Source organism: Nesoenas mayeri (genome assembly GCF_963082525.1).
Source record: "Nesoenas mayeri genome assembly, chromosome: 3".
In the NCBI taxonomy this organism is placed as follows: Eukaryota; Metazoa; Chordata; class Aves; order Columbiformes; family Columbidae; genus Nesoenas; species Nesoenas mayeri.
In genome coordinates this window covers 76458835-76602675 of record NC_137544.1, presented here as the reverse complement: position 1 = coordinate 76602675, position 143841 = coordinate 76458835, and the positions used below count along the sequence as shown (strand labels likewise).

Here is a 143841-nt window from a genome sequence, read left to right as displayed (position 1 = left end):
ACTCTCATGCTCCTGTTATTTTAACCATTCTTGGTGGGTATGGTTGCTAAAGGCCATTAAAAAAATCTTATAGAAGCAGATGTAGTTGCCCTCAAATACCTTGTTCACTTCTTTTGGGTTGATCTGCTTCAAACCTCCTCCTGCTTGCATGGTCCCCATCCCTCTCTCTGCAGCCGCTGGGAGGTTTGGGAGGGCAGGACTGTCCCATCATCATCTGCTCCCCCAGCACAGCTGGCAGTGCTGTGGGTCTTGCCCCACAGCAGCAACCAGCCCCTTCCTCTGCCCTCTGAGTGTCCCCTTCCTAGCGCTGTCCTAGCCAGCACAGCACCAGCAACCTACACTCAGGACTGGCCACTGTTAATGGCAATGTAAACAAATTATATTTTGCACTGCAATAGATTAAGTGATGTCTGAGTCTGAGGGACCAGCGGGTGTGAGATAAGGGGTCACTATCTCCTGTCACCACCCCAGTGCTGCCTGTGGGGGCACCGCTGTCCCTGTTTGTGGATGCCAGGCACCAGGGTAGCTCTTTCTCCAGGGAAAGGACAGAGCTGCAGCCATACAGATGTCCCCTTGCCTTCATGTACCTGACCCCCCTCTCAGAGCACCCCCACTTTGGTGAAAGAGGGCAACCTAGCTAGAAGAGCTACAAACCACGGACTCCTTTGCAAATACAAATCAGGTCCTTGTGGAAGAGCCCAGCTGTGTTACATTTAAATAAACATGCCTCTGTGAGCTGGGGTCAGGAATTGACGACTGTTGCCATTCTTTTTATGCTGCTCATCTCTGAGCATGTGTGAGAACCCTTTTATAAGGGGGTCCTCCCCCTTTTCCCTCCAGCAGTGATATTTCTCAGCTTTAAAGCCTTGTTTTTCCTGGAAAGGAGAGAAGCTGCTGGGAGCCAAGCAGCGAGGGCACAGGGGGGCAGGGAGAGCATGTTTGGAGTGTATTACGGGTGGGAGGGATGTGCCAAGCAAGAAACTCCCTCCAAAGATCTATATATACACAGGTATATATATATAACCCCGAGGTGGGGTCACGGAGAGGCTCATTCTCAGGCTGCTTGCGGCACTCCCTGAACAACCATGGCCAGAGCTGCCACCCAGCTGCACACTTTGGTTTCAGAACGTGGCCTTGAGCAGCCGAGACAAGACAGGGTTTGGCTGTGGTCCCTGCAAGTGCAAGAGGATAAACTGCCCAGGATCACCGCTGTACTGGAGGTTTTCATGCTGCTGACCCCAGGTCTGCACCAGGCAGTGTAGTTTCAAGGTTGATGGGATGCTCTCATGGGGGAAGAAAGAGACCCCCTGGGCAATAAAAGGTTTCTCTCATCCCCATCACACACAGCGCGTGTCCCCAGTGGGAACCAGCAATGGTCCCGAGTTTCCCCACTGCATAACAATCCGAAGCGGCTTTATTTTTCAGGTCCTGGACAGTTTAAAAATGGAGCCTTTGCCAGCTGCAGTTACAACAATTTCCCAGGCTTCAAGACAGACCCTTTTGATCCCCCCAAAGGCTCTTTAGCCCTCAGGGGACTGAAAAGGATCACCCAAAGCTGCCAGCAGTTGCCAGGAGTGAGTGTGTGGCCGGGGGATGCTCTGAATGGCCCTGTTGCTAAAGTTGTCCGTGCTGCCCAGCACCCGTCCCATGCAGGAGCCCTCCACACCAGCTGCTTGGGATAGCAAATTTGAACTGAAAGCCTCCTAAAGATTTACAGCAGCTCATCCCAGGCAGATGCAAAGTGGGAGATGTGTACAGGTAAACAGCTCTGTCCTATTTCTAACCTTAGCAGCACGGTGTTCACCCGCCTCTCAGTGTCCTCCCCCAAAACTGGAGAGTTTATCACCATAACTAGCACTGCCTGCAGTTATCCACTGGTTGATCAATAGGTTACGGTCACCCTCATGTGCTTCTTTTTTCCAGCCCCAGGAGATACACCATGGAAACCTATACATCTGAATAGCTCTCTTGGTTATTTTTAAAACAAAAATGCCTGTTCAATTCAGAAAGAAAGAAACCCTAACAGTCAATGCTCTTTTTGATTAAAATTTTGTGTGGACTAATGAAACACAAACAGCAAAACTTTTCCTATAAAACAGAAGTGTTCAAAGTTTTAAACAACTTTGCTTTGAAGGGTTGCATTTTAATGCTTCATTTTCAAAAATAAAGAATGTCACTAAATTTGTTACTTTGGAGTTTCTTATAAAAAAGTAGTGGCAATTTTCAAGTGGTCTCTATTTTGTCCTTTTACTAAGTCTCATTGAACAAATATTATTGGCCAAATGCCTGTAGCAGATTCACAGTCATCTGAGTCTGCAGTGGAGCTGCTCTGGTGTTGGCACTGAGTGAGGGGGTCTTCAGGTCCTCTCAGCAAAGCCAAAGGCAATGAACACTGCAGGTCAAAGGGCTTTTTGTTTCTGTAGTTTTGGAGTCCCAGGGGAGAAGTGCATTGTGGCGCCAGTTCCCTTTCCCAAATAGAGGATAAAGCTGTGACATTTTGCTCTGCTCTGTGCACAATGCATTTTCTCACTAGCAAAATCTCTATCAAAATGAAATTAGGAAGCAGCCCCAGTGCCTTCCTTTTCTCCAGGATCCCATTTGTTCTTCTCCTCCCTGGAGCCTGTCCCTCAGAACCCACATTTTCCCTGTTTCTTATCTTCTTAAATAATTTCTCTAAGAGCCAATACATCCATAGACCCCTGGGGAAGTTTACATCAAAACCCAGTCATTACTGTGCCTCTCAAGCTCATTTAAACAGCTCCACATAATTTACGTCCCCTCAAGGACTCTTTCTTTCTCCGTATTTTCCAACCCTTGGTGATATTTCCGTCCAGGGCAGTTTTCGCATCACCCACTGGGTGCAACTGTGGAGCCAAGCTAAGGAGGGTTGTCCTGCCCTGGTCCAGCCTCAGATGTAGCAGGCTGTGGAGCACGCAGAGAGCTACAGCCCCAGAGGATGTTGTTGCCGTGGGCAAGAGCCATTCTGCCATCACCCTCCCTCCCACAGCACGTCAGTGTCCTGCATCCTTCCTTCTATTTCCTTGTACTCCTCTGCAGTCACGTTTATTCCTTTGCCTCTCTCAAAGCAGAGGATGCTGGTCCTGGTGATCCTTTGCCTGAAGCCAACAGCACTGTCACGGGTGTGGGGAGGATAATGCGATTCCCAAGAAACACACAACGAAGACCAAATTCAAACTGCTGTGCACAAGCGAAATTTCCCAAAGCACCTTCCCAGCACCAGGGCTTGTGAGCTGTGGGAAAATCCAACTCACCTGTTTCCAAACAATCCGTCTTCAATCGCTAAAAGTTCTAAGCCCAAAGAAAAGGCTGGTTTCATAATAAAGAATGTGGTTTTGTTTGAAACAAAAACCTGACAAGGCTTGGTTTGGTAGGCTTGAAAATTTATTGCATCTCAGTTCATTGATTCAGCAACCAAAACAACACACCAGTGATTTTTTTTTTCAGCTGCAAAAATGCACTTTTTGGCTCTTAACTTCAACGGGATTAAATTGGCACTAACACTATTGAGAATATCTGATGCTGTGTGTTAATCTGAGACAAAATGCTGTCGTTAGAGACAGCTGACAACGAGATGCCAATGGCAGCATCAGCCTCCCCACGCAAGGCAGTGCCCATGCGAGGCCTTGGCTGCTGGAGTGTTGCCCTCTGCCCACAGCTGTGCTCATGAGCCATCCTAAACCTGAGTTTGGCACTGCAAAACCTAGGTCTTCATTCAGAGGGAGGAAACATCCCCTGCTCTCACTGATTTTGGTCTGGAAGATCTGATTTTAATCCCATTGATTTTGCTGGAGGAAGGATGCTCAGAATCGCTCCCACCCCACCCCAAATTAGCCCCTTCTATTGTGGGTTTAGGGTTCTAAATTAAATCATGCAGGTGGGAGAGCTGAGTCTGTTCATGAGGCTGCTTTTCTAACTTCATTTTATCTGTTCTTCTGAAACAGCCTTTTAGTCAAACAGCAGAAGCAAGTCCTAAAATCCACCTTGTAACACCACTTAAGCCACAACTGAATCTGAGATCAGGGGTCAAGTACTGAGGACTTAACATCAGTTAAGCATGTCCTCAAATCCCAACACAGAGCTGTCAGATGAAATACGTGCCACTATACAACGATTTGCACACATGGCAAGTGAAAACTCATGTTTGTTTTTGAAGAAGTAACCCTGTTCCTGCTTTCCAGTCCAACCCCAGTCACTCAGAGAGGGATCTTGGCTCAGGAGCTTCCAGGGCTGCCTGGAGGCCTCCCTGCACCCAGGTACCAGGGAAGGATCAGGCCAGCTCCTCCCTCAAGCTTTTTCTTTGTGGATAGCATGATGAAAAACTGTACTCGCATGTAGGTCTCATTTTAATGAGGGTAAAACCAGCCGAAATGCAAAACAAGTGCACCCTAAGCATAATCACAACAGAGCTAAAAACCTTCCAGGGCTGAACATTCAGCTGAAAAATCATCTTCTTTTGCCAGCACTGCTGTCTCCCACAGCAAAGGGACACCCCAAAATTCAAGCACTACTTTCCTGCTGGGGCCCTGTGCTTCCTCCTCTGAAGTCTACCTGCACCTGCACATGTGTCCTGAGCCAGGAGCTGTGCCAAGCCTGGCAGGGCTTTAGGGTGCCCCTCAAGGGACCTGAGCACCTGGTGGGGGTGGGGAAGACAGCAGAAGCAAAGGGGAACCCCAGAGCAACCCACCCAGCCTAAGAGCAGGGAGACTTCCCCATCTGCCACCCTGCTCTGCCTCCACAAAGGCAAAAAGGGCAGGGAAACTCCTTCAGCAGGGGGAAGCCTCTGGGGTTTTCCTCAGGCTCCCAGGGAGTCCCTGAGTGAAAGGTCTGGCCCCAGGAGGGCGGAGGAGGGGGTGGTACCACCGGCAAGGGCGAGCTTGTCAGGCAGGGTGAGGAAGTGGCCCTAGCTGCCCTCAGTCCCCCAGGGACAGCATGATGGCAGGCAGGTTTCCCATAAGCGGAGTGGAAAGCTCTTTATTTAACCTGCATCCGCCACCTGCCCTCAGCACCAGCCTTGCCTCCGTCCATCACGCCTTGGAGCTGCACCAGCATGCCAGGGATACTTTTTTTGGCAGGCTGAGCCAAACAAAATCCTTTGCAAGCCAAGGCTCCAGGTAACCCTTTCCCCCCTGGGCCTGGGAAGAGCCCACTGCAGAGCAGCAGGCATGCACCTTACAGTGGCATGATGCAACACACAGCCACCCCAGCTGCTCTCAGCACAGCTGAGCTGCCCACAACCCAAAGAAGTCACACAGAGGTGGCCCCTCTGGCTGGGATCCTGTCCCCTCACCAGGCCTCCTCCTGCATGGGGAGCTCTAGCCCCACCACCCTCTCTGTTAGACAACGCTATGTGAGCAAGTGACGGAAGAAACCCAAGCAAACGACAACAAAAACAACCACATCATGGGTGTGACAGAATGACTGATGATTTAATGCTTCTTGAAGTTTTTTGTTTCCTTCCACAGGGCATTGGTTTTAAAAACAAACAAAACGAGGTAAAATAAATTAATTTCTGTACACTTTACATACACTGTGTCACAGGGAGCTTTGCAGCAACAGTAACCAGAAATTGTTACAAAATAGAAAGTTACATGGCTGTTGCAGGTCCTCGGCAGCCTGCAACCTAGAAGGTTGTCATCCTGAGCATGGTTGTCAAAGTGATTATGTAAACATGTTTAGAAGCATTTACGATGGACAATGGATGGACCAGCTTCATCGTATTCCTGCTTTGTGATCCACATCTGCTGGAAGGTGGACAGGGAAGCCAGGATAGAACCACCGATCCAGACAGAGTACTTACGCTCAGGTGGGGCAATGATCTAGAAAAAGTCAAGAGAGCTGAGATCAGTAAACAAGAAACCACCGCGGGGGGCAGGCGCAGGAACGTGCACAGCCCTGCACGCTGCTTGCAGGGGGCAGAAGGCAGCTGCTCCTGCGCCTGGGTCCTTTGTGCTCCAGCCTTACCTTGATCTTCATTGTGCTGGGGGCCAGGGCTGTGATCTCCTTTTGCATGCGGTCAGCAATACCTGGGTACATGGTGGTACCCCCAGACATGACATTGTTGGCGTACAGGTCCTTCCTGATGTCAATGTCGCACTTCATGATGCTGTTGTAGGTGGTCTCATGGATCCCTGCAGACTCCATACCTGGGGGCAGGGAAGGGGACAAAAGCAGACACAAGTTAAGTGCAAAGCAAGAGCTCTACGGGAGGACTTAGGAGAGAGGGGAGAGCCGGTGGGGGAGGAGGAAGGGAAGGGGGGCACACACACCAATGAAGGAAGGCTGGAAGAGGGTTTCTGGGCAGCGGAAACGTTCGTTGCCGATGGTGATGACCTGCCCATCAGGCAGCTCGTAGCTCTTTTCAAGGGAGGAGGAAGAGGCAGCGGTGGCCATCTCGTTCTCAAAGTCCAGGGCCACATAGCACAGCTTCTCCTTGATGTCACGGACAATCTCACGTTCAGCTGCCGGGGGGAGCAAAGGCATCAGTGATTGCAAAGAAGGAACATGGAATGCTTGCATCTCCTTCACAGGTCTGTTAGGACTCCAGAGCCCCAACCACAAGCGAACTCCCAACAAGAGAGCACCTCCAGGGCTTGTAATGGAGGGAGAGGTTGCAGAATCCCTGGAGGTACAAGGGTGGGAAGTGAGGGGGGCCATTTTGAAGGAGGGAATAGTGCTCACCTGTGGTGACAAAGGAATAGCCACGCTCAGTCAGGATCTTCATCAGGTAGTCAGTGAGGTCCCGACCGGCCAGATCCAAGCGCATGATGGCATGGGGCAGGGCGTACCCTTCATAGATGGGGACATTGTGTGTCACACCATCACCGGAGTCCAGCACGATACCTGTGGAAATAAGAAGCAGCCACCTGAGACACAGCCCAGGAAGGGCCCTGCCCGGGGGGACAGAGCACTTGCCAGCTGCAGGGCACCAGTCCTGGGCATCCTCGCTTTGGGAAAAGGGCCAGCCGAACACCCGCACTCACCAGTGGTACGGCCAGAGGCATACAGGGACAGCACAGCCTGGATGGCCACGTACATGGCAGGGACGTTGAAGGTCTCAAACATGATTTGGGTCATCTTTTCACGGTTGGCTTTGGGGTTAAGGGGGGCCTCAGTGAGCAAGGTGGGGTGCTCCTCAGGGGCCACACGCAGCTCATTGTAGAAGGTGTGGTGCCAGATCTTCTCCATGTCATCCCAGTTCGTGATGATGCCATGTTCAATGGGGTACTTCAGGGTCAGGATACCTCTCTTGCTCTGGGCTTCATCTCCTACGTAGGAGTCCTTCTGACCCATACCCACCATGACACCCTGCGAGGGAGGAGAAGGGGTGCTCAGCAACCTCTCCACGGGCAGCAGCACAGGGCTCCCCAGCAGGCTAGGCGTCCCCCCTCCACACAGAGGGCTGGGAGGCAGCGGGGACTCTCGGCCAGCACGGGGGCAGGGCCGGGGGGATGCTCGGAGGGGGAAGGCGCCCTACCTGGTGGCGGGGGCGGCCCACGATGGAGGGGAACACGGCCCTGGGGGCGTCATCCCCGGCGAAGCCGGCCTTCACCAGGCCGGAGCCGTTGTCGCACACGAGCGCGGTGGTCTCGTCCTCGTCGCACATGGCGTGGTTTGTCTGCGGGGGCACAGCGGGGCGGGCTCAGCCTCACGGCCGGCCGGCAGCCGCAGGGCTGGGGCGCTGGGCCCGGGGCTTACCTGGGCTGGCTGCGGGCTCCGCGCGTCGCGCCGCTGACAGAGAGTCCCCCCGCTCCTCGCCGGGTGGCTGGTGGGCCGCCGCCGAGCCTTTTATCGCGGCGGCCGCCGGCCCCCAGGAATGCGGCCCCGGCCGTCGCCATATTTGGGCGTCGGGCCCGGCGCGGCCCCGGCCCGGCGCTGCCCAAAGAAGGCGCTTCTGGCCGCGGCCCAGGTGAGCCAGGCCCGGCCGTATAAGGAGCGTCTGCCGGGCCCCCCCACCCGCGGCCGGGGCCGAAATAATCCCCCGGCACCGCCGGGCCCGTTAAGGGCAAAGCAGGTGGGGGCCGCCGCCGCAGCCCCGCCGGGCGCAGGTCCGGGCGCTCCCGCGGGGGCGTTCGGAGCGGGCCCGGGCCCGCCGGGGCGTGAGGGTGGAGCGGGCCCCGGTCTTGCCGGGGCTCAGCGGGGCCGAGGGCGGCCAGGGAGCCTGGGCTGTGCGGGCACGGCTGCCGCTGCCCCGGCGGTCGGGGCTGCGGGGTCGTTGCCACTTTGTAAGGGCGCAGGTAGAGGCGGGAGCCGGGCAGGAGGACGGGGGTTGTGAGACAAGCCGAAGGGACAAGGTGGGTCCGTGGTTTGCACATCACACCGTGGCACATGACACCACACAGCAGCCCGTGTGAAAGCCACAGCTTTACAAGCCATGTATTTTTTCTTTACTGTGATTTAAAAATGGAAAATAAATGCGGGGGATAACGTCTGTCAAACGCCTGAAGAGGAGCCCGGTGAAGCATTAATCCCGGTGACCGTCTGATCGCAGAGGCCTGACGTGGCCTGAATGCTGGTGCCGTTACCCAGTGCCCATTGCTGGCCGCTGAGCTCAGCCGAGCAACGCGGCACCCACCAGCTCACCCTGACCAACAGGAGCGCCGTCCCGCGGGCGGGTCACCTCTGAGGAGCTGAAGGTGCCGCACAAGGGAAGAGGAACGGTTCATCTCCTGCAGCTATCGATATTTAAGCAGAGATTCCATGTGGTACACTTGGAAGATTTTATATAGAAATTCCTGTGACCGATGGGAAGGAGCAGTAACGCAAGGGGATTTGCAGCCCTGCCGATGAATCAATGCAAATCAACCTTCAAGACCTTCTCTGAAAGCACAACTGGCCAAGGGTAAAACCTTCCAAATTTTAAAGAGCAGGAAGGGAGGAAGAAGAAATAACAAGCCAGAAGCGTTCATGCTGTGAGGAGTCTCCTGCAATTGAATGCATTTCTGCAACTGATTTCTTCCAGTACAAGGCAGAGCAGAAGGGCCAACAGAACGAGAAAACTTTTCTTCTCCCCTATTTAATTTCTGCATCCTCCAGTTTGGCAGCATTCCTCTTTACCTCTGGCTGCTCCCTACTTCATTCTGCTATAGATTTTAATTTCCTGTTAAGTTAGTCTATAAAAGTACACTTACACTGTTCTTCAACTTCTTGTATCCTTCTTCAGTTCTGGCATCGACAACTGGCAGTACAAAAACTGGAAGCCTGAAAGCACTCAAAGGCATCACAGCCATCAAATCTGTTTACAGAACTGTAACGCTGTGTCATGGGTTCCAAAATATGGTCAGTTGTGTTGAATCAGAAATCAAATAACAGGAAGCCTAATGTTGCTGAAAGAGAAACATTCTTATTCCTTCAATGAAATCTAATGAAAGCATAAACCTACTCTATTTCTTGTTTCTTTTAATTTTATTCCTACCCCAACCTAGTTTACAGCAAAAACCCAATGGCAATATTAAATTCTTATAGTTCTGCATAAAAGATAATTATCTGCACTTAAATCTGATATTTAACTGGACTCATGAAATTAATTTGATTTTGGTTTCAAGTCAGAAAACCTTAGCAGCTGGTTTCCAGAAGAGAGCTGGGCACAGAGATCATTATCCACAACACTGAGCTGCTGAAATTGATCACAAATGACAACTGAGGAGCTTTCCTGCTATTCTGGTGACAACGGATAGAAGCGTGCACATCCTGCACCGTGTGTATATTCTATTACTGAGAAAGCAAGTATTTAAGAAACAATGTGTTCTTCCTTATTCAAAAGGAGCTATCCATACTCCTTAGGCTGTCTTAACCAAAACCTGAATTTTTTTTTTTTCCAAGTTTGTTTTTGTTACACTTGGATACAACCTAGAGCTCTGGCACAGCCTTTGATATGCGGTGGTAAATGAAGGCATCCTCCCCGTACAGTAATCTGAGACAGCAGTTCTGCACCGCAAGAGCTTATTACATAATGAGCTGGAGGACAGCAAGGAGGAACAGCCCCAAATCCCAGACTCTTCAAGCTTCCCAACAGAATACTGACCCAGCTCAACGCTCCTAGCACAAGAACATTAAACTTCAGTTTAGACGTGCGAGTTATTTTAATGAGGTTTTATTTAAGTAAACTCATTGCCGGTAGCCTTCTGTTTTGGCAATAGTCAGCTGGAAAGCCGTTGTACAAATGCCAAATGCCTCCCAACGCAGCAACAGAGTAAAACATTAGCTGCAAGGCCTTCATGGCCGATCGTTTTCTTGAGAACCTGGAGAATGCTTATACGCCAACAGGAATAAACCCAGCCCAGCAGAGCAGCCAGGCACTGTGAAACAGATTGCTGTGGATGAACAGAAACACCTGGCTCAGGAGCAAGCTGTCTGCAGCCTTCCCTGCCCACCTGGGCAGAACATGGGTGGTCAACAGGAAGGGATGAAATATCCCTAAAGTGTTTTGCTGTGGGCAGTCAATTAATGAGATTCTTCTTCAAGCAGAATTTAAAGAGTCTAGTAAGAGTTCAACTAGAACATATTTCAGCATGGAGTGGCACTCATTTGTTAGATTAGTCCCTTTCTCCCAAAATGTCAAGTTTGTTAATAACGTGAAACCACCTTTGAAGTGACATTTGAACAAGCAAGTGGAGTTCTAAAGCTTTCAATGACACACTCCTTTGAAGCCGTGGCGGGTTGTAGCATGGAAGGTGTTGGTCTCTTCTCCCAAGTAGCAAGTGACAGGATGAAAGAAAATGGCCTCAAGTTGCACAAGCAGAGGTTCACATTGAATATTAGGAAAAAAATCTTCACAGAAAGGGTTGTCAGGCACTGGAACAGGCTGCCCAGGGAAGTGGTGGAGTCACCATCCCTGGGGTGTTTAAAAGGCGTTTAGATGAGGTTCTTAGGAACATGGTTTAGTGCCAGAGTTAGGTTATGGTTGGACTCGATGATCCTGAGGGTCTCTTCCAACTGAAATGATTCTATGATTCTTTCTCTCAGCCATGCAAGGCAGCAGAAGAGCAAAGTTCGCTTCTTAGAACAATCTTAGAAGATGACTGCTGGTGCATTTCTTTCCCATATTAGTTAGAACCCCCCTAGATAAATCTATTCTTCCAAACATGTTCAGACTCTCAGCCCAGCTTACTGTATTAGTACAGGGAGGAGGGGAAGCCACAGAAGGGGAGCTGTGCTTTTAAAACTAGAAACTGGATTCTCTTCAACCAATTTAACTTCTGACCTTCTCAGCTGTTGGATCAAGTTGTTGCAGCAGGCATCGAGCCAGACAAGTAAAACATAAGGGCAAGCAAGTTGCTCTGCAGTCACTCTCTGGCTGTTGAGCTACTTGCAAAAGAAAGCTACAACATGTCAGATTAAAGTACCTTTTATTTAAAGATTAAAATCTGCTGCCAATCAGAATAATTAAAATTGAAAAGTTAAATGGATTTTTTTTTTAATCCCATGTCAGAGATAAATCACGGGGGCAGTGGGGTAAAAAAAAAAAAAAAGAAGAAAATTTGTAGCATCAACCAGTAGAAAACAAGTCACTGAGTAAAGATCATCATGCTGGACTCCTGCACTTACATAGCTGCTTTCTAGGTTTCTTCCGAGCCTAGGTTCAAGCAGTTGCTGTGAATTACTACATGGTGAGCTGCCAGTCGTTTTTACATGTATTCTAGAAATCTAGATATAACTTAATAGATAAAATATTAAAGTGTTTTGAAAAATTTTCATCTTACAGATAGAAATGGAAAGAATGGTGTATTTACTGGAGCAGGGGACTCTGAATGAGAACTGTGCTTTATTCTCTTCTGTCCCAGACATGCTGAGTGACTAGCGATAAGCCACTTACCCTTTTTGTGCCAGTAACCTTCAATGCAAAATTGAAATTACCTAGTTTCTACAGCAAAAAGTGTTGTACAGAGAAGGAGCAGAGTTACCTGACAGAATAATCATTTATTTCTTTCGTAAGTTACAGAGTCACCCAGCATTCACGTTTTCATTATGTTCTCCGAATTGAAATCCCAGCCTCAGTGAAGTAAGAGCAGAAGTTTCCACCTCCTGCAGCAGGTCCCTGTTGCACCCGCCACAGAAAACAATAGGTTTTTCTTCCGCCTCCCCTGACTGAAGTGTCAACATTTACACATTTAAGACCAAGTATATCATTCATATAGATTTTATTATAAAGTTTTAGCAAAAAAAGAACAATATGTTAAAAAAGTAGACATGAATTTAACAGTCCTTTAGAAAATGCATTTTAAAAAATGGTGAGAGTCACGCTTGTCCCTGAACGTAGAGTTCATAGTTTGCCTTTAACACAAATTTGAAGTAACCACTATGTTTCAAGCTGCCAAGTTCATTCGATTGCATCAGGTCCTCCACCTCCGGTAAATATTCACTTAACTGAACTCCTACAAGACAAAACCTTTTATTACAGCACTGATAAAAGTACTTTGCATTAGTTCAGATGATTTTTAAGTAAACACCTGTGCCTGCCTCAGAGTTCAATTATTCTTTTGGAACTGAGATGATCTAACTCTAATACACATGTCAAGAAATACAGTAAAGCTTAAATAGCCTGTAAAACTGAGTTTAAAAAAAAGGTATTTCCTACCCAGAGCTGCCCAGAGAATTTATAATTAAACCTAAAATTCTTAAATCTTAAATCCAGTTCTTTATATAACACTTCACCAAAATTAATAAAATAAAATTTTAAAAGGGCAAAAAGGAATATCAGTAATATAATAAATATTTATGTAATCACTTGCAACATTTCAGTCTGGGGTGTGGGAATCTTACAAGATAGAAGAAATTGACAGGATTGAACACACAAAACTAGAGCCTTTCTGAAGAACTTCATGTCTGTATTTTTGACATGGAGCATTGTCTGTTCTGGAAAAAGTTCATAGGCAGTAATATTTGAAACAAACTCTGACTCTAAATTCCTTCCCTCCTCTCTCCCCAGTTGTAATTTCCATGGCCATAATTTCCCATGTTCAGCTTTAACTGGGGATGGTGGTTTTTTTTTTCTTCTTGTAGGGAGGGAAAAGAACAAAAAAAAGAAGCTAAAATAGTTAAAGCTTTTCTGAATGACAGACAAATAGTTATTAATCTCTTATCTTACAAAAGATAAATATTTAACTCCAGAAGACATACTTTACTGTACAGCAAGAAACTGTTAAAAATCCAATGGCTGCCCTACTGAGCAAGTAATTGGTAAATCTGCTCATTTCTTATCCCCTCAATATTTTCCCAAGATAGAATTAGCTCCATATGACTGAAAGTATCTAGCAGAATGCATATGGAAAATTTTATTACTCCGGGACTTTCTTAACACTACTTTTATATGTGTTCATCTTAAGCAGCTTTTGAAACAACAGTTTCAAAAGGTCCAATTGAAGTCCACTTTACCTTCTTTCAGTAGTTTTTGTAGTATTTTCACAAATATGCTATCTTTAGCTCTTTCAATTGGATCATCTTTACCATCTGAACTGGACCATCTGCAAGTCAAAGAATAATTGTGGAATGAATTGGACAGAAGAAATCAAATGAAAACTAACAAGAAAAAATATGCAAAATAATTTGATAAATCAAAGGTGATTAAGACATGTTCACATGTGTTATGTGCTTAGCTATATCTCAAAGTAAGAGGTTTTAGCTATCTTGTGTTAATTATTCCTTATTCCAAGAATAAAACTGCAATAAAATTGCACTACTATAACATAGTCTAATTAGAATAACAGAAATTCTTCCCATCTTCTAAACTGTAAAAGAAAACATTATTTCTTTGATAAAAATCAAAAATATTATCTATCAATATAAGGATTACCTATTCTCAGTAATTGTATTTTATGACTGAGATGATACAAGTACGGGTTTATTTTTTGGTAGAATGAAGCAAGAGCAGCAATTTGCTAGCATTTTTGGAAAAAAAAGCACCAATGCTGAGAAAAGGAAGGAGGAGGAAAAAAATTGTAAAGTGTAAGTTGTAGGCCTGTAACAGTGCACACAGACACAAAACAAATACTGTTTGCCTCATTTGTGATTAAATGTGAAGGCGAAGACTCACAAATGAAAGTCTCATCTGTTATAAGAAAATCCCAAAGAGATTTTTCTATGAGAAAGATTATAGCTTTATGTGTAGCAAGCTTTAAGCCAACACCAACCTAACTTCCTCTGCTGCGGTTCTTCAGCTGTGAAAGTCTCCTGTTCCAGATGTGAAACCACCAGACAAAACCAGTTCATGTATTTCCCCCTTAACCAACATGAAGCTCCCTGGACCAACGGGACACACTTGCAACAGATCTGGCCATGGCTCCCAGGAGCTATTACTGACAAATTCTTGGCACCTCACTGCAGCCAGTTTTACCCTGTATGTCACGTAAACTCCCAAACTCTAAGATGTAATCTTTAATTCTACTGGGAAGAATGTGAGGGAAGGAGGGAGTGATCTGAGGAAACAAATCACTCATAGGCACAGATAACGCTGTTCAGTGCAAAGTGATTGCAAATTGCATCTGGGTGGCCAGTGGACTGGATGAAATTTTGTCAGCATTATATATGATTTGAATGGTTTAATTATGACACTCAGAACTCTGCTCTTGGCTCAGGGTAGAAAGGACATAAACCAATGACTGGACTGGTGCCATGCAGGAGTTCTGAATTCTCCTGTCCTGAAAAGAATAGGAAGGGAAAAAAACACTTGGAATAGTGTGAACCTGTCTCTGCATGTTATTTATGTCATTATGTGACAATAACTTAGCTATGTAAGTAGGAATTTATTTTCTACAGACCACTGTCCTTTAGAATCTATCCTATACATGAGCGTCAATCCAAGTGCTGCTTATTTCCATTTTAATCACAAATGGCAGAGTGCACTTGGAATGTGTTCTCTCCTTGTCTTTTCTTCCCTAGGTCCTCTTGGAACGTGGATGGGAGCTAGAAAAGCTGGGTAACTTCTGAAAATGAGAAAGGAAAGGGAGAAAATGCCATTTGAGTTATTTAACCTGGGAGAGAACAGTATCGCTGCTTGACAAGAAGATTCTTCTGACTAATTGGATTCAGCCCGTATTTGGTGATGAATGTCCGGGCTCTTATAAGCAGTATTTAAGCCTTTGACCTCTTACAGTCAAGAACGCAGCTGTAGCTCAAAAGGGTCATGAACATGTCAATGTGGTTCAATGGCCAAATATAAGCGAAATAAATGTTTATAAGAGTGACCTCTGCATATTTCTTTTAAAAGGCTTCTATTTGAGATGCTTCAGAGTAAAAGAAAGCTTCAGCATTGGTCATTTCTTCTACACTAGCAAAGAGTTCAAGAGTGAAAGCTGCATGACTGCATTTCTATGTTGAGTGCTGAGAATGCACAGTAGGTTGCCAGTAAGCTACGTGAACAAAGTACTGCAGATTGTTTTTTTCTTTTTGCTGGTGTTTCACTTTACATTCAGACACATTCAGAACAGATAGTTTCTACTTTACTAAGCTTATGCTATGAAATTCAATCTTTTCAGTGAGCCAGACAACAGCATACTAACACATAATTCTGGACAAGCCACGTCACAAATACTCGTAGTAATTTATATTCATAGTGGGCTTACCCATCTCTTCGGAGAGCCTTACAGAGAATTTTAAGTTTAAGATCATTTACATCCACTTCCTCTTCCTTCAGTTCATATAAGGAGAAAAGACAGGCAAGTTAAAACTATTTGGTTTTAAGAAATAATCAAAGAATTAGATTATTCAATTACTGAACATTGTTTTTAAACACATGCTATTTTAACAGGTCACCTGATCAGACTGTTGAAACACCAAAGAGTGTTCATTTCCATTTAAAAACATGGCTCAGACTTTCTACACGACCACACACTGCTGAAGACCGACTACCTCAATTTTAAAAAGGGTTGATTTTAAAGCATGTGAACAAGTATCAGTTTGTAGAACAGCATATTCCAGGCAAGTTTTATTTTAAAATGTGCTAAATGGTGACTGAAGTCAAGGCTTATTTTTTTCAGCATGGCCAACGTAACAAGCATCCATTAGGGCCCACATTAGGATGTATGGTTTATGAATATATTAGTAAATGTCTTCAAAGGTACACATTTGTCTTGGAAAGGGCAGTCCCTTCAGTGCACAGAAACTGAGATAATTGGTGTCAGAGCCCCTTTTAAAATATAACGTCAGAAAAAAGACCATCTATTTTTTCCCCATCTCCATGTGCTGAAGCATCACATCTACTTTAAATTCCCTCAATAAAAGAAAGCATGAACTCTTCCATTGAGAAGCCTGGAAGCAAGAAGATGGGTCGTGATGTTACCACCACCTGTAATTTGCGTTGAACAGTTCTACTGAAGTTGTTAGAGACTCAAATATCTGAGTCAAAAAAATCATTTTGTATCTCATGTTTTTAGAGTGGCACTTACTTTATTTAGATATAAGAAACCAATATAGTTGTCTCAATGTTCATGAATTGTGTTGACAAAATTTAAGAAGAAAACTAATTTACAAGAAAGAACCAAATGAGTTCACTCAAGTATATTTTACTGCAAAATATTGTTATTTGGACTATTTATGTTATAAAAATGAAGGGGGAAGTTAAAATGCATTTTTTTTCCTCTTTTAAAACTAAAGAGAACTCAGAGTAACATGCTACTCTAAGTAGTGATACTCTTTCCTCAGTACACAAAATATTAAACACATGACAAGTAAACATATTCATACATAAAGCAAAAAAGCTCTAGTTAATAACAGTAATGTTATTCAAAATAAAATTTGATTAAAGAAATGCAATTAAACAAATTTGAAATAAATTTAAATTTTAAAATAAATTATAAAAGCATTTTTAATTATCAAATCAAAGTTACTGCAGTCCAACCAAATGGCACCATGGTGTTTACAAAGTACAACTACAGAGAGGATTTTAACTCGGAGCCCTATCCACACGAGCAGGAATTGGGATAATCATAAAGGAGCTCTCATTTTCAATTAGTAAGAAATACTTCCACTTAAATAATACAACTTTAGCTTTTTAGCAAAGACTGTTATTAATTCAGGTTTGATGCTTCTGAGAAGTTGATTTATTCATGCTTAGTGGAGAATTACTCCTGACAATATACTAGATGGTAAAACCAGATGCAGTGAGAAAGCAGATCCCAAATCTGTGGTTCGATGCTATTTACATGTTAAAAAGCTGATGACTATCCCACATTGTCTCATGACAATCAGAGAAACTGCCAAGAGGGAAGACACAAGAGCTAAACTACTGAAAGCAGATGATCTTTGTGCTGCTTGGAGAAAGCCAGGAGAGAAGCAAGGCTCTAAAAAAGAAACTGTAGACTATAAATGGGAAGCGAAGATGAGGAGTGTCATTTTTCTTAAATGACCTAAACCACGTTTTGCATTAAGTATCTGGTGACTTAAAAACAAACTGAAAAAACACATCAGGGGTTATTTTTAATTACTGTACACTAAGCCAATATGTTACCTGCAAATGCATCATCCTAGCTTAAATAATAACGAATAATTGTTTAAAAGTCTCTGGATTAGAAATCCTTCCAAATCTTTTCTTACCTCATCGATATATTCCAGTAGATCAAGTGCTTTCTTGAAGTCATACTCGTTGGCCCTTCTGTTCTCATCACATATGTACATCTATGACATGAGAGATTAACGTGGAGAATTATTTTTAGCCTACAAACTAATGTAACTGATATCATGGACGACTCATTGTGCGAAGACCACCATGTATTTTCCACTTACATGACCTTCTCATGAAAATATGTCTTGATTCAACTGCAAGTATTTTTATAGTAAGGAATATACTTAAGGTTTTAGAGCAGCATTCCACCTACATGACAATGGTCTGTGGACAAATGATATTGGATATAAGGCTGCTAGGTTTCAAATTTAAGTGCCATTTAAGGCTGTAACATTCCTGGACTATTGTAGCCAGAGCTCAGCTCCAGAAATAAGCTCTCAGAATTATTTTGGTAATTAAGCTCAAAGCAGTACTTAAGCACACATACAGCCTTTCACCGTTTACAAACAGATAAGTTTGCCATCAATATTTCATACTCCACTCCCCCCAAAATTCTAAATTAGTACCTTAAAGGAAAATTAACATTAACGGTCTTTTTCTTTACACTTTCCAAGTTCCATTCTTGCATTACAAGTAGCAAATATGAGCATCGGTTTGACAACAGAATTCAGAAGGAAAACTGTCATGGTATCAAGCACTCACCATGTAATGAGGGACACTTCCTGATCTCCTCTAATTCCACAGATAATCCCACTTAAAGACACAGGTAATGACTTCAGAATCTGCTATCAGCCTTGTTTACATTCTAGTTTTCTTAGAACAAGTGCACTGACAACTTTTGATTTTCCACAGGATTGCAAGAAAAGGAAGCACAAAACCGACAGCAAGACAGGGCCTGATTTGTTTTACAAGGTATTGTTGTTGCTCATCAAATCTTATTTCTGTGCATCACAGGATGGTAAAAATATACTGGCAATGAGGCAGAAACAATAAGGCTACTGGTTGCTGGCTACCACCAGAAAGGGGTGTGGAAAGGGAGTCAGCACCATTAGTGATCCCAGGACTGGAGCAGTTCATGTTTCTGTTTCAGTGTGGGCTGGAGAGGTTGGTTTGTTTGTTTTTGAAAAAGAAACAAACAAATAAAAAAGGTAGAAAGACTTTAAGTGCAACAGGTGACCAAAAGCCTCTTCCTGCCTCTAGTCCTTTCTTTTTCTAGATTACAGCATCCTTCTCCACTAGGGTGGAATTCTAACTCCTTCTGCATTCCAAGTCCTGTCTTACTGAGAATGTAAGAAAAAACTCATCTCTAAAAACTGGCTTAGACCAGTAAATCAGCCTCTGGCACTGATTTGATTTTCTTCTTCTCCTAGCAGCACTCTAAAATACACGTTCAACAAAAAAGAATTTTAACTAAAACCAGCATTCTGAACCCTGGTGTTGGCATAAACTAAGTAAAGATTAAAAAAATTAATGTATAAGATCTTTAGGTGCTTAGCAAGTCATGTAAGGGATAAAGACAGCTGTGATCTTCTCATTTATTTTATCACACAGAGGCAGAAAACATACTGGAACTTCACCTGCGCAATGAAGCAAAACACAAGATACTTACATCAATGAGCTGAGATACAGACAACACTGGCATATCATTGAGGTTCAGCTGTTTCTCTGCCAGTAATTGTTCAGGAAGCGTCTCTTGATGTAACAGAAAGCGTTCCTGTTCCGATATTTCTTGTAGTCATTTAAGGAAAGGAATGTTTCATGTTATTAGAATGTAATAATAAATTATATGGAACAGTAATAACTGTCAAGTCACAATACTATTCAGGTCTACAAGTGTTTGTTATGAAGCATTTTATTTGGACCCTTATCTATGTTCCTGAAGCAGAGAAATACTTCCACTTCGATATTGTCATCCAGGTGAACTATTTCTTACTTTCCACTCAGGCTTCCAGTGCAATGCAGACTGATAACCCTTCTCAAAATCACAAAATAAATGCATAGGTTTGGAGGCAAGTTGTTGCACTATGCAGGAAAGCTGGTTGCAGTTTTTAGGAGCTCCATTTTGACAGAAGATTTGTGCCATTGCCCTGGCTCCAGCTCATGAATTATGCTATTTTGATTGTTTTATTTTCCAGTATAATCTGCTTTAGGCTTATAAATTATTACTCAGAAACAATCCAAACAGAATCATTTCAGCCACAGCGTGTGAACCCTGCCCTGTCCCCTGCAAGTTCCATTGCTTGATAAAGAAGCATTTTATCTGTCTAAATAAAAAAGCAGAATGCAGCAGAAATAATTATTCTTTATCAATAGAAAACTGATACACAAAGAATATAAGTTTTAAAAGCTATGTCATGTGTCATATAGAAACGTGTAGCAGAGTAAAGTCCAGACCAAGTTTTGAGAGTCCATTACTCTACTGAAATAAAGCTCTGATTTCCCCATTTTTCTACAGTTTTCCTATTTAGAGATGAGATTCTTCACATTAGCATAGGGTTTTCTCACAGCGATGAGAAAACTAAATTTTTACTTCAAGGTTTCACACAATGCTTTCACACATAATTTAAAGGACAGAGGACATTATTACAAATTAAAAATAATTTGTGAAGCCTACTTAATTATCATAATAATCACCTGCCTTTTTCAACAGGATTCCTTTTAAGAATTGTAAAAACATACATGGATAGATGTGCAGATAAACAGAATGAAGCTTGAGTAATATCCTTGAGTAGTATTTCAAAGCTTCCCCCTGGTGGCCAGTATTAGCATAACTATTAGTGTAGAATTGCTTTTTCACAAACTCATAGCAACACACGCTGCACAAACAGTATCAGGAAAAGGGTATTTCCCAAAGTGACAGGAAAGCAGAGCAGTGGAACTGTTGCATTTGGCAATGGAGCAAAACAGGCATCCCTACTTCTCCCATTAACAACTGTTAAGGAAGTTTCTTTTCCCCAGGTTTCCACTTTCAGCTAAAGCATAATGAGGCAATGTCACTCTAACCTTTCTAGACACAAAGAGTAAGATGCTGACAAAGCACTTCTTGATCTCGAGTACCTACGTTTGCGGACATATTATTACAATATGGCACAGTTACAAGATTTCCTTGTACAGCCCAAGAGTCTCAGGACTTGAAAATAATTCAAAATTGAGTTATTCAATAAACAGGCTTTAAGAAATAAAATAATTTTTACCTTGCATCTGAAATATAAAATGCAGCTTCACCTATTGCAGAACTGTCTAATGACTCCTCAAAAAGACTGTGCAGCTTGTTATTTATACCAATATTTTGTGTGCTATTAGAAAAAGTGAAAAGGTACAAATTCCCCTCAGTCATAATCCTAATTCACAAGTGAGGGTGAATACAGTTACTGCCTCATGCTGTCTTCCTGCAATGAGAACAATCAACCTGCTTTTCCTTACCACATTAAGTTAGAGCCCTCAGACTAATAGATTAACTATCTGCAAAATTAAATAGATTAAATATCCGTAAAATTCTAATTCAATAACTTCAGTAGTCTATTCTTCACTGTGCTCTGTTTTTATTTCTTACCTTCTATTTTCTCTTGCAGTATATCTTCTGAGAAGTCAGATGCCAGCGCAGCTAATTTGCTCAAGCCAAGAAGTGTTTTCTTCTTTGCAAAGTATCGGGTCTCCATATTTGCTAAAGTCTGCAGTGTTCTGTGAGCCTGAAATTAATAAAGATGTTATAAACCAGTTTTAGACTTTAACATCAGAAGGTTAACAGATAAAGATTTACTCTGAACTGCAGTCTCACGGATATTGTTTGTAACAGTATAACCCATATTTTTAAAAGTTGTACAACTTGCACATTAAAACTTTGCAATACACTCTTCAGGAAGAGAAAAACAGCTCTACTCCAATTATATCCAAAGAACATTTTCATTAGTAATCACAAAAAGTTATCTTATGATCAAATGATGAATTGGCTTTGCCATAAAAAACTTGCAAATACGCTCTGACAGGACAACTTTGCATAGAGATTGATTTACTTGTTAACTCAGGAATTTGAAAACCAGGATTATACACATAATCATTGCAGTAACCAAACATTTAGGCAAGGAATTTATATGCCTGTTGGACACAGAACAGAAAATTTCTGAGCACCTACTCAGAAATAAACTATCCAGACTGAATTACTTGTGTATTTTAGAATCCTTGTACCCTCTTCATAGTGCTTTGCTGGGAAAGACAAAACCTCAGTCAACACAAATGGAAAGTTACAAGACCCTCTGGATGGTTTCTGTTGTTGTTGTTTGTCGGGGTTTTTTGTTGGTTTGTTTTGGGGTTGTGCGTGGGTTTTTTAAGGGTCATAAAGAATTATCAACCTATAAACATTGCCATGCACTGCATGCTTAATAGATATGCACATGGACTGAAAGGAGCAATATTTCTTTAGAATTAGTTTATTTGCTAAACTGAAAGACATTTGGAAATCTAGCAGAGGGAAGGGGAGACTGACCAACAGGAAGTAGGGAATGAATAACAGGGCAGCCTACAAGGCAACAAAGAATCCAACGTCACATTAACCTACCCACATGCACATCAGCTACTAAAAAGACAATACTGCTTTCATACTACAAGTAGAAAATCTATTGATTACTTTAATCACTTTTGTGATACCTCCAAATTATTTTGCTTTGAATAGTTAGTTTTTAAATTTCAGTTTTTCCCTCGCTGGATAATCTGATGACCCTATTAATATTTCCTGTAAACTCTCAATTCCACCAAAGTGCTGATCACAAAGCCACATAAAACTTCCTTAATACAAAATATTAGTCACCAACAAGGGATGAAAAGCAGCCCTAATTTCCATTACAAGGTGCAGTGGCTTAGATGACATACCAGTGGGTGCCTGGAAGGAGGCCGTTGGAACTGCACTAATGATACATGTCATCTCTCCCTTAAGTCACTTAGATAAACTCTCATCTTCTGATGATGATGAATCAGAACTAGATCATTTGCCGACTTGTGTATGTACTTGACTCATTTAACATATGGTACTTTGGTTTGGTTGTATTAAGAAACCCTACCTTTTGCAAATCCTGACTATTGATTTCGTGTAACCAGCTTAGATGTTCATGAGCTTGCAAGAAACTGGCCAGCTGTCCATGCTGAGCAATAGGCTGAGACAACAGCTTTCCTCGCTTTCCTTTTTCTAAATACCAGCGAAACAGGAAATCTGAAAAATTCTGAAGATAACAGGAATATGAGTAGATTTATAAAGTTACATTTAAATACCTTGTTTGTCTTTTAAGGCAAAATGTTTCATAAAATACAATTGGTAAGAACCTGCTTAACAAAACAAAACACATACGCACAAAAATAATATCCTGTTGATGAAAAAACTTAAGAGTTCTGATAGAAATAGTGTTAAAAGGATGGATCAGCTACAGTGCAAGAGATGCTGATACACACAGCAGGGTTTATCCTTCCGTTGAAGTGAAGGAACTGCCAAATGTAAATTCTTACACGAAGAATGGAAATGGGTATCACATCACCCACAATACAAATCTTATTTATCTGTTTCTTCCCCCTCCCCTCAGAATTCTGTGCCTACTACTTTCTTTCAAATGTAAGTTTGCTTCTGCTATCACTGTTTTTGAAACATTCCCTCCCATCTCCAGCTGGACCTACAACCTTAATTCTCTCGGTTGTTATAAAAAGCTAATGACTTGTTTTGCAGTCTCAGGGTAAAATACACCATTGAGTTCCGCACAGTGAATTTTGACTCCAATTTTCCACATTACCCCATATGTATATGGAAATACATATGTGTTAAAAAAAGCAGGACACGCCCCCAGTCATAACTTTTGTAGCGTTTCAGGTACAAATGTATTATTATGAAACACCAGCTGAAGGAATTAAAAAAAAGAGTTACCTGATCTGCAAACTGAGTCATGTAACGCTGTAATCTGGCCTGGTTGTCTGTCTGCTCACACATTTGCACCAGGATATCAAAGTCACAGTATTTCTCTGCTAAAGCAGCTGCCATCTGATACTGTCCCAGGGAAACTAAGTAAACAAGAAGAAAAAGAAGTTTTATCAAATAATCTCATCTTTGGCTGTTGAGTGACTGAGAGCAGAAACCAGAAAAAAAGAAGACAAGTGTCAAGTGTTTACAAAGATACTACACATTCCCAAAGAAACATTTGCCTCACCGCATCCATAGCTTGTGCACATGCAAGCTTACGTACCTAGCGCTCTATCCGCAATACAAGAGGGAAGAAAAGGTTAGAGTACTAAATTGCCAGTATACATACTATTTGCTCTGAAAATCAGCAGCATCTGCTATTTGTGATTTTGGCAGAGAGAAAAAAGTCAACCCATGACTTAATATCTGAAGTAATATCCATTTAATTGTGCAAAGTGACAAAGCAGCAGGCAAAGATTTTGATAACAAATAGAGCAAGTAAAGGTAACACACTTTGAATACAAACCCTATTATTTAAAATGCTTCATTTTGGTTCAAATACATAAGAGTTAGCAGAACACACAACTTTCTTTGTAAGGAAATATTAACTTTAGACTGAACATAATGATATAAAATGTATTTACAAATAACAGAGCCCACAAATGTCAGTAAAACTGACAATGATAGATTAAAGAGATTTCCTAAGGTTTAAGGATTTTAGAAGGCAGTGATTATTAAATTGTTCTATTTATAGCATTCATTTTTAGTCTAAAAATTAAACTTTATAAGCTTACTAAAAAGTATTGGCTCAGAGTTATTTCCACTTAACAAGGGGTCTTTTCTTTCAAGTACTCATTAAAGATTTGACGACACCTGACAGGTTAAACAGTGGGTTTGATTATTAAATAATCAAGATTTGAAAAGTAATTATTTCTTCATAAACACTAAACAAACTTTCAGGCATATAAATGTATGTCAACTAGTGACACTATAAACATTTAGAAAACCATCAGCCAGCTGGCACTTGATAAATTCCTGCCAGAAAAATATAACAAGTTAGCAAAAACCTCAACCAGTAATGTGTCTTGCTAGAGGTATGGGCACGGGTGGTATGGATGCAATTCTGTCATCTGTTGTTATTTTGTAAATACCCCAAAAATCATTAAAACAGCCACTTACACTCTAAAGGCAAACACGTAGAACAAATAAAATTCATACACAGATGCCACTTACTCCATCAGATTTGCATGGAACATTTAATCCTTGCACGAAGGAAAACTGACAGTACTTACGGAGAGGAGACAAGAGTTCTGATCTTTTCTGCACATACTCCATTTCCACGTTGCTGTATCGCTCTTGATCAGCAGGGCAGTCCACAGATTTCAGCTGGGAAACGTAGCCATCCAGAAAACAATCCAGCAGTGCCAGCAGCTGCTCAGCCACCACGCCGCGGAGGTTACTGTCCACCTGGGGATACACCATCTTCAGAATGACACCATGCTGACGGATTATTGCTGCACGGAGGCTGCTAGATGCTTGGGGAAACAACACAGGGAACATTAAAACAATAATCCCATCACCACAGGGATCTATGCTGAGGTATAACCAAAAGATTACTACATATAATAAAAAAAACCCAAACAACAACCCAGAAAGAAAAGAAGCTAATAAACACTTTCATTTTTAAAAATAAAAGAAAAATAATTTAAAAAAACCCACAACCAAAAAAACCCAAACAAAAAAACCACAAACACATACTCCCATCTACCTTTGCACATTACATTTGGCCAAAATGTAGTAAACAAAAAAGAATGGAAACAAAACCAACCCCTGAACTACACTGTCAAATATCAATGCCAGCTATTTTTCAGAAGAAAATAATCACTTGCATGATCTGTAAGGAAAGCAGGGAATACCCACAAGGAAAAAGGCAACTTCTGTTAACCTGATTTAAATACTTGGATGTAGTCATCAAGACTTAACACAGCAAATATTTCTGCATAGGTCCTGCTTTTCAGAAGATTTTTATCTTGGGTGCACTAAACAAGGACATTATATACGTAGAGACCACAGGGAAGCTTAAGCACCAACTAGGAAGTGTTTGCTTCTGCAAACATTTGTTCTGATAGTTTTTCACATTATTAAAGCATCAAAATAAAACACTTAAGGAAGCAGAGAATCATCAGTCCTTTTAAAACAGTTATAGATTCCACTTAATGATTCTTTTTAATGTTATGTATCCCATAGGTCTGCCAACCAGAACCAGTACCTACGGAAAAATAACAACAACAACAACCTTTGTCGTCAAATTTGCAATGCAAGTTTTAAAGAATTATCATAAATACTGGAAACAAATAAGTGTTCATTGGTTCATTTAATTTACCAAATTAAACCTTCAGCTTCTCCTTTGCTTACTGACAACCTTGTAGCAGCTTTTAACAGTAAGTTTAACATTAAGATTTAAATTATTGTGTTCTGAAACTCATTAAAAATATTTTTGTTTCGGACAGACAATTAATAAACCACAAATAATAAATTCTCACCTGTCCACGGAATGTATTCAGGTTCTCTTTCTGGAAGGTCTCCTGTTTTATACAAAGAGGCTCTAGACTGACGATACTGACAGGCAGCTTGTAGCATGTCCTATTTAATGACAAGGACAGAAGTACTCTTAAGTCTGCCTGTATATACACAGACTGTAAAAGATGTTGTTTTTCCTAATTCTGAAATATTCTTTTAATATCCTCCTCCTTTCTACACCACGCAGTTGTACAGAAGAGCACAAACTGACTGCACAAGAAGCCTCAGTGCTCAAACATAAGCTCTTCCCTCTTTGCTACGTACTCAGGCTTTCACAACTTCCAACAACGCTGCAGCTTCTCAAATTCTCTTCAGCAGTGAGTCAGGAGGAAAAAGAATGTCCCTAATTCTGTGTGAGACCATCTTTTCCTTTCTAATATATTTAGACAGGTGAAACGTGCATTCACTTCTGCTCTTGTATCAGTAACCCAGTTGTACTGCACTCAACTTGCTGAGTGCTCTTCAATATCTACCCTCCCCTCCCCCAAACATTCCAGTCAATGCAGTTCTATACCTTAATGATGTTGTTCACATTGACAACTATCTGGGCCCACTCAATTGATTCAATAGCTGTGTCTTTCAGGATTTGTTCCTCTTCTTCCAGCAAGCACTCAAAGATGGAATCTATCTGTGACACCTTAAAGACAGAAGGAAAAATTGCACTGAGCACAAACATATCCATCACCAGCTAACACCTGAAAGCCAAGTTGTGAGTGGGATAGCAAAAGAAACAGAATATCAGTAGAAACCACATTAAAAGGTATTAACTACTCAAACGGATAATGAAATCACCAGATTATATTTTATGCAATACTTAGAACATAAGAACTGCCTTATTTCTGAACTTAAGTCTGGAAAAACAAACAAACAAACAACAAACTTTTTCTAAAAGCAACTCCATAAACTTGAATTAAGCATATTCCTCCATATTATTCTGAAACATTTGGCAGTAGAATTTTTGTTAGACAAAGTATACTGGATAACATACCTGCTTTAAAATAGTCAACTATTATTTCTATTTTCTTTTATATTTATTTTTCTCCACTAGCAACTACTGTCCTCTGCAGGAAAAAGTCTCCTAAGATAGATGTTTTGGGGATAGTTCTTCTCGAGAATGAAGAAAGAAATAAAGACTGGAATGCAGCATAAACTGAGAACTAGCTTACATTCACTAACGTTAGAGTGGATAAAAAAATTATGAGAAACTGAACTGATACAATTCCATTCAGGACAGCTCATCAAAGCAGCCCTCCTATCTGGAAAGCTTCACATTCTTCAGTACACCCCTCAAAAATGATAATTTAGCATATGTCATCTGATGTGCCAGAGAACTTCACTTGTCTTTTTCACTGCTCATTCATGTAGTTTAGTTGGAAATCATAACTTCAGTTCTGCTACACGAAATTTGTCAGAATTAATATTTCAGCTGCAGACATAAAGCATGTACACTGAAGTTGAGAAAAAACTTCTTCACAGTGAGGGTGCCAGAGCACTGGAACAGGCTGCCCAGAGAGGTTGTAGAGTCTCCTTCTCTGGAGACATTCAAAACCTGCCTGGACATGTTCCTGTGCGACCTCACCTAGGCGTTCCTGCTCCAGCAGGGAGATTGGACTAGATGATCTTTTGAGGTCCCTTCCAATCCCTAATATACTGTGATACTGTGAAGTGAGGCAAATACTACCTCACCATCCCTACTTAAAGGGAAACTCTGTGAAGTTGAATTCATTTTTAAGAGGATGCCATACTATACAATGTTTCAGAAATAATAGGTTTCTTACCTCTCGAAAGAACACATCTGCAGGGGTAAGACTTGGTGGAATGTCACACTCCCTTTTGTTTAATGCCATCAGTATAGCAGCATTCACCAGATCAGGCAGCCTGGAGTGGTGATTCTTGAGAACAATCGCTGCTGCCAGTTTCTCTGCGTGCTCACAGAGCAACAACCGAGTTGCCATCGGTATCCCTCGGACTGGAAAACTGCCCAGACGTTCAAATACACCAACCTTTTATTAACAAAAAAAACCAAAACACAACACACCACTTGCACTTCAAACAGCGTTCTAGAAGAATTACTGTAAGGCAAAATAATACTCTGTGTGCATGCTGATACCAAAAGAACACTAGAATTTTACCTTATGAAGAAACTCAATGAAGAAGGAATGTGCTTTTGTCTTATCCTCTAGTTGATGGAGAAGAATGAGAGATGTGTTGCTGAAACCAGCTGCTTCTAAAAAGAGAAAAATCTTTAGTGTAACTGCGTTGGTACTTTTAAAATAAAATATATGTACACACATTTATACATTATTTACCATGCTGTTTTCAATGTGAACTCTACCATAGCTGAAGTAAAGCCTTTAGAAGAAATCATAGAAAAGTTTGGGTTGGAAGGGGCCTTTAAAAGTCACTTACTCCAATCCTCTGCAATGAGCAGGGACATCTTCAACTAGATCAGGTTGCTCAGAGCTCCATCAAGTATCTTTGTATCAGTATAACTATTCTGAAGCACTCAATTCATTATTTTGCTAAAATAGCAGCTCACTAGCTTATTCAAGTATTAGTAAGATTCAGATTCAAATTTTTATCTTCATCGTGGACTAGTTATTGCTAAATTCATTATGCCCCAGATCACAGCTACTACAAAATGAAGTGTTCACAGGCATTCAGACCTAATTACTCTGTGGTGCCTCTGCAATTCCTCTGCACAAGATAAGTAGCTGCCCGCCATGGCCCTCTGCAACTGAGCTTGCACCTGAAGAGCCAGCTAACATTTCTGTCCAGACCATCAGGTCCTTAAAGGAGTCAGTGAGGATGGTGGAAGCTTCCTCAGGAAGCCCGTGACTGGGAAAAGTCAGCATGGCCTCATCAAGCACAAATTGTGCTTGACAAAACTGATCACCTTCTGCAAAGTAATCTCCTCAGCTGATGTGGGATGAGTGGTGGACACGGTCTGCCTGGGTTTCTCCAAGGCTTTTGATTTGGTTTCCCACAGCCACCTCCTAGGGGAACTGATGCGTTACAGTCTAGACAAGTTGTCTGTGCGGTGGGTGTGGAAATGACTGACAGACCACACCCAGAGGGTGGTGGCAAATGGCTCCTTTTCAAACCAGCAACCTGTCACCAGTGGGATCCCCCAGGGACTGACATTGGGTCCAACACTGTTCAACATCTTCATAAATGGTCCTGATGATGGGATCAAGTGTACCCTGATGAAGTTTGCCAATAACACCAAACTGAGCAAGGAAGTGGACACTCTGGAAGAGAGAGCCACCCTGCAGGAAGAGCTGGATAGGGTGGAAGAGTGGGCTAACAAGAACCTGACAAAGTTCAACAAGGACAAGTGTAAGGTCTTGCACCTGGAAGAACAAAACCCAGGAGTGCAGCACAGGCTGGGATCTGCCCAGCTGGGGAGCAGCTCAGTGGAAAGGGACCTGGGGATCCTGGTGAACAACAAGCTCAGTATGAATGACCAGTGTGCTGCTGCTGTGGCAAAGAAAGCCAACAAGGTGTCAGTTTGTGTCAACAGGAGCATCACCAGCAGAGACAAAGTAGTCATTATCCCACTCTGCTCAGCGCTTGTCAGGCCACACCTGGAATACCGTGTTCGGTTTCGGTCTCGGCTATACAAAAAAAGAGGTGGACAGGCTGGAGGGTGTTCAGAGAAGGGCCACAAAGGACTGGGAAGCCGACACAGGAGGAAAGGCTGAGAGAACTGGGCTTGTTCAGCCTTAAGAAAAGAAGGCTTAGGGGAGACATCATCACCATGTTCCAGTATGTAAAGGGTGGCTACAAAGAAGATGGAGATTCACTTTTTACGAGGAATCACACAGAATAGACAGTCGGCAATGGATACAAGTTACTCCTGAGGAGATTCTGGTTGGAAACAAGAGGAGATTTTTTTTTCACAATAAGAATAATGAGCCCTTGGAATAATCTCCACAGGGAAGTGGTGGATTCCCCAACATTGGACACTTTTAAGATTCAGCTGGATAGTGTTGGAACATCTTCTCTAGACCATGCCGTTGCCAAGAAAGTTTGGACCACATGATTGTTGAGGTCCTTTCCAACCTGGAATTCTATGATTCATGAGTATCCTCACAAATATCTCACCCCAGTAGAGTGCTCCAGAACCCAAGTTATTTTCCTATTTCAGAATTTCTGTATATTCTAAGTGTATTTTAAATCAAAAGACTACCCAGATACAAAAAACTGAGAACTATCACTGTAAGCAAAAATTAGCAAGATGACTTCCAAGAAGCTAGCAGTTTTCACTTCTTGTTTTAGCCAGGAATAACTGCAGATAAGCTGCCGAATTAAAAATAAAGTTGATTCAGAAAATACTAAGTATCTGATGCCTGACAATTTCTAACTGGTTGCCATACAGAAACAACAGCAGGAAGCATCATCCATCTGTAGCTATTTACTACATGAACTTTCAAACTGAAGCCTCTGCTCAATAACTGGCAACTGCTGCCTAGTCCTGGAGATGGCTTCAAATTGACACCATTCATAAGAGACAGGGAAGCACGAACAAAGAAGTTCCTTGGTGAAAACATATCCGCTTTAATCCTTTACACACAACAAATATCCCAAAATAAATTTCTCTAGTTCTCTTTTAGGCAGAAGTTAAATACCAATGCCCGAGAGGGATACAAGCTGATTCTACCAAGGATCCAAGCCCGCCAGCAGCTGTGCAGCCACACTGACAAAAGGTCTAAGCACGACCAAATAAACACTTTCTCTTAATACAGCTATTTGTAGAAAATAATTTAGAACTATATAAGGAATCATGGAATCACTGAAGTGCCACCACCTGTTCCTTGCACAAAATACCCTTCTCAGAAATGTGTTTTCTTTGCTGTTTGCATTTACTACATGAAGTCAAGACCTAACCACAGTAGACTGGAAGTTTATCTAGTAGTGTCATAAGATGCATCTTTTAGCCTTCCTGGAAATATATCTATCTAGTGGTGGTAGAGGGCAAAGGACACCTGTGCCTTGTTTTCAAAGCTTAAATTGTAATTTTATCTAGAGTAATATAGACATTTTTCACAAAAAACAAATGAACGAACAAAAACACAAATAAACCCCCTAAGAAACGAACAAACAAAAACCCCCAATGCAACACACAAGCAAAAAAAACCAACCAACCAAAACAAAAAAAAAAAACACAACAAAACAAACAAAAAAAAACCAACCAAAAAAACCCAGAACAACCCACATAACAAAGAAAAACCACATGTTTACCTTCAGGTACAGATTCAGCCCATCTTGGATCAGAGGCAGGGTAATCATCCATTAAGTCCACACTGATCTGAGTCACTGCCCTGTCCAGTTCACCATCAGAATCCAGATCTGTGTCACCTGGAAAAAGTTCAGCTACCATGCTCTGTGCATTGAGTATATCTTTCCTGAAATAAAAGAAACACAGAGTTACGTGAAATAAAAATCATAGGATTATAGGAACAAGAACCACTCAATCAGATTTTCTGACATGCTTTTGTGAAGTGCTTTAGATTATAAACATAAAACATTGCTTGGGCTCTCTCTAAACCACTTATGGATAACAGGTATTCCAATTCTTTTAAAGCAAGTAAGCTGCACAATTTATAAAACAAAAAAGCACAAGCCAGGAACTGTTTCAAGTCACGTTTTGTTTTATTACCCCTATTACTATTATTTAAGAGAAAAGATTCATCATACAGACCTGCCTGGATGTTTCTGGTAGCTAAGTCACCAAATTTCTATTGCTTACTTTAAAATATTCTCAAGAGTGCAGGTAATCACTCCCATAAATAGCAATAGACTAAAAGTTCTCAGGCAAATGGTTCAGCAAATCTAACAAGTTATTCTTGTTATAATTTCAAAGCATCCTATTCTATTCAGGTTAATGAGTAAAACAGCAAGAAGCATCCAAATGCTCCAGCCTCTAAGGTATGAAGTTGTGCTGAAGAATTCTATGTAAGAAGTATCCAATATTCACAAAAAGCACTGATTTGATCTGGTGACTAAAAAATTATAGTATTCCAACTGAGAAGGGATACTGTGATTCCAATATATTATCTGATTTTGGAAATATTTATATTTTTCATGAGACTTTCAGTTTGAGTGTTTATATGACCAAAATATCTTGAAATAAAAACCAACAGTGCATCAAGAAAATGCACAAAGGTTTACTAAAGTAACCTATACTTTAAAAACCTGGATTATACTCAATCTTCTAAAAAACAACCTTTCTCTATTTGTACTGCATCAGCTGCTTGGCCATCTGGACAGGCCAGTGCTACATCTGTTCTGTGGAGGATTTCTCCATTCATTTTACCAGACTATTTTTTCTGGAAAAATTCTAGAACAATACTATACACAAATTATTCATTTTTCTACCTTTATGAATATAACCCTAATATTAATCAAAATAACATTTAACTTTCATACTGTTTCACATTGTTTTCCTTGCTACCTCCTACTTTCCTCTGACCCTGTTTCAAACCCTCTTGTCCACATCCTGGGATATCAACTTTTGTATTTGTTATCTGTGCTCTCAGACTGTAGCTACTCCAGTCACCTGAGGACTACAGACATCTCCAGCAGCAGTTCTGTTTACTGACATCTATTTCTCAATACATGTAGATTTTCTTTCTAAATTCTGTGCATGTTTACAGATCTTGTCTTGATAACCTTTATTATATGTGCCTAATCCCCCTCATTATCTTCTACCTCACACACAGTTCTATCCCAAAAGCATCCCGACTTCCTGTTATCTTAAGTCTGTTCTTCCCAAGTTTTAAGATTCTTTAAGGCGATTAGTGTTAAGAGGTTTTTTTTTTTAATACATATTGAAAACAATCCCCTCTAAATATAATTAATCTAAATCTACAACTGTTTATCTTAACTCTCCTCTTCTTCCTTTGTTTACATCACTTGTCTCAATATACAACCTTTCAGAGGCATTGCTTGCCTCCCAACTGTCAGGCTGCTTTAATCAGGATAGTTTAATGAACAGTGGGTTTCTTTCCACTCCCTTCATATCAGTCAATCTAACAAAAGCTATGGTCTTGCCACAGAATGCTAGTTATTCTTCACAGTCACATAAAAAGTAATTAAACATATTCGAAACTATTACTGGAAACAGCTAGACAAATAAAAATGAGGAAGGAAAGAATGTTTTTTAACAACAAAACATCACTTACTAAAAGAATAAAGAAGTCAAAACAACGAAGTTTTAAGTTGTTTCACTGGCAGTAATGTAACATCACAATTTATGTAGAGTAAGCAAAAAGTCATGGAGACTGTACATGTTTGCACATATCACTTCTTCACTAGTGTAAGATCCAACACTTTCCTAATAGAGATGTGTACGTGTCATTAAAATACCTTTAATTAAAACAACACAAGAGTATCTTTACTGAGACAATCTCTTACTCAAATATCAGAGTGCCTTCAAGAATAGCAAACAGACAAAGCCTCAAAAATCAATTTCTACCTGCAGTACTGTAGAAAAGCAGCTTTCAGTAATTTAGTCTTATCTTCTTGAGCTATAATTTCCAGCCTATTGGTTGCATCAAACACAGGACTCTGAAAATGCAAATAATAACTTCAGCTGAAAGACAAATATCAATCTGCATTTCAAAATGAAAACATTTCTTTTTAAGTAGCAACAACATACATTTAAAATAAAAAAGCCGCTTAGAAGCAGTTGTGTTTATTAAGCCAAAGGTAAGAGACATTACAATGAAAGTCACACAGCAACTTATTTCACCAGCTTATTCCACCAGGTAAATTTTTAATGGTAATTTAAAATATTTTAACATCAAAAAAATCAAAACATTTTTGACATAATTTAAAATGTATTCATGAGTACAAAAACAAAGTGCAGACAAATCTAACTAGAGATTAGTTTGATAAGAAAAACACAGTTCCATCTGAGCAATCACCACAAAGGTCTTCCACTAAAATATTGGTTAATAACAACTGATTTAAAAGGTGATTTAGTTGGAATAAGGATTGCAGCTCACTATTGCCCATAGAAACGTTCTCTAATTTCTATTTTAACAACTTTTCTATTATTCCCTCCCACTCCAAGGCACATACATTTAAAATAAAACATATTTGTTATAAATAAGAACTTAATAAATGCACATTGCATAAAATATCAATTAAAATACTTTAGCATATATTTATAAGGCTATATTAAAAACATACAACAGAAACAACATTCAGCTACTATACAGCCATTCTCAGCTCAGCCTCCAAGCTTTTCACAGTGTGATAATAAAAAAGTGTCATATATGCACAGAGGAATAGACACAAAAGACTAAAGAAACCATTGCAATCAAAAAGTGAGAACAAGGTCTGAGTCTCTGCAGCCATATTATATCAGGCCTAGTGACATATCGTAATACATTTATGTGAAAAAAAAAAAATAGATTTCATAGAAATCTTGACTTCAAAACAAAGGAAAACAAAAAAAAAAAATACCCAAACTGGCAGATGATGTAAAATTTCTTGGGTTTTGATTACTGCCTTCATTACGAGTCTCTAAAAAACTCCAAACTTTAAAACTCAAATAAGCTAGGATTTCCACAGTGAAAATTCAAAACTGCCAGAAAAGCATTTGTTTCTACCCTCAGTTTTCAACCAGCCAGGCAAACAAGTATTACCTCACTTCTCAGTCCAGCAACAGAAGAGGACAGGGAATCTTCAAGGTCTTCAGGAAGAACAGAAATGTTTTCCCTGGACAAGATGGTGATAAGTCCACTTTTTTTGGTAAAGAAGATGGGGAGGCTATTACAGGAACCTGCTCCTAAAATGCTATCTCCTAAGATGAGAGAAAAAAAAGCAGCACATTAATGACACCAATTTAAGAACAAAATGCAACAGTTTCATAGACAATTATTAAATTTTGTCATGAATCAACCAACAGCAATTGACAATTGCACTTGATTTACAGAAATTGTGTATACTATTTGTTACTCAAGATGTAGATTTCTAGATATTGCAAGTTAAAAAGAAAAAAAAAAAAATAAATCAACATTCAGGTGGTCTAAATCCACCTAAGGACCAATGTGCACATCCTACTTGAAAACACCTGTGAAGGCCAAGGATGACACACTTAGAGACATCTCTCAACAGGCACCTATTATAGGATGAGCCTCAACACCAAGTTAACTTCAAGGGAAAAAAAAGTCCAGAGTAAATGTTGGAAGAAGAAACATAAAGGAGGGAAAAAAACCCCTCACAAACAAAACCCCCACCCTTTCATATACCAAGGGTGGGAATCTACTTCATCAAAACACCGTAGAGTGAGCAATAACAATACTGGATGTCACATCAGCACTTTCTCCACATGCTCATGAGAAACTCCCAACTTTAAATAAAAAGGAGCATAAATATGATTCTGCGTTCTGAGAAATTTCAATCCTGTAAAAACATTCAATTAGAAAGTATCAACGAAATGTGATTATTTTGTGTTTCCCTGCATGTTACCTTGTATGCCAAATATGATTCTCTCCTGTGGTAAAGAAATTCTTCCAGTTCCAGTGGAACAAGCAAACACTTCATCTTCCTTATAGAGGTAAGCAGCATGGCTAAAGTAATCTGGGACTACCAGACAGCACAACACTTCCTCTTCTGACTGCAAGTGTCACATATGAACATCATCACATATGTAATCACAACCTTAAACAAACATCTAACATTTTAAAGGATGATACGAGTTGCCTGCAGTTGGTTTACTTTTTAACAATGAGATATGGATACAACTTATAACGTAAAAAAAAAAAAAAAAAAATCACAAACAAAACCACTTTTAATTTGCCCTAAAACTTAAGATCCTGTGGGGTTTTTTTCTTGTATATATATTAAATTCTTGCTAATTTCACATGGAGAGATTAAGTAAACAGATCAATTATTCTAGAGTTTTCATACTCTTTCCATCTTAAGACTCAATTTTAAGATGCCATTGCAGGCAGGGGTAGGTGGGGAAGCATTGTAGAAGTTTACCAGAGAAATCAATACCTAAGCTTATGCTTCCAGAAGAGACAGCACAAAGGCAGCACGCCAAGGACAACCAACGCGTCCTCCCCTCCCAGCAAGCCAGCTGGCTTGCAAGGACCAAAACACTGGTCTCTTAATTCCTTGTCTTGCTACGAGGGACTCAGCAGAGATCTGTTCTAAATGGATTGCATGAGTACACCATAAAATTACTCTGTAAAAACTTTCACAGACAGGACAAAAATTAAATCAGTAATAATCAGATGTTTAGACTTCTATTTTTGAGGGTTTTTTCTTTTACACTTCAAAATGTAAAGCATAAACTTTACATACAGTTCCTATTAGACATTAAAAGATGCTAGTACCCATTTTCCTCAGAATACTACAAGCACATACTTCCAAGAACAACCTTAAGACAGAGAACTTGATTTTCCTTTAGACAAAAATCTGACAGCTGATTTACGTACAGGAATATTCTAAAACACTCTGAAAAACTTAAATCAGTTTCAGAGCCTTCATATACATACCTGAAAAGATGGATTGTACTGTGTTACCTCCACAACAACATCATCAGACATCTGGTAGCCTTTATCTTCTACTGTTATGAGAGTGTAGTAGACAAGACATGGACAATCTCCAGGATGCCACGCTGCAGCAAGTATCACCAGTCCATCACTATTAAACAACAGATAGCACACCGTCAAGAGATTATTACATATTTTACTTGCTCAAGCTTTACCACTCACAAAATCAGATATTTAAGTGCAATCACAAATATTTTCCAATATTTTTTTTTTTTTAGAAAGAAACACTACATTATTTGCTCTTTCAAGCTGTTTTATTAACAGTATTCATATTGCAGTACAGAACTGAACCCAGGCAGTTATGATTTTATGTCATTAAAGTAAAAACAAGAGATACTGAATTCTCTGCATTTGCTGGAATAAGTTACAAGTGCTTACTTGCTGGCTTTGCAATATGAAGACAAAACAAATACCTCATAAAATGACACTAAAAAACGTGAAAGGAATTATTCTAAAATAACAAATTTATAATGCTAAAGAGATAATGATAGCATACAGTATAGGATAACCTAGTTATCTTACAGGACATTCAAGTAAACTTAAATTGCAATTACATATAGTTTTTGTAACAGAACACATTTATCTCATTAATGTAAGTCTTACTAGATGCAAGTGTACTTCCTTACCGATTTTGTTGCAAATCCATGTATTGTATATTTACTCCTCCTTTAATATCTTCATAGTTACTTTCAGAACCCTAAAAAAGAATACATTTGACTTTTAACTATATATAAACAGCCCACTAATTAAACAAACACATAAACCCTTCCCAGGTGAGCTGGTTCTTACCCAAATTGCATCTGTAATATGTTCTTTCAAGATCCTGTTGATATCCCAGCTGAGAATATAACGTTCTGATGAATCATCAATCTCCCATTTGTTTAGATTTGAACTTGTCAGCATATAAAAGCTTGATCTCTCTTTATCCCAAAGAACACTAGAAATCTGCATTTCAAAAAGAAAAAAGCTAATAAGGTTAAAGCACAGCCTTAATATTTGGATACAACAATCTACACCACTCTCAGTCCACAAAAAAAATCACTTCCTTGGGCAACCTACACAAGTTACATTACAAGATGACAGTACTACAATAATTTCGAAGAGAAGTCTTATTTTATAGATATAACAACATCTATCGTAAGTCTGTTTCTCATGCTTCCAACTTTTGTGGAGTTCACTGGCGAAGCTGAACCCAATCACAAGCCCCTGGTAACCCTGAATTAGACAAGTAAAATTACAGGTTACTGCTAGTTTCTTCAAGTAGTAACGAGTCTGTTACTAGAAACAGGCAGGACTTTGAATCATTGCATATTCCCCAAGAAGTATTACTACTTTAAAGTCCTTTTTTATTCAGATCTAAAGAGCAAGTCAGCATTCTCCTTTACAAAGCATACAGACTTATTTGGTTAATGAGCTGAGCCTTGTCTCTTTTTGTTTGTTTGTTTTTAGTCATTATACATCCTTACACAGCCTTCTATTTTTTCTTTCTCAAACACTGAAGATAGAAATTGCAGAAAGAAATTAAAGCAGATTATTATATGAATGTTTTTCAAGCTTACCACAGCTTCATGTCCAGGAGACAATATACCCAGAAGCGAAGAAACCTTTCTACCAATTCCAGAAAACATGCCCTGACCCTGAGGCAGGGCATGCTGATGAATCTTGCCAGAACTATCTGGTACCAATCGAACTAGCTGGCCTCTGGTAGATGATAAAATAAAGCTTCCTCCCTAACAAAAAGAAAAAGCAACTATATTAAAAAAAAGTCCTGAAACAATTCTACTGTCAGATAATTTTATCTATGTCAGTTCATAAGGGTAAACACTAAATGAGACACAAAGCATCCATAGTACTTGAAAGCATTTATCACATAAAAACAATGTTTGAATAAATTTTCCACATTATTCTCTATGCTTGAATCGGTGCAGTGTACAGCTCACATTATACTTTTTAAAATTTTAAACCAATTTTTAAAAATATGAAAATATATTTATTCAGTGTGTTGAATTAATAATATATTCAACTTCTATGTATGCATTTAAACTTTACACCTTATTAAGCACACTATATTTTTTTTTAATAGCATCCTACCCTAGAGAACACAAATCTAAATAAACTACACAACAAATCTTCCACCTAGTTATGTCCAAAAAGACTGGGGTAGGTAATTAAAAATGAGTAGTGCACTAGTGAATGTATAACTGAGAAAAGATAATAATGCTTCTGTCAGACTGGAAAATAAAATAACATGCACCTATAAAGAAAGAGGTTGTCTTCCGCTGGGGTGTTTTGATTGTATTTTTTTGTTGTTGTCAGTTTTGATTTTAATTTGGGTTTGTGTTTTGGGGTTTTTGTTTGTTTTAAGAAATAACAAACATTAGCACTAAGTCAGACATCGGACTGGTGCTTAGCACTGGCAGAGGCTCATTTTCTTACAATTGCATGACATTTTTACTCCATGAAACTCTATTTCAGTTTAACAACAGAACTAAAATGTCATATAATCCTTGAAATCTAATGATGAAAAAGTGTTACCTTTGCACTGCAAAATGTGAGAAGTCTTCTGTAGTAAGCAAAATATACGCTCCATTGTAGGTACTAATCTAACTCGTTCAGGAGGCAGAGACTTTTGCTGCCCATCTCTTGCCTGTCCTAATGGGAGCACTCACGTTAGCACCAAAATTAACATCAGGATTCTGTTTCTGAAGTGACCTCTTGCGAGTCCCCACATGCTGCCTGCTGGCTTCACATCCCCTGTCGTAGCAGTCCCGGGGCACCAGCTGCACCCCCTTTGCGTGAAACTAAACTGGACAATGGGCTCTGACCACTCACAGCCATTCATTTCGTTACACTGGAACCAGCATAAATAACTCCCCCCTCCAAAATGACCTGTGTAGCCAGTAGCACTGCTTCAGCACTAACCTTGTTAATTTATAAATTCTCAATTATCGCCTTTCGCTACTTGATAATATAGACATTCCCTCTACCACCAAGGCATAAACCCCACCCCATGCTTTCAATTCAAAACTGATCAAAGTTTGTATGTCACAGGGAATGAACAAAGTCCGTCAGATGTACAACAATTTTCAAAAAAATTGAACATTAAGGCTCTGAAGGTTGCTGAAATAATTTAACTGTTTACCTGTACAGGAAATGTTCACAGAACAAAGTTAAAATTAAATTTAAAAACCAGCACAATTTTCATCAGACCATATAAAAATTACATTAAAGGTTAAATCTGCCCAGTGACAGGTGACTAACTAAGCACCATTTTCATCTACATAATAATGCAGCTTTAGAACATTAACTGATTAATAAAAGGATTTTGCTCTAAATTCACACTGATGTCAGTGTTTCAACCACAGGTATGGTAACACCTTGCTTTCCTCATCTTGATGTCTGAAACTTGGGCACAATCAAGCTCTAATAGGGTAGATATCTATTAGTGTATCTTAATATCTTGAAAATCTTAAGAAATTTGTCATTAACATCACTGTCTTCTGATTAGGTTTACAAATGTTTAAGACATGCTGATGTCCTAAAATAATATTTATAATACAGGATATGAACAGTAGATGTTGAAAAATTCACGAGATAAAATGTAATTTAAATGATGATAACTAGTTTTGAAGATAACACATACTGTAACACATTGAATTTTTTTACATATTCTGAGAGATTCCCCATTTAGGCACATGAAGAGCATAAACCAGAATTTCTAAGAACAATTCATAATCTACTTGTTCATTACCTTTATACAGAAATCTCTCAAATTCAGCCACTAGTGAGCTATACTGCAAGACGCTGAGTGTGTGGTCTGCAGGGTGAGATAAAGTAGTTCTCCATTTTTGTGATAGTGGGGCTTCTACCACTGGAAGTTATCACAGGGGCAACACTGGCACTCCCTACAGGCTGAGATACCAAATCCGTCTCATTAAGCTTTTGGTTGAAACCAGCATGCTTCCCTGACTTAAACGTTGTTACTTATGACTACCAGTCATCTCTGCTACTTAAGATCATCACACTCACCAACAATCTCCAAAGTTACTCCTCAGAAAGTTTGATAGTCTGCTTTGCAACATTTATTGGAGATTTAGGACTGATAATATGGAGAATGCTTTTTAATTTTTAAATTAAGAATTAAAGCAGTATTTTAATATAAATCATATTGTACTGTACCTTTACTGCTGTTAGGAAACTGCAGAGAGAGCCTCCAAAGTCTGTAAAAGTCTCCGTATAGGAACCTTCATGTGCAAGATTGGGCCAGTAGCGCACAGAACCTTCGCTGGTAGCAACCATTATTGACAGAGACTTGAAGTGAGAAAATAATTAACAGAACATGCAAGATTATAACAATCAGACGGCAGCTTTAACATGTCATTTTACATATCAAGATTGTGGGCGACAAACACACAAAAAAATAGCAAAGACATATGGATGCACACTGTCAAACCTAGAATTGAATTGCAAAATGATTCTGTAGCGTAACTTAATACATGCAGGGAATCTTATACTTGCTTTTTTGCTAAAAATGATATTTCCTACTGGTTCTTGTTCCTGATAATTCAGAGTCTGCTATTGAAATGCAAACAAAACTTACAGCTGCAAGGCAGAAAAAAGGCCATGGAAAATTCCAGATGACAAGAGTTATAAGCTACTGTGGAAGACTTAAAACACAGGCTACAATTTAACAAAGAAACAGTTCCACTGTCATTAGGAAAAAACATCAAATCACACAGTGGCTCTTCTCTTCATAAAGACATAAGCCCACAGCGTGCCTGCATTAGGGCTTCTGACACAGTAAGTCACACACATACCAAACTCAAAGCGTGAAGCAAGAAATTGTGTTCAAGAAGAGATTTAGACAGAAAGTGTTATACCTCATCTATTGGTTGTTGCAAAAAAGTCACAAAACAGAAGAACAGCAGCTTGGAGCTGTTATTGAGAAACTCCTTTGAGTTTTCTAACTGATTTTTGATTACACACAGATCTTCACAAAGGAAAGCAGTCTAATGAACATACTAACAATTAAAAAAACACTTCAGAATGCATTGTCCTTTGTGATTCCTGCCCATTATTTAATAATTTTCATTTTAGTGAACTATTTTCTACCACTAATATTTCCACTTCACTCTGCAAAATCATAATAGCCAAGCATAGCTCACAAGCTGAAGAAAGATGATATTTAAAAAAAAGATCTTCATTTAGGTGTATTACTTCCTCTTAAACTTCTTTGGGTAAACTTAGTCATACCGCATTTAGAGCTTATGAGCTAATCATAAGATACTTAGATTGCTTTTCATCATCTGGAAGTAAAACACAGTAAAGTCAAAAGGAAAGATCCATTCTGTGGCACTTCTTCCTTCCAAAGATGACTACTTATCCAGTTTTACTAGAGCACCACTTATATTAACTGGAAACTACACTCAAGCTGAAAAAATGAGAGCTGTTTTTCTTTATGAACGACAGTAACAGACTCATGAACATACTTTCAGAAAACTTAAATGATCTTCACATGTCATGCTCTAGCACAGTATGTTATAATAAGGCACTTCGGAAAAAATCAGTGAAGACAGGTGAAATCATGTCCTCCTACTGCAAGCTTCCTTACAGAGACCACCAAAGGAGGTTGCTGGTGTTTTCACACACAGGTACTGAGAATCCATATGTACTCACTGCTGAACAACTCTTTTAGCCAGCATGCATATAAATTGCACTTGCTCAGACTGAATATTTGATTGCTCTGGTGGTAACAAAATAATTTAGTTCAGTATATTTTTGTTTGTCATGAAAGTATGGCACGTAATACTTAACTAAGGAGAGAGTTAATGTGCTTCAGAGTAGTTAGTATGGATCTATGTTTTGGATTTATGCTGACAACAGTGTTGGTAACACAGGGGTGTTTTAGTCACTGCTGAGCAGGGATTGCACAGAGTCAAGGCCTGTTCTGCTTCTCAAACCACCCCGCCAGTGAACGGGCTGGGGGTGCACAAGCAGCTGGGAGGGGCACAGCAGGACAGCTGAGCCCAACTAACCAAAGGGATATCCCACACCATATGAGGTCGTGCTCACTGTATAAAGCTGGGGGAAGAAGGAAGAAGAGGGGGACATTCAGAGTGATGGTGTTTGTCTTCTCAAGTAACCATTACCCGTGATGGAGCCCGGCTGTCCTGGAGATGGCTGAACACCTGCCTGCCCATGGGAAGCGGTGAATGAATACCTTGTTTTGCTTTGCCTCTGTGCGTGGCTTTTGCTTTACCTAAAACGCCTTTACCTCAAACCATGAGTTTTCTCACTTTAACTCTTCTGAATCTCTCCCCCACCCCACCAGGAGGGAGTGAGCAAGCGACTGTGCGGGGATTAGTGGCTGGCTGGGATTAAACCACAAAATCCTACAACATGTAAATGATGTAATTTGAAAAGACTAGCAGAATTTTGTTTATTTAAAACATACCTATTGCAAACTATCAATCTTGAACTTTAGACTAGACAGTACAACCTAAACGCAGTTTTCAAATAAGTACTTGATAAAAAAAGGATATATTGAAAGTTACTCTAAGAGTATTTTTAAACACTAAAATTCAAAAGTTGATCACCTGCAGAGAAGTTGCTTCACCTGAGGAACTGACACAAGATATAGCTGCTAAACTAGAACTCCACTGGAAGTCACTGGGTGGCAGCTGCAGTTCCTTGCACAGAGATAACTGTAAGGAAGAGATGTCATAATAAATATGAGACTGGAAGAACTTATTCCTCTGCCACAGAGTCTTAGACTTTTTGAACCTGTTAAAAATTAATTTTCAACTAGCCCAGACACCCTGTAAGGCAACCAAAAGAATAACACAAGTCACTTTCAGCAAGGTTGTCACAACCAGCAAACAGATAAAAACCACCTACTTATAAGTTTTCAAACATCATTGTTTTTCTTTAATTATTTCCGAATGTTTCACACAACACTACAATATTGAATTATTTCTTTCAGAGGTGCAGTTATTTGACCATTGCATAATGCAATACGCTAATGAGGCAACAAATAAAAATTAAACTAGAAGTGCTTGAGAAAGCTTACTAGGTACTAACAGAGTGGAGAGGGGAAATACTCCTCCTTCCTCTGGCCCCCAAAGTCAAACAATCAAAAAAATTTTAATCTCTTGAAAAATACCAGAATTGAGTATACCTGGTGCTCTACTGTAAGTGCAGAATCTCTATAATTAACATTTGTTGCACTACTTGAAAGACATGCATTATATAACTACAGGCTTCTGCTGACCACACTTGCTATTCACTGAAATGATACTGAAAGAAACACTGGTCAGAGGGAAAAAGAAATTCTTGACGTAAGAAATCTAGAAGAAACATATATTCAGCACAGCTGAAACAAACCTTTATTTTTGACAAACTGAAAAGTCAGTCCCAGAATAACCTACACCAATCTGTAACGTTATCAACTGGGTTTTAACTATTAAAATAAGCTTTATCAAGACTATCTAACATAAAAGACTCAGTTATTAAAATGCAAAGAAATAACCTTAATGTTAAGGTGACAACTAAAAATTAAGAGAGGACTATAAAAACGTTAAGCTCTCTCAAAAGCTTGAGTTTCAGTTACTCGACTTCATATCAACCCCGCTGCTCTTGAGGGAAACCACACAAACTCCCATTTATAAAGAAACTCTTGCTTTAAAAAAACCACAACTGAATATTTTGTTCAACTAGCATAAAATATAGAAGTTTTTCCATCTTGATATTTCAGTTACCTTAGCTACTGGAGACTGACCAATCTTCCAAATAATCAACCTCTCTTTATGGACTAGCCAGGCCCATCCATTTTCATCCACTTGAACACTCAGTTGGTCATCAGCTACATAAAAAATAATTTTTTAAAGCATTCAGATTTTTAAAACACTGCAGGGTAACCTCAAAACCAGTAATCTTTCATTCTCATATTAAAATAAGAAATGTATTTTTCTATTAAATTAAAATTGTCCATGTTAGAATTCCCATGTATTTGATTAAGATTACTGAATATAGTTTAAAATCCATTTGACAAAACGCTCAGCTATTGAGAGTGAAAAGCAAGACAATCCTAGAAGCTATTTCCCTCAATTTACAGCAGGTTATAATAGCTTTGTAAATTGCCCAGCAATTTTAAGATATGTATTTTTAGTTCCTCTTACATCTCCTACAAAAAGAAAACTTATCCACTGGGAAAAACTGCCTAGGAGTCCAATTTCTTGAACACAAAGAAAGGTTTGCATCATTGCAGCTTTTAGAAACGATTAAAAAAGCGTATTAAAAACAAATAAAACAAACAAACACAGAAAATTAAAGCATCCACTCTAGAACACAATAGAATCAAAAAGGTGAGAAAAAAAGATATGCAAGTTATTAAAAAACTACCATTGGCTTTCTTTATAACCTTGGATTTTATGATATATTAGTTAAGACAGCACCGAAGGATATTTACATTACAATGTGTTATGACAATTACAGTTACACAGTTAACCAAGTTGGATTCAAACCAAAGCACAAACCTATCAGTTTCCACTGTAAACTCAGCATTTAAATGGCATCAACAACACGTTAACACTTCCCTCACCTGTCAATTTTCATGAGAAAAATAACAGATAAAACCAGTTCTTACCTTCAGCCTTCTTCAAGGCTTCCATAACCTTAACAGGCAGAGAGGATCCAAACGCTTTGACATCATAGTTTATGGTCTCACTTGCTGAGGGATGCTGGATAACTCTCGTAGGAGTTGCTCTTAAACAAAACAAGAAGTTATAGCTAGTTTTTTTATCGTTACTTCATCAGTTTCAACAGATGCTTACTTCACTAATATTGGTTTAGAAATAGATGTGATGAAATGGGTTTATATAAAATAAACATGTTCCCTCTGGGAGCACCATCTAAAGCAGTAATTTTGCAGCCTCCTTACAAGTTGTAAGCTGTCGTCAAATTCCTTTATTTTTCAAAGAACTGGTTTTGAATACACATTCGTCCCCCCAGCAACAAAATCACTGTTCCCCTTCTCTGTATTTTGGTTGTCTATAAAATAATGCTATCCTTCATGCCAAGAGAAGCTCCACAGAGGTTCTTCCCTCCCTGAAGGGCCCATTTCCATCCCCACTTCCAACACTTTAGAAGATATTGCCCTTTTTTATTTCACCCTTGCAAGTAAAGTGATGGATGTCACAGACCTCCCCAGTGTGAAATGTCAAAAGGTGACAAATACACAGCTAGAAGACAAGCCTGACACCTCGTTTGGAAAAAATACCATATTAAACAGACCTGAAGTAAAAATTCCCCCAAACCAAAAATGGACAATCTTGGTTATCTCAACAACAAATAGCTGCTCCTGAGAAAAGAGATTCTGAAACCCTGATCTTGATCTTGGGCTCATGTTAAATCTCAGTTTTGATTCATACGGAAGGGAGAAGGAGATGGTGGCAGCAGAGGAATACCTAAACTTTCGACTATTTTATCTTCTTTTAAAATACAGATGTACATATTAGTATTTTTCCTATACCAGGGATACATCTGAGGAACACTTGAATTCAAAAATTAATGAGATATTTATAACACTGAACATGCAGTATTTCACATACATAATGTACAAAGCCGCTTTTAAAGAACCTTGAAATTGTTCAGCTATAAAATGCTGCAGTCACAACTTGCTACCATGAGAAGAGAGCATGTCAAACACCCTACAAAGGACCTGAGAGCAACTGAGAAACCACAGACTAATAAAGTCTTACTACACCTGTAAGAAAGTAAATGAGCTAAATGAGAAACATAGATTAGGAACTCTCATAATTTTTTTTCTTTTTTTCCTTTTCAAACAGAAAAGCCATACCTGAGGGTTCTATCAGAATGTTCTGAAAAAAAAGTCAGTGAATACAAAACAGACAATATTAAATACTAAAATTTCTCAACATCTTTTAAAAAGATCCCTTATCAAAGATTCCTACAGAAATCAAGCTGGGAGATATGAGGAAAAGTTTTACTGTACATCAAACCCTGTATGAAAGAAAAGCAGTAAGCAAAAATAATAGAGGAAAGAAAGGTTAATTTACATCCTGGAGGAAAATTTCCATTCTATAAATCTGTACTAATGTCTAAAACCTTCATCACAGTCACAAAAGAAACCAGCTATCAGAGTGACAGTGTCTTGACTGTACTAAGTGGTATTGTACAATCAAACAACAAACAGAACATCTGAGTTACTAAACACAGAATAAAAGGCAAAACAGAAAACATCATGAAAGCTCCACATACAACTTCTTGAGTTCTGTGAAGTTCTAGCATGCATCTCAGAAGGATATTGTAGAAAAGCAACTTAAGAGAGACTGAAGGATGATCAGAGACACAGAGTATCTTACACTCCGCCAGGAAAAACAAATGGTAAAAATACATTTGTGAAACGGCAATGTTGTAACCTACAATGGCTTAAGCATGTAAAAATTAGGCAGGGTTTGCAAAGAGAAACAAAATATTTTGTTAAATCTTCTTGTATAGATAGTTGAAAGCAAAAGCTTTCAGGCAGAGCCCTTTCATAAGGCTCATTCAGATGTATGCCTTAACACATTTACTGAGACACGGGACCGATATAATCTAATTGCTGGCTATTACACACGACCAAATGACACCTTTCCCCCTCCTTTTACTCAGTAAAGTAAATGTTTTTATCTAATTGAAAGCCACGGGACCTCGGCCGCGGATGCTCGGGGTTCCCGCCAGAAACGGTGGCGGGGAAACGCCAGGGCCGAGCGGCGGGTGCCCGGGGAGCCGAGAGAAGAGGGGCCGAGGCGGCGGCCCGGCGGCAAAAGGCGGCCCGAAGCCCCTGGGCCCTGCCTGGGAGCCGGCTGGGTGGAGGGGGCGGGACTCACCGGGCGGACAGGGAGCCGCTCCTCCGCGCCACCGGGGAGAACAGCACCGGGGAGCCGGCTGCCGCCACACTGCCTAGGTTCTTCCTGCCGCCCGGCCGGGAGAGAGGGCTGGGGGCGGCGCTGCTGAGGTTCCTGCGGGCCGAGCCACCGGGGGTCCGCGGGGAGGCGGGGGCCGAGAACATGGTTGAGGAGACCGGAATGGAGCGGCGCGGTGCGGCACCAGCCCCGCGCTCCCGCCGGGCGCCGGCAGATCGCGTCACTGCGGGGCGGGGCGGGGCGGAGAGCGGCGCAGCCCCTGCGGGGGACAGGCGGAGACCCCGCGCAGCTGCCCGCTCGGGAGACGGCCCGTCCCGCGGTTCGCGCCCTCTTTGCCGGCTGTCATTGGTGCAGCCCCGCTGAGGGAAACCGCCCTCGTAAAAACGTCGCAGTTACCACAGTGTCGAGCGTTAACGGTCAAGTGCCCGGTTCTTGCCTCAGCTGCGTGTGCTCCCCCGCGGCTCAGGGGAGGGTGATTCCTTCCCGGGGCGAAGAGCAGCGGAGACTCGCCTCGGGCCCGCTGGTTCACAAGGACCCTCAGAGGGTGGGGGTGTTACCCGCCCGCCTCCCCAGCGCCGGAGGCAGCTGTGGGTCCGGTGGTCTCACGGAAACACGGGTCCCCTCTCTCAGGTGTTCCTGGAAAGCCGGGCAAATGCGCTCGGACCTTCAGGTCGCTCCCAGGGGGGTTCACACGGCTGGATTTGGGACCCGTTTTTCAGCGACTCCGTGCAGTTCTGGCGCTGTCTTGAGCAGAGAAGGACAATTACATACACTCAAAAAATTCCTGTTGAAACACCATTGGAAACGGCTGTTTGGCACTTTAGGAAGGACATGTATTCCAGTAGTAGAGTTGCCTAATCTTCAAAACAGCCTGTGCTGTAACCTGTGTTTGTCCACAAATTATTAATAATAATTAGTAATAGTAGTATACCACCACCGCCAACCCTCATCCCAACACATTCAGTGCACATCTTGCTACGTTTCACATGTATGGTAAATAAAAATCCCGCGCTACAACTATTTGATGGTATGGAATTAGATCAGTCTTGAAGGGGAGCGAAGTTTTCTCATTGAAAGTATGTACTCGACCACACTGGTTTGTATGAAAAAATAAGAACTTCCAGAAGGTACGTATGTACCATCTACTCTGGGAAGGAGTTAATATGTGTATTATCAGCGGAGCTAATTAGTTAAGAAAAAATAACTAAAACTGGAACATTCAAACACTGCCCATCATTTTCCAAAACCATGTTCTTTCATTAAGAGTCACAGCAGTTACACTTTCTATGTGAATTGTGGTCCAACAGGACTGAACCTGAAATGCAGAGGAGATAAGCTTAAAGATACCTCATCTGGCAGTACTGAAGTACGAGGTGCCTCTCTGAATGTTTCAATGCTTTGCCTTTCAACTTCACTCTGTCTCCTTTTGCTTTGATTTTATGGGAAAGGCAAAACATCAACACTTAGTGTTGCATTAATGTAGTATACTTCTGCACAGCCTTCTCTATTTCACTCCATGCAGTGATGCTAAATCATCACGTTACTGTTGTTTTGTCAAGAAAAACACAAACACAACCGAACCAGAAAACACACACACAAACAAGGAAATGGGGAAAAACTGAGTAAAATTCAAGCCGCTGTCCATTTTTCCCAACATCCATGAATGGTGACATTAAAGTTATTTTAAAAACTGAAAGGTCCCCTTCACATCTCATTTCTAAAATATTTAAGATGATACAGTGTGAGCAGAAATTTCTTGCTGATTGAATCCTGTATACAGTTTGCTGCACTTCCTCAGGCAATTACTCTGCTTCCTTTAGCTGTCTCAGCCCTTTGTTAACAGCTCCATCTCCAGGAGAGAGATACAAGTCAACCTTTAAATCTCATTTCTAATGCAGAAAGCTAGCTTATACTAATTATATCAGTTAGAGACTTGACCAGTTCTTGAACTGGGACTCATGGTATTTTTCACATGCGCACAGATCACATACATTGTAGGTGTGTGAACCACAAAGCTTTCTACTTGCAGATTACTAAGAAACTTTATTTTCTCGCCTTGTTAAGGTCTGTGGTTTGTTCTAACGAGTATTTTGAGGGATTCTAACCTGGATAAAGTCTGTTATTGAATGTACCTGTTATGACAGACATTCACATTTCTGTGGACTAGAGCTTTTCTGTAGCTTTTTACATTCTTCTGTAGACTGTAACTGTGCCAGAACAACTAATGTACAAAAGACACAACACATTCATTCAGTTCAGCTGCAAGCAATTCCTGTACCCTGTGTGAACACGAGAATAAAGGGGCTTGTTGCATCTCACATAAGGAGAGATTACGTGAGTAAATATTGAAGCTTAATCCCCTCAAAATACATTATAAAGAGAATAATTGGTAGTCAAGACTCAAATTGAACATTGGGTCAGTGGCATTTTTGGCACATCTTTAATACTATATCTACTTCTAGTAAAACTATATCATGAGATAAAATTACATCTGGACGTAATTTTATTTTCATTCCCTAGCACAGGGATCTCTTTAGCATTTTCACTATGTTCCACAAAGTACCATTAATGGCACATTAGGTAAACATTTTAGGCTTGCCCAGCACTAAGTATCTCACCTATTGCCAGTAAAGTTTTCCAGTAACAAGTTTTCCTAGTATAGATGAGTTTTAACGAGACCTGGAAAGTTTCTGTCTTTTAAAAATTATCTTGTGGGATTTTGCATCCTCAGAAAGACTAGAGAAATTCTATTGGAAAAGTTTCTTAAATCAGAAACCTGAATCCTCCTCTTTACTACCAAATGTACGCTCCTGCAGTTACTCAACGTAATGCTACTCTTTTACTAGTTGTCCTTGAGAAGGTAGTTTACTAGTTGTCCCTAATAAGGTAGTTGGGCAAAACCTGGGATTTCTATGAATGAAATTTTAAGTCTCAATAAAAAACTTAAAAAAGGAAAAAACAAGAGCATGTTCTTTTGGACGTCACCTTAGACGGGAAGTGAAACTAAAGCGTGGGGAAAATAGAGAAGGGAAGAAAATGCATGCAAATTTTAAATTTGCCTATGCTGACAATATACTAACGTACTTCCTTTGTCTCTGTGTAAAGTCAGTTAGGTTTTTTGTTTGGTTGCTCTTTTGTTTGATTTTTAAAGAACTTCCCTCCAACTCATACTTCCATACTCTCTAAAATGTGTTCTCATATGTAATTTCCTGCAGTAACTGTAGATGGTGATCACAACCAACTTCCACAGAGCAAACAGTGCAAGGAAGTCAGACAGACCTTTCAGAGTAGGTTAGAGTCACGCATTTTTGAGTTCTAGCATTTTAAGACTACTGACAAGCACAGAAAACAAAAGTTCCTTGAAAAGGGAAGAGACAATAATATGAAAATGATAAGATTGTCATTTAATTAGTCTTAAAATACTGGACTTACTTGAGAATGCAGCACATCATCAGACAGTGCATTACAGCAAACAAGATTCTGAATAGTCTCAACGTAACACAAAGCAGAAAAATCTATACACTAAAATGATCTCAATGTGATAGACATTTTAAAAAGTTGCAATAATTATTAAAAAGCTTTCAATAAAAAGTTTAAACACATTTAAGTGTCAAAAGAATATTTTGTACATTTTGGAAAAATATAACATTTACTTTACATAACTGAAACATAAGTTATATTCTTTGTAAGCCTCTGTTACTCATACATCCTCTCATACATTTCCTTTTAATATATCCTCTTCTCTGGATTGTAAATCTAATGCAAAAGTATCACTGTTTTGAAGAAAAGCTTGTTTCTGCATTAGTTTTCTGAAAAGTCCATTTGGATTTGCAAGTAGGTCCTCATGTTTTCCACATTCGAGAATTTTACCCTGACCAAGGACGGCAACAAAATCAGCATTCTGAATAGTAGACAGACGATGAGCAATAATTAGGACTGTCCTCCCCTCCATCAACCGGTCCAGAGCTTCTTGCACTAGATATTCATTTTCAGCATCCAAAGCACTAATAAGAAATAGGAAGCAAGGAGGGGAGAGAGGAGGATATTTGTTATTTTAAGACAGGTTAGTTTTGCATGCATTAGGCTTATTTTGCTACAGTTGCAAACCCTTGGTAATGCTGGTGAAGATGAACCAATGGAACTGCAGGAAAGCTTTGTGAATATGCTTAGAGCACACATTCAGGTTATAGGCATTGCATATTTTCATATGCAAACTTATCCATGGAGAAATAACACTAAATTAATTCAGTGGAAAAAAAAAAGTTACACTGCAGTATAATCATCTTTGGTTTACAGTAAGATCTTCGTTTAAACTAAAGATACAAAAAAGCTTTAAGTAGATGTTTCAAAATGAAGTTATGTATTAGAAATTTAACTCCATAAAAAATTACAACACAGTGTATCAGCTATCGTTTGCATAAACAGCTTTTATCACAGGTTTCCTAACCACTTCATACATTCTAGAAAGCACATTCTTTTTGTAGGTAGAGAAAAATAAGGGGCTAGATTATTTGTACGAGGGTATGCAGAGAAAGAAAGAAGAGAGAACACCTCCCAGATCAGATAATTTCTAAGGTTGTATTTATTTTCTTTCTTACCTTGTTGCTTCATCTAACAGTAGAATTTTAGGATTCTGAAAAAGAAAGTAAAATTGGTTATAATAAAAATTAGACAAGATCTGAATATTTGTATCAATAGAGAACAGGATTCATACAGCTTAAAACTCCAAGTAAGTGTAAATACTTCATCAGAAGAACTGAGTTTTGTTCAAAGCGTTACTTTTAAGAAGTATAAATGCTACAAGGACAGAAAAGAAACAACACACTTCCATCTTTAGATTTTCCAAACTGAAGTAACAGAACACCATTATTTTACCTGGTAACTATGTGAAAGACACGAAGTAAAGGCAGAAGATGATTTTTAATGCATACTTGGCAGCACTGTTATCAAAAGTTCAACTTCCTATTTATTGCTCTTATGTGGATTTTTCACAGAGGCTCAGCTACCCTCTGCTTGCTGTCAGTTTGCTATATATAAACTGTCTAGTAGCAAAAAATAAAAAGAAAACAAATACCCACAAGCAGTATTTCACCCACAGACAAAATATGTAGTACTTAAGAACTAGCATTTAAGAACGCTTCCCAATTAAATTTAATAACAACAACAACAAAAAATCATCAGCACTCCAAACCCTAAGAAGCCTCTTCTGAATTATGTAACCCAGCCTTCCTTGATTAAGTTGACAGTAAAAGCTTTAAACTTTATCTGCAACAGAAGGGACTCCATTGCACCTCTCCCTGCCACATATATCAACTACTCATTCATTTTTTACAATTTTTTTTCCCCCCCCAAATAAAGCCTCTACTCCTCATGTACTTGACATGAAATGCAATCAGCTTTTCAGTCTTCATGGTAAAAGAGAACTGGTATAACGAAAAAACCCCAGTAATCTAGCAGAACTGGGCATGCTAGGATGCTATAGAGACCCATCCAGCTTAATGTGCACATAAACTTGGTTCAGCAAGGTTCAAAATTTCCAGCTGAGCACCGGCACTAAACTGCCTTCCTGTGAGGCCCCATGGCTGTCCCTGAACCCAAATGCCCTGTTCCTTCTGGTCCTCAGAGGCCTCCTCAAATTTCTGCAGCACAAAGCCCTAAAGCTAGACCCTTGCCAGCCCTTAGAAAAAAAACATTAAAAAAAGACACAACATTGTACTGGAAATAGCATCTTGTCCCAAATCAAAACCAGCTCCCCTCAAAGCCAAGACAGAGCACCTCTATGCTAGTAAACTGCAACCCAGAAAAATCAACCCATAAATGACAGAGATCTAAATACAGGGAGAGAAGTGTCATGTATGACTTCACCAACACCATATTCTTAAAGTAATCTTTCGTCCTTGATGCAATCTTATGAAAGTGAGCCAGTATACAATGATTTACCATCAGTCTTGGGAAGAACTATAGAAAAACATGACCGAAAGATAGGAATAAGCACTTAAATACATAAATTGTGTTTAGTTAAAACACTCAGCTCTTTCAAACTTCCCCATTAATGTAAAATATATAATTTTCTTTTTAAAAATATTTTTCCACCGTTTCCATTGAAATACTTCCTTCTTTTTAACCCATCCGGCCTCCCCACAAAGTAGTTAAATAGCTCTCTGGGCACTGGCTCACCTTGAGCAGAGCTCGAGCAATTGCAATTCGTTGCTTCTGTCCACCTGGAGGAAAAAGCTCAGTAAATTCAAATAGGAATGAGCTGGGCTGAGCAGAATTAGGCACATGTACTTAAAGTGGAGGGAAATGGAGATGAAGGAAGGATTTTTTTTTAATACTTTTGGCAGGCTATGACTTGGAGAAAAAACTGGTAACAAAAAATAATATAACTTTTACTTCACTCTATAGCAGCAAGATGTTTGAAAGAAGCAGTATAAAAATGTACCTGAAAGCAGAATGCCTTTTTCTCCAACTACAGTGTCAAACCCTTTTGGAAAATCTCTGATGAAACCAGCAGCATTAGCTATTTCAGCAACTTTCTGAATCTCCTCTGCAGTCACAGTAGAAGGATCCTCTGCACCATAGGCAATATTTTCAGCAATAGAACAGGAGAACAGAATTGGTTCCTGATAAATTCAAAGACATAACTAATATGGTAGATCTGTAATTACATGCATGCATTGTCTGTATCTCAAATAACATAAATCCCACTTAAAAGACCCAGCATAACTTTCTATTATATCCATCCAAAAGAACACGTAAGCTAGAGTTAACTGAATTAAAACCAAACAAATAAAAACACCTCTGCTAACGCTAAAATGGCCAGTGAAAACCAATTAAAAATTAATTTGCTTTTTTAACTGACATAACATAACCCTCAATTCCTACTATTTGAGGAAGAGTTCAAAAAGAGCTATTCATCCACACATCAGAAAACTTCCCTTTGTGCTTTACTACATATAACTATTTGCAACAAGGATGATTCTTCTCTTAACCTCTACACAGATTTCATGGCATTTGGTGCATTTTATTTATATTAAGGCTTAGAGAAGAGGACTGGAAGATAGAAAAAGTAATGTAACATGGGAAAATGTCTGAAACAAGCTAAGTCTGCTCTTTTATAAAATAAAGAAGAGACATGCTATAGTATGAATACCAGTATGAATCTTCTACTGTTAATTCAAATGGAATACATACATTCAAAAAGAAAAATGCTAATGTGCCCACAGGAAAATCATTTTTGTACAAAAGCCTTTGGTGGCATTATTACATAAAATAGATATTTGAAATGCAATATATACCCAGTTATTCTTATGCTTTTAACCAGAACATTAACCTAACACTTAATTGCTCTGTGAAGCATCTGGGGAGACAAGGGAAGGAACACGCGTATTTTAATTGGTCAGTTTAAGAGATCATTGAATATCTCTCTGTAATTCCAGAGTCTGGGGCTTGCTAGCGAGTGGGCACTACAAGAGTAAGTGCCAGCAGTGCTGTATTTTCTTGCTTTCCTAATAGAACTGTGTTTCCTAGAAACAACACAGAACACAGGTCAGTTTTCAAATGGTTGTGTAAAATATGATTGTGTAACTTCCATTAATACAAAATGTGATTTATGTTACTTTCTTCACCAAATCATAGCAAACATGAAAATGATCATACCTGTACAATTTGCAGCAATGTGCTTTCCAGTCTCCCCATGCACACTTTTCTTCTAAGCTAACACTTTGAATTTCTATGATTATGTAAAAATGGACTACAGAATAATGGGACTAGCTCTGAATACTTATTTTTAGAACAGAGCATACACAACAGCAGTTATGGTGAGATGGAGAGATTTCACTGAGAAGACAGATTATGTTGTTTTAGAAAGAAGAAACATGAGGCACAGCTAGTTGATCACACAAAGTTCTTCATTCACTCAGATTTATTTTTTTTCCTTACCTGACTTACTGTTCCAATCTTTGTCCTGAACCACAGTGGATTTAACTGACGGATATCGAAGCCATCAACAGTGATAGTACCTTAAATTAAGAAACAGTGAAGTCAAGTGTGTACTGGCAAGTACTGAAAAGAGCTGGAAAGAAAAGCTGAGAACAGAGACATGTGGGTGGATGAGAAATGCGAAGTTATGCAGGTGCCACAACAAGGTAACTATGTGTCCCAGAGGGAAGCAGGGTCCATCAGTGGAACAGTCACATCAGGACCTCAAGCACAGGAACCCCAGCTCTTCATCAGGTGCATCTGAGATGCAAAGCATCAATTGTCCTGAATGAGACCAACATGCAAAACGTACCTGAGATAGGATCATACAGCCTCAGCAGAAGGGATACAATAGTTGATTTCCCCGTACCGCTTGGGCCAACCAGAGCCATAACAGAGCCAGCTGGAATGGAAAGGCTAAAATCTTTGAAAATTGATGTTTCTGGACGTGTTGGATATGCAAACTCAACATCCTTGAACTCCAGAGCACCTCTGAATGTATCTTTGCTTAATATGATTCCCTCTGTATGACAAAAATACAGAAAACAAACTCAGGTCAGCACTCCTAAAACTTGCTTTACAGACACCCAATAGAAATATTTATCTCCACATTAAATCTAGGGATGGCTACAAGCCACAATTCAGGACCACAAGGGTTATATTTCAGCCATGACTGAATCAGTGTGGTGCACCACTCCTTCCTGAATGCAATTTCAGGTTGCTCACCAGTAGTGAACCTGCAGGCTACCTGCAGCAAGAGGGAGAATTTGCTTATATCTAACAACTAAAAATCTTCACTTCTGGTAGAATTATCTGAATTTTTTAATATATTATAAACGATTTAAGCCTTGTCAATTAGGAGCAATTAAATAAAACGGCATTGTTGAAGGCCAAAGTCCTGTTGCCACAGAACAGATGCAAAAAGATAAACATTGCAAATCACTTACTGCCCTTTCACTGAGCCACAAAAGTCCCCTGAAACACCCTCATCTGCAAACAAGAACAGTTCCTTCTCCACCACCCGTTAACTGGGTGGCTTTTAAGCAGAGGCTGTCACCAGAATAAAGCTGCTGCTACATTTGTTATATTAATGGCCATTCTTTAGATTTTTACATGGAAAGTATATTTAATAAATTCAAGATGACAGTGTATTCAGAGACCAATCAGAGGCATAACTCTTAGGCAACAGTTCACTGAAACTAGCATCTCAGTTTGTGAAATACCACAACAAACCATGATGAATGAATGACTGGCAAAGATAAATAAAACCAACCTCTTTCTGAAGTGCAGCATTTTATTTAAACAGTTATCTTAAAAGCCTATCAGCACTAGAAAAAGCTCATAAACAGGTAAAACAAAGCAACACAATTTCTTCAAGCCCCATTAAATCCCAGCTAAAAGTAGCCACACAAAGCAAACTAAGTGGACAGTGGTGCTGCATTCCCGAAGGGTGGTCTCACTGATGAAGATCCTGTCAGTTTCCTGAAAACTGGCAGCACCAGAGCAACACTCAAGTAGTGCTTGTTCATGCTACAGACATGTGATTCAAACCTCTTAATTCTTTTCAGATGCAGCACACAAGTAAGCCCAGCTAGCCACAACACATGGTAATGTGCCCATGTTTGTTTAAACAAGTAATTGTGGATCAGAAACACAGACACCCACCAGTAGCACTCAAGGTTTCACTAGTCCAGCTGGTTCTAGACCAAATAATTTATTTTCCTTTTCTTTTTCCCAGATTCCCCCCTTTTCTCAGGCTTTCAGTTCAACAGTGGTAGCATAGAAATGGCAAAGGCAAGAGCACACAATTTCAGATTCCTTCTTTGACTTTAATTCAGGGACATACACATTGTAACTTGTTTGTTAGGTAAAACCACAATGGCCTGCATACCTCCCTTTGAGAAAATAAATGTATTTACTGAATCCTGTGCTAGCAGCATCATCCTTACTAGTATCAAAGTAACAAGTAATCGCTTATCTTTATTCTCAGTTCCAGTTCTTACACAGTCTATTCCACGCCCTGAAACACTGAAATCTACTGCAATACAGGAAGTCTGGGACCACAAGTCCTTCCTCTATATATTACTGTAAAAATATCTTAAAGCTATATACAGGATTGTGCTTGTTTCTTCTTGGGATTCTAGATACAGGAAAAAAAAAAAAAAAGACATTATAATCTGTTCTTGAGATATTTGTTGTCACCAGCAATAGCTAGATGTCCATAAAAAAAATCCTAAGCAGCAAAGTGGGTAGATGTTTCAGGTGAGTTTGGACAGTAGAGAAACAGTCTCTCAGTTTTATTGTCTGATGAGCCAGAAATCAACTATAATTAGTTTTTGGAGACAAAAGTTTATATCCTTTCCTATGTATTTAGCTTATACAGAAAGGAAACTTAAAAGAAGCTTTCTGTAAGATGTCTGAAACTTTGTCTGATTTCTGTTCAGTCTATGAAATAAAGATTGTAGTCCAGATGTCACTACTGGTGTAATTAAACAATTCAATACCTTCAGTGGGAAAGACAATTTCTACCCCAATATTACTGCTTACTCTGTGCTTGGGCCACTGTAATGATGAAGACCACAGAAATAATCCCAACTGAAAAAAAATCACATCCAAATGATGATGAAATCAACAGTTGTACTGAGCCTCTGAAGGTCACACAAACTGCAGCGCGGCACTGGGCATGGCAGGCAGTTCAAGCCAGATGCGCTGCCGCAGACAAGAGTGTGTGCATTAGCCAGTTAGTGGTTACCTTCTGGACAAATAGCTGCTATTCCAAGTCTGCCTCCATCCCTTGGAGACAATATTGTTACTTTTCACTATGTAAAGTCTATGCACACTGAAAAGCATCCTACAGACAGGCCTGCAGCTGTGAAGAGAAATGAGACAGAGGCCAGACTATGACTTGGTGTCCATCAGATTAAGAACTCGAGGAATTCCAGTGCAGGGAGACAAAAGCAGAACAGAAATTTGTAGAACAGCATTTCAAAAGAAAACCTCTGTATCAACCAACTCAAAAGATAAAACTCTATTCCATAAAGCCAGAGCTCACTCAAAAAATCTGTTAGGTCTGTTGGATGTTCCTTTCTGACTCCTTCTTTTACACCAGCGCTGTCCTGGTTTTGTTAAAAAATTTTACAGCTTTTAACTTCTGATTAAAGAAATTTGCATTATCTGTTTCATAGTTAGGAAAACTCAGAAGAATTACGACTGTATCTAGTTTCTTTTGAAAGAATGTAAGTTGGTATTACCTCAAGTATTACACAGCTCTTCTGAAATACTGGTGACCAATAAGATAAAAATCAACCAATGAACAATAACAAACTAAGGACCCACCATTAAATGGCAGTTGGGGCTTCCTTTCAATAAGTTCCCATAGACGTCCACCAGCACCTAGTCCTTTCATTAGTTCGGAATAAAAGGAACTTAGACCTAAACAAAAAGCAGAAGAGTATTATGCATCCATAAGGAATGGAAGACACATGAAACGTTACATTTGCATTGTACTTTTCATTACCAGCATTGAAGCATTAGACTTGTAGGGAAACTTACTCCAACACACTATATAAATTGATATAAATCCTGTGTAGTCTCACTTCAGAGCTACCAATAACCCTTATTGACTATGCTTATTTATATCTGTAAAACAAATCATTCTGAAGAAAAAAAATAATCAGAAAAGTTAATACACTTAAGCTTGTGTATACTCAAAAGCAAAGCAACTCTTTTAAATTTATCTGTCAGGAAGAACAGTATCCAACTTTAGAGAAATAGCCTTGCATACGATCAGCTATATTTACAAAATCATTCTGTAGAACGGAGCACCCTGAATGCCCTTCTTTGTCCAGACAGGGTTATACTACCGTGGGAGAGCCTGGCTGTGTCAGCCACAGCAGAGGGAGGGCACAAAACCTAAGGCTGAACTGATGCTTGAGAAGCCATGTGGAGAACGGATAATGTAGTAAAGAAGTATGTCTCCCTACTCAGCATGCTTCAACCATTACTGGGGAAAGCAAAAGTTAAGGACAAAGCCTACATATAGTACTGGATCCCAGCTCTTAGCAGCTGTGTCAGTCACCTCGGAGCTGGTTTGGCTGAAAGGCTTTCCAGCTGAGATAAACATAGAAACCAGCCTAGAGCCAAAAATGGCCTAAGACATAAATACAAAATCTCTTACCTCTTCATTTGTGTGTCTTTCAAAATAGAGGAACCAAATTCAAATCTCTGAATTCTACTTTCACCTTGAAATGCATACAGTTTTAAGAGTAATTTCAGGAAGGCAGAAAACCCAAGGTACATTAAAATAGGTTTACTGGTTTATTTTTGCAGAGCAACAAGTGCAGCACAAGGTCATGAGTCTCTCAGTGTAGACAGGGCACTTCATCATACTGCTGCTGAGGACTCTCTGAAAGCTGCAGCACGAGGCACTAGCCACAGTGAGAAGCCTTCTGCTTGGAAAAAAAGAGCCAAAGCATCTACATCCTCAACCAGGGCACAGGGGAGAAGGCACAAGCATCGGAGAGCGCCTTGAAACTGAGACACGAAGGTTCGCAAATTCACAACCACTCATAAAAAAGCATTTTATAATACGGACAGCAAACACTACTTAGAAAATGTTTTTAATTTTTATAACCTGTCTTTAGCATTTGGTGGAAAACGCAACGAACTGTTACAACAGAAAGGGGCAAAGTCCCAAATTACGCAGTGAACTTCATAGTTCATTGCATTAATTCCTATGTGTATGGATTATGACACACACCAAGCAAATAGACTTTGCACTCTGCAGATTTATATGCCTTGCAGACATCAAGGCAGGCAGGCCTCTAGTGGCAAGACACCTCTCCTTCAGAGTCCCCATGAGAATGAGCTCGCTGCAGAACTATAATCTACAATAATGTTAAGTAGAATATTGAAAAAAATGTTTTTAACACAAATAAAAGTTAATTAAATGATAATTTATCCGTGTTTCTAGCCTCATTTTTCATTTATTTAACATTAATTTGTCCCATGTTTTCACAGTGCCAGGTCTGTTAACCAAACTCGAATGATTTAAACAGAGAAGAAAGGGTATGTTAGCCAGAATGGCTGCCACTGGAATGCTGATATCCAAAAAAGCAGGTTTTGTGAATTTTGCCCTCAGGCAGATCTTTATGCTTCCCATGGTATCAGGCTTAGTCTTACCAGAGTACAGATGAGCTGCACTGCCCTGCCTGTCTATCAGAAGTAACAGACTCATTTTAAAGAACCAACGCTTCCATCAGTTGTCAAACTTCAAAGTAGCTTATCTTCATTTTTGCCTGTAGGCAGTATTGAAGACTGTTCTGTCAAAAAGATGAACGGTTTGTTTCTGGGCCAGTAGATTATAGAGTCTGAGCTTCGAGGAGGAGTCAGTCAGTAAGGAAAAACAAAAGGTTAGCACCAGTGTGTGATGTTCTGCTGGCACTGTGTTTACTCTTCCAGCTTAAGACACTCTGCACTGACTTACAGCTAAATTCTACATGTCTTTCTAAATAGAGTATATTTAGCACAGACCCACACATTTTGTAAGAAATATAATACCAGTATTATTTATTTACACAATACAGCAAGTATCTTAATTTAGACCCAAGGAAAATTAAAGCAATATGTATCTGTCATGTACACACATCAAAAAAATAACCTCTGTATCCCCTTTGGAAAAATGGAAGGCCTTATTAAGATTACATCATAAATTATTGTTTTCATTAACTCTTCAGAAAAAAATTATGTATGATTTCTTGGGAAGATCATTTGGAAGAGACTTTTTAAGAAAGCCAGATATTTTAAGAGCTTCTTCCCTCCCACCCCCATACTGACTGTAATGCTTTGAAGTGAAGAAAATCTAATTTCTCATTCCATACCTCCAATGCTTATTCCAACCCAGAAAGCATACATCAGGAAAGATGAGAGTTCACCGACTGTCATGTAGGCACTGCCCATTAGTAATCCTCCTTTGTATAAGACTGAGAGAACAATTAAGTTTCCAGAAAGGCCAGTCTAAGGAAAAAAAGAAGTCAGATTTTATCAAAAACATCTTGAATTTCATCCTCTAAAATGTTGTTTCAGAATTTTCCTTCTGATAAAAGAATTCCCATACTATGGGTAACTGGATTTTTATAGGACTGAGTTAAATTTGAACAAAACCAATTCTAAAGCAAAGCAAGCTGACAGACAGATGTCCAGTGACATTGTGCTGTGCTATCCAACAAACATTCAAAAAGCAAGCAACACTTTTTTGTTGTTCGTTTGGGTTTGTTTTTCTTCCCCACAAGGTTAAAAGGAACACCAAACATTATTCTCAGCCATCATTACAGGAGAAGAGTTGACAGTCTGCAGTTTCATTGCAGTTAGATTAAGCAAACTCACTGCAAACTGTTATGGAAAAATGCACATCCACCCTCCCCACTCCCAGCTTCATTACAGTTGATGCTCATCTCATCAGGAGCCCAAACCTGTAAAACACTAATGGTGGGAGAAGGTTTCCACTAGTTTCGTTCCCTGAATAGGAGGTATGGGCTCAGATAAATAGTACCAAGCTACGGGGTGCAAGACAGAAATAGAGGCTTAAACTGGTTTTATTATACCACTGTATCCTGAGGTGCAGTTTCACAGTAATTTAGACTGATTTAAGTTCAGTCTTCCCACAGTTTTATGTAGATTCAGTTTACACTCAATTTATTTGCAGATTTAAAAGTATCCTCATGAATTTTAAAATAATTGACACTCGGCATAACATCGTCGCTTTACTTTCATCAAAAATACTTACTGCTCCAAAGAAGCCTGCCCGAGCTAATGCCTCTTTTTTAGCCAGCTGTAGCACATAATCAACTTTATTTGTGTACTTCTCCATTTCAGCCACTTCTTGCCCAAAAGCTCGAACTGTTCTTATGTTTCCAATACGCTCTTCAGCTAACTACATTAAAGTAAAGAACAGAACAAATACATATTGACACACAATTTGGAATGTTCATATTAAAGAACATTTGAAAGTTAAATGAATATCACTACACTAATCTCCAAATACATTCCTTTGGATACCAGTGGAAAAAATTCTCATGCCCTTCTCTCCCGACCCATCCTCCCTTTTTTTTTTTTTAAATTCTATTCAGTTAAAAGTAAACTGCATGCCCAGGCATTTTAAAAAGAACTTCAAGATTGCCTTAAGTGCTAGCAGAGATAGAAAAATATAAAAGTAGGGTTAAAAAAAACCCTTAATTTGATGTGAACAACACACAGAAGAAAATGACTATTCTCAATAACTTGCAATTGCAACGTGGGGAGGGGAAACATAAAGAATATTTTATTCTACACTAAATCATGCAAGAAAGCCTGTAGTTATTTCCTGAAACAACTCCACTCATTTGATTAAAGCAACACCAGAAATTAATTGAGCTCAACTACTCATGTCTCATTTCAGCTCAGTATTTTAACTTCTAAAGAGCAAAGTATTGATTCTAAAATGATCTCAATTGTAACCAATTAGACTGAGTTGTTAATAGATACTGTGATGGTCTTACAAAAAACAAGGCCCTCTTTTGTGAGTAAAAATAGGATATAAAAATATAATTATCCTTTTTCCAGCCCTCATTCAACCTGAAAATTTGAATGAAACACCGAATGGCTTGTTCATGTGAAGTCCCACACCATTTACAAAGGCATGAGCTTCCCTTCACCATAGGATGAGGAAGATGAACAGAAGAGAGCTAATCTTCCTTCTGCACAGACAATTTGCAGAAGTCCTACAAAGGACATCCCAAGTTTAAAACAGCTGACAACTGTGGCTATTTTAACTAGATCTTTCCTAATAACATTTCTATGCTTTTTAATAATGTTTCCCCACCCTCAGCTTCTGAGGAAAAGGTCACCATCACTACTATTCTCCAATTGCACTTTGCAATATTTCAGTGCAGTCAGTGAGCACAATGAGGGCCCCACTACAACAGCCTCTTTAGAAACAACAGCTTCCCCTGCTTTTCTCCCAAATATCTGGGTATGTGCTGAGATGCTCAGGAAAGTTTAAAAAATGTCAAGCCTCATAAACATTAAAGAGTTGACAACAAGGTCAGATATCAAGGATTCATTCCAGAGAAGGACTCTCTAGCAAAATTGTCTTAAAAGATGGACCCATCTAGGATGCTTCTGATGACTTCAAACTCATAACCATAGAAAAGTGGGTTTTTTAAGCCCAAGTATCAAATTACACAGAACTTCATAGGCTGATTTTTTTTCTTAATGTTCTCACAAAGCTAAAGCCTAACCACCTTATCCTTTCCTCCACTTCCAAATTCCTAAGGTACCTCCAGGTTTTATTGTTATGGACAACGAAACCATGGTTGGTTTTGAGATCTATGAATTAGTGTTACTGACATTTACCTTTCACACTATTCAGGCGCAAAACTACAGGCTCAGCATGGCTTAGGACAATGAACAGCACAATTATCTTCAAAAGATCTGGAACTTCAGAGACATTAATCTAAATCCAATAGAGCAACTTTGAAGTTACTTAGAAAGCATCTGTCAAAAGATTACCTGTGTTGCTTCTGCAAGAGAATCTTGGGTCATTTTAGTAAGTTTTCGCAAGTATCTTCCATAAATCACAGCCACAACAGCCAAGGGTGGCACAACACTCAGAACAAATGCAGCAAGGCTAGGAGACACAAAAAACTAGAAGAAAAAGGTATGTGTCGGGGGTTAGTGTTCAGATTAAAAATAACCACTGGAATACTGAAGAGCAACTTTCCTCACTAGAATTTTCTAAAACTGGTAGGATTGTAATTTAGTGCTGCCATGCTGTCTTTTATAGAATCATGGAATGTCCTGAGTTGGAAGGGACCCACAAGGATCATCGAGTCCAACTCCAGTCCCTTGCATATTAGAACCCCACAGTTCACACCGTGTGTCTGAGGGCATTGTCCAGTCTCTTCTTGAATGATGAATGAATACATGAATTTATCATGTTTTATTTCTTCCAGGCAAAATATCCATTTCTCCACAGTATTTGGGATGTATCCCATGGTTAGAACAAAGGACTATAAGCAAAGTGGCCTGAATTTTATTTCTCACCAATTCACTGTGTAGTCTTAGCCAAGTATCTTAACCTGCCAGTAAACAGGCCTACCAGGAAATCTCTTGGGGATGCTGAAAAGATGTAAGGTATTATAATTTCTAAAGCTCTCTCACAACTTTTAAATAGATAGCGTAATACAGAAAGTTTGAGAAGAGAAATATCATACATGGCTTCTGGGTAATCGGGGAACAGACGAAGTCACCAGTGCTCCCTAAACCCACAAATGCTTGTTACCTGGAAAAATGGATGTAATTTACTATTGCAAAACCTTATCACTTGTAACAATCATCATCACAGCCCCTAATTAGGTTATTTTCATAAGATTTATTGAAACTAGATCTAATGTGCTTTAATTTCATCTTACTTTCTGTATTGAAAACAAAACCCTCCGGAAAAATTCAAAATCAACTTGACAGTCTTTGTAATTATTTGATAATAATCTCTTCTTTCTGGGCAACCTTTTAACACTGTATCATGGCACCATTTTTGAGCAGAATGCCTTATATAAAGTTATTTAATTTAATCTATGGTAACATAAAGCCTTAGACTCTCTTTGCTTACATCAATAGAGAAAGCCATAACTCTTACCACTGATAACGTATTAAAGCTTTAAAGCTTCATAGTGGAAACTTCATAACAGTTTCTAATCACATCAGTATTGGAAGCTTATTTTTATGAGAAGACTTTTTGCTGTTTTTAACTCCAGGTAGACAGCAGAAATTATCACACCTTCAACAAAGATAATTGCAACCAACGTATCTTTCCTCAGATAAGCATAATGAAATTAATGCCACCAAAAAAACCAAAGCCAACCAAAAAACCAAAATCAACCAACCAAACAAAAAAATCAAAGGAAGGCAGATTTTTATGCAATCCAACTGACCACGAAGGAATACTAACTGGTGCACTGCACTGAGGCCTTCATTAACACACTTCCTACCTAAATATATTCTTTACTGATAGACTAAAGCAGAAAGACTAACGCTTTTTGTACAAGTCCTCAGCAGTAATTTGATATTCAGTGCTGCCTTTGCTCACTTAGGCCTGAACCAGAATCAACCAACTTCAATGACTTTTACATCAGGCCCTTCACGCCCTATTTTACCTACAACCACGGGAACATTATCACTGGTTTTAATATCTTCAGTGAGAACAGAGTAAAGCTATTTGTTTCCTATATTTTGCTTGATAAATTTAGGCAGCAACAGCAGCTCGTTTCAAATCTCCTTTCTCCGTATTTTGGCATTATGGGTAAACATCAAGTGGCTACAGGCACATCATCTGTTGCAATGCAGTACATAAAAGTTATTGCAGGTAACCAGTGAAATATACTTGTATCCAAGAACACACAACAGTGTCTGGACTGAATCACATTCACACTTCACCTAACAGAACTGAAACAAACTTGAAACTACATGAAAGGACAAGCAGGGAAGCAAGCACCTTACCATCATTCCGACCCCCACAGACGCTTGTGCTCCTGCCCTGAGCCCATCTGAGAGGTTTTCAGTCACGGAACGGCCCAAGAGGGCTGTATCTGAAGATAAGCGGTTTATCAGCTCTCCTGTTCTGGTCTTGTCAAAGAAAGCAGTTTCTTGCTTCAGAACAGAGGAGAACATGGTTGTTCTCAAACGTTTCACAATTCTTTGTCCTGTCAGAAACAGAAGCTTGACTAAACATGGCACGTAAGACTTCATGCAGAAACACACAGGATTATGCAGCACTGAACAAATAACATTACAGAGTTTTAATTTACCAGAAGAGAGTGAGCTTTAAGATGTCATGTAACAGTAAGTAAAAGTGAACAATTATTCTGGCATACTTACCTTTGCACTATTAGCTTACCTTTGATCTGGTAAAAAAAGCTACTGATTCCAAGAGTATCTCTCAACCAGTGCCAATAATTTCTTTCAGATCATTAGATATCCTAACTCTGTGAAAAAAAATGACTCTCTGTACCACATTTTTCCTTCTGTTCTCACCTGCAGTCTGCATGAGGTAGACACGAGTAGCATTAGCAGCAGCACCACATAAAAAGATTCCACTCAGCAAGGCACACAGGCTGGTCAGGCTGTCAGTGAAGTCTTCACCAGGATTTGTATAAATAATGTCAATAACTTTCCCCAGAAAGAAAGGGGCTGACATGGTAATGACACTGGAAACTGTCAGAAAACCAACAGCAGCTGCAATCAACAAGGAAAAGGAAAGGGAAATTTTTCTGAATTTGGAAGATCATTAATAGTACATATGTAATAATTTTCCACTTGAAATTTCTATTAAGCTTGATAGGGCCAGTATTAAATAATCAGCATTCCACTAGGAACAGTTCTAAATGGGATATTTCAAGTGTCTGTACAAATTAACTTAGGCAAGGCACATTTTAAGACCCTGAAAGCCTCTGTATACAGGCACAGTCCTGGAATCACTTATCTTGTCTAACCTTCCACACCACCATCCAACAAAGTTAACTTTTCACAAATGTTATCCTTAGAAAGCATTAACCATTACCAAATTTTCCATATCTCACATACAATCCTCCAACTCTCGTTTGGTTTGGGTTTTATTATTCATGCTTGTTACCATATTAAAGCTTCCAATTGTCTATTTCTGAGATAGCAATGGACTGAAGTAAAGATCTGATCTGAGAACTCTAAACCACACAGTTTTACTGGAGGGAGGGAACCATTTGATTTACTCTTGACTGGCTAAATTTATATACATTTGTTTTGGTTAGCTCTTTACTATTGTTGATATAAAATAAGAATAGCATAACTTTGAATTAGTACATTTGCTGATGAGCAGAGCTCCTGAATTGCAGTTGCAAGATCACCAATGGAACAACCTGTGTAACAGTTTGAAGCTGTATCAGAGAGTAAGAAAATCACACTGGACCAAGACTCGGCCTTTTGAACTTCAATCTGCAAAGAAATTTCTTGAGCCAAGAACACAGCTTGATTCTGAAATGGCAAGCCAAACTTGGAAGGCTGAGAGCTAGAAAAAAACCTGTCTGAACTGAAAACTGAACAAACCTGATATGAAAACCACTGAACCACAACAAACAATGCCATTTATACCGTGTAATTTTCCAGCAGCCAATCCCACATCTAGAGCAACCATCCGTAGGATTGCTACAAACCACTAGCAGATAATGTCTTTAAAGGCAAAAAGACAATGTACTGAAAATCCTCAAGTTGCCTGAGTTTTAGTTCCATTCTACTGAGCTTCTTGTGTTACTTCCATGATGAAGACAGCGGAGAGCCTCCCAGCAGTGCACTGCTGTCAGTATTTCTAACATCTGTGTCAGATGGTTTGGTGCCTCTTACCACCTCCACACACACACGGAAAGCTTTGTTTGAGTTGTAACTTGAAATGTAAATACAGCTGTGCATTTATGATGCAGAATTCAAGGTACAAATAAATACATACCAGCCATTGCCTAAAGCAAACACTTCTGTCCACCTTCACCTGCAATGCCCCAGAGCAGTCTCAGGAGAGCTCCACACTCTGCCCAAACACGCTTTATCCCTTTATTCTTGCCATTGCATCCAGCCTGCAGCCCGCAGTTCTTATTCATGATCTGTTTGTGATCTTCCCCTTGCATTACACTCAGGCCAGCAAGCACGTGAAAGATCACAGAATGACAGAATGGTTTGGGTTGGAGGGGACCTTAAAGATCATCTAGTTCCAAGGCCCCTGCCATGGGCAGGGACACCTTCCACTAAATGAAGGATGTGGATCTTTAACTTGAAGCTATAGAAACTATAAGAAGCCAGAGTAGAAAGGGAAAGACTTCCTGCTGCAAGCTTATGTGATCCACGCCATGCACACATCTCATAAGCATATTATTTACCAGCTAAAACTTCATAAGAAAGAGTGACCCTACTAACAGGCTGGCTGCATTGGTGTGAAGCAGCAAAATCCAACAGAAGCCAGGTCACCTCCTGTCTGGAAAAGCTGGTCTGTGATGCAGGTAGAGATGATGGGAAGTGTTGCTTGTAAGCACAGTGCTGCATGGCAGCTCAATCTCCACTAGTCCAGACAATTTCTCAGTTATGGCTGGAACAAGACATATGAATTAACTGAAGGAAGAGGACTGTATGGCTAAAAATCCCTTATGTGTCTGTCTCATGGTACAACCTTCCTGGCTTGGATTTACCTTCAGCTCTTCTTCATTCAAACTAGTGTGGGTTTCACTGTAACTAACTTCCAACAGTCTTAACTGAGCTAAAAGCAAATACTAGTACATAAAACAAACTGAAGACTACTAAACTACTTAAACATTACTGAAAGTATCAATAATACGTCAGAACAATGCAGTATCAAAGATGAAAGCTTATATAATCCAGATGTCTTTTTTCATTTTTCCCTTAAGCAATATACCTGTCTTTATTAATTTAACCAAAAACCACATGCAAAATAAGATTCCCTAACTGAAGCTCTCACTTTGATTACACCAGCAGAACAACTAGAAAACAGGACAGAAGCCAACATGTTGCTCTTTTTGTTGCTGTTGTTTTAAACTACTGACTAATTGAAGAAACAGGAATCAGCAAACACTCACTCTATCTCCTCATTCCAAGAAGAGCTGTCACTGTGATAACTGGCTAAAGGGAGGAGTGCGAGGTGTTCAGCAACCAGATAGGAAGACCCTTCAGTGACACTGAAGGTTGTTACTGACAGAAAAAAAGGTCAGAGTAAACAGTACAGTATTAGTTTCACATAGGTTACTCTGTTACCCAGAAAATTATGTCAAACAAAAGAGCATATTTTGGAAGCTTTATTTTTTAGAGTAAATCTTTTTTGTAGGCTGTGAAATGAAAACAAAGCAAATATAAGGCAGATCAATGGAACTTATCAAACCAGGGCTATGACAACGTGGTAACAGCAGCAAAGACAAAGCAAGCCGGCTCCAGCAGCAGCTGCACAGTCCTCTAATATTAAGATCAACTTGCTCTTTTTCAAGGCTACTATGAGCTTGCTTCATGACAGAAGATCTGCAGCTTCATTTCATAGATGTATTTGGGGGCAAGGAATTGATCACCAACTGATAAACCAGGATGTTTACAGGCAACAACTAGACAGAGCTATCAGAAACCTCCCTTCAGAACGTGGACTCTGAAGAGTAATAACCCCATTTTCCACATACACAAACACCACCAAGAGAGTGAAAGGCTCTAATTTTGCTGGTTCTTACAAGAGCATCCTTCTCACCCAGTACAGTATGTGGAAATGTACAAAGCCAAAAAATGGCTTGCGAGCCTGCCAGGGAAAAGACTATTTTAAACACAAATACAGAAAGATTTGACCTCAAATGAATTAAGATCATTCAAGCCCATCAGGGATGAAGAACAGAAAAATAAGGTAATGATGATGTTTGGCAGTGCACAGTAACACAGCAACAAGACCCAATAGCTGGTTTTCACTATTCAGTAAAATTATGAATTCTACCTCCCTGAATATTTTAAGTATTCTACTGGTTTCATTTGGCAGATCAGAAAGCAAGCTTTGGATTTGTGACAAGCACCCTTCTACCAGTAACTGAAAATGTCTGTCCTTTACCAGTTATCTGCGCAGTTTTATTCTAATATACAGTGGCTTTTTTAGCTTAACATTGGATTTCCACAAGGGCATCAGGAATGATGAAGTCAGTCTACTACGTTCTATCATGTGCGTGCACAGGGATCGGGCTCTGCCATTGTTCTTTTATGAGAGAAAGATCCACTGATAAGTTTTATATTTATTAGTTAGGCAAAGTCCATTTCCGTTTAGAGAACCCTTGCCCACAAGGAATTTGTTTTGGATTAATATAGGGAGGTTGAAGGACTGGTATCAACCCTGCAAAGAGTCAGTTTTGAAAATATTTATTTCAAGATAGATCTTTTTCCAAAGCACACTGTAAGCAGTTAAGGATGTTCTGTACAATTCTAGGGTAGGTATGACTGGTGTGGTTTTCTTTCTGAGTGAAAGTAAATTCATACATGTTATCTGGACTGCACCTATTACCATGCAAGAAGAACTTTTTGGAATTGTCCTCCTTACATTATTAAGAACAACTGCACTGCTGTGCTCAGAAAAAAATACAGTTCGTGTCTTGACAGCACAGTTGGATACTGTATTCCTGGTGCATTTTGGAAAGCTGCTAGTTTCTTGAATGGAGTTGTCTTAATTTGCGTGTATCATCAGTTACTGAGTCTTGCAAGTTACTATTTCCAGTGATGATCAGTTTTTAGAAAATGTTTATAGGAGTATTCTATAAATGGTTGATGTGGTATTTGAATTTGTGGTTTTTCTTCTTTTGTTATTTTTTTGAGCACAAAAGAGCAGTTCAGGTTTTCAAACGACAAAGACTGATTGCTTTGGTGCAATAACAATAGAGTTGCACAACTTACTGAAAGTATTTTCAAGACAGCTGACAAAAGAGCTGGCATGCTGTGGGTCATCTTACTGACCAGAATTATACAACAGTTTGGAGAAATTATCAGTTGCAGAAAATTGCTGTGGCACAGCATTAAACAAGAGACAGATGGTACATTTCAGATAATATCTCATGAACAAGACCAGTGTCCAGGGTTTGGAGGGCACAGCAAGATACCAACACAGGAGCAAGCCCCAGAATATTGGCTGGTGGCATCTTTCATGCTCAGTACATCTAGACGATGCAATTTCCATAAGAAGTCTATCACCTTGAGGAAAGCCTGTTCTTTTAGTCTTTGGGTGTTCAGGATTGACAGAAACCACCCTCGGTAGCTCCTCAACAAGACTCCTATGATCAAACAGGACAGACCTGCCAGGAATCCTTTGCTATGAAGGAAACAAAATCTCAAGGAGCCTTTGCAGAGTAGGGCTATAGAGGGTTTGTCGAAGGAGCTTTCAGAGAAGATAGCTAACAGAAGTGCCCTTCCAGGCAGAGCAGAACACAGGGATTTGGGGAATCCCAAGAAAGGGAAAAGCAAATAAGCCTCTCACTTTGCACAGGAGAAGAAGAGAAGGCACACAGCCTGACAGGAGCCCTACGCAGAGCTGTGTGAAACCTCCGCCTGGGAGCAAAGAGGGAATGCTATCTCTAGTTTATAATTTGTTATTCAATACAAACAGTACCACAAGCTAGTCTTTTTAAGACATCCAAAGAATAGCTTATCACAAACAGGCCAGTTCAAGAATCCATTGATTTTTTTTTCTTTTTTCACTTTTTTTTTTTTTTTTTTTTCCTCCATTTGGAGAGCTCATCATCCACACACAAAATGTAAAAGCAATTCAGGGTGGAGGGAAGGGGAATGCTATCATTTTTTTTTTTTTTTCTAAAAGCTTACTATCCCATCAAAACTCACAATAAAATTACAGCTCATATAGCCAGGCTAGAATCCTCTGAATATTTTCAACAGTTTTCCTGGACTATTTCAGGACAAGGCACCAGTCTGTAGTTCAGATACAGCAGAAGTAAAGAGCTCACTCAGAAAAGCAGGAAAACAATAGTAAATTCTGTATTTTATCACAACATGTTAAAATAGCATAAACCATTAATTACACACTCTGGGAGTTCAGTTGGAGATACTTAAACCACAATTCCTTTCAAATCCAAAATATTTTAAAATTTCTATTGTGTTTTCTCATGATATCGATTGTCCTCAGCCGTAAAAATCAGCCAAGTTTCTAATCATCAAATGTTGTAAAGTAATAAATTAATTCTACATCTTCAGGAGAGAGCACAGCTTCTTTTTCACCATGTGTTTAAAACTGAAGCATTTAATTTGTTCATATTTATCTTGTGTAGAAGAGTCTTTATGTCAGACCAATCTTGCGATTATTTCTTCTATCTTCACAATTTACACAAATAGCGAAGCAAAAACATTCTGCAGAGAAAACAAGCTGTAAGCACCCAACCAATCACAGTGGTCAGCAGCTACTGTTTCTGTGTTGTCTTATCCAAGTAGCTTCATTAACAGTCCACCACCAATTTAAAATAAGGAACCGTCACCAATTAGCCACAGGAAAGCAAACTTTTTGTGATGAAGCTACAAGGCTGCTTGGACCTTTTGTGAGTTTCATTCCAAAATCGGAAGAAAAACTAAGTGGGGAAACAAAAAAAAACATGTAAGCCTATTTGATTTCTACAAAAGGCACACTGCACATGAGAAAAAAATCAGTACATTATCCCTATCTGTATCATATATACAGGAATTACGATTTCAAATTCACAAGAGTTTCAGGAAATTTAAGTTAAGTGTGGTTGTTGAGTTGTTTTGAGATGAGTAGATCCACTTTACAGTAACAAAAAAACAGTGGCCATATACATGGACTTGAGAGGTGAACTCAAATTTTGGCCAGGAATTTCCCAGCTAGAGGGTGACAGCACACAAGATTGACAAGACCAGGGTTCAATCCGGCTTCCAAAGAGAAGGGTATTCTAGTGCCTGTGAGCCCTCCCTCTGCTCCCATTAGCATCCTTATCACTATGCACGCTACAGAATTAATTTGCCTTACTGTCAAGGGTGGAATGGGTGTATGGAAAATGATTTTTCAGAGATACCACATGGCTGACTTTCCATTAATTTTTAAATGGAGGCGGGAAAAGCATGTCCTTAACACTGTGTGGATTGCCTGCTGATGTTCAAAGACATGTCACAAAGTTTGGCAGAGCAAAGGTTTCAAAATTAAACCATTTAAATGTTACTACAAACTAAATACATATTATCTGTCCAATTTAATTTCCTAAAATAACTGAAATTTTCAAAGATACTTCTACTCAAGCACTTAACATAAAAAATGTCAGGCTGTACAAGTATAAGTAATCAAAAGCATGACTTACTAGTAGCAATGCAGCTGATGTGTTCCACATTTCTGTCTGTATCTTGCACAAAATATTCAAATTGCATACTACCCCAATCAAATTAATTATGAAAATAGTTTCTGAACTACATTACAAAGAATACACCTAAAAAAAAAAATCAAGTAGTCTTACTTAAGTACAACATTTTCATTTTATTTTAATTGCCTTTCTTTAAGAATTGTTTTCATAGGCATTTATTCTTCATTGGAAACTACAAAACATGAATGAGAAATATCAGATTGCTGTAGATGTACGGGAAAGTACATCTCTGGTGTAACTTTAAAGTACAGGAAAATCACATTATGAGCAAGGCAGTGGTCTGCCAATTTCATGGTAAATTTTAACCTATAGGAAGATAGTCATTACAAATTACATCCAAAATCTAAAATAAAACTTGTGAAATAACATCTCTTGCACATGTCTAGAGAAGACCTGTGTACAAAACAAACCTTCTTTCTTTGGCTCAGCGGGCAGGAAGTGTTACATAGGGAAAAGGCACTCATTGCTGTTGGATTAAAAATTTCAGAGTTCCTTGTGCTTACTTTACAATTCAATACAACTATTGTTTTCTTTGAGTGTGGTTTGGATAAAGTGCAACAGAGAGATTCTCACAGGGACAAACAAGGAGGCAGGAGGAAATAAGAGGCATCATTTTGAAAAGGCATTTTTGTGGCCTCGCACACACAGCAAGATTTAATAATCTAAACAATGGCCCTGTCCTCTTCCCTGGGAACTGAATTTAACTGAAGATAGGTTTACCTGAACTGTCTGCACAGGGTCAGCCAAAGAACTCCTAAAATTACTTTTCTCCTTTGTTAAACCTGGGAGGTTTTCTAGAATTTGCAAATTTACAAACTCCTAATGGCACTGCAGAAAACTGTGGCCACTAACAGAATTCCCATCATAGTATTTAGTCATCTTTTTACCACTGTTAATATGAACAGCAAAATTTAACAAAGATGTCCTGTTTAAAATGTTTTCAAAGCTCTACCCAACTCTACAAGTAACTGGAGAGGAAACATGGAACATATTACGCTGATATATATTTTTCTTTTTCTGGCAGAAAGATATTTGGTACATCTATTTTTATGCCCAAGAGCCTGTGAAGGGTCAGACTCTCCTTCAGCAAGGAGAGCATCGCAAGAGATGCTATGTGCCAGCATGCTGGGACTCTTGGCCAGAGCTCATCGCTTCTTCCTTGGCCAGCAGATGGTGAAGAGGCCCTGTGTAAAATAAGGTGCAATAGTCTCTTTTGGTGACAGTCACACCCGGAGCAGGTCACCTTCACCTCTGTATCTCCATCTCCTCAGTTGACACCATCTCCCCACCACACCAAGACAGGTGATCAAAGTCTTGCTCAGCTTCCTCACAAATCACTCTCTGCTCCCCAGACCTTCACTGGCATCACTACAACTACTTCACCATCTGTGACTGCGAATGTCAACATGCAACTGCAACGAGCAGAATATCACGACCTGTGCCACGTGAGATCACAGAAAAGGTGTGTATCACTCCACAGCAGTAATGCTATACACCTGTACTACCAACTATACCTTATATAAAATGCCAAAGATCTGGAAGAGCCAAACTTTCTTGCAAAACAAAACTGCACCTGTGAAGCCTCTGAAGAGATCCCACATCATTTGCTTACCATTTATACAGACTTGAAGAGGAAATTAAATTATTTACCCTAGGTTCATTGTCTCACACAGTGAAACCATCAGCCTTCCTCTTTCTTTGAATGCAGGAAAAACAGACACAGAGTTTTTAGGACTAGTTTCTCAGTACAAATATGGAACAGGCACAAAATGCAACATATTTTAACATCTTAGATACAACTGGCAGATGTGATTTCCCTACAACCACTTAAAAGGCATTTTATCCATTATTTGGTATTCCTACACTCCATAATGATGAAAAATATCTTCTTTGTTAGCTTTTCCATCCTCCCAATTAATTACAATTTAAGAACGAAAGTTTTCCCTTAAGTAGAGTCAACAAGAAAGAAAAATTTTACATAAAGTTACTCCTCTCCTAAAACCAAGACCAATAGGAAGTTGAAAAGCAGTTATTATGTTTGCACATTTTTTCCATCCTCAGTATGTGATATTATCAAGTTGTTGTGTTGTGGGTTTTTTAAAAACTTTAATTCAGGCCATTTTGTTATCTCAAAAGACAAACTTCCATGTGTCTGATTTTTAGTAACTGTGGCAGTCTATTTACTTAAATAAACCACCAGCAGACTGCACGGATTAAGGATACTGAGCCCTATTTTAAAACACAATTGCAAACAAGTATACCCTGCCCTGCCTGCGATAAACAAGCTGGCAACAAGTGCCCAGTAAAGGAAACCAAATTAACTTCTCAGTTAGTTAGGGGCCTTTAGCTCTTAAAAGCCATCCTTAAAATAACTGATTCATTTGTTTCCATTTCAGTGGGAAAATCAAAGGACTTCACTGTAAAATCAGCAGGTAATCTATCTGATCATCTACTCACTTCTTCAATAAAATATGAATAGACTGAACACTAGATACTGGCAAAGGTTTTTTTTTTTTTTACTTTTTAGCCCACAAGCCAGTGAAGAAAAATAAGCCTGAGCAAGACTGAAGCCTTACTGAACATTACACCTTTTCCTCTGTCCATCCAACCCTATCTGATCAATTTTCTTCTGCTTTTATTCTGCACACCCAAGACAGTGGTATTAGCTGCTTGAAACATGTATTCACAGCATTAAAATACTTCTAATTTCTTATAAAAATTAATTTGGATCCAAAATACTTGGGCTATGTAATGCCAACATGTAACAAAGCTCTATTAACTATTCACTGTGAATAAAATCCTGTACAAAGTATTTAATCTTTCTCAAAACACCTCTTTATTTAAGTCTACCTACCTCACCTCTTTTGAACACTGTTTACCCATTCCATGAACACTACCCAAGTTTTTACAAAAGCCTACAGGCCTCACACTGCCATGATTAATATGGGTGCTGTCCACCAATAAAGGGGGGGTTAAAAAAAAACAACAAAACACAACAAACCACATAATAATAATACATTGTTTTCTTACTGACAACTACTATCCTATTATCCCAGTGAGATGTAATGCCAAGAAAAAAAGTTTCTACTCTTTGTAGATTATATCACTCTGTTAAGGGCGCAATTTATACAACCACTGTGTTTGCTTCACCATATAAACTAAAAATAAATAAATATTTTTCAAAACAACTTAAAAACTTCTAGACAAGCAATTCTTGGGAGGTAGAACTCCAGTTTATCTAATGCATTAAAAAACTAAAACAAACACAACCCCCCAAAAAAACAAAACACACACAAAAAACCCCACCACAAACAAACAAAAAGAACACACACACACACACAAAAATCAAACTACTTAGGATTCATCTTTTTACTTCTTTCCGTATAGTCTCAGGCCGGAGTTTACCGCAGGCTGCTTGTGAAGCAGCACTGAATATGCAGAGAGGCATTAACCAACAACACGACCGGCAAAACTGGGAGTTCTGTAACTTACAAAACTTTTGCCTTCCCTTCGAAAGAACAATAAATGAAGAGGTGTCAAGGGGGCGGGAGGGGGAAAGCACGATTTTAGCTTTCCACACCTATCAAATGCTCGCTCAAAGATTTCACGCTGTTCTCTCATTCTACCAGACGCGCGGGTTGGGGAAGCACATTGCACCTTCTCCTTCACCCGACCTGGAGCCGCTCCAGGCGGCGCCCCCGCCCCGCGGGCAGGCGGCACGGCAAGACCCCCGACTGGGCTGCGCACCCGGCCCACCGAGCACCTCGGCCCCGGGAGACCCGCCGGGCGGGGCGAGGGGAGCCCCTGGCGGCCGTGGCGCCCCGCCGCCCCCTCCCCGCTCGGACAAAGCCCCGGGGCGGCCCCCGGTACCTGTCAGTCTCCAGCGCTCGGGGTGCGCCAGGGCCAGCAGCCTCCGAGCCTGGGAGCGCGGCGGGGCGCCCGCAGGCCCCCGCGGCGGCAGCGGCGGCTCCGCGCCCGCAGCGGCGCTCAGGGAGCGCGGGGCGCTGCTCGCCGCCGCTGGCGGGAGGAGGAGGCGGTGGCAGGACGGCGCGCCCGGCGGCAGCAGCAGCGGCGGCGGCGGCGGCGGCGGAGGGGGCGGCCCGCACCTGCCGGCCGGGCGCGGCGGGGTGCGGAGGCCGGCGGCCCCAGCGCCGGCCCGAGCCCAGGGGGGCGGCGCCGCCCGCCGCAGCAGCGGCAGCAGCCAGGGCAGGCGCGGCGCGTAGCCCGCCATGCGGCCGGCGCGGCGGAGCCGAGGCGGCGGCGCTGCTGCTGCTGCTTCTGTAGCCGGTCCCCGCCGCGCGGGTCTGCGGCAGGAGGAGGCGCCTCCGAGCCGCCGCCGCCCATGGGCCGGCAGCCGGGGACCCGCGATGGCCCGGGCCCGAGCCGGACTGCGGCGCGCTGATAAGGCTGCGGTTGTCGGCCTCCTCCCGGCCACCGGGCCGCGCCTCGGCCCCCTGCCAGCGCCCTCTGCCGCCGCCCGGCCCGGGCAGGGGATGGGGTCAGGGACCGGGCCCACAGAAATGGCGCCCGAGTCTGCTTTGCCTGGTGACCGCAGGGTCCCAGCTGGGAGCGGGCTGGGGGCTGGGGCGCCTGACCCCGGGGGAGCGGAGGGAGGGCTTTCCCCTACTTCGGGAGGGTGTTTGTTCCCTTCCCCTGTTCCTCCTTTCCAGGGTGGTGTAGGTCATGCCAGAGGAGGCCTTGGTGGCCTGTGACCACATCCTGCCTCTGCCCCTGGGTTTGGACTTGGGTGTGGACAAGGGAACATCAGCCAGAGCAGAGCTGCCTGTCAGAGACACCCATCCCCGACCTTGTGCCCAGGCTGGTGGTGATAGGATCCATATCAACAAGCCCTAGGTCCTCATGCTCAGGCTGGAGGCTGCAGAATCCACATGAACAGCCCTTCATCGTTGCTGTTTTCTCCACATATCACTGCTCAGAGTACGAGCCATTTCCCAAAGAATCTGCCGCTCTTAGTCCCAGGTTAAGAAAAGGGAGCTGAGTCAGCGGGGCTGCAGCTCTCCTGAGGCTGTGTGCGCCGTGGGAGCCAGAGCAGGGAACGGACCCTTGTCCGGTTCTCCCCAACCAGGAGCCCAGGATAGGGACACCAACAGTAATAAAATTTGAGTTGAGCTTCTTTGTGAGCTAGTAAAGCCAGCTCATGAGATCTGGTTTGCAAGAGCAGTTTGAACAACCAGGCTCTAAAGTCTGCAGGTTAATAAAATTGTATTAAAAGATCAGGAGAAAATGTGAATACGGCGGTTTGCTGCCACAAATGATACAGTCAAATTGCCAGTATTTAGGGAAATTGAGAGGTTAGCACTCCCAGGGCGCAGTGCTGAGGGACAGAGCCTCATCCTGGGAAAATCACCACCTTGCTAGGGCTGTTTCCCTTCGTATTTGAGTAAATTGGCACAAAACTTCCTCACGGCCCTTGGGCGATGTCTGAAACGTTTTGAGACCCACGCTGTGGGGGCCGCGGCACGGCAGCCTCACCTCAGACGTTCATTTTCCCTTTCTCATACCTGGCACCCCTGCCCTTTACGATGCTGCCCTGCGAGGAGGAACTGTGATATTTAAACAAACCCTGTGGTCATTTTCCAGCGCTTGCGGTGCCTCACAGAACGCTGCCGCCTTCCCCTCAGCGTCCCGCAGCGCCGCGGCCCGCCGGGGGGCACGACACCGCGCAAGGCAAGAGCATGGGGAGATTTTTCACGCCGCTTCCCCGCCCAGAACACCTGGGGGACGTTTCTGGCGCTCGCGACTTCCCCCGGCGGTCCCCGAAACTGAGGCGCGACCAATCGATCCGTCGGGCGCGGAGCGAGGCTGGCGGGACGGGGCGGGGCGGCTCTGGCCGGGCTGGGCCGAGCGGGCCGCCCGCCCTTCTGCCGGCCCCGGCGCGGCCTGAGGGGAAGGGACCTCGGCCTCACCCTGCGCGGAGCCGCCCCGCGAGGGGGCAGGGCCGGGGGAGAATCTTGACCCGAACTCCCCCCCCGCCCCCAGTTTTGGGGCGGTTTCCGTGTGTTTCTCGTTAATTCGCTGATCGTTTGAAGAGGCGGCGCGGCGCGTTGCCGCTTCCTGCGGGCCATGAGAGGCCTGGTCAGCGCCCTTGGCCCAGCCGCATCAGTGTTCCCGGAACACGAGGGGCTGTTTGGAGCAAAACGATGGTGAAGTAGTCTGTAAAAGGAGAAAAGACCCAATAAATTAATATATTTTTAATAGGAGGGATGGTTAGTTGGGCCTGTTTGGGCTGTGAGGAGGCCGACGCCATGGCAGGGTGTGTGCCGTGGTGCTCCCCGGGGACACCGCCGGTCGCTGTGGCCGTGGGGACACACCACAGCCCCCAACACCGCCCCAGGCTGGCCTCACCCCACACCTCCAGAGGCTGGGAGTTAATTGGGGCTTAGGCGGCAGTTCAGAGAGCAAACCTCGGGCCAGGGTGCAATACTGAGGGCCAGGGCTCTAGCCGAACCTGCCACAGCCCAGGCCCCCTTCCCCTGCAGGGAGCGGGAAGGTGCAGAGGGGGAGCCCAGTGAGTGCAGGGGAGGTACAGGTGAAAGGGAGGCAGGTACAGGCACTGAGAAAGTCACATTTAGGAAAGCTGGCAGTGGCATGGGCTTCTGTCTTCCATAAGACCTTCAGCAGGCTGTCCTGCTCAGCCTGCGCTGTCCTTGCATTATCTGAGTAGGTGCATGGAGGCTGATGGGGTTGCATATTGTAGATTAAACTGCAAATGCTAGATTTATGTTCAGCTATTGCTTGATACTGAAATAGTTTTGTGGCCTGTCCTGCATCTGCAAGGAGAAACAACCAAGCACTGCAGGACAAAAGCCTTTGCATTGAGTGAAGTAAGCAGTACAAAAGCAACAGAATGCATTGAAATCCAACGGTACGTGTTCTTTTGCAGCAACCAAAACATCTCCATAACAAAATTAAACCCGACTGAAGCATGCTGTTCCCACTACCAGGTGCACGGTGCCTCTGAGCCAGAGGAGCACAAGCAGCTCGAGCAGCAAGGCGTGCAGGGGGCAGCTCTATTGTTCCTGCACATAGATGTCACTGGGACTAATGTGGTGATTCCTTGACAAATTTTTGCAGGTAAGAAGCACCATGTGCTCACAATAAAACAACCCACACAGACACAAACAGTGCTTCAGGAAGGCAGGTTCTCTGCACTCGTGTGTTTCCTGTGCTGGCTGCAGCATGAAGGCTGTTGGAGAATGCGAGATGGTTTCTCTTGACAGACTTTGGAGAAGTAACAAATAATTATGGATAAGTAATTAAAAAAAAAAAAAAAAAGAAAGCCAAGCACCCCTTGCCTCCTCTCTGGTGAGATCTGACTGGCAAAGGTGATGAGAAGTTTAGATGCAGCAGAGCTTTACATTCCAGTTTGTTTTAGGTTTTGCTTCTAGGGTAAAAAAAATAGTGTAAAAAACCACAACAAACCCCCAACTTACAGACGGTTATACAGTCATCCTAAGTGGTCATGAAATGTTTGCACTAGTGGAGTGGAGTTGCCAGGAGGGAAGAGAGTGCCTAAAATTCTGACTATTCTTTTCCAGTTTGTTTACCACAAGCAGATTGCTCTGCTATTGCCTTAAGCAAAAATGGCAAAAGGAACAACTGCCCACCGATACAAGAAAAAACAACAAAAAAAAAGAGAGTAAAAGCTGTGCAAAGGTGCCTCATTTCAACTCCAGCAATGGGTTGAAGTTGCAACGCGTTAACCTAAAATACTGCAACATTGCGTGTGTGCTCCCAACTCCAGACCTCGGGATGTTTGAGCTCATAGTTTGAGCTTGGCTGCTTGCTGGTGTTGAACTGTGTGCAGCTCTGGAAGGATCTGTGCTAGTTCTAAAGGGCAAGTTGTCATTACACAAGTTTTGCAGTGCTTTTCTGGATGCCAGACAAATGGCTGTCCTCCAGATGTGTCCGGCGCTGTTTTGCCTGGGGTTGTCTTACAGCGTGATCCCAGTTCATCACCGCAGCAAGCACGCAGCCATTTCTGCCCTTATTTGCACTGTCCCTTCCCGCTCCATGAACTACGAAGCATCACTAGCTCTTGCAAAGCCATGTCCAGGGCTGTCCTAAGGTGGACATCAGAGTGGACAGGTACTATTGCTGCTGTCCAGAGATAAAGAAACTGCTTCTGGCAGGTGTGGTTTGTTATCTAGCAGCCTTGTTCCTCTTACGGAACCTGCCTCTCCTCTGTCCATCACTCGTAGGAACTTCCTGAGACTCCTGTGCAACTCAGCCTTCGGATGTTTCAGCGGGAGCATTGCTGTGCCACTGAACGGAGCCACAGCACTCACCCCTTCTGTCTAGGCAGCCCACTTCCCTAAGGGTAGAGTCTGATCCAGCACTTTCCAAATTAGGGGCAGGGGGTTCAGAACATTCCCTGAACATCTCAAAGAATCTCACAAGATCAAAGGCTTCTCTAAGACGGAAACAGGTAGTTCAGTGTGTTACAGCCTACCTCTGTTAAACAATTTTAAGCTATAGGGGGAGAGTAGGGGGGAAGCAAACCCAAAAAAATCCAAAACAAAACACCAAAACCAAACAGGCTTGATTAAGGAAATATTTACAAGAAATTTATGAGCAAGGAAGACAGCTTGTTTATTTCAACAAGCTGCCTGACCAGCTCTGCTATCCTCCCAAGGCTGCTGGAGTTGGTGGTGTTGCATGATGCGTAACAGTGTGAACAGAAGCATCGCTACTGGGTGCGGGGAAGAAGTGATAGCAAAGAAGTAGAAGTGGACACCATCACAGTCCTATTCCCTGACACTCAGAGCTCCTGCACCACCTCCCATCCCATCCTTCAGAGCAGGGGCAGTGATACTGGTACACCCCCTCCATTCAATGCTGGGGCAAAGCGCTTCAGACAGAGTTTCTTCCTCCTGTTCTCAGGCAGTGTTGGAGGAGCACTGTCCATCTGCTAGATTATATCCTCCTACAGCACCAAACACCATCGTGTCGTGTTCTTGGCTGATCCTCTGGCTCTATATGCTAAAATACCTTTGCTATCAAGCTTGTCATAAACAGAAGATCACAACTTCATTGAAGATCACAAACTTATGCAAGGGCAATTTTATCCTAAAAGGAACTGCAATGAATTAGACTAGGTAGGAAAGCAGGTCTACCAATAAAGCAAGCATGGCTACCAATAAAGCAAGCATGGCTCTGAAATTGACTAACCCTCAGCTTAATGCAGGTGAGCCCTTCTCCTATTTGAAAAGAGGATGCATATTTTAGTTACAGAGTAACACCTATGATATCAAGTTATAGAAATAGTTTCCACAGCTACCTTGTTCAAGAATTTCACAATCCTGAGAGAACATTTCTGCAGGATGCCAGAGATGGTGGATAATGCCTTGTTTTAAATTGGTCACTTAGACAGAATGCACCACCTTCTCTGTGTAAGCGGTGCTCAGTGCTGCTGTATGGCAGTGTCCTGGAAACAGAAAGCAAAATGCATGCTTAAAATTGCTAAAAAAGACTACCAGTCCAGGGACAAATTTTACCCGTATTTTCTACTTGAGATGCACTGAGTATGGTGAGCATTGTTGAGTTATTTCAGTCAGTTTGGGCTCCTATCCAGTACTTAAAAAAAATAAAGCGCATAACTAACATGCAGCGTGATGGGATAGTCTTTGGCGAGGAACATCCAGGCAGTTAATTTAACTGTCACATTGGTGTCTTGTAATGGTACGGTTTTAGAGCCTGGCTCACCACGAGCAACTAGACACCGCTCCGAAGGAAGGCCATTTCAGGACTTTGTTGAAGAACATACTGAGCCTGGAGGACTCACAAACACTTGCACAGTGGAAACGAGGTCAGCAAAATGGCCTGAAGTCCTTTTCATTTTTCTTGGCGAACCCAAAGGATCTGCTAATGGAAATATCATTTCTGTAAAATGTTTTTAGACTTAAGACGCTTGTAAGAGACAGCTTTTTCACAAAGGAACTAGAATGGGGAGGAATAGGATGAACCTCACCATTTGGGAAGTTAAGATGTTTAGACTGAACAGCATGGCTGCTGTGGAGTTGCCAGCATTACAAGTGGGAAGGGCACCTTTAGCATAGACCCATGAATGGGTGTAACAGTTTGTTTATTAGAGCAAATACCCTTTCCTTTCATCAGTATTCAGTGACTAAGCATGGACTTGTACCTCAGCTTTGTCTATATTTACTGTGGCCTGGACTACGTGGCACCTTTTGAAAGAGTGTTTTGTTGTTCATTGCCTATATCAATTCAAGAGGTTAGGGAACAGAACAAAATTGTCAGATAATTGGTGTCAAGGGAATACTTTTCCTGCTCATAAAATCAAAGTGTAGAACTTCTTGCTGCAGCAAACTGTGGAAGCTACAAGTATATAGCTGATTAATAAAAGGGATGAGACAAAATTAATGAAAACTAAATTCATCAGTAGCTATTGCAGATCCAAAGCCCACAACTCTGGATGAAATATCCAAAACCAACAAACAGTAACTGGAAGAAGATATGAGAGCGTGGACTATGGAAGGATTGCTGTCTATACACCCGCCTTCTCTGAGCATCTCCCGCCAGGCACTGCCAGATACCCTGCAGCACCCGGGAGGTGCGTGAAGCGAGCAGAGATTTGCAGGGGAAGGAGCACCTGGCTGCATGACTGAGAACTGTATTATGCCCGGGCTCGCAAGTCCCTGCTATGACACTTGTTAATATTTGTGTGCTTAACTATGTCAACTTAAATGCTTTTGTGTTCTTGATATATACTTAAAATAGAAAAGGGAAGGGGTCTGTGCGAATGCAGACTTATTTCTGAAATACACAGTAAATGGAGATTATGGTCCAAATTTAGCTAGACTTAATGGTATTCTTTCCTCCCACTCATACTTTCCTGCCAGTTCTGCCTTGAAATTCAGCCTGTCAATCAATTGTAGACATTTCTTATAGACTAGGTTATTTCCTTGCTTCCTGTCTGCAAACATTTACATTCCATGAACAATAAAAACTGTCCACACAATACATAAGTTTATAGGTTTGAAGCATATAATCCGTGTTTTTCCAACACCTCAGAAATCTGTCTTTTGGCCTGTGTACATACAATATGATTTGCTTCCTATGTCTCTTTATTCATCACTTTTCTATGCAAAATAATTCAGCAGAACTAAGATGTGAAAGGGAAACTTTGTTCTCTGCCCACCTTACCTTTATTTCCACCCTCCCACCCCCTTTTGGTTGCTGTTTGTTCTACTCAGGACCAGAAGTCCAGCTGCTCTAAATCTAAATGCTGCTCAGGACATATGGCAAACACACACCAAAATTAGTTCTAGCAAACACTATGAGCCATATCCTTCCCTGGTATTCACAGAGGCTGTCAGCCAAGCACTTCTATACTATGCTACAATACAAGAGCCATCATTTCACAAGGAAATCTCTGGGCTAGAATCTACAGAATCAAACAAAACCACTCAAAACAACCAAAGAGCTTACTGCAGGTTGAAGAATACAATGCGCTTAGTCTGGTGAGCAGTATCAGCTCTACAGATCTGAAGGAAAAGCTCTCCCTAGAGACCTGCAGAGCACAAAGCATGAGTGATACAACTATCTCGCATACTGGTTTTTTTTCCAAAATGCCTGACCCTGGTCTGAGATTGTTGAGCTGCTTCACACTTTTGATACCCAGCCGTCAGATTAGCAGTGCCATTCAACTCCAAGCATACAGAGGGTTTCTGGTACTCACAGAGCTGAGCTGCAGCACACGCTGTTACAAATCTCAGAAAGGTCAAACACTTTTCTGGTAAAAGGTTTTGGTAATTTATCAACCTAAGGAGACAATAAAAACCAGCAACTGTGAGCTGTCATCTAAACTTTTTTTGATTATTTGGATGGTCTCAAGAGAATTCTCTCATGAAAGTTCAGAAGGTCTGAGGGAAGCTGAAGGGAATTATCATTTACTATCCACAGCCTATCTAGAAGACATTAGGAACATGCCTTTGCTCAAAAGAGGCATTTTAGAACATCAAACCACAAAGTAAAGGTCATGTGGTGCTACAGAATGAGGCCTTCTGGTGCATGCTGTCAACTGTAGGGGGTACCTAAATCCTCTACATGCATTTCAGCTGATCTACAAAGCTGTGTCAACACCCTACTCCATGACCTGTCAAGTCAGCTCTGTGGAAAGCAAGGAGGGGGATATCAGAACCGCATGCACCAAGCGAGCGAGACCACCCGATTCAGCCTTTGCGATTCAGCCTGGCTCAGGCAGCGTAGGAGACACATGCTCCTGCTTTCTTCTTCCCATGCACATCAGAGCAAGTTTCCCAGAAAGGGGCCGAACACTTGTTTTTTTTAAACTAAATGCTTTTAATAGAAAACAAAATACAAAATAACTCTTTCCAGAAAGCAGAAATATTTAATCTCTCCAAATGACAAACTAGAACGTGCTCCTTCTGCAGATCCTTGTTGTAAATGCTGATGATTTATCTCACAAAGTGTTCCTGAAACTGATATTGCAACATTTTGAAAAAAATCCAACACTGGCAGAGCTGCCTCTGTGTATGCACAATAATTTAGTAATACTATTTTTTCCCCATGTCACTTTGTGTCTCTCCCTCTCTCCCTGTCCCCCTCTCCCTAGACTGCCAACTTCCATTTACGGAAATATTTCTGTGAGGTGCAATGGTGGACTGACATGCCCCGTTTCCATTAGGAGTCCAAACTTAGCTGCTTCAGTTCTCTTGTGCCCTCCGTCCAGACAAGGCAAGTCGTTTATTACCCTTAAACCACCACTCTACTCCCACTGTCCTCCCATCCTCAAAACACAGTGCAACCAGATTCAGAAAGATTCCTAATTAATGGAACATAAATACAAATCTCACAGCTAGTACCAGGAACCAAACCCAAATGACAATGTAGAGATGGGCCCCAACTGAGGTCAGATTTCCATCCCCTTACTAAAAGGAAAGACGGAATTTTCTACTTAGCCAGTCCAAAATATTCCAGAGCTGTAATATTTAGGACCACTATCACAGTAGAAAATACATAATATTTTTTTAATAGAAGGGTCTTAAAATGCTGGTTTTCTGCAATACCAGGAAAACAAAAGCAAAACAAAACACACTGGGCCAGTAGTTCTCCACACACTCAAGCCTCAGTTAACAGTGGGTAAGATTTGCCCATCAATCAACACAGGATATTTAAGTGCAGATCAGCAGCTTATCTGGTTGGCAGTTCACTTGTCTGGAACAGGCTTTTGGTCTCTCCAGGCTACTAGTTACTCAACTTTTCCCCATCTCTCTAAGATTAGAATGCACACATATTTTCATTACTCCTCCTTTTTTCCTTATTCTGTTCAAGAGCACAGGCCTTTTTGTGGGCAAGACATTTTAAAGCATTTGTATCACTCTGAACGTGCCTTTCAAGGGGGTAGGGGAAGAAAAGTGTTTCACAGTCATTAATCTCAGCTTGCAATGGACTCTGGCATTCAATACACCCACCCGCTTCCTTAGGAAAAAAAAAAACAATTAATGTTCCTGATTTTCTTGTGCAATTCCAGTCACTAGAAGGAGATTACAGGCCATAAACTGTACGCTCAGTACATTATTCATTTGTCCGGTATATACACCAACGAGTTCACTGGAAGACCCATCTGCAGGGGCATTGCAGTAAGTGTTCCGAATGTCCCAGACCCGGACTGAATTGTCCATCGACGCTGAAGCAATTAAACTACTGTCGGGGCTAAAAGTAAGGCTGGTTATGTTGTCCGTGTGCCCCTTCAGTTCTTTGTAAAGAGTTCCTGATGCCAAGTCCCACAGCTTTAGCCGCTGGTCTTCACCTGCTGATGCCAGGTACTTACCGTTGGGAGAAAACGCGAGCGCTAGCACGGGGCCACGGTGCCCGGTGAAAAGACGCACAGAGTTCCCTTGCTGAGTGCTCCACAAGCGCACAGTTTTGTCCGTGGAGCCCGTCGCTACGTAGTTGGAATTGGGGTGGAACTTGACACAGTCTACGTCTGACAAATGGCCTGCGTATATCCGCAGCGGGTACGTCCGATCAAATGACCAGAGCCTTGCAGTGCGATCGTGGGAACCACTGGCGAAGTACAGGCTGCAGGGGCTAATATCCAAATCCCAGACAGGATAGGCATGTCCTTGGTACAACACAGTGTTTGTAAAACTTCCGAGGTCCCAGTATCTGATGGACATGTCCTCAGAACAAGATAAGAGTCCCGAACTGTCTGAAAGGAACCTCGTGCTATAGACAGGTCCACAGTGTCCTCTCAGGGTCTTCATTTCTGTGCCTGTGCTGTCGTCCTCCTCCTCCTGGTCGGGGAGGAGAAAAAAAAACAAGAAAGGAAAGCATGTTTATCTGTTCAACAAATACAGGAAGTACCATGAGGAAAACAGGTGGGCGTCGATACCAAAGAAGCTATTTTAGATGTGGCACATTTTATGCAACTCTGAGACACAAACATTGCTAGGGCATTTGTTATATCTAAGTTAATGCTGAAAGAGATAGGCAGAGAAGACTTTACATAAAGATTTATATCTTCATTTTGGGTAGCCTCATGCTCCCTCCAGAAGGCACCTTTAGCCTGAGACTGTATGCAAATAGGGGAAGAAAAAAAAAAACCAGACATTTTTCCACTTGCTAAAAACATAGCTTATTCCCTATCTGCTCTCTACTAAATTTTTTGCTAAGATGCTGAAACGGATCTTGGCATCTTCTTTTTTGGTGTGGTTATTATTGGAAGTGAATCTCACAGTAGAGGAAAAGAAACATAGGTATCTTAAACAAAAAGCAGGAGAAAGACACAGCATATTTGACAAGCTGTCTGCTCGACATTCCTGCTTAGTCCCACATGTGAACAGAAACCCATCAAGGCTGTAATATCTAATTCTCCATGAAAGCTCCATCCGCATGCTTTTACATCCTCACTCTTCAAGAACAACAAGCGTATGCAGCTTATTTAGGTCAAAGGATCTGTTTTGGGGTAAGAGAAGATGAATAATCACAAAAAGGATGGCACTGGAAATCTTTTTATCATGCAATTCTCCAATTCAAGTACCATGGCAGATAGCTAACAAGTAAAGGCTTTCATGTTTAAAGACTGTTCAGTGAGCTGCACTAAAGGAATCTCCCCATGGAGGGTAAGTGCCTCTGAAAGTCTGCTCAAGGATCATTTCTTCAAAGGCTACAGACTGCACAACTTTCAACTAATCTCAACTCAATAGAATATCCTTGCCCAACAAACTGGGGTCTCAGTGACAGAGTGTGAGACAACCATGGCTTGGGGTGCTTGAGACACCCCTTCTCCTCAGTACTGAATCAGTAACACTCATCTACGGACAGTGTCTGCATATTAAATTCAAACAACGCCCTTTTGCTTGTGAGCAGCCCCTTTAACTTCTGCCGTGGAAAACCTACCCGTTTCCTGCCCCGAGAGGAAACCCAATTCCCCAGGGCTGCCAGAATGCTAGCCACCAGCACAAGTCAGTGTGTCCTGAGCAGCTGTCCTGGCTGACACATCATCTCCCGTCCCTCTGACCTCAGGACAGCTTTGCTTCAGACTTAGCAACAGTCCTGAAAGCCCTTCTCCTCCAGTGGCTTCAAACCTCACATCTAAGGTGAGCAAACTCCGACTTGGCTCGTTGGCTGCCTTTCTCCATCCCCACCGTGTGTTTAGCAGTAGGCAATAGCAGGCTGTGTTTAGCCACACTAATTCTCCTCAGAGCAGCCTGTGCCCATGGGAATTTTACGATGTGGCTGGGAGCCAACTTCATCTCTGCTATGGAGGTGAGGCAGAGAGAAATTGCAGGCTCTAGCATGCAAAGCCCCATTCTTATTCAAATTGCTTTCTCTACCTCAGAGCATTGCTTGCTGGAGCCCACGGCATCTCTAGGCTATGTTGCCACATTAAAAGAGAGAGGCTGATACCTGCAGCATTTTATACTATTTACGTATGACCATAAGATTCCTGACAAGTTACCAGTGGAAGCCCATTCAAGTTACCTATACTGTACTATAGTTTCTGTAAATTCTGCAAGTCCAGGTACTTAATTTTATGCCTTCAAATTCATATAGAGTTACTTGGTACGTCAGCAAGCACCTGCCCTACTTTTCTTGTATTACAGTAGCAACTTATTTGACAATGTCTTCTGTAGCATTCAAAACCACACTCCTATACGGTCACAGGTAGCAAATCTTGTATTTGACTTCTGTTTGACACCCACTTAGCATAACAACTGCACATTGCTGTTATAACTCAAAGATATTATACCTGTGATGCCTCTGAGTCACTAAATTTTCCATTTCCTCCCTATCCAAGTTACTCTGTTGACCAGATCAACAAAGTGGCTGGAAGTGTAGCCACTAAATTAGTGGCTTGCAGAATCAAGCTTCATTTCTTTGTCAGATCAAGCATACTCTTCCTGGCATCCCACAGCTGCTACCATGTAAGTGAGCATTTACAGCAGCTACAGAAAGGTTGCAACCTGTGTTATAAATCACCAAGGCGGCAGGGAATCTCTCTTCATAATATTTTTTCAGGATTTGAATTTCATACACTGAATAAGTTTCCTGGATATATGGATATCCTGGGCACTACCCAGATATCCATTGGCTCCTTCTGAAGTGGCTGCTGCTGCAGGTTAACATGAACAATTTGTATTTCCTTGGAATGGACAAGAAATTAAGTTATATAAGCCTATTTTAATCAATAACTTACATACACACTAAAAAGTACCTTTTATTATTTGTACCATCCATTTTGAAAATAACTATCGAAACAGATTTTAAGTAATAGAAGTGGAAAAACCTACAAATGCTACTAAAATGAGCTAAAAAACCAAATCTACTCTTCAGCAGTGAAAAGGAAGTCCTCCTCAGAAAGTACAGGACTCCCCAAAATTATATTATTAAGAAACTGAAAATAACAAAAATGTTGGCATGTTTTGTTACGCAAGACACCTTCCAAATGATACACCTATGGACAGATTGCCCAACTCCTCAGCTGTTACTTAAATCAGTAATGGATTTTGCATGACAGTCATCTGGACCCAGAAGAATTTAGTGGAAATGCATTTAACACTGTGAACAGCAAACACCTAGATGATGAAAACTATCTTTATCTTCTACCCAGCATAAGCCTCGAGGGAACCAGTGAGCCACAAAAAGCATCGATAACGTCAAGAAAGCAAAACAGTATGTCGCTCACTGCCTTTTTTTCTTTCCTAACTAGTAACAGGTTTCCCTGGGTTTTGTCATCTCTCTCATCCTGCAGTGCTCTTAATATGTCAAAATGGAAGATCTCTTCCCTGCCTACAGCAGGGATGCCCTATCAGGGAAAGATGAGGGACTAAATACCACAGCACTCTTTGCAGGACATTTCATTCTGCTCTTTCCAGAACTCTCTCCCATCTGCATCCACCCAGGTGTCAGCATCATCCCTGCTAACTACCACCTAAAGGACCACTGCCACTTAAAAGCAGAATCTTAGAAGCAGAACAGAATGGTCTCAAGTCTTAGTCTTTAGAGAATTTAAAGGCTGACACTCTTGCAGATTGAAACAGAGAGTACTATTTTCTCATACTGATTTACGTAGTACCAGTTATGCGCATGGCAAAATGGCAAAGAGACAAATAAATACGCCCATTTGCACAGCTGCAAAACTGCATTTTTACACTGGACCTTAAGTAAGAGAGCTATAAAGTGGCATTTGTGAGATGCTACTATACAGAAAAAAGAATTTATCTCAAAATAGTAAGCCTCTCCTACTTCCAAGAGGCAAGACAACATAACCCTAGTGAAGTGCCCTGGGGCACCACACTTAGGAAAATTCACTAAAATTACACTTAGTAGATGACTTCGACGTTACTGACACAAAGGCTTTACATGGACTAGGAAAAAGTATCATTCTCTAATACTTTTGCCAAGTCTCAATCTCATTTTTATATTTATATATATGTAAAGAGCTAATAAACCAAACAGTGTAGTTTTACTGCCACCCTGAACAAGATCCACTGAAACTCGCACAGCTTTAGACTCCTATTTCTTCATAAGCAGAAGGACCTCTTTGCTTGCAGCAAATCAAATATGAAGCTGAAGAATACTTATTTCAGCCACTACTAAATACAGTATCCAAAGCTAATTACACAATACAGAAATTAACCAAACCAAACAAAATTTAGAAACCTTACAAAACCCAGCCAAGTTTAACATCCTCACAAGTTATTCTGTAGAACCCAGAGAAGCAATGTCAAAGCACATACAGAATTTTCATTCTTTGTCAAAGTTTTTATCAGATTTATTGCTGTGAATCGTTGCTGCTTATAGTGCAGCAACAGTCTGAAACACAGCCCAAGTTCACACTGAGCTGCATTACTGGTAACTGCAGTCTGCTCAGGGTGGTCTTGTTCGATCTGTCTCGGTATCTGTGGCTTCTGCTCCCCTGGCACCCAAGCAGGTGCTGGTCTGTTCCCACCCGTGATCCCATGGGTGCCTGTGTATTTTCACTTTGGGCTTTCAGATACAGGAATTTATTTCCTTTGTAGTCAATAGGCTTTCATTTACACATGGGACACATAACCAGCAGACCATTCAGGCTGGTACCGTCCCTTAACTCCTTAACTTTGAACTCCCGATCAGGTCACTATTTGTTTTGTCAGTGGTGGAAGTTATTCAGAGCAACAATGACTTCAACCTGTGCTGCTCTTTGACCAGTTTTTGGTTTTTGACCTGTGCACAAACACTGCAGGATATACAAAATATTAAATAACCAATGAGAGCCACCTGTACTCAAGCTTCCATGGCTGTTTGATACTACACATACAATATCAAAGTATGCGCCTCTGTGCAAAATAAAAAAAAAGCTAACACGCACTCCTGATAACCTGGCAGTATCTCACTTTTCTATAGCCTGGAGCGAAAGGAGGTAACCCGCTGATTTACCAGAGAAATTCTCCTCTGTTGCAGGTTATTGACATTTGGTTTCCGTGACAGGCGATACACGCAGTCACATGTCCTGTGAGCTCTTGCAGTTTATAATGAAAATAAGTCCACAAGTCCATCTTGTCTAGTCTGACCCACTTACCTGCTCATTCTGCAGAAAGGGTTAATCTGGGAAGCGGTGAGCATGCCCCTGAGCTACCTCACCTGGATACCTGCCCCTGGTTCTCAAGCTAACTAAGCAATCCCTAACCATACATCCCTGCACACAGCAGGCTCTATGCACTCTTCCAAAATAAACACAACACTGCCACTAGGTATTTTTTATGAGAGGAATAAAAAACAGTGGAAAAAAGACATTACTCCTGCTAAACACTCAACACAAGAACAAATGAGGCTCTTTTTTTCTTCTTCCTTCAAGAGGGGAGTTATTAAACAAAGGAAGAGTCACAAAATCTGATCTCTAACCAGATATAAGATGCTACGTGGGCAGCTGTGGCAAGAGGGAAGGAAGGGCGTGACTAGAAGGCAAAAAAAAAAACCAGTAAATGAGAAGATGCTATCTAGCCTGGCATGTGAAGGCATACATCCCCCTGCCCTTTTCTCCAGCACTCCAAGTGGGAAGTCTCTGAAGTTTCTACACTGCAGACTCCTTAACAGAGACATTTTAGATATTTTTTTCCATGTTAACTCTTCATCTCTGGTTAAGGTGATTCCTTAAATACAGTTTTGCACTTAGGCATCCCTCCTTCTTACTGAGGCCTCAGTCCAGCCTCCTTTGGCTCTTTCCTTACTTCGTCTTTATTTTCCTCTTCCTGCATCTCTCCCTTTCTCTCCACCCTTCTGACTGATGGTTCTCAGCCAGTTTCCTTCTAGTTTTCCTTTACCATAATGTGTTTTTACTGCCTGAATATCCTTGTTTCATCTTCCCATCCATAAGAAGGCTTCATGCTCCTCGAGGAAGGGAACCTTCTCTAGTCACCTGTCCTTACTGGGCTGCCTGTGTACTGTCATCTGTTCAAGGACAGCTGGAGGAGGGAGATCAGCACCTAGGACTAACAAAATACAACCAGAGCACAAACTCATTGCACCTCAGTGCAGCATTTACAGCCACTGCAGGAAAGAACACGGACAAGAATAGGCTATAAAATTTGTGTGTCAAGGCCAACAGGTCGTGGAACAGCCTCACATTCCCCTAAGATATTACTTAATACCCCACAACACATGCCCAAAATACCTCAACATAAAACAGGGAGGGGGAAGGGGGGGAAAAGTTATCCAGACCTCCTCATCCAGCATGTCACAAGCCAAGCGGATGCGAGACACATCAACGAGGTGGGGCTCAGATTTTAACTTCCTGGAACGCAGACTCCACAGCTTCACACACGAATTATCGAACCCAGCAGCAAGCAGCTTGCTGTTTGGTGAAATCTCTGCAGTGTTCAGCAGATGCTCCGTGTTATAGAAGGCATAGAAACAGATGGTCGTTAAGGAAGGAGGCCCATCCTTGACACGTTTAATGCTGTCTTGCAGTAAATCCAGCGCCGCCTCGTTCTGCAGAATGGAAGCCGGCACATCGCTGGGTTCCAGGCCATTGCTCTCGTTGCGTGAGGAGCTCCCACCAGCGTAGAGCTGGTAGTCGGTCCTCTTGGCGGGCTGTACATCCAGGTGAATGTGCAAGGTCAGGACTTTGCACAGGGCGTTGTTGTTGTCACTTTGGAGGTAGCGAAGAAGGTAGTTGTAGCTGTCTTCTTGAAGGCGGATGACATACTTGTTGTCCAGAAAAGCCCGGAGCTTCAAGTTGGACAGGATATCTTGAATAGTCATGGTAGTCTGCAACTGCTCAATGATATCCTTCTGGCTGGCGTTCTGCAAGAACATGCCATGGAAGCGGCTGTAAAAACTGTCCACTGTGCTTTTTAGGCCATTCTGGACCATGTTCAGATGGAGGTAGACGAAGAGGGGATACAGAAGAGGCATCACTTCATGGCTGTGCTGAGAATCTGAATCTATATAAAAAACAGTAACAAACTCTGAATGATTTCTCAATCCACTTCCTACTGGGAACAAAACAGAGCAAGGACAACTACTTCAAAAAAGCTTGACAGTGACAGAGAGCAAGCAAGAGGAGACTGTTGTTGGTGAATCTAAGTGAACCTCTTCTGTCACCCAAAGGGAATACACAGTACCTATTACAGATGCGAAGAGAGATTTTTCAAGTCAGTGAGGTATGCTGTCAGAACAAAATGCAAACATTTCAAAACCCTTTTTAGGCATGGGACAGCTATTACAATACCATCTCAAATTACATGACAGTTGAATTTTTACCCTATGAATTTAAAAGGAAAAAAAACATGCCTTCTGTTTATTGCAATAAATGGACTTTAAAATTTATTAATTATATTTAGAATAGTATTTAACATGTTTAAGTCAAAATTATTTACCGAGCTTAGTGCGGGCCTGAACTTTGGTGTTTTTTTTTTTTCTTCTCAGCTTCAATAAAACTTGCATGGGGTGCTTTGGATGGAATTGATTTGTCTCTAGGGAAAAGGAAGCTACAGTTTCCAAAGCTACTGCAATGTGCTCTTGTTTTATTTTTGTGCCTGCTCATGTGCACGCTTTCTCACTCTCCCCATGCTCCTCTCTCTGCCAAGGCAAATCCCAGCAGTAATTCCTAGCACACAGCGTAAGGAACTCCTCATTAGGCTGTGCTGGACCTTGCAGAGACTGATCTGTACAACAGCTCCACTCCACCCTCACCAGCTTCTTTGGGCTGCTTCCTTCCCACGTTCAGCAGGGAGCTGTAAGGAGCGAAGCCCTGCTGCAGAACACCATGGCAGCACACAGGGCACAACGACGAGTCACCAGAGGACCAAACAGTCCAAATTACTGGAACAAAACAGGCACTGCTGATCCTCAAACAGCACTGCTTCTTTTCAACTTGTTCTTCCCTCCTGCCACTCAACAATGCATATTCTTTTTTCCTTTTTCCATTAGGTTATTTTTCCTCTCCTATTGAGCACTCTTCCAGACTTTTTCTGGTCCATGCTGTGCCTCTCTCTCATTTCTATATGAGTAACTACAGAATGTGTGTGTGGTCTGCAGTGTATACATACATACTTGCAGACTTAGGCATCATTTTCCCTTCTGTCCCACTGAAACTGGGCCAAAGCCAGTGAAACCAGTGTTTTGTATGCAGTATGAGCACCAAGCAGCCAACAGGTGCTGTTTTCTTTGCAGGTGCTATATAGTCCAGAAACGCAGCAAGAGGAAGGACCTCACTCTGCAGCACGGGAAAAAGGGAAGAGATGGCAAACTGGCAGAAACAGGAAGGAAGAAAACGTTCCCCAGCGACATCTCAAGAGGGGTTACAGGAGCTGGGTCTGTCTAGCCTGGAGAAGATTAAGGGGCTATGTAACTCCTGTCTTTGGTACCCAGTTGGACATTATGGAGGAAACGAAGCCTGCCTCTCCTGCCTCTTCTCAGAGGTGCTCAGTGGAAGGACAGAGAAGCTGCTACAAAGGAACTTCTCACCAAATTGCTCAGACACTACAGCTGAGGCCCAAAGGTACAGTGCATTCTTTACACTTTTTGATTTTCAAAATCTGGCTGGACAAGGCCCTGAACAACCTGATCAAACCCCAATTACACCCAGCTTTGAGCAGCTAGTTGAACTAGAGACCTCTAGAGTAAATCATAAATTAATTATTCAGTGGTCCTAGTCCCTCGCCCACTCCTTAGTGCCCCTGTAGGCAGGTGTCACAGAAGTGGGAAGTGTCCTGCTGTGCCATGCGGCTGCCTGGCAAGTTACACACATGAACTGCTCCTGTTTCTGTAAGGGAATAAGAAATCAAAACTGAGCAAGAGGGACAAAAAAGATGAAAACAGTCAACCTGAACACCAAAACCATGCCTAGCACTTCCCCAAGTAATATTTAAGCCACTGAACAGAGCAGTCACACTTCTCAAAAATCTATTAAACCATACAGATTTACCTTCAATACTAAAGAGCAATGTTGTTGAACTGCTCCAGGTGGCAAGGCTAAGATTAAGGCACTATTTTCTGCCTCTGCCTTCCTCCCTTCAGGAATATTAATGCCGGAATAGAGTCCCTGTACTGGACAAATGTAGACATACCACAAGGCAGAAAGAGTAGCAACCTCACTTTCCTTGGTACTATTATCTAAAAATCCTATCTACTTTCTTCTTCCCACATTTGGGACTCAGAAGAAATAAGGGCATTCCAAGGAGTATCTAATTTTTTTCTTTTTTTCTGCATCACACCTCCAGTCTCAAAGTCAGTACAGGTAAATTTAAGGGAAAAGAAGACTCTCCCTTAAAAATCTAGATCCTCATAAAATGAAGCCAGTTATGAATAAAATTCAACCCCCTAAACTATTAAACAGCAGAGAAGTACACTCATTTCTAAGTTACCTGCCTTTCACATAAAGCACTCTAATCTTTTTTGCCCTGCATACATATATATATATGTGTGTGTGTATATATATGTATATATATATATATGCTGTTCTCTAGAATCATAGAATCACTTAGGTTGGAAGAGACCCTCAAGACCATTGAGTTGATAACTCACTCTGGCACTGAACCATGTCCCTAAGAACCTCATCTATAAGTCTTTTAAACACCTCCAGGATTGACGACTCCACCACTTCCCTTGGCAGCCTGTTTCAATGCCTGACAACCCTTTCCATGGAGAAAGGTTTCCTAGTATCCAATCTAAACCTCCCCTGACACAACTTGAGGCCATTTCGTCTTGTCCTATCACTTGCTACTTGGGAGAAGAGATCAGCACCCTCCATGCTACAGCCTCCTTTCAGGCAGTTGTAGACAGTGATAAGGTCTCCCCTCAGCCTCCTTTTCTCCAGGCTAAACAGCCCCAGTTCCCTCAGCCGCTCCTCATCAGACTTGTGCTCCAGACCCCTCACCAGCTTCGTCACCCTCCTCTGCACTCTCTCCAGTATTTCAATGTCTTTCTTGTAGTGAGGGGCCCAAAACTGAACACAGGGTTCAAGGTGGGGCCTCAACAGTGCCGAGTACAAGCAGACAATCACTTCTCTAGTTCTGCTGGCCACACTATTTCTGACACAAGCCAGGATGCTGTTGGCCTTTTTGGCCACCTGGGCACACTGCTGGCTCATGGTCGGCTGTTGTCCAACACAACGGCCAAATGGTTGAATAAGAAAGGGCAAGCATACCGCTGTCTACAAAAGCCAAAAGTACTCAGCATCCAGGCAACAAAAAAAGGAAAAAAACCCACAAACTTCTAATTGTAGTAACTGAAATCTCAAAACTAGAAATCAATAAAATTAAAAATCATGTATCTAATATTTTATCTTGTCTTTTATTCATTGAAATGACAAAAAAAAACCCAAAAAAAACCAACAAAAAAAACAACAGATAGTTTCCTCTTCCTTGCTTTCTGATATTTACCTGTGAGAAAATTGCGTAATCGTCCAAATTGTACTTCATATTGCTGTGGCTCCGCCAGGCAGGGAGCTGCAGACACAACGTTGGCACAACCAGATTCAGATTGGACTGTGAAATACAATAAGTAAAATTAAATAGGGATTTAAGGGGTTTTGCATATGTGTCTGGAAACAAAGCTACTCATAAAAATCCAAGGTAATGCAGCCACCAAGATGACATTTCATCTTTCAAATCATCCAGTGATGACATAGTCCAAAGCATCTAAACATGGCATTAACAACTCAGACAGATCATGAATGACCGGATGTATACTGAAAATTAAATCAAAAAAATCAACTCACGTGCTCCCCCCAGAACACATTTTTAAGTTTTCAAATACAACCTTAAGTTCCCAAGAAATTCAGAGTAATACCATCACAGATTCCTTAACAGTTTTACATAATACTCAGCGGTTTTACTACTTGGGCACTCAGAAAAGATGAGGAAAACAATCTGCAGCTTTCTCCAAAATTTCTTTTTCAGTGGGACCCACAACCTATCATGGACAGAAGGTCTGCAATGGCACTGCCTCAAGAGTCTCAAATTCCTTGTCCTAGTCACTATCATTCACTAGTCTCCCGGGGGTGGTGATGAAAACACACTGAATCTCTAAGCAAACACTTACTAGTTTCTAATCAAAATGTGTCCTCCTAAGGACTTTTCAGATTAAGTAGCAGCTGGTATCTGACCACAAACCCAGTTGTTACGGTCTCCTGAGATGGTGCTAAACCTGTTTTCAGAACCATTATCACCTCCGGTAAAAGTGGTTGTGAACTATTTAGAAAGGGAGTTGGCTTCTCCTTCTCTGGCACCAAACCTCTGCTCTTCTGCTAACCTCTCAGGGGACTTTGTGCAGATTTACAGCCACTCACCAATACATCCTAAGCGTGTACAAATACCAGAGATTAGAAACACAAGTTACAAAATTATAACTAATATGCTTATTTGTCTGTTCTTTTAAGAGGAGCACAAAAGGGCAAGGAATTTCACTGTTTTTCTTTCCTATTTTTTTTAAAAAAATTAATAACTACTTTCCCTTCTACAAAACTTCTTTTCATTACTCTCATTTTTAACTTCTTCAACTTCCTTCAGTCTCCCCTGCCCCCCCAATGCTTTCCATCCTCTCTCTTTGCTTTCCTACTCCTGACTGATCACTTTCTGTCCCAGCATTTGGCTCACACACAGAGGCACAACTCTGACAGCCCTGGAAGTCTATAAACAACATCATCAAATTTTCACATGCTGAAGAGAGATAGGCCAGCCTCCAGCTCCTTTCAATGCTTCTAATTAGAAAGAGATCAGCACATGGTGTACAGGCAGCCTCTCGCTATTCTCCCCTCTCTCTCTGGTAAGACACAGGTCTGTCCTTATGGAAACACAGGAGGCGTGTTTACCAGTTCTCCAGGGCAAGCTGAATTCAGCTTCAGAAACAGAGAGCTGGGCTGTGCTTATCACAGGGAAAAAAACAAACACAGACTCCAGCATCAACATCCTATCTTCTCTCAAATCAGCTGAAAACACACAAATATCACCTGTTGAAAGGTAGAGCTACACTGCGCTTTCTACAGCCTGGCAGCTTCAGAAACTGAAAGCTGGTAAGACCTCCAAGCTCACATTAAGTATTACTTAACAGCTAAAGAAAATTAGTCTGCTATTTGACTTAATATAACCAATATTCAGCAAGAGAAAGTAAACTGCATGCATGCACATGTAGTAACTCAGGAATACCTGGTGACACTTTTGGATACCACCCATACTACTCCTTGTAAAAGCAAAGAAAAACAGAAATACAAAGGCCAGTATTTTATGCTCTGTCACAGGGTAACATCCAAGGGTCAACTCTCCCTGGAGTTCCAGTGGCCTCATTTCAGCAGGGACAGGAATGACTTGCCACCTTGCCCGCGCCACACAAGCACAACTGGTTGCCCTTGGTGCCATGAAGTGCTTCCTCCACGCCACACGTTCAATTTTTGCTGCATAAGCAACTTACTTCCAAAATTAAGATGTACATCATGCTTCAGAAAGAGAAGTATCATCTTTGGCCAGCTATCCTGGAACAGTCTGAGTGGGCAATCGTTACGCCCTACTCTTTCAGTAGTGATGCTAGAACTTGTTCCCATCAAGCAAATGGTGAACAGACGCTACAGGCCAGACAGTTATAACAAGTTCTACTTCTAATTATATTCCTTCTCACCACAAAAAGGATCAAATGATTCCAAAACAAGAGTAAATTTTCAGGCATATTTATTCTCCTGATAGAAATAGAACACTGGCCATATCCTTCTCATACATTAATAAATCTACCATAGTGTCTTTTCCACTTCCTCAGTGGTTATAAGAACATCTATTGGAAACATTTGCTCCTTGACTTCACTTCCAGTAGTTGCAGCCAGCTGTGTGATCTGACAGCAAACTCAAAGGAACTTGCTCCTAACCCAGGGATATGGGCAGTACCCTCCTGGTGTCCTGTGTTGGCTACGAGCAGCGTTGCTTCCACCTGACAAACACAGGGCTACAGCAAACAGTGTTTCACAGCAACTGATTCCTCTTTTACATGCATGTAATATGTGTAATTTTACTTCTTTTCAGATAGTCTTATGTGTTGATAGTATAGCATAGGCAATATTAGAGGAACCTGTTCCTTAGTCACTAATTCTTCTAGTTTTCTACAGAAATACAGGACAGTCACGAGGAAGGTCTGTGCTGTATTTTATCTAGCACCCTGTCTGATTGCAACTGCAGCAATCTCATCTGGGCTCCCTTTTCCATGAAAGGATGGACCAGATAATCTTTTGAAGTCCCTTCCAACCTGGGCTACTCTATGATTCTGTGAAAGCAGAGCTGTACAGATGTAACAAGTACATGAGGCAATGAAGAAGGGCTGAACTCTTCTGAAGAGGCTGTCTGGAAGAAGATAAAAAGAAATGCTGAGGTACAACTGAGAAACAAAACTACTTAAAACCAAAACCAGAGGATGCTTTTCACTGTGAAAGAAGAAATTGCAGAATTTAAGACAGAAGGAAGCAACTCTCCCATTTAAACAGGTTTGTTAATTTAAAAGTCAAACAAAACATAAGAGCTGAATGGAAAAAGCAAGGTGAGTTTTGTTAAGAAATGAGTAAAAACATCTTCAGAAAAAAATATTTGATTGCTTCACCAAAATAAAGCAATGCAGGCTTTAGAATCTGGTCATGTTTTACTCAGTTTGCAAAACTTCAGATGACAGCAGCAGAAAGTCAGAATAAGTACAAACTGGGTTTTTCTTTCTCAACAGTCATTCATGGAACTGTAGCGTACTCACTGACAGCTTACAATGAGCATGTTTGACAAGAAGTAGTAAGCAGCTGAATACATGAGAGCAGACCATTTTCAGTTCTAACAAAAACTGATGACTAAGTTCTGAATCACCAGCCACAAAACCCTTGCACTGGTAAGAGAATACAGACTAATAAGAAATTTAGTAAGAACATTCGGTGGAAGATTAGTAAAAAGACAAAACTCAATTGCACACTTATTCATACTCTCTACTGAAACATTTTTTTCTGCATGATGCCATGTGAGAACGCACGGGCTTGCAATCCAGCTCCTCTCTCCTACTCAGATACTCCTGCATTCTCCTGATATGGATTGGTCCCAAGTTCTAAACCCCATTTCAACACTGATCTTTCTATGCACCTCTTCCATAAAACAGACAAAAACAATTTGGCATTTTATTTTGGTTTCATGCCTTCCCTGTATCCCTCAGTATTATTTCAGGGAGTTGCAACAAACTTCTAGTAGTTACGCTGAAAACAATAAGGAAATGGAAAGTATGAAGACAACATAAGTCACTTCTATTAGTGAAATATTACCCAATTTCCTTCAGGCCTCTGAGAGAGTCAGCTTGGACATTTACCCACAAGACACTCGTTGGATTGTAACTATGGTAATATACTCTAGAGATGAAAAGAGCTATTTTGGCATCCAATTTTATCTACCTGCAAGCAGAGTTATACAGCAACTAACGTTTTGTCAAACCAAGTTTTATCACAAGTAAATAAGGTCTCCACCACTCTTAGCCTGGGATACTGTCACAATCTAAGCGATTTCATTAACAGAAAATATTTCCTCCTTTCGTTTTCACCCAAAAGGTCAGCCCAATATTTTCCATTACTTTTACAAGTAAATTTAATCTACATAACCTCCACATTGTCTGCATCCTTTGAATATTTGTATGTGCTCATGCAGCAGTGTAGTTTGTTATAACAAAAATAATAATTACAACAAAGACTGTCACAAACAGGATTTGAAAAGCAGGTAGTGTAACAGGATTCTGAACTGTTGGAGAAGGAGTATGCAGGGAGAGAAACTGTCTCATCCGCTGAAGGATTTTTGTTGTTGTTGTTGTTGTTTGTTTTTTTCCCAAGCAACAGAGCAGAGCTTTTAGAACCAGAAAGCTGATTAGGCCAGAGAAAGAAATAGGCTGTATCACTTTCGTTTCATATGACATAGCCCTGCTGGAATACAAAGGTACAACAGATTTTCCTGCTTCTTAATTCCTCACCTCTATCCCAAAGCACCCCTGCTCCCCAGACCTCATGTTCTTTGGGATACAACGCAGGCATTTTTCACTACCCTGACCTGGTATTTCAGCCTGTTGTTTCACTGACGATGAATCCCACCTTGTTACACTTTCATTCACATCTTAATTTTTCAAATCGTCAGAACTCACATCAACTTCAAAATGGGAAATTTCTTTATTTCAAAAGGAGAGCTGTCCATACATACAGACAAATTCACATATTGCCAATACACATACTCACACTTGTCACTACTCTGCCAAGAAGCATGCATGGAAAATACGACAGGATTACCTGTGAGATTAGCTGCCATCTCTTCAGCAGTCTGACACAGCCTCAGCCCTTGTTTTAGGGGACCTTCAGAGTCCACATACTGACGGCGCTTGAGGTAGCAGGACACTGCCATCTGAATCTGTTCTGTGCGTACGCGTTTCATGACCTCAAAAGAAAAGAAAGAGATGATGAGGCTCTGACTGCGTAGGTATATACTAAGACCAGCACACACCACAGCTGTATTAAAACCAAGAATGAACAGCTCAGTATTTTCATTGCTGAAGTCAAACAACTGCATTAGTGAAGCATGAAACAAAACCTCTAGGCATTTCCCTCTTCACTACTAAGGCATAACTAGGCACTTTGAATCAGATCCATGAAGATATTTTGATGCCTCGTTCTACTAATTTCACCAAGGAATCCAAAATACTTTTGAGGATTCTAGACAGAAGCTGCAGTGGTGAGCTAAGTATTTGATTTTGTTAAAAATAACTCATAAAAAGGGAACATTTCTTCTCCTTTCTTTTTTACAGTAGCACTTTGAGTATTCTTCAGTCACTTTCTGATTCCTCTGCTTGACCAACCAACAAAGTGATACCAGAAGACTCAAGGGAATGAGAAATTAATATACAGGAAGGAAATTTCAGAATTGTTCTTAACACACCACGTCTATTTTACCTATTTGGGGAGTACAAGAAGCAATAGCTTATAGCCTGAACTTAAAGGTTAGAGCCAGACTTGAGGCACTGAAGTTAAGTAAAATCCCAGAAAAACAAAACCAAAACCAAAATCACAAAGAAACCCCCAAAACCAGGGAAATTAAAAACAAAATTAGAGCCTTCTGACTTTTTTGCCTGCCCCCATCTATCCAGACTTTCCTCCCACAAGTTAAAAAAAAAAAAAAAAAAAAAAAGCTTTTGAAGGTTCATTTATATAAATTTTGACAGCCATCCATCCTCATAAACACCACTTAATAGTACCTCAAAACCAAAAGAAGCCTGATGCTAGCTTTTAGTCTCTGGCTTGTAATAAAAGAACCTCAGTAAGGTGAATGCAATAGCTCTCTCGCTATTTGAGCAGCCCCTAACTGCTTCCAATCCTTTGCAATAGCCATCGATTTTACACAGAAGTTTAGATAACATAAAAGACTTTAAAGCAGAACTAAGCAACAATTTTCTTCTACTAGAATAATAGGTACAGGCTGCCTCAAGATAGCTCTACACCTTACAGCCCTGCTGCCACAACACCTGCATACATTTTACAAGTGTACAAGCTTTCTGGTTTGAGCAGCTAAATACAATGAAACACAACTTTCCAGAGAAGGAGACAAGGATGCCCATTCCTCTCCCTTGGAAGAACAGTATTTCTAACAAAATGAAAGCTTAAAAAATATGAACATAAATGAGCCTTTTCTATTACTCATGCTCACTTCAGTGCTTATCCCAGTTGTTAGAACAATAAACCCTCTGTGAACTTCCAAGCAGACAGGGAAGCAAAGTCTCAGCAAAAGTGACTTTAAACAGATATGTGGAATTGCAAACCCATATGCTTTGATGAAAATTTTTGAAAATAATTTCATTTTTTCTCACAGGTGAAATAACTGTTGAGGGTGGGGAAGGGGCATCAACAGGTACAAAGTTTTCAAAGCATTTCCAGATAGACCCATTAAAATAATTAGCTTCAACCACAACTTTTTCCACTCCAAAAGCAAACTTCCTTTTCATCTTCCTTGCAATTAAATAAATTAAATCCGAGACCTACACTGTCTCAAATATAACACTTTTTCTGCTGCACAAAACTGTAGGAAAAACCAAATTCTAATGAAGAACATGAAAAAGGGTGGACACTGGGATGGACCAGCATCTTAGTATCCTCTTAAAATTAAAATACCCTTAACTAAGCTTCTCAATATATTATGTTACTATTCTGCATTTCAGCTAGCAGCACGGCCTGACGTACAAATGACTGGCCCATGTCCACACTGACACCTCTGCACACAGTCTGCCACCCTGCTTAGGTTTGGGTAGCAACTTCATTGTATTTGAGATGCTCTCGTAGATGCGTATTTCAGGTCTAGAAACCATTTTGAAGCGTGTGTATCTAGATTGTTGTACTTGGCTTATAATCCAAAAGAAACTAACTCCCAAAATAGCACAGAACAGATTCAACTGAATGTTTCCGAAGTGTTTTAGCCAGTCAGAAGTGTGCAATCAGCCTCAAGTCTGTGGCTCAACTGCAAAGAGAGAGCATCTAGAAATATCCTTGCCAATACTTTTTTTGTTTCAGTTACAGGATCAATTGGTACTAGGTTAAAACCCATTATTCATGTGGCACAGCATGCACGTACAGATAATTCCTCATACACTCACAATGCATCAGAGAAACCAAAAACTGGTGTGTCAAATATGCAGAACTCCAGGGAACCCTTTGAAATAACAGTGACAAACAAGAGGAGCACTGAGATCAGCCTTTTCAAGCTGCTGAAGGAGCAGATGACCAACAGAGAAAATGGTAAATTTCACATGATAAGCAAAAACAGCAGCAGGTTACCCAGCAGTTGCAAATTCTAACATCAGGATCAGACATTTTAGCAGCCAGAGAGAAGGGCCTGGGAAAGAAGCAGTCGCTGGCAGCTGATTCAAATCCGAGCTTTTTCAGAGCTTTGGGGATAACACGGAAGCCCCAGCTTCTTCAGCAAAGGGCAGGAAGGTGGCGTTTGCAGCTGCTTTATGCAACCTGTGCAGTTTCTTGCTCCCTTCACACACCTTGTGTACTCCTCCCAGCAGTCACACTAGTGGGTGCTACGAGCAGTATCTCAAGGAGATCTCTTTCCCTACTCCCAGGTGACGGAGCAGGAACTACTGCACAGGAAACGCACCTTGATCAAGAAACACCCATTGGCATCAGACACACCATCACCCCTACTTCCATTTCATTTCTTCATTTATTTTGCCTTTATACTTCACCATCAGCATTCCAAAGAGCAATGTCACAGAAGCAGGGAAAGCAATCATGAAAAGTGCAAGAAGGGCAAACCCAGCATTCCTACAAATCTTCTTCACAAAGCCCTCACAATCTGAGTTTATCATAAAATAAACAAAAGGACAGCGTGCCAAAATGCCTTCAACTGGGTTCAAGCTGAGCCAGTTCACAACAGGTCAAGGATGTAGAATTTAAAGGCAAAAAAGGACAAGCCCGTCATTTTAACCTCCAAACCAATTTTAAGACTCTAGCTCTCAATGCGAAAGACAATCTCCAAAATATAAAACAAACTGAACATGTATAGCGTTCCCTGTCCATGCCTGCAGAAAACTGGCAATAATTGCTCAGAAGTCCCAGCTGCCTTGTTCTTCTCAACCAGCCAGAGAGAACAAAAAATACTAATGCCATTAACTATTTTTTACTGATAAGCAAAATATATAAGGAAAGAGAGAAGAAAGATTGCATGAGGAGTCTGCACAGCGACAATGCAATGTCTTCTACAGTATCACAAATTTGAACACAAAAATGCATGGATATTAGGTTCATTTTTTTGGAGGAACCAAAACAAATGAAGAAACAAAAGAGGAGAGGCCAATCACAGAAAACAGATCACAAGTTCCTCTTTCCTAGAAAAGCTGGGAATTATCTGTGTATTAACCACTGGGCCATGGAAATTAATTTCCTGCCTATGCTACATCTCAGGTACAGGTTTAGGCAGATTCCACAGCCTTGAAATATTACCAGTATGAACATACGAACAAGAGCTTGAAAGTCAGCATCAGAAATCCTGCTTTTAAGTACTCAGCATTCCTGTCCTGACACTGGGACAGCAGCCTCTTCCTTACAATAGACTAACGAAAGATCTGCAAGCATCAGAGGAAAACCAAGGGCAAGCAATCTCAGAAAAAATAAACAAAAAAACCCATGCAAAAACCCAAACCAACAATCAAACAACCCACAAAAGTGTGTTTTGAATATTATCTATGGAGAACTATCTCAGGACTCAGCTATGAACAGAGAAGCACCACCTTTTATCTCCTATCACTACAGGTGAAATTTGGCATCTACCAACAATACTATATCACTTAATTTTCCTGACACTGAATTAATCTAAGATTTACAAAATTTTGGAAGGATGAACTAATAGGAAGCAAGCTGTGAACCTAGAGCGGATGGACTTCACACACGCAGCAGCTGCAATTCAAAAAAACAGGTAAGTAAACACGACGAGCCGACATGGAGACACGGCGTGCCGGCAGTGCAAAATAGGAAAAGTGCTGCCGATAGCAGGAACTACGGAGAAGGCTTTTTCCCAAGCAGCGGCATTCAGGTGACGAGGCAGAGAGGAAACAGTTGTGATTTTAGAAGAGCCAGTATCCATTTGCATTGGACATCGATTTGGCTCACCGTCCACAGGTTAAGCTTTGCCAGTTCCTCGGTGTTTCTTCCCAGCTCCCCAAGAAAGAGGCAAACAGCGCGCTGCCCGCTCTGTGCTGCCAGGGCAGGACCCGCAGGACACAACGCGGCCCCTCACGCCTCCAGCCCCCGCCACCCAACCCGTCCTCCCGGGAGCCCCGCCAGCCGACACCCAGACCCACGCCAAGGGCCCCACGGAGCCCCTCTGGCCCGTCCCAAACGTGTCCCGGGCTGCAGCCGTCCGGGCACGGCTCACGCGTGGGGAACTGACGGGCACTCGCTGCAGGGATGCGGAAGCCAAAGTCTTCCCCTACGAAAAAAAATTTAAAAACAAAAAACAAAAAAAAAAAGGAAGGGAAATGGTGCGATAAGAATCTGCTAATTAAACCCAAGCACTTTTCAAGGAAAAAGAAAAGAAAAAAAAGGAGAAAAGCCTACCCCGCGACCTCCAGGGGCAAGGAAGGCGCCCGGCCCTGCCCTCGCCGGGGCTGCCCCCGAGGGCCGCGCCTTTGCCCCAGGCCCCCGGCCTCCCGGGAGCCGCCTGCCGGGCCGGGCCGGGCCTGCGGGCCTCCGCCACGAGGCGGCCCGGCGGGACGCCCCGGGCCCGCTCCCGCCGCCGCGCTCCCCGCGGGCCTCGTCCCGCAGCCCCGCGCCGGCCCCGCTCCCCTCTCCCCGCCACTCACTGAGCATCGCAGGCGGCGGCGGCGGGAGGCGGGGGCCGGCGGGGCCGGGGTGGGGGGGAGGCGCTGTCACTGCGCCCAGCGACGCCAGGCGCTGCCGGCGGGCGCGCCGCCGCTGCCGCCTCCCCTGGCTGCCGGTAGTGGTGGCGCTGGCGCGGCCGGTGCTCCGCGGGGGCCGGCAGCGGCTGGCGGCGGCCGCTCCATGGCTGCCTGACACACGCCGCGGCGGGCGGGAGCGGGTCCGGGGGGGGAGCGGGGCTGGAGCCGCCCCGCGCGCAGGCGCCCTGCGGCCGCCAATGGGCGCGAGCTCCCCCCACCGCCTCCCGCACTCGGCGCTCGGCTGGCGCTGGCTGGCGCTGCCTGGCGGGGGGGCGGGCGGAGCGAGCGGCGTGGGCCCGGCGGGACGGGCAGCGCCGGAGGGAGCAGGGGCGGCGGGGCGAGGGACCGGCCAGGGGGCTGGAGGGGCTGGAGGGGCTGGGCTGCCCTGCTGGCGGGTGGGCCTTGAGGAGCGGGTGCGCGGCCGCCTTCCCGGCCTGCTGCCGTAGCTTTGGCCTTTGTTCCAGCCGTGTCTCGCCGGCTCCCGAGGCCCATGTGCTGTCCCCATGGCCGCCATCTACTCCGGCATTTACCCGAAGTTGAAAAGCGCCAAGACTTCTTGGGAAGACAAACTCAAACTAGCCCATTTTGCCTGGATTTCCCACCAGTGCGTTATTCCTAATAAAGAGCAAGTAAGTACTTTTCAATGGTAAGCAACGAAAGAAAAAAATTCCCGATAATTGATTGTTGTTGGGGATAAATTGATTAATAACATCCAGATCTAGTTGCTTCAGCTCTTGACCCCAGGTGGTAGTGCAAATATGGCTCTGATGGTGAATTATGAACGCCTATTGATCTCTGTGTGGTTGTACAAAATGTTTTCATAACATCACCTTTAATGTTTAAAAATATATAAAGGGTGAGTGTCATGAGGATGAGCCAGGCTCTTCTCAGTGACAACCAACAGTAGGACAAGGGGCAATGGGTGCAAACTGGAACACAAGAGGTCCCACTTGAATATGAGATGAAACTTATTTATGGTGAGGGTGACAGAGCACTGGAACAGGCTGGCCTGGGAGGCTGTGGAGTCTCCTTCTCTGGAGACATTCAAAACCCGCCTGGACACATTCCTGTGTAACCTCATCTGGGTGTTCCTGCTCCGGCAGGGGGATTGAACTAGATGATCTTTCAAGGCCACTTCCAATCCCTGACATTCTGTGATTCTATTATGCATGATGCTCCAGCAGAAACACCTGCAGAGTGTTTCTTATAGAGGGGCTGGTGCATGTTCTGTTTCCCAGGTAGACAATAGACTGCTGTCAACAGAACTGTCATTAGCATGGTTTATTATATCCTACACAGGATGCTCTAAAGTCTGATGGTTCTGGTCGTACTTAGGAACAAGGACTCCAGAGTGGGAGAAGCGACTGTAGCTACACACGAATTTCCTGGTGCTCTCAGTTTGTGCACATGGAAAGAGTGCACTCAGGGTTCATGAGCATCTCCTTGGAAGATGCTTGGAAATCATCCTCTCCCCTCTAGTCCTCTGGTTTGACCATGTTTCCCAAATGTCTGTTCAGTGTTTCCCTGAGTGAGGAGTGTCTTGTACTGCTCCCCCAGCCTTGTGGTCTTGTGCAGCCTAGTGCTTTTGCCATCTGAGATCAGTGTTTTGAGTCCCTGTTTTTTCAGTTACCTAGAAAACTGGATCTAGCCATACACCATCATTTTATTTTGAAATCAATAATTTAAATAAATAGGTTTCAACCTTTTCCAGTTTGCTTGTCAAAATTCCTAGGACTGAATTTGTAGGTAGTAAATTTAAGCGTACCAAGAAGGGAATGTGGAAGGAATACCAACTGTCAGAAAGTGAAAACCATCTGATTCTTTATGTTTTGTTTTAAAAGACTATGTTTGCTAATCAGTATTGACTGTCAGAATTATAGCCTGATGAAAGGGCCTTAGGATGTTGACTCCTGAAAGCTGCCTTACGGGGTCACAGAGCAGCACAGGGCCAACATTTGACTTAGAATGAAAGCTCTAAGGAATGTAGATCTTAGTTAAAACCTGCAAGGGTGGACTTCTCTGCTAAGTCAGAGCCTGTTCTGCTTGGATGTAGAGCAGCTCTCAAGGGATGAGTGCTGTAATTGTGCAGAGGTACTACCTTTGTCTTGTTTTCACCTGGGGTTTATTAAAGATTACTTCTTTTCCCTTTTGTAACAGGTATTACTCGATTGGGTAAGCCATGCATTGGTTTCATACTACAATAAGAAACCTGAACTGGAGGATGAAGTTGTTGATAAACTGTGGGCGTATTTAGACAACGTTATCCATAGTAGAAGACTACAGAATCTGTTAAAGAGTGGAAAGACAATCGGTCTCAGTTTTTCAGTGGCACAGGTAACTAAAACTCTGTATCTTTTGCAACATGCTGGATAGCAGTGTGTGTCTTCTACAGTATGTGACTTTTCCTCACTGTATAGAGTGTTACCTGAATTATAGAATAATTAATAAGATGGCTTTTGGGACCTTTAATAAAAATTTCTCTATTTCTTTTCTGCAACACAATTTGTATTTTTGCAGTACTAAGGCTGAAAATGGCAGAGCATTCTAATAACAACCTTAAAGTTAATTTCCTGTCTTTGACTTCTTCAAACTATCAGAGTGAACTCGTTTAAGTATTTCAATAGGTTGGTAAAGGCTTGGTTCCATATGTTGCTATTCTGTATTATTTACTGCTTTTATTGCCATTTTGCCTGAGAGTCTTAAAGAGAGAGATTTTTCCCTCACTGTGGGGCTCATCAGTGTGCTTGACATGAGTACTTGTGCAGAGTGACGTGCTGTTCAGCAGACACTGCAGCTTCTTACAATGACTCTGAAAGAGGGTTGCACCAAATTACTATTAATCATATAATATCTTAATCATATCATTATTTTAACCTCATTTGAAAGTGAATGGGGGAGACTTCAGTTACGAGAAAGTGTAACTTCTTATTAACTTCTTATTCAGCTTCCCAGTTACAGAAATAGAAGAATTAGTGGATGGCTGTAAATGCCATCAAAATGGCTGGAAAAATGACCCTTTTAGTTGTGATCTAGTTGGAAGGAAGCAGGAGAAAACTGTCTTTACCTGCAGAAATTGATTTGTGAAGTACAGAGAATTGGTTGGATGAGATCTATGCTTCAGAGATGTTAGGCAGAAAGCTCGCTGACTTTAAACGCAGACTGACTGTGAAAACCTGCCTGTCTGAAGATTAGGAGAGAGGTATAGACCAGAGTACCCTAAAGACCAAGGCCAGAAGTGGTAGAGGGTCCAGTGGAAAGAATTTAAGGATCTGTTTTAGTTCAGTGAGGCTTGAGCTGAGGAGATGAACTGTCTGCTGCAAGGTGTAAGGAGACAGATGAGATTTTTAACTCTGGAATAGAGGCAGAGTTGTAAATTGTTGCTAAATTTGTTTGCTGACAAGATTCTCTGGATGTGAGAAAAGGGAAGAAATGAAAAGGGAATCAAAGGAAAAAAACATAGGGAAATCAACACAAAGTTTGAGAAAAGGAAGGGAAATGCAAGTTCAAGTAAACATCAATTATTTAGAACTGTGCATCCCTTAAAGAGGAGAGAGAACAGTCCTTCACATTCCAGATATCAGCACAGGAAACTGGCTCTTTTAAAAATGTGAAAAAGAATATTTAGTTGTGGGCGTTCTTACTAAATAAGCTTCCTGGATCAAAGGTTGGAAGTGTGTTGTGTGGGGGTTTTTTTGTTGCTTGTTTGAAACATAATTTTGGGGACCTTGCAAGAAGGGAGGAAATTTACCCCTACTCCCTTTCTGTAGGATCAATTGTTAGGATCAGGTAGCAAACATACTGAATTGGGGCTTCCTTACACATCCTGTGGTATAAACAAATGCAGGAATGCTTTTCTGGCCAGGGGAATTTCTGATTTGAGACCCACAATACAAGAGGCCCAGCAGCAGCTGTTGGCAGGTCCTTGATTCCTTCTTGCGGCCAGAGCTCACAGAAGGTGGTGTTGGTTCATTATGGTGAGTTTTATCTTTGTGTGCAAAATTAACTGGTTTGTTTCTTTGTTTGTTTCCAATCTTCAGGTCATAAATGAAAGATTATCAGAGGCCTGTTCTCAAAAAACACAGCAAAGCCTTGGCACTGTGCTGAGTTGCTCCAGTGGCATTCTTTCTACTCCTTCACTCTCCATCATTTACACAGCAAAATGTGAACTCTTGGTTGATCTTCTCAGCAAGCTGTCTAAGCTGGCATGTCAGCAGCTGGCTTCTGACAACACTGTGGGCTCCGAGGTGTTCAGTGTCCTCCAGCTTACCTTTGCTCAATACCTTCTGATCCAGAGGCAGCAGACCAACCCAAATCGTGTATTTGGGCAAGTGACAAGTCACTTGCTCCAGCCATGTCTGCTCCTGAGGCACTTGCTGACTGTGAGGAGCTGGACACAAGCGGATGACGACCATGTGCGTCAGCACCTGAGCAAGGAAATCCGAAACCAAGTAGAAACTTTGCTGCAGGCTGGGTTATTCCAGCCTGAGCTTTTCTCATCCTACAAAGAGGAGCTGCTGCCAGAACAGGAATTCCAGGAGAAGAAGAAAGGAGCTTTGAAAAGTCTTTTGCTCCCAGTCAGCACAGTGCAGACCAAACTGGCGAGTGGCTTTTGTGAACCTGCCATCCATGGAGCTGTTGTGGCTGGTTCGGTGTCCCTGCTATATAAGCTCTTTTTGGACTCGTACTGTAAGGCAGAAAACCACCTCGTGTGCTTCCACATGCTCACCAGGCTTTTTGGCTGCCTCAGGCTCTCTGGTCTGCAGCAGGAGATGAGGGAGGATACACTCTCTCCTGCGGACTGGAGCACAGAGCTGGTTGCTTTGGAACAGCTTCTGAACTTGGTGCTTAGCAGTGATATCTATAATGTTGCCAGTGACCGTATCCGGCACAAGGAGATACAGTTTGGGTTTTACCGCAAGCTAGCACAGATGCTGATGAGTCACTCCCAAGCTTCTGTCCCTGCTTGGTTCAGGTGTCTCAAACTCCTAATCTCATTAAACCACCTTATAGTAGAGCCAGACTTGGATGACTTAGTGGCCTCAGCTTGGATTGATGCCGAGGTCTCTGAGCCACGTACGAAGAAGCCCCAGGAGTCTCTCATCAGCGCTATGTTTCAGACCTACTCCAAACTGCGACAGTTCCCAAGGCTCTTTGAGGAGGTGCTGACAGTCATTTGCCGGCCGGCTGCTGATGAGCTCAGGCTGCCTGTCTTCTCTGCTGGCCTGACAGCAAAGCTTCATGAGTGCCTCCTTGAACTGCCGCCCAACCAGATTCTGGACATTTTGTGTCTCTTTGTGGAGAAATGCCAGACCCTTATTGTTCCTGCTGTTGAAGGGTCGGCTGACATGGCCTTGAAGCTGCTGTCAGTGAGCTCAGTGCTGCATGCTTTTCTGTTCAACATGAGGAGCCTAGATGATGTCACTCCTTCACCTGTGGTCCTTCGCACTCAGAGTCTGCTGGCAAAGATGCAGAAAGGAATAATTCAGCCACTGATGGAGCTGCTGCAAGCTCCTAGAAGACAGGAAGAAAAGCCAGACCTTTGGCTAAGAAAAGCCAGTGACTCTGCTCTCCTCCTTGCTTACACTTGGATTGAGGTGGACACTTTGTTTGGCGTTAGCTGCAGTAAATATGTGTCTCCAGCAGCTGAAATTGCAGGTGCTGTTTCTGCATCTGCTGCAAGGCATGGGGGCATTTCGGCTTTCCTTCCTGGTGCGGAGGAGCAGTCATGGGAGAGAGTCATGGAACTTGCAAATAGTTTTACCTCCACTAGCAAATATTGCTTAGAACTGCTCACACTTCAGAAAATGAAGATGGTCTTAATGCAGACCAAAGCAGATCTGCAGGCCTTGCAGCATGCTGCAGCTTTCATCCTGGAGTCTGGGAGATACAGAATGAGCAGGGGAGAATCTGAACCATGGGATGGAGATGTCACTGCGATAAGTGATCTCACCTACCCTACGGCCCACTGGCACCTTGTCATTTCCAACCTCACTATCCTGCTGCCATATATGTCTCTGAAAGATGTAGAGTACATTGCAAACATGCTTTTGGAGACATTAGTATTAGCCAAAGCTCAGGAAGCTGATACAGACATGGAGTCTTCCATCAGCATTGGAAAGATATCTCTTGGTTTGATGCAAAGCTCCTTTCTCGCAGAAATGAAGGTCCTGCATTGTGCTTTTCTGACCAGTCTTATTCATCAGTTTGCTAAGGTGCTGCCCTCTGCTGCCAGGGACTCGGTAGATCTGCCACTTCAACAGCTCTCTGCAGGTAATATCCCTTGGCATGAAGAAATCCTGGCTGCTTGCAGACATGTTGACCTGTTGGAAGCATCATCAGAAAACAAAACACTGAAGAACGAGCTCAGCTTGTCTTGGAAAATGCTGGAGAAAGTTGCCCAGTGTATAGTATTGTTAGTAAAAAATGGCTGCCCTGTCATGCTTAAAGAAAGTCAGCTGGAAAGGTTTTTGGGTTTGCTAGAAATTGCTTCTCTTCTGAAACTAGACAGTCTTCTTCCCTCCGACTGTACCCGGTGTTTTCTGGTGCTGTTGTCCCTGCTAGCCAATACCAGGGCAAGTGTCTCTTGCAGCAAGCCATTACTGCTGAAGTTTCTAAGTACCTGCTGCCACCTCCTGAGGTGCCTTGCAGCTGGCAGGAATGCCAACTCAGTTTTTAAGGTGTTTCATGCCAGCGATATTCTTGAGGCTGTCATGACCTCACAGCTCACAGCCAGTAAATTCTTCACTGATATTTTGACTGTTCCTGTTTGGGCACAGTATCTCCAGGAAGTCCAAGCCTTTTTGGAAGACTTTCTTCAGGTGATTATTGAAAGAAGGCAAAGTGTAAAGCTCAACTTGGAAAAGTTCATGTCGTTCCTGGTGAGCTGCAAGCCAGATGTTGGTGCAGCCAAAAGCAAAGGCTGCAAAAACTGGAATCCCGCAGCTGGGCAGTTGCTGCTCATGGCATTCACCACACTGTGTCATGTAGTCACACTCTACCTTCAGCAGCTGCCAGAAAAGAAGCTGCAGTCTGTGGATGTAGCGTCTGCTCTGTTGGAGCCAGTAGTTCTGCAGATGGTCAGAACTGTTGAACACGGTCTTCAGAGTAACACCCAAAACCAGCCTGTGCCTGTAGCGTTCATACCATCTGTCACTACTCTTCTCAAAGCAGATCTGAGCTACGCTGTCAAGAAGAGCTGTCAGATAGAGCTCAGTGGGTTTTTGGAGCAACCCCGTATTAAACTGTACCAAAAGTTTTATTCTCAGATACTGAGAGAGTTGCCCTGCGCAGGAGGTAATCTGCAGTTCCTTCAGTCTGCGTTGCAGTTCCTGACCGTCTTCTGCTCGGTACCAGAGCTGTATCCCGGAAAAGAAACTGCAGTCACGGTTGTTTTTGCTATGAAAAAACTCCTAACTGGTATGAAAATTCCCACTCTCCCTGCACTTTGTTAATTTTGCAGCACAGGGGCGAGTTAAAAGCTCTTTAGTAAAACATACGGCTTTTTGAAAAGTCTGTATCTATTTACTTGTGTTAAAGCAGTAGGCTATTCTTTTGTGAATGCATAACAGGAACATTTTTAAGGAGGCAATGTTGAGGTACCTGGATCACAGCCACCATCTAATTTGGTAACGAACTTCTCCTGGAAGACGCAAACATCTTAATAGAGTTGAGGTCCTCAGTTACTCATCCCCTTAGAGCATTGTGCCAGTAACTGGAATGTGGTGATAGTTCTGGGTGTAAGGCTGAAGGTGCAGTGTCCTGCTCCTGTGGTTGATGTAACAGATACCAGTGAAACAGCTGATATGCACCAGGTCAGATCTGATACATCTTATCTGAGGATCTTGGAGAACCTTACAGTAAAATACTCATCTGGTTTTGTATGTGATGGGCAAGGTTATACAACAATGGAAATCACCTAACTGTTAAAGATGCTGAACACCCGTAGTTCTGATAAAGTCTGTGAGAGACTGGCACATCAGTCCCTTTATCCTCATAAAATGAAGAGCCAAGGCTAGAAATGAGGTGACAAACGTCTCTTGCCAACTGTGTGGCGTAATGGCTCCTCTGTATTGTCTTGTTCAGAAAGTGGAATGAACTAAACTAACATTGACATAATGGTTCTCTCTGACTTCTCCAAACAGTTACAATTTGTCAAACTTACTTCTAACATGCTGTAGTGCAGTGATCTCCAAACATTTCTGATTGTGCACACCTATGAGTAAAAAAATAAAACGAGCATGCAGCCTCAGTATATATTTATTTATAAATGATATGCATGTGCTACTCTACTGGTATGCTGCATACGTTCTGAAGCACACACAAAAAAGTTTAAAAAGCGTGAGATAAAGATTAAATAAACATTATTTTCACATTTTATTTTATCTATTAAAGATATTTGATTTATAATTACTGCACCCCAGTGGATTGTCTTGTGCCTGTCCTGGGGTGGGCGCACCCCACTTTGGAGGCTGCTGCTCAAGTGTACTAGAGTCATGATCTCAATGTTTATATTGGCATTAGATGGTGAAGAACAGAGCACAGCTCTCCATGGAAAATCTGATCTTGCATTATACAGTTGAGTTTGAGCTAGAACTTACGCACAGATGCAGGCAAAGTCTGTCTCTGTCTCTTCCCTGGCCTGTGTTTTGATCCCTCAGCATTGTGGTTTTCAGTGAGGGCACTGAGAGCGGGGATTTCACACTGCAACTAGGGACCATGAGGACGTGTCAGTTGCTGTAATTTTTTGCTGACGTCCTGTGGCTCACTTTGTCTGAGATTGGTAAAGTGCTTTAGCCTGACTATGTAATTAATCACTGTAAAAATCTGTAAGAATTTCTGGTGCATAAGTAAAGTGTTCAGTAAGATGAAATATGGATTCCTATTGAAGAAGTCTTTCAGCATTGCCACAGGTCCTGGAGATCAGGGGTGTCAAACTTGTTTTCACCAGGGGCCACATCAGCCTCGTGATTGCCTTCAAAGGGCCGAAGGTAATTTTAGGACTGTATAACTGTAGGAGTAGTTACATTAATACAGTCCTAAAATTACATTTGGCTCTTTGAAGGCAACCGCGAGGCTGATGTGGCTCCCAGTCAAAACGAGTTAGACACCCCTGTTGTAGATACTTGTGGAGCTAAAAAGCAGGCCTTCAGAATCAATGAAGATACAAGCTAGTCCAGGACTGCCTATGTAATAATAATTGAATAAGTGGGAAGTATGACTGATGATCAGCAGAGACCTAAACTTTGTCAGCTTAATGGTTTTGTGACTTGTGATTGCTCTGTGGCCAGCATTTGTAGTAAAGCCTTGCAGCCTGTTTAGCTGACTCCTTTGGCCTGTGCACATGTTTTGTTGTAGTATTTCCATACTGCTGAAGGCTTTTTCTTGGTATGAGGACTGCTCTCTGAAACCTAGGGCAGGAAATTCTTAAGAACACCATTTCATTGTGCTGTTGGGGAGGGAGGTAAAGAGAAAGCATGGGGCCCTCTGTGCATATGAGTGTTAAAAAGGTACCTGCGGAGCTGTTTTAAGGTTCGATTTGCCCTGTTCTTACCTGTGGAAGTCCCTGTCTTGGGAATGCGTTAAGACATGCTTGTGTCTCTTGAATACCCAGATCCTGCAGTCACAACCCAGGTGATCCGAACTATGGAGACGGAGCTGACAGAGGTGCTTGTCCAGCTGCTGGGAAACTGCTCTGCTGAGGAGTTTTATGCCATAATGAGGCTGGTGCTGCAGGGACTCGAAATGAGGAACGTTTGGCAACAGAATGCTAAAGTAAGGCATAAGCTTTGTCTATTTTCAACTTCTTTCTTCAGTTTTCTATATCTTGGAATTTTTTTCGACTGAATGATAAATCTGATAAATGTGTTTTTACTTCTTCCTGATTTATGTTCAGTAGTCAGGTCAAATTAGTTTGCACAGTTAAGGGCTTAGTGACTGTGTTGAGATATATTCTGGATATAAATTGAGAGAGGTGGAAGGACCATGGAAACTTACTGGAAAAACTTTCTGTCAAGTTTAAGGACTCAGCAGTCTTAATCCATTAATACATTAATAATAATTAGTAATACATTAATTAATGTATTGTCAACAGAAGTCACACTGCTGTGATGTTACAGGCCATGCTGAGATTTTTTTTCTACTTGCACAACAGATACTAGCAGTCAGTAAGTTTAACTGCTGTTTGTCTGTGGCTCTTCTTAACAGGGTTAAAGGCACTTTTAGAAATCCTGGCAATTTTAAGTAAAACCAATGCTGCACCTGTGCTTTTGGTATTTGTCTCTATAAAGGCTTTTACTCTGTAGTAACCAGATACCACTCAGTAGCTTTATAAATACTGTGCCTTTCTCCAAAGCAGCTTAAGTAGCAGTGATGACATATGGAACACTTTTGGGAAAAAAGCCAGCTGTGCCCTCCATAGAAAGCTCAGGGACTTGAGAATGAAACTTGGATTAAACTTGGGCATTTATCTGGGTGTTTCTTATTTTTCAGAAATAAACACAGTTGTGCTGCATCAATTCTTGATATGTCATTTTGAAAGTGTATCTGGAATCCCCATGCTATGCATATAATTCCTACCACCTGAGTATAGCTTGTAATATGTTTCTTTTATCATTCTGTCGTAAGAGCCAGCAAGTGAAAAAGCCCCTGCTACCAAATGCAAGATTCTTAGTGTATAGTGTACTGGTGTCCCTGTTTTCTTCCTACTTCCCTCTGTTATCCAGTGGCAGCTGAAGGAGAAGGCTTTGCTTTCTTAAAAATCACATAAGCCTTTTTGTACAGTAAGTTGATTCTAAATTAAATGTAGCATGCAGTGCATTTGGGCCAGTGCTGGTCAGCATATTGCATTTTGTTGAGCTGCTATTTACTTCACAGTTTCCAGAGAGATCTGTTGGTGGGAGGACTTTCATGTGTCAAGGCTCTGGTAATGTTCAAAACTGCCACTGTCCTTGAAAGGGCTCTTCTGTACTTGAAAGGAGCCAGTGTATATTGTACCCGTGGCTGATCATCAATCTGCTTTCTGCAGGAAGTATTGTCAGCTGTTACGCTAACCAAATTGTTGCTGAGCTGCCCGATAAGTGGAGACAAAGAGAAAGCTTTCTGGTTTGCCAGCCCACAGATAATCACAGCTTTAGCTGTAAGTATCTCTTTATTGTAACTCCATTACTTATCTCTTTTATTTATTGAAGTCTGTAGCGGTTACATCTAACATGCACAGAGGCATACAGGAAAAAAAGTTGTGGATACTAGAGAAATCCATACCAGATTCACCTGCACTTTTTAGTCGCAACCCTTTCTCTCCTCCTTCAAGTAAATCTCCTCATATGAGTGCAGTGTGTTTGTTATCAGTTTCTTATTACCAGTAATTTTCTGTGGCTGAATCTGGAGCTTGAGAGAAACTTGTTAGGCTGCAGAGAAGAAAGTCTTGAGTCTCCTGTCCAAAGGTGAAGGTAACTGTCAGCCACGTGTCACAGCAGAAGCCAGCAGCAGCAAAACAAAAAGAAAAATGTGCTCATATTAAAAAAAAAAAAAAAGGATAATATAAATTCACTGAGTTATGAATGGGAAACTTAACGGAACATAACCCAATCCAAGTTTCCTGTCCTTCATTTGTACAGCATACAAACCCAGTGATATAGGTTTTTCTTCTCTCATGATGATGGTGTCTCTAGACCAGGATTTTTTAGAGGTTGGCTCTACAATTCCTGGGAATCGTGAGCATGCAGTTTCTGCCCTTTTTTGGTAGGTCTGCATGCTTGTAAGGGAGAGAACTGCATCATTGTGTTGATGTGAGGAGGTGCAAAGAGGTGCTGGTTGTTGGGACTGGGAAGTAGTTACAATTCTACGCTCGCAGCAGTGCTTGCTGGAAATGCATCATATGCATCCTTGCCCAGAGTGCAGCAGCACAAAAATGGCTAAAGTGCAGAAGTCTTCCTTTCAGTCCAGCTTGTACCAGTCTAATTGTATTGCCTCAAATCAGAGCACTGTGGTTCTCTGGTGTGTGAATGCTAGTGAGAGGTGGCTAACACACTTCTCCTTATCTGTTTCTTCCCTTTTTGTAGATGCAAACCAAAGAGGCCTGTCAGGACCGGTCGCTGATTCCCACCATAGTTATACCTATTCTAGAGACAGTAGCAGCTTTGCTAAGGCAAGGAGAAGGGGTTCTCTTGAATCCACACCATGTGGCATTGGCATTCACCATTCTCCTGACAGTCCCTCTGGATCGTCTGAAGACAGAAGACTATCGTGGTGTCTTCCTGGGAGTCCATGAAGTGCTCTTCTCTATTGTGCAGTGTCATCCAAAGGTATATGTGTGAGGGGGTGGGAGGAAGCAAAAAAAGTAGAAATAAACAACATAGAGGTCAGTGATGAGAAATTTTATTTTACTAGTGGTTTTAAAATAATTTGTCCTAATAGTATAAAAGTGCTTTGTGCTGCTTGTCATTTTAAAGGGTGGGAATCTCAAAATCACATCATTTCAGTTGCTTTCCTGCTTTATTTTATGCCTGTGTTGTTGGTCTTTGGCAGCAGATTGCTTATGAACATCTGATGTTAGAGCAGAATAAAACTTGCCCTTTTTATATGGTTGATTTATAGAAGCACAAATGGCTTGGGCTGTAGAACCTCATTCTCGCTGGAAGTTAAGATTCTACAGTCCTTTGAAAACATGGCTTAGACATGTTAGAAGTTGATGACCCTCAAGCATTGTACCATCCTGGTGTTCTTGTCAGCTTGCTGGCATGGGAAAGTGAAGATGTGCCAGGACTTGCACAGGGTTGGAGATACTCCTACATGGAATATGTAGGCAGAGGTGGGATTAAAAAAGGAAAGGGGCCTCATGCATTTGTATTAGGACTGAGAGTGAAGAAAGTTAAAGATGAGGAAATGGCAAGTTCTAAAAGCAAGGCAGGAGACATTGCTGAAGTGCCCTTGCAAAAACTCTATGATAGGAAACTGCCTGCGCAGGCTGTTCCACATGGTGATTTGTAGTGTTCCTGGATCCAGTGTTCTGTGAATCTGTCTGGCTGCACATATTCGCTACCAGCAAGAAGAAATTCCCTAGACCTTAAATACTAAATCAAATGCTGCTTTGGAGAGATGGAGTAACTCTAATAGGATGTTTGCTTGTTATTTATATTTGAATATGACCAGGACTGCTGTCCTGTTACAGGATTCTCATGTGCTAGATACTGTGTGGATGCAGAATGAAAAGACAGTCTCTGTTCCTGACAGCTGTATAAACTGTATAGCTTCCTTCACAGAAATGTATTTCCCTCAGACTATGGGGTGATGTACCTTTCCACTCTCTTTACTGCATAATCTCAGATGTTTTTATTTCATATCTTTGCAGGTGCTATTGAAAGCAGCACCATCTTTTCTGAACAGTTTCCATCGTCTGGTTGTTTCTGTCATGCATGAAGGACGTCAGAAAGGAGACAGAGGTACCATTTCTTTCCCACTTCGGCACTACATATACATACTGTGATTTTGTATATTCTAGAAGAGGGGGTGCAGAACAGGGCAGTCTGACACCAGAAGCAAATCCTCAAAACCTAGTGGTGGCATTGAAACCATTAGCCCTATCTGTCCTTTATATAACATTGAGGATGAGCTTTTCAGTATTGTGGGCTTATGAGGATAACTGGGGCTCCTGTGGAGCTGCGTCCAGATAGCACTGCTTTAGGTGAATAAGGGATTCTTCACTGACTGACTGGCAAGTAGACGGGAACCAGTAAGGCTTGCTGTGCCCGATTTCTGCTCTTCCTATCAAACCCTGTGCCTGAAACATAGTGGCTGTGGATTCTGGCGATACACGCTAGTATGCCGAACTTATAGCCCCAAATACATCCTACTAAGTGGAGCTTCTTGAGACTGGAACTGTGTTTACTACAGACCTGAATTGTCACCATTCCGTGCTAAGCATAAAGCCAGAACATTACATGTATCTAAAGCATCAGTTTGGATTAGATTATATATCTGTATGTTGAAGGATTTAGAATTAGTGCAGTTAAGTATCTCAAAAGGAAGAAAGAAAAAAGACTTATTACTGGAAGTTGTTAAGTAATTTACATTGATAAAGTAGCCAACTCAAAGATGTTCGCAGTGATTAAGGCAATCCTCCTGTGCTTTACGCTGGTCAGGACACAAGTAACCTGTCATTAATAGTGTGACTTTCTGAGACAAGTTGAATTCATGACCTGCAACTGCTTGTATCCCAGTTTTCCACTGATGTCCTACAGTTTATTTCATGTTCAGATTTATCTCAGCTGATACGTTGCCCAATGATAGAAAAACAGGTATGTTAAACTGGTGCCAAACTTTTAGACTTTGCTAGCTTCTGTAATATGTTTGGATAAGGCAAGGCTCACTGGAAGCTTATGGGTACATGGCAACCTAAAGTTGAAAAACATGCTGTTTATCTTTGCAGGATTGTTTTATTTTCATACCAGGTAACATGAAAGCTATTTCTAGATTTCCCTTCTCCCATGTTTGTATTATCTTCATTCACTGCCTACTGAAAGGGTAAATTCTCAGGTGATCTCTGCAGTCTCACTTTATCTCCAGTGCTGTGGCTTCTGCTGCTGTATTACATGTAGTGAATCTAATCAGAAAGCTTTCTCATTATGCTGTTTCTAAGAGATGCCTTCTAATTTTCTGTAGGTAGTGAACATAATTTTCTAGTCTCCTTGTTCTCTCCTCCACAGTGCTGGTTGGGACTGAATCATGGAAGGGATCATAGCTGCAGCTTTTAGCATTTCAACAGATAACAGATCTTTTTTCTTTTTTTTCCTAGTGTTTTTAAGCCTTAAATGCCAGACTGCAACTCACTTTCTATTTTAGGCAACACAGATGAGTTTGAAGTTATACTGAAGTGTGCACACTTGGTGGAACGGATGTATACTCATATCGCTGCAGAAATGGAAGACTTTACTGTGTTTTCTGCTTTCATTGTGGCTCAGTATGTGACAGAATTGCAGAAGGTAACGTGTTCTTATCCATCTTCAAAATGCCATGGTATTGTACTGGCTTTGGAGCTTTTAAAATCTTTGAAGTTATGAAATTATAAAAAGTTATAAAATTGCTGTGCCTCATGGGGTACAGGTTTGGTCCAGACTTTCTGTTATTTTGAGCGAGAGTTCCTGAGGATTTTTCTTACCTAGCTCATGAAAACTTTCTGAAGTTGTGGGCTGTGTTGTTTTTTAAGGGAAAACAATGCAATGCCTACTTACAGAGCTGCTTTGCTTTATTGGGTGGTGTTTCTTCTTCATGTGGTAGTTAGATTCTTCTAGCTAGTCTCAGTTGTCCAGGATTGATAGCAGTTAGGGCCCGTCTGGCAAAGTGATGGAGAAAAATTCTCCTGGAAGATGTCTTTTCATCTGGTCTAAATGAGTAAGTGAATGGAGAAAGTGTTACCAAGCTTCTCAGTAGTTCTTCTTCTGTACCAAAGATATCATCCCCATCCTTGCTGAAAAGAACTACTCCTACTATTACGAATGTCAGAACCAGGTCAGTAGCTTCTCACATCCAGATCTAAGTTCAAATTGTCGTTCTTGTCAGCCTAATGGATTTAGATTTCACCAGGGTTTGAATGCTGCTTGTGTTGCAAGTGCCTGCAAATTGGTTTTTTGTGGCTCTGGTCTGGGCATGGGCTGAAATGCAAAAAGGAGTTTTAGTATTTGATTTTAGACTCTCTTGCCACAAAAATATCCCAACTGGTGCTGTGTTGCTGAAGGATTATGGTATAGCAAATGTAACTAACCATGAAGGTTGTTAGGTAGCTTAAACTCAGCTGCCTTCTCTATTGCCCAGCTTTTTTCCAAGGCTTAGGAGCAAAACAATAGGATGTGTCAATTTTTAGCTACTTTATTTAATGTTCCTGGTAAGTTGGTTATTGTTTACATAATAAACATAGTACTTCAGGAAATACTAGAAACAAATAACTATTAAGATTACTTGTGCTCTAATTGACTATCTCTGAACTCTGAAATCTGTTACTGAATGCAGAGCCTTTACTCAGAAAACCTGACTTGAACTGTCAAATAACCTTTCCAAGTTAAAAGGACACTTAGTGTCAGCAGTGTACAAAGTCTCATGAGACTTCTAGGAGAGTTTTGTGCGATACTGATCACTGGGAAATGGAAGGTGATGGATGACAGCTGAAACCACAGATCAGCAATGTATGCATGGAACCTTTGGGCGTGGAAAGGGGAATGGGTGTAGTGAGCCACCAGGTGCTGTGACAAAGAGTGTTTTCTGTCTGACAGAATAGATAGAGCACAAGTGAGTGATGATTTGCTCATTAGGCTGGTGAGAATTGATGGATAAGGGAGGAAGGGGAGGCCTCAGCACGCCTGTCTTAGGGAGTCACACATCTTTCATATACACTCCTTTAGTCATTCTGAGTCCAGATCGGTGGCTTTCAGCCTGTGATCTGAAGACCATGGGGCTCCATCAAAGGTAACCGGAAAACATGTTGGTAGATTTAAATCTAGGGGCATCTGCACACTTGCTGGAACCCTTTTAAGAGTCTGCAGACTAAAACTGGTGAAAGCCATGGGCCTAAACGTCCACTTACTCCTAAAGTAGCAGTGTAACAGTTCCCTCAGTGCTTCCTCTTTATACCAGGAAATAAGATATCCTTGTGAAATATTTTGTGTTAATCTAGAAAGATTCCTTGCTGGAGTGGGTGGCATCTATAGCCTCTTTCATACTGTTGACAGTGCTTTTCCCTTGTTGCCTATGAGCTGTTGCTTAACTCAGCAATAGTGAAATATCTCTTCACACATTTGATGTCTCACATCAAGAGCTCTGTAATGCTTGACAAATTGGTTGTGCTAACTATGTACACCATAAAACACTTACAAGCATAATTAACTGGCAGCCGGTAGTGGCAGCTGTTTAAATCTTTAGTTCTGCTTCCCACAGTGTTATTGGAGGGTGTTTATGGGTAACTGTGCTACAAAGCAGGAATGGCCCAAATAGGGCATGGGTCCAGATTAATTTGTGATGTAAGGGGTGCAGTTCCATTAACTGCAGCTCTGTGGTATCTCCTTATCCCAAGTGGGACAGCTGGTCCATCTTGTCAATATTTGTGTGTTTTCCTGTCCTCATTCTCTGCAGTGATTTCTCTGCCCTGGGAAGGGAGAGGCTGGCACAGAGCACTCATGGGGAGTTGTGATGCTCAACTGTTTTGTTACTTTAGTGCATGGGGTAGGGAGAAATAACATCTGTTGTAAAACAGCCAATAGAGCAACTGATGTAGAGGGGAAAAATGTCAAACTTCTGGACGTGCAAACTCATTAGGATCACAAACCTAAAGAAAGGCTTACGTGCCTTAATGCCTGCTCTATGTTTATTCTGGCTATGTTAGCAGGTCTAATAAAATATACTAGCTGTTTTATGTTTGGGGCAGAAGGAGAGCAGGAGCCTGTCAGAGTGATTAGGAGTTCACTTCATTAGTGAAAAGTTTATTAGTTGCCTCAGGAAGAAAGAAGTCTGAATTTTAATGACAGCTTTTAATGTAATTTTCATTAGGCCTGGGGTGCAGATGCTCAGGTCTGGAGGCATAAAGCTAATTCTGGGATTCAGCAAAGACATGGTTGTGCAGAAAAATAATGTGATTATGCCAAAGGCGAGCACCACCTCAGGCAGTGAAGTATTTAGCAAGTGATTGTGAGCACAGGACAAATTCCAGTTATCCTGGAGCAATAGAGTCAGCACTGATGTTCCTGGTTGTAGCGATGGTTCTGCCAGTTGAGGGGCTGAGCAGGGGTAATGGCAGGAGCAGGGCACTGAGTCCTCAGTAACTTAGTGTATTCCTTCAACTTCCTGCCTGCCTTCAGGCAAGGGACCTGATTTCTGATGTTAAAACAGATAAAGGAAACGCACATCTCCTGAGTTTTTTGAAGGCTTATTTTATGCAGGCTTATACATTGAAGTCCTCAGATATAAACTGTTAGATTAATATCAAGTTATTAAATGATAAGTTAAAATGGATTGACTACCCAAAGTAAATTATGGAGTAGCCTAAAGGAAGCACTCATTTGAAACTGAGACTTAGTAGCATACAGCTAGTATGACACCTACAGAATCTACTGGAATGTGTAATCCAGAGCAGGCATTTTATAGTTTTTGAATTACGGTTGTTCTGCTGATGAATTTTCATGTAATTTCAAGATCATCAGTGTCTTTGCCTCCTCAGCAATGTGTACAGTAGCACTCCTGTGCATTTCATTGCCAGGGGAATGCTTGTTCTGCAAAACATGTTTGCAGAAATCAGGAAAATACTGCACAAGTCAAAATCTCAGATTTTATCTAATGGACTGTTCCAGATGGTCTGATGCAATGGATAACATGTTGTCAGCATTTAATGTATATTGACTGTGGAAGGGGTGTTTTTTTGCCTTTTTGTCTTCAAGTTTCATGCAATTCTGTTCTTCTCGTAGGTGACTTTGCACCCGGCTGTGAAGAATCATCTCACAGAAGGGATATATCACATCCTTGACCTTTGCATTGAACGAGACATCAAGTTCTTAAATGCATCACTACCAGCAGGTGTAAGGGAGGTCTTTAAGGATCTGTATAGTGATTACAACCACTACCACAAAGCAAAAAAACAGGGGGAGGAAAAGTATACTGCATGATGAATCTTGCCTGGTGCTGCATACTCAGTTATTAATTGATCGTACAGTGCTCAGAAAATCCTCAGTAACTTTGGTTTGGGACGACAAGTAAGGTCAGATGTGAAGAGGGTCCTGTAAACATGAATTGCATCTGTCTCTATACAGCCAGGTTTCGTAAAGGGAAAAGGGGAACGGGGAGGGAGGGTGTGCTGTTAGCTCTGGTCATGCTGCGTGCCACACACGCAGAACTGCTGCACCTGTGCTGGCCCTGGTGAATGCGCTGGGAGCCCTGGGGAGCAAGCTGCAGTCTGGCAGCAGATGTCAGGCTTTGGCACATCACAGTGCTTTTCTATGGAAGCAATAGTCTGGTGTAAAAGCCAGTGAGGGTTATAACTCCTCGCTTACATGGTAAGCAGAATTAAAGCAGTTAAAGTGCTTATTTTTGTGCCCTGTTATTTTATGTTTTGTTACTGTGGAAACTCGTGAATGTTACACCGCTGTGTGTAGGCTACTGTGCAAAACTGTGGAAATACAGTAAAAAATTTGAAAGTTTGTATATCTTTGCTTGGTTAGTTTTGCTCTTTAATCCAGCCCTGGGCAACCTGGTCTGACCTATTGAATTTCCTTTCCAACTTAATTACCCTGTGATCTCATGATAATCAAAAAGACTGACTGCTTAGAGCTCTGGTCGATTTACTGTCATTAAGCAATTACACGTGGTCATCTGAGCTGCGCTCACTCTCGGTGTACATTTTTATCTTGTGACAAATGCTAAGTACCAAGACCTATCTGAGGCCTCTTTGGTCTAAGCCAAGCTTTGGTGCTTTGCATTCACTCTAGGTCAAGAGCAAGCCCTGGATTTACTGCAGCTCAGCTGACAGTAATTTAATAAGCTGTGGTAAATTAATCACATTTGAGCGTGTAAGAAGCTTTATGAAATAGCTGCCTTTCATTAGCTTAGACTACAGAAGTTTATTTTGTTGAAATGTTAGAGGCTAAAGATCCAAACTTTTACTTAAGTGGGAAAACAGTCTTCACATGTGCATGCAGCTGGTAAGAACTCAGTACTCTCGCATGATTATCTGCTTTAACCTACAGACAGGGCAGAGGAAGACTGGAATATGACTTACGCTTTTACTAGGCCCTTCTGCCTCAGAGCAAGGTCCAAAGGATGAAGTTTGGCTGTGGTGAGAGACCACACGTGGCACAGACACAGGAGGGGAGTGGGGTTGTGGGGGAGCCAAGGCAGGTGGAGCTGGACCACAGGGCAGGCAGGGCAGGGCAGCTGCTGTCTGACATGAAGCCCTTCCTCCTCCTCCTGCACTGCCCCACTGGCTGTGATCCTGACAAGGTACTTCATCTTTGCCCTATGGAGCCTCCTGTGCTGGCTAAACTTCATCCTTTGGATTGGAGATGATCTTCCTCATGTCCTGAACAAGAAGCATGGAGAGAAAGCTTTGATACTGTGCAAGCCCTGTTCTGAAGCAGCCACAACAGTGGTTTGTTATCAACACTGTTCTAGCCATAAATGCAAAGCACAGTATCATATGGACAGCTAATGAAGCAAGCTAACTCCATCCAAGCTGGATGCTGTACACCACTACCATTTCTGTATTTTATTTCAAAGGTGAAAAGCTGATGTGGGCCAGTGTTGTGAAAGGCAATTACTGCTGCCCCACCAGGCTGTGTGGCACTGAAGTGCCTGGTAGGTCCCAGAAGGGAAATGTGTATGAGCTGGGTGCAGCCAAATGGGCACCAAGGTGGGGAGGTCTCCAGGCTGAAGACAGAATCATGGAATCACAGAATGTCCTGAGCTGGAATGGACCCACAATGATCATCGAGTCCAACTCCTATCCTTGCATATGAGAACCCCACAGCTCATACCATGTGTCTGAGGGCATTGTCCAGTCTTCTTGAACACTGCCGGACTTGGGCCTCTTCCAGTGCTCCACCACCCTCTGGGGGAGGAACCTTTTCCTAATGTCCAACCTAAACCTCCCTGGCACACCTTCCTGCCGTTCCTTGGGTTCTGTCATTGGTCACTAAAGAGATCAGCACCTGCCCCTGTTCCTCCCAGTTAATACACTAGTGAAATGAGGGAAGGTTATGAGTGTTGGGAGAGCATCTGGAAAGAACAGCGAAAAAAGGAGAGCTAGGTTTGGAGCAGGGGAGGAAAGTGAGGTAGCATCTCTGGCATGTAATTGTCAAGGCTCCTCTGATGTAGCCAGATGGTTGCGAGCCACACACATAGCTCAAAAGCTGAGTGTAGACCACACAGTAAATAACATCTTACTCATGGCTTTAAAGGAAGTAAACTACTTGAGTTAATACCTCTTTAATTAATAGTAACTGTAAAAAAATGTTAACTTCCTGGCTTGGAAGTGAAAATGTGTAACTGACGTGGACAGGGGTGAGGGAGCTAAGAAACTTTTACTATTAAAAAGGATACAGTGCTTGCATGAATGAAAGTTGAAACCCTGCCACAAATCTTTATTTTAAATACACTGTGCAACCGTCACTTATCCCACATCCCTACTCCTTGTCCAGGCTAAGCAGTGGAGTTCTGAAACACAAAGCAGCATTTCTGTGTAGGAGGTACAAAGGGGTTAAAAAGAAGGCTGTATTTCACTTGCTAATCCTATGTCTTTGTCCAAGAACTGCTCTGGGTGTTAGCTAGAATAAATTAAGTCACTGGCAGAGGACCACCTGCTGAGAAAGCAGGCTTTGTTATTGAGCCCATTCCCCTGTGGGTGCAGTGTTCCTCTTTTGTCACACGATGGAGCCATCCCGCAAGGGTACAGAAGCACCCTCTGAAAGCACAGATTTGGAGTAATTTCTCCTAGGCTGGGTTAGTTGACGAGCTTTGAGCACTGGGAAGGTAAATGGTTCGGATGAAGCACCATCTCAGGGCAAAAGGACAGAACTGGGACCTTTGTTTCACTTGAGTGTTAGCTTTGTACAAGTGGCCCTAAAAGCACAGTCCTTACAGGCTTCTGCACCGGTAAACTTGGCCAGTTTCCAAGTATTGACGCAGCCCATCTCTTCTGAGGGTTTCTCTTGCTGCTGCTGCAATAATAGAAATACCTCCCGTAGGCAGAGCTCTCAGGCTGGGACATCGGGGTCCTGCCAGCTGGGATGTCTGGATCCTGTTGGCTGGGATCTCAGGGTCTTGTCAGCTGGGACATCAGGTTCCTACCGGCTGTGCCATCAGGGTCCTGCTGGCTGTGCCACAGGCTCAGCCTGTGACTCTGGGTGTGGTGTTTGTTATTCATGCCCAGGCAATGCCCGGTCTGCTGTGCCAAAACTGGCTCAAATATAAAGTAAGAGATGAACAAGATGTACAGTCATTACTGGCAAAGATCATGTTGGTTTAATTTATCTTGGTTTTGTGTAGCATCTGTGAAAATCAGCTGATTTTTCTACCTGTCTGGAGGTGGGGCTTGATGCTTGATTTTTCTTGCTGTTGTTGATAGAAATGCCAGAAAAGATGATGGTGCAAGTTGGTAGAAATTGTTTTACTAGTTTAGAAAGAAGTTATTTTTCCTGTTCTTATCTGGTGGGAGGAGAGAACATACTGAGTACTTTCCTTTGAGTTGGAAATGGATCAGTAACTTCCTATATTTTTACTTCTTAATGTGTGCCTGGGGCTGCTGGATAGCAGAAGGCTCCTTCCAGATCTTCCTGTATGGGCTAAAACATAATAGCATGAATAAAGGAGAACTTTGAGAGATTCCTATATCATTATTACTGAACCATTAAACACCTACAGTGATAATAGTTTGCCAATAACACCAAACTGAGCAGGGAAGTGGACACTCTGGAAGAGAGAGCCACCCTGCAGGAAGAGCTGGATAGGGTGGAAGAGTGGACTAACAAGATCCTGACAAAGTTCAACAAGGACAAGTGTAAGGTCTTGCATCTGGAAGAACAAAACCCAGGAGTGCAGCACAGGCTGGGATCTGCCCAGCTGGGGAGCAGCTCTGTGGAAAGGGACCTGGGGATCCTGGTGGACAACAAGCTCAGTATGAATGACCAGTGTCCTGCTGCTGTGGCAAAGAAAGCCAACAGGGTGTCAGTTTGCATCAACAGGAGCATCACCAGCAGAGACAAAGAAGTCATTATCCCACTCTGCTCAGCACTTGTCAGGCCACACCTGGAATACCATGTTCAGTTTTGGCCCCTCCTATACAAAAAAGAGGTGGACAGGCTGGAGGGCGTTCAGAAAAGGGCCACAAAGGACTGGGAAGCCACCACAGGAGGAAAGGCTGAGAGAACTGGGCTTGTTCAGCCTTAAGAAAAGAAGGCTTAGGGGAGACATCATCACCATGTTCCAGTATGTAAAGGGTGGCTACAAAGAAGATGGAGATTTGCTTTTTACAAGGAGTCACATGGAATAGACAGTGGGCAATGGGTACAAGTTACTCTGGGGGAGATTCCGATTGGACACAAGAGGGAAAGTTTTCACAATAAGAATAATCAGCTCTTGGAATAAGCTCCACAGGGAAGTGGTAGATTCCCCAACACTGGACACTTTTAAGATTCAGCTGGACAAGGTGCTGGAACATCTTCTCTAGACTGCGCTGTTGCCAAGAAAGGCTGGACCAGGTGATCCTTGTGGTCCCTTCCAACCCAGGATTCCGTGATTCTATGATGTCAGGTATACAGGGTTTATTCTATAATCTTTGTGTGTTACAGACTTGTGAGGACACTTACCTTGAGGTGCAACGACTGCTTTTCTACTTGAAGCAGATTCTAGCGATTCAGGTGGAGGACTGCCTTTATGTCCTAAATGGTGTTGACAAGCATGGATAAATTTATGTATTTATTTTCAGCAAAATGACTGCTTGATTTTTTTCAATAAGAAACATGCAAAAGTACCATTGTATCATTGCTGGCAGTGCTGAAATTGCTGCTGTATGATCAGTGAAGTATTCTGCAAATGGTTAAAGTTTCCAAAAAAGATGTTCCTGTTACTGTATCTGCCCTTGTCACAGGTAAGTAGAAATGAAACCTGACTTGCTGTGGAGTGATACTGATTTGTATGGGTGTACTTTTTTAAATTTTTTTTTTAAATTATGTAAGGGGTTTTTTTCCTCTCTGTTTTTTGGTGGCTTTAAAGCCTAGAGAATTTCTGAAAGAAAATGTGTCCCTGTGACCCCCTCAGACTTTTTAGTTTAGAAGTGCCCTCTAGCAACCCCCTTGACAGTTCTTCAAGAGAATTTGGGAAGAATGAATAAAGCCATTTCAAGTGCCTAAGATGTCTTGCCATCCCTTTCCTCCTGAAGGACGCTAACTTTTTGGACCTATTTCTAAAGATGGTAGTGAACGAAAATGGCAAAATCCATTTTGTCTTTTGTAGGCATCTTTTAATGCAACCATAAAGTGGCAAGAGGTCCAGGCCTGCAAGGACTTTCTGGCAATGGCTGACTGATCCTTTCTAGGTATAGAGTTGTGTCGAAGAGCGTTATTCTGACACATAGTTCTAGGGCTTCTCTTTTAAGATTGGTGGAGACCAGCTCCTGCCCCAAAGCAATTGGTCTTGGTTTGATTACTTTTTGTAGCATTCGGATTGAGAATTGTGTCCTGAAGGGAGAAGTTCCACAGGTGATCTTCTCTGAACCAGGCATCTTCTCTTGGAGGCTGCCGTAGTGCCTGAGCCCTCTGTTTCCAGCAGGGAAGTTGTTGTAATGCCCTTTCAGCTCTTCCCCACAACCAGAGGACAGGGGCCTTTCTGTTGATAGCTGGTGGAGAGGATTTGGAAAGCAAGCAAAGAACAAAAGGAGACAGAAATCGGGGACATGTCCCCTGTTAATTCACTCAGCAGCTGGGTTTTCTGTTAGGCTTAGGCACCCTTGCTTTTATATCTACAGACTCCATTTGAGGGATTGGTTCTGCAGGCTTTCACGGAGCTGTGCTGGGGCTTTTCAGGACAGTGCACAAAGCTGAACATTGCTGTCCAAAGGGTGAGGACCATGGGATACTTTTGCTGTAAGAAAGGAGAGAGGAAAAAGAGCAGGAATGGAGGTCTGGGATGCAGTTGGAGTATTGCTGGGGCTCTTTGATCTTGGTATGACTTCGTTAATGATCTGATTTTGGATAGGAATCAGCAGCTTACAAGAAAGAAGGAAGCTCCTGGTAGCTGAAAGCAAAGCAGCTTTGAAAACCAGGCTGTTCCTGGTTTTCAGTGCATCTTAAACATCTGTTGGTTTATTCGGTGTAGTGCGAGTGCCCAGAAGCCTCTTTGGGTGGTGGGCCTCCATGTGTGCAGCAGTGTGGAGTGTGAGCAGGCACTCGCTGTCCTAATGCACTGCCAGCTGTGAGAGACGGTGGGTGGGAGAGGAAACAACATCGCGGGGGGAAGTGATTGATTTGTGTTGAGTTTTTCATGTCGGTTTTAGAGCGGTGTGTGGGAGTTCCCTTCAGTAACCTTAGGGAATGGTATTGTTTGGTTTGGATCTTGTTAGTATCCCAGGAAAAGAAAGGAAGAGTAAATTACCATGTTACAAAAAAAAAATCAGATTTTTGTGTTAGGGCAGAAACAGATGAATTTGTAAAAGACAATTTCATCAACTACTGCCATGGGTAAATCATGTGGCCTGTGCAAACAAAGCCTCAGCTTTATCAGGCAGTGTATTAACTCGTGGAGGGAAGGTTGATTTATTACTCTTCATCCAGCCGGTAATTTTCAGCCCGTAATCCCCTGAAGGGAAAGTAGCCATCCATGCTTATCACTTGAGAAGAGACACTAGAACGAACAGATGCTGATTTCAGCCTGGCAGAATGTGTTGCCACTTGAGCACAGCTGCTCTGCCCGAACACAAGCGGCTGCAGCTTGTTCCTGCTCACCGGGCGCGGGGTGCAGTCGGTGCTGAGCACCTGTGGCTGGGAGTAAAGCTGGGGGCTTTGGTGCGGCTTTGCTCCTCCATCTGCTGTAGGTCACCCGTGGGCTTCGCTTGCCGAGCCCTTCCCTGCTTTGGGCTTTGACACAGACGTGGGTCTTCCCCGCAGGGGATTCATGAGGTTTGCAGAACTTTCAATGCTCTGTGGGTATGTAGGTGAACTGAGATTTTTTTTTTTTTTAATACTACAGAGGTGAATTATACAGCATTATTTGATTTATTTTCAATATTTCAGGTGATAACCAGGAAATATGTAGACTGGCAGCATAATTTCTGCCCCTTTTGTCCTCTGAACAGACATATGTGAAACTTGATATTGGTTTAGTGTGCATTTTACTTTATTTTTTAGGATTTTTTGAGACTGCTCACTGTTTTCGGGAGACAGCTATGCAAATGTGAGCTGCTAGTACCTGATTTTTTCAGACTGACATTTTAAAATATGTTCATTAAAGTTTTCATAACCTAAGCCCATAATAACGAGAGCCTAGAGTACATGCCTCCTGGTACCACATGCAAGGGAAACGTGTGTCTAAGAAATCTGTTATTAGCAGCTCGGATTTTGTTTGTGCAGTGACTTATTTTCCCTTCCTGTAAAGGCAGATTCCTTACTGCCGCAAAAAACCAAATCTGTTCTTCAGATCTCAGGCTGTACTGTATTGTCTAGGTGAGGAGAAACCTGGGGAGGAGAAACACTTTTGTTCCTGAGCCGTGGAAACTTCACCAGCTGGGAAGTCTCCTTTGACCCACATGCCATTGCCCTGGAATTGCCAGGGAAATGTGTCACAGTATTTCTGCTTGTACTTCTGCCCTAAGCTGCTATTTCTCTAAAAACACCACCAGACCTGTTGCATCCCGTCTGTTAGCAAGGGGACAGGCCCAGCGGCTCTGGCTTGAGATGAGGCTCTCGGCATACTGAGAGCTGGGAAAACCCATCAGTTTGATTTGTCAGAAATGCTACTGTTTAGCTTCCAAGGTCTGAAGTTTCAATCCATTCTTTCAAGGTGAGCGTAATGGTATTATAGATGGTCTGTGTATCCACAGAGCATGGATGAACTGCATTAAATGGTTGCTCCTGGCATTCCTCCGTTCCCGTTTTTGGAGGAGAATGTGTAGCTTTGTTGTCTTAACGCAGGTGGTGTCTGGAAGATGAGACCCAGGGTGTTTAGGAGTAGCTGTGTTACATGCATCTTTTTGCCTGACACATTGTGGTAGTGGTAATGTGTAGAATTAGTTTCTGCACACGATTCCTAGGGACTGTGGAGGGCAGAAAGGTGCCCTTAGAGCTCATGGCACTTTTCATCTTCAAAGTGCATTATAATCATTAATACATTAATTAGGCATTCTCCCCTTCCTTCCTGCTAACAAGGTTTATTAAGCTGAATGTATTTATCTTTGGGCAGCTTCTACAAGCAATTGAATGAATAATTTTCCTAATAACTTTAATAGCAAAGACATGAAAGGGAACACGAATGATGAGAAGAACAAGAGATGGAGGTAAATAAAGCCACACTGTGAAAGGAGAGGAGCAATTTCATTCTAGGTGTAACCCCCTGAAGCTCCCAGCTGGCAGCTGTGCAGCCTTTGTTGCTTCTGTCTCCCCTAACCTACATGTAATTGCACATCTATGCAACATTTGTGCTAGTACACACAAATGCAAAGAAAAAAGGAGGTCATGGATGACTTGGACGTGCAGGAAAGGAAAACATGAAACTAGGTTGCAATTGCAAGGTGAAGAAAGGCTTGACTTTACGTATGCTTACAACGTCTTAGATGTTTCTATGAGAACCAGTATAATTAAGTATTTCAGAGGTGATAAGTTGCAGGACCCAGGAGGCAAAGGAAGGTCATGAAAGACTGTGTCAGGGAATTTAAGGCATTGAAAGCTGTAATCTAAAGCAAATGAAATCTTGCTTTCCTTCTCCGTCTTTACCCCTCAAATGTTGCCTGTTGTGCCCTCAAAGCACACACAAATACATGCCATACGGATGTTACCATACATATGCTGTTTTGTGCCTATTCTCACAGTAAATGCTGGTGGAAGGACATAAAGTGTTTTCCCTGAATAAGGACATGCCCCCAAAAAAGCTCTGAGACTCAGTGAATAGTGACTGGGATGCTGCACTGTGGATGTAGTGATTTGCATCTTGGGCAGTGCTCTGCCATTTAGTGAAGTGATTTCACCTCTGTCGTCGTCTTGTTTGTTTAGATTCACAAACTTAAGACCAGGAGGGACTGCTAGATCATCTGGCCAGACCTGTTGTGTATCACATCACAGTTTATTGAGCTTGATACAGTTATTGCTGTAGCGAGCCAAATAACCTGTGGGTAGTTAAAACCTATCTTGCACAAAGCCAAAATTTTGACATTAAGCTCTGCAGGAGAGGAGTTGTGTTCTATCCCTGCTTTAAGCAGAGCTTCTCACCAGTGTTATTAAACTGACATCAACACCAAGAAAAACAACAAGGGTACTACCAGTAATGTTAATTATAATAAAATCTATTAATATTTTATTGGTTAAGCTCGTAAAGATTTTTTCTAAACCATGAAGCCAGACGCTATATACCAGATGCAACCTTCAGAAAGGAGATCGAGAGTGGCTTTTCAATTCTGGAATGCAAATACTTCTGCAGGGCAACAAACCAGGTATTGGGAGGGCTCTTTAATGCAGTGGAGAAGGTTGTAACAAAAAACCCCAATGTAGCTAGGAGCTGTTCTCCAGCAACATACATTTGCAGCAAGTTACAAGTAGTTATGTTATTGATCTCCATACAACAGTAAGGGAGTAAAATGTTACCACTGATGGCATATGAGATAAGTATGCCATAAGTCTGAAATGTAGGATTTTATTAAACATGGAGGATTAGCTCTGTTCATATATCTCTTTATTCCTATTTTAGAGTTCAAGTAGCCTGCCTGTGCCACTTTGCCGGAAAGGGGCTTGTCAAGCAAAGTAAATATTTTTTTTCTTTTTGTAGGAATTTTTTCAGCTAATGTGGATTTAACACTCCCACAGCTTCACTCAAACTCTGTTAGACCAGGAAGATGTTTGTCAGCATCCTGTTCCACTGAAGAAGCTAACCTAACAACTTGAAAGAAGAAAACCTTGATTAAAATAGAAGTGTTTGTGACAGGACAGGGTGATAGGAATGGAAAGATCCTTCCTGACCACCTGCTTGTTGTCAGAGGAGCTCATCTCTTCCCCTTGGCACCTTGGGCTGCGTAGAGTCTGCCAGACTGGCTGCAGGCTGCCCAGGGAGTGAGGGTGATGAACAAATGCACTGAGAAGTGACCAGAGTTTATTTGCTGGGGTAGGAGCAGTGCCCACCACGACCGTCAGTTGCTTCTTACAGCCCTCAGGTGGAGGAGCTACAGCTGGGTTACTTGAAGCAGCATAGGACTTTAGCAATCTCACTGCACCTTGTCAGAGGTTACTTTCCCCTAACAGTATCAGTGAAGGAGAGCTGTGATCTCAGACCCTGTGGCTCTCAGCCTGATCCATTACCCCAAACCACTGGGGAAGGACAGTTTAAAATAAAATGCCAAGCTGCAGAGAAGCTAACACACTTCTGCCCTCCCCGGCCCCTGCTGTGTGGCAGCGGTCTTTGGCACACAGGCAGAACAAACATGGCTGTTGAAACTCAAGGCAGCATCTGGAAGGGAAGCAGCTAAGTCTGACAAAGTTGTCTCTGAAGTCCTCAGGGCACTGCTGGTCCCGTGGCCACATGCTCAAGGTGAAGCTCAGCCTTGCCCAGAACCCCCCACCCTGCCTAGGGCTATGGCAGTGCTGCAGACAGGGTCACCCACAGCACTGGCAGACAAACTGATGCTCAGCTGGTTGCCCACAGGCACCAAAGCTCCAAAGTCAGGCTTCAGTCAGGGCTACTAATTGCCTTGGGTGGGGGTGCTGTCTTCCCTTTGGCCCTTATTACCCTGGCACCACAGGTGCTGCTATCACAGCCACCTTGATTAAAGCTGGCCAAAGCACAGCCCGAAGCACTGCAGTTGTACCTCTGATGGCAAAGCAGATGTGCTTTAGCTTTAAAGCCTTGCCTTGGGCTTCAGCACGAGAACAGGTTATTTTTCTTACAGCAGGATGGGAGTTGTTCAGACTCTGTAACAAGAGAGAGAAGAGAGGAAGTGAAACTGAACTGGAGCAAAATGAAGTTTGTGTCTGTAGGGTTTGTGATGCAGTTTTTATCTTTGTAGCCAGAACTGAGCCTTCAACCTGGTTCAGTGAATGAGGTGAGCCACTAAGGCTTCATTACTTGAAAATGCTGTGATAATACCCATTTGTTTGGGAACCAAACAGCTTGAGAGTCTATCCTTTTGGGGCAGTCTCAAAAGAAACATTCACAGGCTCAGATGCAAGTCTGTTTCAGGGTGTTATTTCAAAGCTAGTGGGAAATGTTCAAGTGGAAAGCATGCAGGAAGACAGCAAAGTAGAAATCCCCGGTGCAACTCAGTTCAAAGCAAGGTCTTTTCTGTTGTTTCTATTTGTAGTACTTCAAGAATGTGTTTATTTTGTTATTACAAGAGACAGCTGGGATGGACAGCAGTGTGGAATGGGACAGGTTAAGATTAAAAAGCTCTGCTGTGGTAGCCCCTTCTTCCTTTTCTTTCGGAGCCAATGTGGACTGCAGGTGAGGAAGGCTGCAATGAGACTGATTTCTTGCAGCTGATAGGTGTTAGCTGGGAGTGGTGGAGTTCCAGAGCTTTGAAAAGCAGGTCCTGAAGTCTGCATGGCATGTGTTGCAGTGTGGGGGGTTCCATTCTCCTTTCCTTGGATTCCCACAGGATGTGCTGCTCTTCCCTGTCAAGCTGTTTAGCACTGGATGTGAGCCCTTCCTGACTGTGATCTGTTAGCAATGGCAGCATCAGCTGGAATGTGGTAAGTGTGGTGGCCTCCTTATAGTGTAGCTTTTATATAAGGCAGTGTCTTCCACTGCTCTTTGACTGGTCAAAGATTGAGGTGGCTTTGTGCTCAGCTTTTGTGGATACCTGGGCTCACAAGCCTTCATCTTGCCCAGGTTCTAATGCTCAGTGCTGGGCAGCGTCACCTCTGTCAGGCTGCTGATCCTCCTTGATAAGTACTGTATCTCAGTATCTGCAGAATTTCACCCCTTCATGCGCTTTGTCTGTTTGTGTTGTGATTACAGAGTAATTTTTGCCTCCTGTAGAATATTCCTTAGGTTCCAGAAATGCAGACTATTATTGCAATTGTTAAAGAAAAGCAAAACTGCAGTTCAGTACTGAGTATGAAATACTACCCAAGTCAGATGTGGTAACTATATATATAACTCTCAGGCTTCTGAGATATTAAACTGGTCTGAGAAATGAATGTGGTGGGCATGACCACGGGAAGGGAAGTCAGCGTCTATAGCAGACCACAGAGCAGTTTCACCTGCTCTAAATGTTTCCACTTTTTTCAGCTCTTGTTTTCAATGTGCATCTTCTGAAATACCTTATATCTCTGATTCTGCTGACAACACTTTCCAGGGGTCTTCTGCGACAGCATGAAAATCATGAGCCCTGCCACTTTCAGTCTGATGACTACTTTTCTTTTATGTGCCATCTGCATGAAGCCGTGCTACTGTGTTGATCCTTTTGTTCCTCCTGTCTTGGGTTGGATATTTTCACAGCTCATATGCCTTTTGTGGGCAAAGGAAAGATTCTCAGCCTCTGCAAGAACCCTGCCCTGCTCTTCTGGGGAGGGAAGGGAACCCCAACATCTTGTTGCCATATGGTTTTGGCTGATTTGTGGCTTTAATCATTTCCTTTTGGCAGAGGACTATCCAGCTCTGTGCTCTCTACTAGGAACTGACTCATGGAAATGGGGTTTTCCCTCAGTGTGTTGGGACAGTGAGTATCTGTGTGTATTTGAGGAAGCTAGCAAGCTAATGTGCACATGATGAACGTTTCTAAATGTGGGGGGAAAACCCATATTTGGCTACTTTAAATAAACCTTCTCATTTTATGCCTCATCCAATTGGATGTTCATATATTCTAAATCAGAGAATTGTCTGCCTCATTGCTCACAAATTGCAAAGCTGTTGACCTGAACATGGTTGCTTTACAGAGGTAAGTGATGACTGGTAGTGGATAGGGCTGATCAGATAACCATGGTGATAAGCCTGATATAAAATAAAAACCTTGGTCTTGCTGTGTCCTGCGTTGATATAATATCATGGCCTTAGGCGTTGTCATCATCTAGGCTTAAACCTGAGATTTGTGGATCTGAAAGCACAGCCTGGTATGAGCTGGAGGCTCAGGCAGGCAAGTGCACTGTGACCAAACGTGAGGTAAAGCGTATTTGCGTAAGCTGCAATGAAAACGATTTAAGCAAATGCATTTTTATCTGACTTTTGTGATAGGCTGTGTTTGCAGCCTGCTGCTGCAGCTTGGCAGATAAGCAGTGTCTTCTTGAGCTGTAGCAACTCATCAAGTGTCTGAACTGTGAGCTGAGGAGCCCATCTTTGTTACCATGAGACTGAACTGTCTCAGTAGGATTTGTGGTCCAACCACAAGAAGGGGACAGAGCTACAATAGGCAGGGGTTCAGACTTTGCAGGAAATCCAGCTGATCATAGTGGAGTTCTGGGTGAGGTAGGGGGGGGTCCAGCAATTTGTGTATTCAGGGGCCTCACGGAATGGGTGCCTGTAGTACATTAGAAGTGTCTTAGCAAACCAAGCTCGTTAAATTATATGGTTTATCATAGTACTGTCAAAAAGTTGGGGGTTTTTAATGCTGTTTGTTTTCTTCTGTAATAGGATTAACCACTCCAAACAATGGAGATTTCTCTGTATCCTCGGGAAATTATTCCCTACCTTTAAAGATTAATGTCATGGAAATTTTTCTTTGATCTCAAGCCTGACTTTCATTGGCTCAGATTTATCCTCTTATTCCTGGATATGAGGGACAATGGTAGGAGAAGCAGGATTTCTTGCATCAAGGTTTGGAGGCATGGCATTGCTGTTGCTCCAGCTGTGGAGGAGCTGTGGGTGACCAGGCTTTGAAGAAGTGATACCTTTCCCTTGCGAGCAGCAAACCTGCTGCATTTCAGCTATGTTGCCTCCTGACCCACTGAATGATCTTTGGTGTTTTTATTTTGAAACACATCCCACTGTACAAGAGATACGTGTAGCTACAGACCTAAAAGATTATCTGTATGCTGTTGCACACGAGCAGGCTGCACCCAAGGCTAAATCCCGCAGCTGAGCCGGGTATTAGTGACAAGCAGGTGATATGTGGAGAACAAATGGGGAGCACAGAGGGTGTTTGTTAGGCTCCTTGGGCTGAAGAAATGGGGGTCTGTGCTCAGGAACAAAGACAATTTGCATTTAATTTCTCTGGTCTGCAGTGCTGGCAACAATGGTAGATGTTCATCTGTAGCATTAAACCGCTGCACAGCCTGAGGGGCTGAATGGGGGTCTTTGTTCAGGGCTGGAGCAGCAGGAGCACTGAAAATCGGGACCCAAGCTCTGTGTCATACACCAGAGCCACAAGGATGAGAAGGCGGGGAGAGAGAGAAAAACTGGATGCTGGTAAATCCTACCCCATCTCTCCTCCTGTTCTAGGAGAGGTGTTCAGTGGCCTGGGGAAGCCCTAAAGGGAAACTGGTGCCATCCTCAGGTGGCTCTCAGCCTGTCAGTCCTGGCATGCACGGCCGCTCTGCACTGCGGTGTGGACGAGGGGCTGGCTGCTGCTCTTCCCAGAGCACTGTTGTAGAGGGCCAGGCAGGAGCAAGCCAGGCTGTGCATGAGGTGCACGCTGCTTCTGCAGCTAGCTGGGGCTCCACACAGGAGGCTGAACAGCCTAAAGTCATACCTGGCTGGGACAGGGTCTTCTCCCTAGAGGATGCCTTCAGAAGGTGGTGAGGAGGGTGTAGGTGAGCTCTATTCCTCTGGCAGACACCCAAGTTCAGACAGGTGTTACGTGGTGGCTGGGATCCCCATCTACCCAGACATGCAGGCTTGGCACTGAATCTTTCATTCAGCTTAACACCCTCCCCAGGGGACTCCAGACATTCACTGGGCTGCAAAAATCATGTTCCCTCAGTCTGACAGCCACAGAACACAGTGTGGCCACCAGCAGTCTTCCCCACAGTCCCCAACCTCCTTGCGCATTGCAGAAGTCATACTTCTGCTACAAGTACCAAAGCAATGGGAGTTCATCTGAGACCTCCACCTGGCAGCAGGTGACTAGTGGGGTCTTCTACTGGTCTCTTACCAGGAGTGATTTGCAGTCTGCTGTTCACTGCAACAGGCGGGGGGAAAGTGTGGGAAATAGGATTCTGTTCTGTAGCCCCACAGAGAAATGGTGTTTGGTTCACGGATTGACCATGCCAAACACCCTCTCAGAAACCTGAGCTTCTGCCACCTCACCTACTCCATTGTACAGTGCTCACCATGCCAGCTAAATGAGAAGTGGTGTTAATTGCATTGTGTGCTCCTAAGCTTCTTTCCATAGCTTTCTGGAGGCTGATTAAGAGAGAGAAAGTGAAGTGGGGATTATTGGGATCCTGGTGAAGGCTAGGGGAGGAAAAAAAAAAGGAAATTCCTTGGAAGACAAAAAGGAGGGATTTGAACAGCTGATGGCAAGCCTCTGCAAAAAAAAAAAACCTGGGAGAGTTAGGCAGCAGATGGACTAACACTGCCTGGGCTTGTGCCAATGCATCAGATTGATTTTAAAGACGAAGCACCCACTGCCTGGGAAAGCAAGCCAGTAGCCTGCAAGTAGGAGTGCTTGCTGGCAGCTGTTCAAACACTAGCTGCTTAACAGTTCACTTTCAGGGCACCAGGAGTCAGTGAGAAACACTGGGGACTTGGGATATGAAATACGACCAGTGGGGACTATGGACCAATAAAGGGATTATTTTTGTAGGGAGGATTGCATGGAAAATAATGTCCAGTTGCTCAGAACCTCACAGTGCACAATTAAAGGACCAGAAAAGATCAAAGAACCATCAAGTAAAACTCCTGCCTTCCAGCATGTTGAGTGCTGACTCTTTCAAGCAAGGGTGTAGGCTTCTCTGGAGTTCAGTTCCAGAGGAGAATTTTTTTTGCTGGACCTCAGCTGTAGACCTTGCTGTAGATCAGCTTATGTCCTGAGGTGTGACTGCTGTCCCAAATGACATTAGATGTGTTATGGACATCTACTATAATTTACTTGAACTGAACTTGCAGGGGTACCTCAGTGATGCATTTGGATATGTACACTGACAAATACCTCCTTCACCCACACCATCCCTTTCCTTCTACAGAAAATATATGAGCTGGAGTGGCTTATTTTTCCCTCCCGCACTTTTCTCAAAATGAAATGAAAAACCCCCTGTTGATGAAATAAAACCACTGAAATAAACCATGTGAAGACTCTTTAGTAAAATAAGCATTTTCACAGCAGTTTAGTCCATAGATTATATATACATATATATGTATATGTAATATAGCTTGATGGTCCACCTAATTTATGAAGGCTGTTCCATGATTATTCCTCTTAATTTCCTATTATGTATAATTTGGTTTTCTTTTAAGTATGCTGTGCCCTGTTTTTATGGTGTACATGGCAAAGTGTTGCAGACCCTGAGCTGGTGCCAGCTCCTGCATCTTGAATTGCCCCTTGAACATAAGCTTATATAAAAGTTAATCAGTTTTTAGGCTGATTGTACAACATGTGCAGTTGTGATTAGAGTCTATATTTAAGACTCGTCTGCCAAAAAGACTTCAGCAGTGACGGGCTTACAAGTATTGCAGCAAAAGGCTGACACAAATGTGGGGTGGGATGGGAGTGCCACACAATTTATGCTCTGCCCCAAGGAAATGCCACCCTCCACCCTGGCATAGCGTTTCAGAGAAGGGTACTGGAGTTTGTCATTCTGCCTCCTTCTCTGTCCTGGGGTTTCTGATGCAATAGGACTGGGGTGAGAAAACAAGTGTGATGCAGCAGGCTTGGCAAAGCCCAGCCGTGGCAAAGGGAAAAGGCACTGGGGGGCTGGCAGCAGGGGGTTTTGGGAGCAGAGGTGTGGAAAGGTAGAGGATGAGCAGCATCAGCTGCCAGTTCCCATCATTGAGGAGTTCCTCTGTTCCCCCTGCTGTGCTGCAAGTTGTTTGTAGCCAGAGCAGCTCGGAGAAAACCAATATCCAGCTGTCACTCAGAGCTCAGACGGGTTGTATATTGGTGTTTGCAATAGTGTGTCTTGACTTTTGAGTAGCTGGGGTCTCACTGAAGCCAGAGAACCTGATTGGAGAGGATTTTCAGGCAGATTTTCAGCTCTAAGTTAAGATAGGCTCTTATCTGCCTGCTTAGCTGACAACCACAGGTCTGGTGGCTGGTGAGTTGGCCTTTCAATGGTGGGGCATTTGTTCAGTGTACACCGTACAAATAACATGACAGGCTCTGACAGGCTCTACCAGCTGCTTGGCCATGTGTGGCATTGTGTAAAAT

General features: G+C 42.0%; 5 protein-coding genes and 1 long non-coding RNA gene across 12 annotated transcripts; 2 read left to right on the top strand and 4 right to left on the bottom strand.

Annotated features, from left to right (window-relative positions):
- Positions 1-5693: 5693 nt before the first annotated feature.
- On the bottom strand, positions 5694-7624 carry ACTA1 (actin alpha 1, skeletal muscle; the record flags this gene model as incomplete). Of its 2 annotated transcripts, none has more annotated exons than XM_080340818.1 (6): positions 5694-5837; positions 5983-6164; positions 6288-6479; positions 6700-6861; positions 7002-7326; positions 7496-7624. In XM_080340818.1, 6 exons carry the CDS (start codon positions 7622-7624, stop codon positions 5694-5696), a joined length of 1134 nt encoding a protein of 377 aa, XP_080196944.1. The 2 variants fall into 2 exon arrangements, with proteins under 2 accessions (XP_080196944.1, XP_080196945.1); XM_080340819.1 differs by having other exon boundaries at positions 7002-7197.
- A 4517-nt stretch (positions 7625-12141) lies between these two features.
- NUP133 (nucleoporin 133) lies at positions 12142-47840 on the bottom strand. Of its 5 annotated transcripts, none has more exons than XM_080340817.1 (26): positions 47494-47840; positions 45249-45391; positions 44362-44465; positions 43201-43308; positions 40784-40915; positions 38164-38334; positions 37394-37549; positions 37231-37301; positions 36548-36695; positions 35514-35661; positions 34688-34845; positions 33511-33602; positions 31275-31438; positions 28163-28257; positions 27809-28033; positions 26545-26667; positions 25994-26093; positions 24743-24985; positions 23418-23551; positions 22570-22728; positions 21069-21204; positions 19125-19243; positions 17548-17628; positions 15579-15643; positions 13393-13481; positions 12142-12392 (listed from the first exon to the last, which is right to left on the bottom strand). In XM_080340817.1, the coding sequence occupies exons 1-26, from the start codon at positions 47673-47675 to the stop codon at positions 12256-12258; spliced, it is 3483 nt and encodes a 1160-aa protein (XP_080196943.1). In that variant the 5' UTR covers positions 47676-47840; the 3' UTR covers positions 12142-12255. The 5 variants fall into 5 exon arrangements, 3 of the variants coding, with proteins under 3 accessions (XP_080196943.1, XP_080196941.1, XP_080196942.1); XM_080340815.1 differs by having other exon boundaries at positions 45249-45367; positions 47494-47707; XR_013921916.1 differs by lacking the exon at positions 12142-12392 and having other exon boundaries at positions 13436-13481; positions 15579-15682; positions 47494-47707.
- A 3072-nt stretch (positions 47841-50912) lies between these two features.
- ABCB10 (ATP binding cassette subfamily B member 10) lies at positions 50913-77691 on the bottom strand (the record flags this gene model as incomplete). The annotated part of the gene is made up of 13 exons (XM_080341118.1): positions 50913-51533; positions 52128-52162; positions 53707-53750; positions 53972-54152; positions 55471-55550; positions 55823-56032; positions 58846-58941; positions 61389-61524; positions 62294-62440; positions 64057-64191; positions 66043-66245; positions 66577-66777; positions 77331-77691. 13 exons carry the CDS (start codon positions 77689-77691, stop codon positions 51242-51244), a joined length of 2121 nt encoding a protein of 706 aa, XP_080197244.1. The 3' UTR covers positions 50913-51241.
- A 1614-nt stretch (positions 77692-79305) lies between these two features.
- Positions 79306-84284, top strand: LOC308038431. Its single transcript, XR_013921922.1, has 3 exons — positions 79306-79624; positions 80365-80555; positions 83887-84284. It is a non-coding gene; the product is annotated as an uncharacterized lncRNA (long non-coding RNA).
- Positions 84285-85623: 1339 nt separating this feature from the next.
- Positions 85624-108396, bottom strand: TAF5L (TATA-box binding protein associated factor 5 like; the record flags this gene model as incomplete). 2 transcript variants are annotated; one of them, XM_080342372.1, is made up of 5 exons in its annotated part: positions 85624-87763; positions 93672-94396; positions 97838-97942; positions 102727-102871; positions 107542-108396. In XM_080342372.1, the coding sequence occupies 5 exons, from the start codon at positions 108394-108396 to the stop codon at positions 86966-86968; spliced, it is 2628 nt and encodes an 875-aa protein (XP_080198498.1). In that variant the 3' UTR covers positions 85624-86965. The 2 variants fall into 2 exon arrangements, with proteins under 2 accessions (XP_080198498.1, XP_080198499.1); XM_080342373.1 differs by having other exon boundaries at positions 107787-107919.
- On the top strand, positions 108386-126946 carry URB2 (URB2 ribosome biogenesis homolog; the record flags this gene model as incomplete). Its single annotated transcript, XM_080342371.1, has 9 exons — positions 108386-108511; positions 110040-110216; positions 111920-115298; positions 117493-117653; positions 118906-119016; positions 119942-120184; positions 121231-121321; positions 122721-122860; positions 126326-126946. The coding sequence occupies 9 exons, from the start codon at positions 108386-108388 to the stop codon at positions 126521-126523; spliced, it is 4626 nt and encodes a 1541-aa protein (XP_080198497.1). The 3' UTR covers positions 126524-126946.
- Between the last annotated feature and the right edge of the window lie 16895 nt (positions 126947-143841).

Excerpts from the sequence above, each read along its gene's own strand:
- NUP133 (XM_080340817.1), bottom strand. The coding sequence starts at position 47,675 with ATGTTCTCGGCCCCCGCCTCCCCGCGGACCCCCGGTGGCTCGGCCCGC. Across the intron at positions 26,668-27,808 it reads CAGATGTGTTCTTTCGAGAG|GTGTCACAGATAGATTCCAT; the intron begins GTAAGAAACCTA and ends TCTGTCTTTAAG. Across the intron at positions 15,644-17,547 it reads TACTGGAATATATCGATGAG|GAAGAGGAAGTGGATGTAAA; the intron begins GTAAGAAAAGAT and ends TATGAACTGAAG.